Source organism: Ceratotherium simum, chromosome 5, assembly GCF_057802395.1.
Source record: "Ceratotherium simum simum isolate JZ-2026a chromosome 5, ASM5780239v1, whole genome shotgun sequence".
NCBI lineage: Eukaryota > Metazoa > Chordata > Mammalia > Perissodactyla > Rhinocerotidae > Ceratotherium > Ceratotherium simum.
This window is the reverse complement of record NC_141904.1, coordinates 90,556,854-90,698,256: the sequence shown is the minus strand read 5'-3', so window position 1 is coordinate 90,698,256 and position 141,403 is coordinate 90,556,854. Positions and strand designations below refer to the sequence as shown.

The 141,403-nt window shown below is 51.8% G+C and overlaps 4 protein-coding genes across 7 annotated transcripts in view; 2 read left to right on the top strand and 2 right to left on the bottom strand.

Annotated features, from left to right (window-relative positions):
- Positions 1-12,219, top strand: part of LOC101405480 (uncharacterized protein FLJ43738-like) — a 103,976-nt gene extending 91,757 nt beyond the window's left edge. For both annotated transcript variants that reach the window (XM_087431605.1, XM_087431604.1), the window contains exons 12-13: positions 7,798-7,954; positions 11,922-12,219. In XM_087431605.1, the coding sequence (XP_087287731.1) occupies positions 7,798-7,954; positions 11,922-12,085 (321 nt within the window). In that variant the 3' untranslated portion in view covers positions 12,086-12,219. The remainder of the gene's footprint in view (positions 1-7,797; positions 7,955-11,921) is intronic.
- On the bottom strand, positions 10,216-33,771 carry LOC101387964 (complex I assembly factor ACAD9, mitochondrial-like). The gene is given in 17 exon segments (XM_087431606.1): positions 10,216-10,515; positions 11,439-11,511; positions 12,215-12,343; positions 12,883-12,960; positions 13,208-13,360; positions 14,116-14,190; positions 16,378-16,506; positions 17,722-17,841; positions 18,105-18,175; positions 19,829-19,904; positions 24,382-24,440; positions 24,443-24,454; positions 26,709-26,883; positions 27,923-28,001; positions 28,894-28,994; positions 30,058-30,164; positions 33,675-33,771. Coding segments are annotated over 17 exon segments (1,626 nt in total). The 5' UTR covers positions 33,763-33,771; the 3' UTR covers positions 10,216-10,414.
- Positions 33,772-46,335: 12,564 nt separating this feature from the next.
- On the bottom strand, positions 46,336-46,958 carry LOC147917156 (platelet glycoprotein IX-like). The gene has a single exon (XM_087431755.1). It carries the CDS (start codon positions 46,941-46,943, stop codon positions 46,413-46,415), a length of 531 nt encoding a protein of 176 aa, XP_087287881.1. The 5' UTR covers positions 46,944-46,958; the 3' UTR covers positions 46,336-46,412.
- Positions 46,959-97,364: 50,406 nt separating this feature from the next.
- Positions 97,365-141,024, top strand: UROC1 (urocanate hydratase 1). Of its 3 annotated transcripts, XM_004443566.3 has the most exons (20): positions 97,382-97,522; positions 104,947-105,077; positions 106,083-106,176; positions 107,121-107,180; positions 107,520-107,648; positions 107,786-107,847; positions 112,943-113,009; positions 113,110-113,253; positions 114,376-114,464; positions 116,436-116,498; positions 116,807-116,986; positions 117,288-117,385; positions 118,114-118,186; positions 119,495-119,616; positions 121,228-121,298; positions 124,392-124,490; positions 126,208-126,307; positions 131,672-131,753; positions 138,900-138,999; positions 140,260-141,024. In XM_004443566.3, exons 1-20 carry the CDS (start codon positions 97,397-97,399, stop codon positions 140,398-140,400), a joined length of 2,031 nt encoding a protein of 676 aa, XP_004443623.2. In that variant the 5' UTR covers positions 97,382-97,396; the 3' UTR covers positions 140,401-141,024. The 3 variants fall into 3 exon arrangements, 2 of the variants coding, with proteins under 2 accessions (XP_087287728.1, XP_004443623.2); XR_015552327.1 differs by lacking the exon at positions 131,672-131,753 and having other exon boundaries at positions 97,365-97,522; positions 140,260-140,279; XM_087431602.1 differs by lacking the exons at positions 131,672-131,753; positions 138,900-138,999; positions 140,260-141,024 and adding an exon at positions 126,655-126,832 and having other exon boundaries at positions 97,365-97,522.
- The last annotated feature ends 379 nt before the right edge of the window (positions 141,025-141,403 follow it).

The window sequence follows — 141,403 nt, the reverse complement described above, 5'->3', positions numbered from 1 at the left end:
AAGAGACTATTATGGATAAAGCTGCTATGAACATTTTTGCACAGATCCTCTTTGTTGGTCCTATATCCTCATACGTAGGAGTAAAATTTCTGGGCCATAGGGTAGGCATATGTTTAGCTTTCACTGCCACATTTCCAAAGCGGTTGTACCACTTTATACTCCCACTAGCAAATATATGGGAGTTCCATTTGTACTGCAAACACTTGGATTTATCAATCTTTATAATCTTAACCACTCTGGTGAGGTGCACTGGTATTACATTCTAGTTTTAATGTCGCCTTCCCTGAGGAATAATAATGTAGAGCACCTTTTCACATATTATTGGCTATTTGGGTATCTCCTTTTGTGAACCGCCTGTTCAAATGTATATTTTTCCTCCATTTAAAAGAAACTTAGTTGTATTTTTCTTACTGGTTTGTAGGTTTTTTAAAAAATCTAGATGAGTTGTCAGTTACATGTATTACAAATATCTTTCCCCAGTCTGTGGCTTGCTTTTTCATTGTTTTAATGTTGTATTTTGATGAGAAGTGTTTAACATTAATGAGTTCTAATTCCTCATTTTTCTCTGATCAGATTTTTCTAAATATATATTTTCCTGGCAGAATGCTAGTTTGGCAGGTGTTTTAATGCTTTAAACATGTCATAACATTGTCTTTTGACTTCCATTGTTGAAGTCACCTTTCAGTCTTATTCTTGGTCTTTTAAAGATAACGTGCCTTTCTCTGGTTGCCTTTAAAATTTTTCTCCTTTTCTTTGGTTTTCAACAGTGTTACTATGATTTCATAGGTGTGTTTTTCTTTGTATTTATCTTTCTATGGGTTTGTATAGTTTGTTGAATCCGTGGCTTATCTAAGTTTTTAAAATTCTGGGCCAGTATTTCTCTCCAGACATTACTTCTGCTCTATTCATACTCTCCCTCTCCTCCTGGGATTCTAATGGCAAGTTAGAGATTTTCACTATGACTTAGGTCTTACATCACTTATACATCTCATGCTTTTTATTGTCCATCCTTTTTGTGTGTGTGCTTCAATCTGGATATTTTCAAGCAATCTATCTTCTGACTCATTAATCTTTTCTTCTGCTGTATGTCTAGTCTGCTATTAAACTCATCCCGTGAATTATAATTTTAATGATGATTTTTTAAAGTCTAAGATTTCCATTTAATTTTTCTATAGAGTCCAGATATCTGGTTCAATTTCCCCATCTTTTCATTTATTTTTTCATTATATTAACCACAATTATTTTAATGTTCTTGTCTGATAATTCCAGTATATGAATTACGTTGGGTCTGTTTCTGTTGTCTGCCTTTTCTCTTGGTTTTCATTATTTGGTCCCGTCTCCTGGCATGTCTGTTAATTTTTTTTATTGAGGTAATTGACATGTAACATTATATTAGTTTCAGGTGTACAACATGATGATTTGATATTTGTATAAATTGTGAAACGATCACAATAAGTCTAGTTAACATCCTTCACCCCACAGTTAACGTTTTTTCTTGTGATAAGAAGTTTTAAGATCTACTCTCTTAGCAACTTTCAAATGTACAATACAGTATTATTAACTATAGTCACTATGCTGTAAATTACATTCCTGTGACTTATTTATTTTATAACTGCAAGTTTGTACCTTTTGACCCCCTTCACCCATTTCACACGCCCCCCCCCACCTCTGGCAACTACCAATCTGTTCTCTGTATCTCTGAGCTCTTTTTTTAAAGTTTCCACGGGTGAGTGAAATCATATGGTATTTGTTTTTCTTTGTCTGACTTATTTCACTTAGCATAATGCCCTCAGGGTCCATCCATGTTGTCACAAACAGCAAGATTTCCTTCTTTTTTATGGCTGAATATACCATGGTGTACATACACACACACACACACACACACTCACACACCAATCTTCTTTATCTATTCACCCATTGATGGGCAGTAAGGTTGCTTCCATGTCTTGGCTATTGTAAATAATGGTGTAAGAAACATGGGGGTGCATAAATCTTTTTGAGTTAGTGTCTTTATGTCCTTCAGTTAAATACCCAGAAACAGAATTGCTGGATCATATGGTTCTATTTTAGTTTTTTGAGGAAACTCCATACTGTTTTCCTTAGTGGCTGCACCAATTTACATTCCTACCAACAGTGCACAAGGATTCCCTTGTCTCCTCATCCTCACCAACACTTGTTATTTCTTGTCTTTTTGATAACAGTCCTTCTAACTATGTGAGGTGAGGTGGTGTCTCATTATGGTTTTCATTTGCATTTCCCTGATGATTAGTGATGTTGAGCACCTTTTCATGTACTTGTTGGCCGTCTGTTAAGTCTTGTTTGGAAAAATGTCTATTCAGATCCTCTACCCATTTTTTAGTTGGATTATTTTTTTTCTATTGAGTTATATGAGTTCTTGATATATTTTGGATATTAACCCCTTATCAGATACATGATTTGCAAATATTTTCTCCCATTCGGTAGGTTGCCTTTTCATCTTGTTGATGGTTTCCTTTGTTCTACAGAAGCTTTTTAGTTTAATGTAGTCCCACTTGTTTGTTTTTGCTTTTGTTCCTTTTGCTTAGTGTCAAATCAAAAAAACCATCACCAAGACCAATGTCAAGAAGCTTCTTGCCTTTGTTTTCCTCTAGGAGTTTTATGGTTTCAAGTCTTACGTTCAAGTCTTTAATCCATTTTGAGTTAGTTTTTGTGTATGGTGTAAGATAGCGGTCCAATTTTCCCAGCACCATTTATTGAAGAGATTTTCCTTTCCCAATTGTGTATTCTTGGCTCCTTTTGTCATAAATTAATTGACCACATATGTGCCGGTTTATTTCTGGGTTCTCTGTTTTATTCCATTGATCTTTGTGTCTATTTTAATGCCAATACTGTTGTGTCTATTTTAACACCATACTGTTTTGATTACTATAGCTTTGTAATATACTGTGAAATCAGGAAGTGTGATGCCTTCTTTCTCAAGATTGCTTTGGCTATTTGGGGTCTTTGTGGTTCCATACAAAGTTTAGGATTGTTTGTTCTATTTCTGTGAAAAATGCCTTTGGAATTTTGATGGGGATTGTATTGAAACTGTAGATTGCTGTGGGGTGTTAATTTTTATTAAATGGTGAACAATGTGTAGGAAAAATTGTAGAGGCTCTTGATGATATCTTCCTCTAGAGAGGATTTCATTTTCTTCTAGAAGTCAAATAAAGGATAAATTCTCTTAAACAAATTGGTTCCTGATTTGCCCTTACTTCTAAAGCATAGATTTTCTGAATTCTGAACTGAAAACCTAGGATGTTACCAGGGCCCTTCCTCCTTGGCACACTCTGAAATCTGGTTTTTGTTTCCTTGGTACAGTGACATTTCCCCAGATATCTACTTAACTTTTGAACCTCTTAGTTGCTTTTTCTGTTTGGGTTCTTATCTGCTCCATTCATCTCATTCATGTGCAACTTAGGAATCAGCAAATACCTTGAGAGAAGACCGTGCAAAAAAGAAAAAAAATGGACTCAATGTATTTCCCTTCTCTTGGCCCGATTCTTGGCCCCTGGAAGCCTGGCTGCAGCCTTGACTACTCTCCAATGACGTCAAATAGATGTCCCTTTCTCTCTGCAATCCTGTCAGCTGGTGCTTAATGTTTTGAGATGATATTGTTAGGTGCATCAACGTTCACAATAATTATATCTTCTTGCTGTCTTGTGCTTTTTTCTCAACATATAATATCCCTTTTGGCCTCTTTTGATAGATTTTTATCTTGAATTGTGAGGTCAGATATTAAGAATGCCACTCTAGGTTTCCCCCTTCTGCCTAGTTTATATTCTTCCTTCTTTTAATTTCAAATCTGTATCTTTTTGTGTAAAGCACTTTTTATAGACAGCATACTGTTAGCTTAAAAAAATCCAATGTGAGTTTCTTTAATTGGCGAGCTGAACCCATTTACTGATAACTATTAGATTAGGCTTTTTTTGGCCACCTCTTCTTACCCTTTCCTGCTTCCTTTGGATAGATCAGGTTTTCTTCTGCTGATTAAAAAGTTAAACATTCTATCTTTGTTTCTAAGATGGTCATCCTAAAGACCATATGCATTTTTACATGTCCCTATTGAATTCCGAAACTTTTAATTTATATAAATTTCCTTTATAAGACAAATAACTCTTCTCCTACCCACACCCCACCATCCTTTTTATATATGTCTCTAGAATTTCACTTCTAGGTTATGATGATACTTTACCTTTCCCGGTCCTTTTTAGACAGGAAAACTTTACTAGGATTTTGGATACCATCACTTGCTAACTTTGTTTAACTATCCCTGGATTGTCCTCCTCCATTTTGAATTTTCTTCCAAGCGTATTTTCAAAGGGAGGTCTTTGTGTGAAACCTCCTAAGGCCTTGTAAACCTGAGAGTATGCCCTCCCAATTACATGGACATTTTACCCGGATATAAAATTCTAGGTTCAAGTTATCTTCTTGCTTACAGCACCTGCTATTGTGAAGTCTGATGAGAATCTGAGACTTTTTCCTTTACAGGTAGCCTGCTCATTTTCTCTGGAAGTTTTCAGAATTTATTTTTGCCTTTGTTGTCTCAGATCTCACTAATAGTGTGTCCAGGCTTGGAATTTTCCTTATCTGTTCTGACACTCATTTCTTCAAATTTTCCTATTCTCACTTTCCCCCTCCTTTGGGGACTTCTGTTTTTTGGATATTGCTACTTCTATTTCCATCCTCTAAACTCAGGTTTTCTAAGTTTATCTTTTTATCCAGGGCTGCCTTCTGGGAGCATATCTCAAGCTGATTTTTCAGATCACCAATTCATTCTACAGCTGTCTCACTTCTGCAGTATATCTCATTCACTTGTGTTATTTCTACTATAATATTTTATACCTCATATTGCTTTCTCTTTGGTCTTACTTCTGCTTCACATTGCCAATATTGTCACTTATATCTTTTCAGAATGATTGTTACATTCATCTTATACCCTTATCTCACTCTTTCCAGTGAAGAATGGCTTCAGCTGTCCAGCTTGTGGTCTGTCTTATATTGGATATACTTCTCAAGCAGCTAGTCACTCTGGCTGTGAGTCCAAGTTCACCTGCAGACCTCAGCCCCAGGGCAGAGAATCCCAGGCCTCCAGAACAACTGTTGACCACTATTTGTTTTCGCTTCACCAAGGAGCTCTTTTGGTCAGAACTTCACCTCTAAACTCTAGGCAGAAGTAGCAGAGGAGGAGGAATCTGTCTCCCTAGGTTGCACTCCACCAGCTCTAGGGTTTGGAAGGAGCAGGGGACTTCTACTTTGATCAATTCAGATCAACCCTCCCACTGAGGACAACTAGAAACACGACAAAATATTAAATATTCTGGGTGAAGCTACGTGTGGGCCGTGACAAGATCCTAGCTTCGATAGCCTCTCTACCATAGTCCTCTGGAAGGTGCTCGAGGCCTGAGCTTTGTCCCTCATCCAATGACCGCTGGCCTGCCTTTGCCTTCAGTCTCCGGTGCTCCAAGCCACAGGGGTCTTGTTGCCTAGACGGTCTCTTCTCTCGTATGTATGAACCACACATTTATTTAGTCCTTCCCTTGATTACTTTGCACTCTCCTGTGGAAATTCCTCAAAAATTCCAAAGACAAGACACTGGGCTTGGCCTGAAGACATGGTTAATATGTATGTCAAGGTCACCATTTTGAGATGAGCTTTTTTCTTTATTTTTTAAAGCAAAGGATGGTTCTTTTTTTTATTTTTGTGAGGAAGCTCGGCCCTGAGCTAACATCTGCCAATCTTCCTCTATTTTTTTTTTTTGCTGAGGAAGACTGGCCCTGGGCTAACATCCATGCCCATCTTCCTCTACTTTATATGGGACGCCGCCACAGCATGGCCTGACAAGCGGTGCGTCAATGCGCACCCAGGGTCCGAACCGGTGAACCCTGGGCTGCCGCAGCGGAGAGCACGCACTTAACCGCTTGTGCCACCAGGCCGGCCCCGAAGGGTGGTTCTTTTGCTGAAGTTCATGTGCACATGACGGGTAAGCCACAGTGCCCAACACTGAACAACGCAGAGTGGCAGCTCTTCCTCTGCCTTGTTTTTGGGTCCCAGCCACCTTTCTCTGCAACATTCTGTTTTATCCCCTATTTCTTCCTCATCGCTATTTTCATTCAGAAAGGAAACCGACAGATCACCTGGGGGCTGTGGAGAGACGGTAACACTCCCCCTGCACTCAGCACCGAAAGGCGACCACGGTAAAGGCAGGCAGTTCGTGCTGCTTTAGGCCATAATCTCCCGTCTACCATGACAGCCTCAAGCCTCTCACACTTCACTTCCCCCTGTAGCCAGGTGCTGTTCCAGCTACAGTGACCGTAGGCAGCTCTCAAGTTTCCGGTCCTCTGAATCCTGCTGTGGACAGTAAGGGGTTGGACTAGATGGTCCTTCGGCAGGGTTCTGTGATGAAATGGCAGCTCCAGAATTCGAAAATTGGTACCTGCACTGCAGCCATGTGCCAGAGATCACGGCACTGAACACAGGCTGGCAGTTGGTGGTAAGGGGGCCTCGTGTAGGTGATGACTGGTCTGTCTTTCTTCAGAAAAATATCATGGCAGGGGGCTGGCCCAGTGGCATAGTGCTTAATTTCACACACTCCGATTCGGCGGCCCGGGGTTCACAAGTTCAGATCCCGGGTGCAGACCTAAGCACCTCTCATCAAGCCATGCTGTGGTGGCGTCCCGTAAACAAACTAGAGGAAGATTGGCACAGATGTTAGCTCAGGGCCAGTCTTCCTCACACATACACACATAAAATCATGGCAGCCTACCAGGTCAGCAATAAGCCTCCCCAGTCTATGGTGAAGGTGATTGGGATTTCAGCCCCTGCCAAAAATGGTGTCTATAACTACAGTATTCAGACCGAGTTCCAAGGAGGCGCTGTATCGAGAGATGGCCAAGGTGAGTGAGAGGCCCCGAGAGAGGGAAGCAGTCAAATGCTTATACTCCAGATAGGATGATAGCAGTTGGCTAATCCAGTGACCTCTTTCCTCTCTGAACATACTGCCTGGCTGTCAGCAGGCGATCTCCTGTTGTGGACGAAAGCCAAGCAGCTAGGGGAAGTAGACAGGGGATCAGGTGCTGGGAGAGAGGGGTGTTCTGTTCCCACACTAAGTGTGAATCCTGCACATGCAAGGGGGACCTGAGAGATCCTCAGCGTGTGCTCAGATGTACACGGCTAAAAACAACCACAGGTTCCTCACCTCTAGGGGGCATTCTGTTGCTGCTTATGAACGTCAGCTGTCACCCTTGGAAAAGGTAGACAAGCCTTGGCTTAGGCTTCTGGCGCACAGTAACTTGAGAAAAGGGTTTCTTCTGTCAAAGGGAACAATAATGTGACCCTCACAGGGCTGCTGCACAGTTCAGTTAGTTTCTGACAACGTAAACAGTGCATTCAGATGATCATTATGCCCCCAGCTGTTTCTGACACCTGCCTGGAAACCTGAGGGTCAGTCACCCGATCCAAGTCTGCTACCAGCCCTGCCATCCATGTTTGCCCCTCATTTCCAGGAACCGAGGAGAAGAATCACATACACAATTATCTCTCAGCCGTGGCGGAACCTCAGGACTCAAAGGAAGCAGAGAAGAAATCCCAGCGGGCCTGGTTCATGGCTAACAGAGTCCAACAGACAGGTCTTCATAGCAGCATTAAAAGTGACCGTCACCACAAGCTCCCACCCACTAGCACCATCACAGAGCTGAATGATGTCCATAGGGAGGAGCAGGGGCTGAGGTGGGGTGTCCACAGGGACCTCTCTCTCAACTTACTGTTCCCCTGATTTAGGAGCGGAGGGAAGACGCACCAGCTGCCAACTCACTGAAGCCTGGGCTGGATCGAGAGAGGTGGAGCTGGGACCGGCGCCACCAGGACTTCGATCTCTGTAGGAAGCCACCGCCTCTCCCCAAGCTGCTCCCATCTCTGTCACCGAAGCCTGTAACAGGTAACAGATGAGACCTTTACAAAGCTGTGCCTCCTGAGGCTGTCAGCAGGCAGGAAGTTGGCCACTTGGTATCTTCAGCAGTAGCTGTTTTGTTCTAGATGTCCAAACTTTCCGTGACAGGAAGTCAAGATTCAGAATGTGCCTGGTATAACAGATTGCAGGCTGGGCTGGAACCTAGGAGACCCGATTCTAGTTCCACCCCATTCTAGTTCCAGCTATAATAAGAAATTGCTGTGTGACTTTGGCCAGGTCCCTTCACTGCTCGGGGCCTGGTTGCTCAGGTATAAAATGGGGAAGTCGGAAGACAAGTCTAAGGGCTTGCTGAGCTTCAACCCAGACTGGCCTCTCGACGGTCAGCCAACAGATGGGGGCGGAGGCTCTGGGCTTTACTGGGACCTTCCAACTCCCTTCCAGCTCCAAGACACTGCCAATTGTCCCTCTGTGGGGGAGGGAGTCTGGAAGCCTGAGTCTTGCCACCAATCCCTCGGAGTCCTCTTCATCCCTCTGTTTATGAAGAGGGACCACAAAATCATTTATAGGTCAATAGAGAACCCAAATCTGTTGGTTAACAGAGCCAGAACCTTCGTTCAGGGATAGAGAGAGAGAAGTTTATCTGGCAACAAGGTTTGCCAGAGAAACCTTCCCAGAAAGCTGGATCTTTCTCCCCCGACTCCCGAGGGCAGCTGGTAACAGCTCCATGCAACAGAAGAAGTGCTGACAAGCTGCTGAAATTGCTCTCCCCTCGCCTGGACCTTGCTGCTTCCCTTCAGGACAGGCCCCAGGCTCAGAGTCACTGCTGGAGTCCAGCCCAGGCCTGCCTCCCTGGCCAGAGTGCTCCTGGTGGGCTCCACCACAGGTCTTCCCAGCATGAGTTCCCTGGGCATCTCAAGCAGCCTGTCCATACTGCTGAACAGGTATCACAAACCCATGCTGGGGCCTCCTCCCCACGCGCTGTGTAAGAAAAACTCAGAAATGGCAGGTGAGAAGGGGAGACTTGAACTGGTGGCCTCAGCCTTGTAAACTCAGCTGGATGAAGAAAGAATCTGCTGCTGACAGGGGACTTATATGCCACCAGGCCTACAGCGGAAGCCCTCTTTCCTGAGGGCTGCCCAGAGGGGGCAGGGTCTGAATGGCCACTTCCTAAGCTTTCGCCTGCAAAGGAGCTCTGTGTGACCTCCTGTCCCGGGCACTGTGCAAGAAGATATGTACTCTCCATTTTTTGCAAAATGCCTCCTTGCTAACAAAATACTTTAAGAACTTTGTGTTTCACTGGAAAGTTATTTCCAAAGTCACAATATCTGTAAACTTTTGCCTTTTGAAGATAAGTTACCAGAACCCTGGCAGAATGCTCAGGCCAACACCCTAAGCCAGCTCAGCTGTCAGCGTTCCCAACCTCCTCTCTGACTATTTCTGTCATCACACCAGATCACACCAGTAACTTATACTTGGAGGGAAACAAGATAGCCTGGCCTCCCCCTCCCACCTCAAGGCAACATCTACAAGGGGCTTTTTGGAGCCCCAGACCACGCAGGAACCAGACCATAGCTTGAAGCCTGCCAGCATGAGCACACTGGGACCCAGTGTATCTAGCAACTAACAACAGACAAGAGAAGTGCAAAGGCCTGTTAGTGCCACCCAAAGACACCTTTGTGTCCTCACTTCAAGAGTGGAGACCGATCCTTGTAAAGAAAGCAAAGAGCAAAGCCCAGGCAGGAGTGAGCATGTGCTGCCATAGACCAGGCCATGCGGTTTTCCACCCATCACCTGAGAGGGATCCAGGACAGGGCTCACGACCCCCCATGGCACCTTGGCCCTGGACTGGGTACCTGCCCTTCGGCTGGCTCTCTCGGCCCTCTTCTCACGGAGTGAAGACAAAGGGCACTGGAAGTCACCACCAAAGGCTGGACCTCAGGCTCACGCTGCTGTCCATTAAAGGCTGGCCAAGGAAAACGTGACAATACAGCAGAGGCTAGAAGGGTATAGACAAACTGCCGTTTTATGTTCTTTTTTGTTAAATCGTTCCTGGCATGTGTTTTAAGTGCATTTTGCTCTTAGTTTGAAAGAGTGACATGGACGCAGCACTCAGGCTGTTTCTCGGAGAATACATGGTCTAGGAGAAATGGCTATCCATGCCAGAAACAGGTCCCCACCAGCCTCAGGCCACGGAGGCAGCAGCACAAGCCCCAGTTTCTATGGTGACGTCTCCTCAACTGGCAGAAGAGCCTCCAATCCCAGGTCTCAGCAATTCCACGCGCTCTCCGTCTCTGTGGAGAACCTGGGGTCTTGTCAGGCAGCAGTGCCTGCGGGTCACAGCCTAGAAGAGGCTCCCTCAGGTCAGAAGAAAGCCCTTCCGGCGAAGACTGGGAAGAGACAATTCAACTTGTAATAACCCCAAGTTCTCCACCTTCTGGAAAAAGAGTGAGTTGGCCTGGGGGCAGGAGGGAACAGCGTCCTTCTGCTTCAGGATGTCCTGTCCAGAGGGTGGGCACAGACATAGGCTCGCTTCTCTAGGACCTGTTGGGACACTTTCCTAATCTGTTCATCTAGGTTTTCTGGAGCATCTGGGGGGGAAAAAGAGAGAGGAAGTGATGTGTCTGCAGTGTGGTAATAGAAATACGGCTGCGGCTGGAGCACTTCTTTCCAGTAAGGTCTGCCCACCCGCTGTGAAGGAGCGGGAGATGACCCCCTCCTCAAGCCCCCGAAGTGATCCTGGGCTGCAGGGAGAAGAAGGGACGGAGGCTTCGTTCCAAATAACAAAGGGCTCGTCCCTAAAAGCGCCAGATCTCATGGGAGAAGGGGTGGGGAGAAGGCACTTGCTCAAGGAAAGACTCCTCTGCGATTTAAGTCTGCTGGAGGAGAAACCGCTTCTTCACCCGCCCCAGCATGTGGCAGTCATGGCAGCAGCCAGGGCCGGAGCTACAAGGGATCATGAAGCCCTCTGCTCAGCGAGTGTGGTAGCGCTGGCAGTCTCCCTGCCATCTCCTGGCGAAGGGCTGGGCTCAGCAGCAGACACGGTACAGAGCCTTGGGGCCGCCGGGGCTGTGAGGGTCAGGAGAATCTGAGCTGGATGTTCTCAGCCGTGGCCAGGTGGCCGTGGAGGAGGAGGAGCAACTCCAGACAAGCTGAGCAGTAGGAGCAGAGCCCCTGCGCGGCCCAGGCCGGAGCCTGAGGCCCTGCGAGAAGGGGAGGTGCACTTCAGCTGCAGCGCAGGCAGCGAGGCGGCAGGGCAAGTGCCTCCTTCCTTTGCGAACCTCACTGGGCAGACGCCAGCAGGGCCCGCCCGGGGCTCTGACGGCCCTCATCTGCAGCTGTGCTCCTGCCCAGCAGGCCCTGCTGCAGGGAAGCGCAGGCCTTACCAGCCTTCTCTCTAGGCAGAAGTTTGTGAGCAGCCAGCAGGCCCTGGGAGCCTGACGGTCCAGAAACGGCGGTCAACAGTCGCCTGGAATAGGGCCCTCTCCTCCCTCCCCCAAACCACCCCACTTACACTTGTCCAGCTGAGACAGGGCGAAGAGATTCTGATAATAAGCATCCATGCAGAACATGGTGGCCAATAGAACCTGCCAGAAGCAAAGTCAGAGAGGACGACCACTGAGAACCCTGGGATCTCTGCACCATAGGGCACACTCCCCCTCAGTGTCTGACCTCTGAGTTCAAAGAACTCAGTCTGGCAGCCAGACTGTGAGCTTGGCCAGGGTCAAGAGGCCTGGCTCAGAAGTCACACAGTCTGAGGCTCTAATTCCAGCCCTGAGCCAAACTAGCTCTGTCCCAACGTAGCCTCAGTTGCCTCCTCTGTGAGAGGGACATCATAATCTCCGTGGCCATGGGCTACTGGGGGACAATGCATGTAAAGACCCGGTACACAGTAGGCACTCAATGTCTGCATCCACCCCTCCAGCAGGGTGAGGAAGGCAGACAGGGTGAGGGCACTGGGTTTGGGACCCATCACTCACCCACCTTCTTCTCTCAGGTTGGAAGACGAAAGCGCGTGGCCCCTGTCCTGAGCAGCACGGACCCTCCCATGACCTCACCACGGGCCACAACCCGGCAAACTCGCCAGCATCCGGGTCAGCTGCTGCACCGACCTTGCGCTCCACTCCCTCTGGGACCGCCGCTAGGCGCCAAGGCCCTTGATTCGCCCCCCAGACTCCCTGACTGTGCCGTGCCGCCCAATGACCCCCCCCACCCCAGCAGCCTCATTAAAGTGCAACCGGACAAAGCTGGCAGGGAGGCTGCCTGTGGGGCCGGGTAGGATGGGCTCACCTCGTGGTCGTGGTTCTGGAGCCCCACTCGGATTGAGCGGCTGGCACGCGACAGCACGGCCGTCATGCCATACAGGTTGATGAGGATGTTAGCCACCCGCTTCAAGACCATCTGCTCCTCCATGATGGTCTGGGAACAGAGGCCCAGGGTGAAGACTTGCTGCCTTGGACCCCGCACACACACAGTTCCTCCCCTGGGTACATCCTCACCCATCTCTGAGCCTCGCTTTATGCCTCGGGGAGGGGCTAATGCTGCCCTGCCCTTCGCGTTGGGGGAGGCTGGCTCACGGCTGCCTTCTCTTTTCCCTTTGCTCTGTCTAGATTTGGGCAGCGGTTAAGGCAGGACCACGTCCCAGAACCCTGGCTGAGACCAGAGGCCGGTGCCTCATATCCCCTTCAGCAGCAAGATCCTCAGACATCAGGTCCCAAGATTCAGGCCCAGGTGGGGCTGCCCCTCCCAACTCCAGGGAGCCCCCCCCTTCACCTAGAAAGTGCCCACCCAGCTAGCTGAGTGGCCCCCAGGACAGGCGGCCACAGCCAGCCTCGCCTCCCCAGGCCCCCCTCCACAGTGGCCAAGAGTTCTTTCTAGGCCTGGTCCCGAAGGTGGACACTTAGCAAAACGTCTTGGAGGGCCTGCCGCAGCCCCAGGTCTGGCAGGGGCCCGAGCACCTTGCCAAAGCGGAGCAGCAACGTCTCCACGGTTCGGCCAAAGTAATACACGTTCTCCTCGAGCTTGCTGGCACTGTCCTAGGAGACCAGAAGGGAGGACTCGGCTCAGTACCTCCCCACAGTGCCCGTCCCGTCCCACCCAGACCGGGCATGGCAGGGGCTCCGGGGCCCAGGCCCTGCTCATGGGCCGGGCTGTTCCCCATCATGACAGCACAGAGAGGGGGGATCAGGTGTCACTTGGGCTGACCCTCATCACATCCATTCCAGGAAAGGGTTATCCAACAGAAGGGCACCCAGGTGGGGCACACCTGCTGAGCCCACTCACCGCAACACTGGGGTGCACAGCTCCAAGCTTCCCCGTCAGCCCCAGGTCCACAGTTCGGCCCAGGGAGTCTCGAAGCCTCCGGCCAATTGTCTCCATGATGGTGGTCACATTGCCCCATTTAAGCTCACTGCAGACAGGCCCCAGCCCCATGACCTGAGGCCCTGCTGCCAGCTCCCACTGCCCCGCAACACGGTCCCCCTCGGTACTCCCAAAGCTCCAGGGCACCTGCTGCCTCTCCCCAACTACACAGAGCCACAAACGGCCAACTCAGGACCTACGTGCCCCTCCCCCCTGTCCTGGGCCTGCTGGATGCCTGGCTGCAGGCAGAGCCCTCCCAGCCCGTCAGAAAGCAGCCAGTCTCCTCTGAGGTGGAGCCACACACAAGTGCTTCCTCCACAAGGAGCCAAGTCACAGACAGCTTCCAGGTCATCCTCTCCTGTTAAGGGGTCTTCAGAATGCTCTGAGCAACCCATACTTGGGCTCCAGCAGTGATTTCTAACTGCTCTAGCCCCAGGATGGGGGTCGAGGGGAGCAGGAGAGAAGAAACTGGTCTTACGTTGGCCTCTGAGCCTGGCACCTGTGTGAGGGGCATCTCTCACTCCCGGGTTCTAAAAGCAGAGCTTCCTGCAGTGTGGGAGGCGGGGGCTGCCCAGGGAGAAGGCAGGAAGGCTGCCCTAGGCAGCTGGCCCTGTCCTCACCCACAGGTGAAGCCGAGCTCTGGACCCTGCCTTTCAGGGCCCCACACTCACCGCCAAGTCTCTCGCCTCCTTCCCTCCCTCCAGCCTCGTGAGCAAGGCTGCCCTGCCCCGTCCTGGGACAAGGCGGCCCCTTCTCTTGCCGCCCCAGCACGGCCTCTTCTGGGCAGGTGGGACCCGAGGAGCAGACAGTGGGAATGGCACCTACTTGACCCTCGCAGTCAGGACGCGGCCGGCGTGCTGCAGGCCTGTCAGGGTGATGTACATCCGCAGGATCTCGTTGGTTCCCTGTGGCCAGCAGTATAGAGGTCAAAGGCCGCCCCCCTCGGGGCAGCCCCAACAGCGCCGTGTGTGTGACTGGGTAGGCCACGCCACTGCCTGCTCACCCGCACCGTGGAAGCCACTGCTTTGAAAACAGCCAGGAGTGGGGCTGCGACTAGGGGGTCAGGGCAACTCGTAGGCTACCACCTCCACAGGGACGAGTGGGGAGCTGGCAGATGGCCGTGGCCTCCCTCTGGGGCCTACCATCTCTCCCTGACCAATCACATGTGGGTCATTCCTTCCTCAACCCTCGGACTCTGCTTCTTTGTAATGGCAGAAACGGCTCTCCCCAGCTAGAGAGAGATGCTGATGCCCAGGACACGGCAAGTGCTGGGCCACGCTGCTGGCTCTCGTCCAGGCCAAATTCCCCAGGGAAGCCACAGACCGCTGAGGAGGGGCAGCTGGCAGCTCTGCTCCCCAGTGCTGGGTGTCAATACCCAGAGGGCCACCTCTTCCCTGCTGCCATCCCTGGCCACCGCCCCTCACCACCCAGGATTTCATCTGATCTCGAGGAGGCAGGCTGTGGGGCCTGTGCCCATCGTGCACGATGGTGCTGTGGGTCAGAGGGGAGGGGGCTGGCCTCAGGCCGCACAGCCAGCGCTGGGCACTGAGCCCTCCAGCCAGGCTGTGCCACTGATGGTGAGACTCCTGCAGGAGAGGCAGAGGGAGGGTGGAGGCCTCCAGGCTAACCCTTGCCCCGTCCTGAGCAGTCTCGATGGAACCATCTGCTTCATGCCAAGGGCCCCGCACCCCTCAGAGCTTCCCGAACCCCTGCTGACCATGCCACCCAGGCCGAGGGGCAGGGGCCCTGGAAGAAGCTGTCCTGGGGCAGCAGGGCCGTGACTGTCCCAGTGCCCTTGGGAAAGTGCCCCTTGTACCCTCAGGCTGGCTGCACCTTCTGTCCACTGAGGGGCAAGACACAGGGCTGGGACATGTGGGCCACACAGGGAACAAAAGCAGCCAGTGAGGCCTTCCCCTAGGTGGGGGAGCCCAGGAGTAGAGCCCCAACTGCGGCCAGTCTGAGGGTGCCCCTCGGAAACCACACCACTTGCTCAGGTGCCAAGCCTCGCACTTACCTAAGGGTCTGCCTCCTGCCCACCCTACATCCGTCCCAAGATCCTGGCCATCCTCTCTCCACAGCCTCTAAGTCCACCCCTTCCCTTCCCCTCTGGGCGCCCTGGCCTCTGGTCTCACCTCTGCAAGCCACCCCCACATGAGCCTTGGGGAGTTTCCTAAAACGCAAATGCCACCAAGTCAGTCCCTGCTCACAACCCTCTTATGGCTTCCACCGCCCTCACAGTGAGATCCAGATTCCTCTGCTTACCAGCCAGCGTCCTCCACAACCCGGCCACTTGTCTCCCCTTCCCGTCCACCCCTCCCTCAGCCCCGCTGAGCAGGACTGGCTGCCGCTCCCACAGACTTGCTTGTTCTCCCCGCTTTTGCCTAGTGCTGGCAGGTAGGGTCCTACCTGGGCCTGGCACGTACTGTTTCCCTGCCCTCAGCCCAAACTGCCCTCCTCTGGGCCTGGTCAAAGTCCTCTCCGCCCTCAAGGGCCAAGGGCACTTACTTCATGAGACTCGGAGCCCCTCTGGGAGGAGGTGCACCTCGGTCCCTCACTGCACCAGTATTCCAGTGTCCTCCTCGGTCAGTCAGGCCGTCCAGCCAGACGAGTGCCCCAAAGGCGTCTGTGGCTCCAACCCCCTCTTTCTTCCTTGCCCTCAGATCCCCACCTGGCACACGCTCACTGAATGGACTCTAGGCTTGTGAACTCACAGGGGCTGGGCTGGGCAAGCCCTCAGAGATGACCCTGCTGAGCTGCCCCAATAGCCTGAGAAGGAAACCCAGACCCAGAGAGTGAGCATCCGAGGCAGAAGCCAGGCCTCCTCCAGGAAGGTCTCTGCTCGTCCCACCACAGCCAGCCAGAAGCAACTGGCAGAGACCTGCAGGGTCACCAGGAGGGGGTGGGCTCAGCAGAAAAGGCCCTTGGGAGTGGGACCCCGAGTGAGCTGCTTGGCCTCTCAGCCTCAGCCGCCTCCTCTGCAGAACGGGGTCTACGCAGGGTTGTGAGGAGGGTCAAATGAGAGAACACACAAGCCAGCCTGTGTGCCGTGGGGGCAGCCCCGAGGACCAGGAGGCTCGAGAGCGGGCACTCACCTCAAAGATGAGCAGGATGCGGGTGTCACGCAGAATGCGCTCAAACGGGTAGTCCCTCATGTAGCCCGAGCCCCCGAAGATCTGCAGCGCCTCGCTCACGCACTGCCAGGCGCCCTCTGAGCTGAACACCTGCCACGGACCCAGGGGCAAGGTGAGCACAGGGTGAAGGGTGCCGAGCCCCTTCCTACAGGAGGACCTCAGCCATGGGGGCAGGTGGCCGGGGATGGAGTGGGAGGCCCGGTGTGGAGAACCGGGCCTTGGGATGAGACCACCCCCCGTAGGAGCCCTGACTATCACGGTCTCACTGGGTGGCCTCAGGCAAGGCCTTTTCCTTCCTCGACCATATTGACCAGCTGTGGCTCCCCCGCCACCGTGACTTTTCATACCTGGGAGGTTTCCTTGGGGTGGACAGGCCTCCTCCGCACCCTCCCCACCTGGGGAAGCCCGTCCTTTTAGAAGCCACCTCAGGTGTCACCTTTTCAGGGAAGCCTGGCCCACTCCCGCCCAGCCCTGGTCGCCTGCGACTGGCTCCTCGGCACTGGAACTACGTGGCTGAACACCTGGCCCTATGTGGACAGGCTATGTGTCTGTCCCCACGTGAACACCCCGAGAGCAGCGAGACTGTCAGACTCGGCCCTGGGCTGAGCTCCAGAAGAGGAGCTGCTGATGGGGGCCGGTGACCGTCTGTCGTTGTTGACGGGTGACGAGGGGCTACAGGGAAGGCAGAAGCACCAGCACAGAGGCTCAACACAGCAACTCAGTAAAGCCTTACACGTGGTTCCAACCTGGTTATGCACATTCTCCTCCCGACACTAGACTGTCACTTGAAGCTGGCATACTGCTCACCATTTCTCTCAGGAGTTTAATTCAGAGCCCAGTTTGAAAATAACTATGGGCACCTCAACCAAATATATCATAAAGGGAGGTTTTGATACAAAAAAGTAGGAAGGCAATATGCTCAGAATAAAAGACAGTCCTTCCCAAGAAAGCCAGGCTGCTATCTTACACTAATATGAAGTATAACACATGACCAGTATTTTCCCTTTCTGCTACAGACTGGTAATCAGCTGGTGACAACTTAGCACAAACCCACTGGGAGATGCTGACCTGTCCTGTAAACTGGCACTCAACTGGGCACTGTTCTTTGCTGCTTCTCCTGGGCTATTCTGGTCCCCCAGCTGCGTCCTAGAGGCGAGCCTGCACATGGCGGGTACGTCATAAATACTGGGTCAACGATAAGCTGACCTATAAACTAATGAGAAGAGGAAGATGGCAAGCAACACTGGGTCTGCAAGGCGGCAGCTCAAGAGCTTTTCTGTCTGTCTCTGGCTGTGCTGAGGTTACCTTCACCATGGCAGCCTCGATGGAGCAGTCGGGAAACCCTGGTTGGTCCAGCATCCCTGCAGTGAGGTAGGCCATACTTTCCATTACGTAAGCCTTCTGAGCCATCAGGGCAAACTTCTCCTGGAGTGTTCAGGAAAACACAAGAAACAATCTGCACGTGCTGAGACCCAGATCTGCCCACCAGCAGAGAAGGGGACTAAGCCTAGAGTCTCAGTGCCTGAGAGAACCAGCCCAGCACTCACGGAAGGGCGGGAGCCCCACGGAACAGGGCCACATCGCGTCTTCTCCCTGAGCCACCGCAGAGGGGCACCCGGACAGACACAGCACGCACACTTTTAATGCCCACGTGAAATCGTCAGGCGTAGCCCTCCTAGCCTTAGTACCTGAATTAATCCAAATTCACTGAGGTTCCTGTTGAACTGTTTCCTCGTGCAGGCATATTCAGCGGTCATTTCTGAAGAAGAGCGGAGTTAGTAAAAAGAAGTTTTCTGGCTGTCCTAAGGCGCTTTCCTAAGGCTGTCATCATTCCCCTTCAAACACTCGGGCAGGAACCATGAGAAAGGGTCCACTGGGCCCAACACCCTGAAATACAGAGTGCCCTTTCTAGCACAGCCGGGTTGGAGGAGGGACCGTCCACTCCTGGTGGTGCCCGCGGCAGTGGACGTGAGCAGTAGCGGACTCTGGAGTCAGACCCAGGTCTGAATCGGGCACTTTTTCTCACCAGCTAGCAGCCTGGGCCAAGCAGCTCCCCCTCCCTGGAAGCACTACCGACCTCACAGAGTGGCTGGGAAGACCACGTGAGACGCAGGGGAAAGGCGCCCAGCACAGAGCGGGCCCACAGAAGCGCCCTCGACGCAAGTGGGAGCAGGCTCACACCTGGCACAGCTGTTCAGCACCAAAGCAGGAGGGCGGTCTGTTTTGAAAACTCAGGCCTGTGGCTTCAAGGTGTATAGCTGTGAACAGGTGCACCTCTAAAGGCACCTGAGTGAACACAGTGGCCTCCCTGGGTCAGCAGCGCCCCCACCTTCCTCCGCCTGCAGTCAGTGCTCTCCAGGCACTTTCACAGGCATGATCCAAGTGCAAACGGGTCCCCGTGATGGCTGAGAAGGTAGACAGAAACCCACATTCACACATTTCTGGGCCTCGGGATCTCATCAGAGGTTCTACGTCATTTGGGGATAGGCTGGCTATGAGGGCCCTCGTGAAGCTCCTGTAGAGTTTTCCAGATGGGGAAGCAGAGGCCCAGAGGGCTTCAGGGCCTTGGGAGCAGCATAGCAAAGTGAGACGAGCCCTGAGCTTGGAGTCTGAAAGGGCCAGCTTTTAGCCCAGGGGCATCGCCTTGGGCAAATCACTCACCCTCTCTGAGCCTCAGTCCCCTCATCTATAAAATGAAGGTGACAGCCTAACACAAAGCACCCCCATCCCACCTTGCCCTGAACTCTGAGGAACTTCTAAGCACTCAGGGGTATGCCAGCCCTGGGCAACCCCCACCACCGGCAGCCAGGGCCCCCTGCATTCCCCTGCAGTCACCTCCACAAAGCTAGGAGGGTAATGACATTTCGTGCCCAACAAAAACCCTATAGGGCTGTTTTAGGTTCACTGCCAAGGACAGTCCAGGGTTCTCTCAGGTATCCTAACAGAGAAAACGTGGGGAAGATCCAGAGGCCGAGGGAGCTGGGTTCCAAACCTGATCCCACTCCCGACCCACCCCCTGTGCAGAGTCACCTGCAGAATGGGGACCCTGTGAGAGTTCACGCTAATGTTCATCGGTGTCTGGCTCTCACCTGGATGTTCCCTAGGAAGCTGAGTGGTCAGAGCAGCAACCCGCCTCGACCTCTGACAGAACGTCCACTCCCTCTCTCCCCTGACCCTCTGAGTAGGTGAAACAGAAGAGTGTTGAAACGTGAAGACTAACCTTTGGGGGCAGACTGAGTACATTCTTTGGTCTAAACGGAAGCCCAGATCCTGCACTTCAGCTGGACCCTTTGTCCAGGTGGCCTGGCTCGGCACCAGCCCTGCCCTGGGGACATGGCAGAGCCTCTGGGCTGGAGAGGGGGCAGCAGGGCAAGGCTGTGCCATGAAGGGCTCCTGTCCCCGACTTACCTACCGATCAATTTCTTGAGCATCCCGGCCACGGCACTGCCCATGCTGAACCGCCCGCTGTTGAGGATGTTCATGGCCACCTGCAGGGAGTGGAGGAGGCTCACTGAGACCCACCCCCAAGCGTCCTGCTTCCCCCTGCTGTGCTGGGAAAGGTCCCAGGGCCCCGGAAGACCAGAGGTGACAGTCCACAACAGTGCTTATTTATTTTTACCAGGTTTCTTGAAAATAAACAGCAAGTTTCTAGAGAATTCTGTGCCAGCATCTGGGCGGAGAGAATCATCCTGCTAATCCTCATTGGGCCGGGAGAGAGCACAGTCCCAGTGCTTCTAAACAAGGTGACTCAGTCACCACAACGACTCTCATGAACATCCTTGGAGTCACACCCCCAAAAGGCCATGATAATCTTATTCCAAAAGAACAGGTCAATTCCCTTAGTCTTTAGGGGAAGGGAGTAGAAACTCAAGACTTACTGGGTACAAGCTGCGGCTACTCAGACTTTCCCAACAATGCTTCAGCAGCAGGATCCTCATTTTACAGATGAAGAACCTGGGGTTCGGAGGGGTGAGGTGACTCTCCCAAGGTCACACAGCAAGCATCTGCCTGACATCTAGGCCTGTGCTCTCTCCACTGAACCAGCCCCTTACACTGACATGACATGCTCCTCCCCCACCAAATTCCTACAATAATGATATCTGCTAGGGAGCTGTGTCGGCTTCTCTCCTCTTTTCCAGTCCTACCTTCCTATAGAATGCAGACAGAGAGCAGCTGGTGACGAGGGACAGGCACACACTTGTGTACACACTGCTTCCTCACTAGACTATCCAGATCCATGGAGGCCTCTCCTTACACACCCGAAAGGGCACAGAGACAGACAGCTGACGAGGCAGCAGGCAGTCGGCGGTGTGCTGGTGGACCAAAGAGGGGCACACAAGTCCAGCAGGAAGGGTTGCGTGTGTGTGTCTTCTGGTGTGGGCAGAGCGGATGTTGGGCAGCCAAGGCTCCCAAGGAGCCCCTGAGGGGGTCTACCAGGCCATCGAGAGAGGAAAGGCCGCCACCATGAGCCTCCTAAAGGCCAGTGTGACCTGCCAAGCCTCTGCTCAAGCCCTTGCTACCAGCTAGGAGGCCTCAAAGGAGGGCTGGGGTCTGAGGGCAGAAGGGAGCCTGTGAACCCCACAGTTTTCCTGAAAAGCTCAACTTCAAATATATTACTGCTTTTTACTGAGTGCTTGCTTATGTGAGGCTTGGACTAATAAAACATGCAACTGGATTTGAACTCACGATTACCTGTTAACCTGAATAGGAGAATCTCTCAAAACAGATCCTGTGGGATTGGAGAGATTGGAAACTGAGCCCACTACTGGGAAAGGCAAGTGTTGATTCTAACCGCTCAGCCACGGCAGCTGGGAAATGTGGTGGACGAGGCCACAGGCACCCTGGGTGTCGGGCCAGCCCCCAGCACTTGATGGGGGAGGGGGCCTGGCTAAGTCACACCACAGAGTGACATTCAGACCCTGCCCTGCCTCCTCCCGGGGCCTCTGATCTCTAGCTTCAGACTTCCTGTGTCTCAGGACATGGGAGGGCACTGGCCTCTCGACCTGCCAGGCTATGAAGAAAAACTGCGTCCTCCCACCTTTACTCCCTCTTCCCAAACGAGCTTTCAAACGCCAGCTCACGGTTCTGTGAACAAAATCCCCTTCACAGCCCCTTCACAGTTTATTCTTAACTCCATTAAAAAAAATAGAAAGCAAAAAGGATTTGACACTAGGTCTCATTCCCCAGAGGATCAAAGACCTACTAGGTTTAGCCTGGTCTCAAGAGGGGCTCGTGAGCTCAAATATTCATCTTGCTGCTTACCTCAGAATCCTCTCCTCCCGCCTCCTCAGCTCCATGCTTTATCACTGCCTCTACCGCAGAAAAGTTTCCTTCTATGATTTCCACAACCACACTCTAGATCGCAGTTTTCCCAGATCAAGATACAATCCATTCCTTCAACAGCCTGTCAGTGAACTGCCTCCCCGCCTTCAGAGGTCTGTTGATAAAACCTTCTGCCTTCCCAGGGGAAGAAGCTCTTACTTTTGTCTCACATCAGCCACTCAATTTTCACGCGGCCTGGGACCACTCTATGATCTCCGGAATCACCCAAGTGTATCACACATCTTAGTATTTGGGTTAACTGGCAAGCAATCCCACTATTAACAAAAAAAGGGCTTTAGAAATCAATTCTCTTTTGCATATTAAAAGTCATTTTGGGGGCTAGCCTGGTGGCGTAGCGGTTAAGTTTGCGTGCTGCGCTTCAGCAGCCCGGGGTTCATGGGTTCAGATCCTGGGCGTGGACATACGTACCGTTTCTTGAGCCATGCTGTGGCGGCGTCCCATATAAACTAGAGGAAGATGGGCACGGATATTAGCCCAGGGCCAGTCTTCCTCAGCAAAAAGAGGAGGATTGGCAACAGATGTTGGCACAGGGCTAATCTTCCTCAAAAAAAAAAAAAAAGTCATTTTTCACCTAACACAATGGAAACAAATGTTTTAACGCAGTGTTGGGATGGACTGGGAGAGGGGCGTTCTCACACACTGCTGGAGGAGAAGACACTGGTCTGACCCCCCAGCAGGCATCTAGGCAACATGGATCAAGAATCCTCTGACCCAGTAATTTTATGTGTGGTGTTGAAACTCAAGAAATAATTAGACAAGTGTGCAAAGATATGTACAAGGATATATGCCACACTGTGGTTCTGAGCAGGGAAGAAGTGAGAACAGTGTTAAGTGCACGGTCCTGGGCCTGGTAACATTCATTGTGGCATCACCACACAAAGAAATGCGATACAACATTAAACATTAGTAACATACGCTCACTAGCATGACGAGATTGTTAGGATTTATTGATAAGTGAAGACATGCAGGCTATATTACACGTACACACCAAACATTTAAGCGATATATACTCTTTAAGAAGATCTAGAAAGATAAGCACCCAAAATGTGAACATGAATGGCTGCTCTCTCGGGGACAGGCTTCAGGTGATTTCATTTTTCTCTCTGTCCGTCTGTATTCTCTAATTTGTATGTAACATCTGGGTTACACGAATCATAAACAAGCCTGTCACCACACAGACTGTTCCCTTGTTTGTACTTCCACCTCGACAAGCCTTTGTTCCACAGTCACTGAGCAGCCTCGTGACAGGAGCTCTGGCTGATGCTGTTTATCTGATTCTCATGATACCCAGGAGGAGGGAGGCATTGCTTTGATCCCTACTTCACAGCAAGGGAGGGGGCTCCCCAGGGTGAAGATACTTACCCAGGTCACCCAGTAAATTAGGGCAGGCCAACAATAAAAAGACAAATAGCCTAGTTTAAAAATGGGCACAGGATTTAAAAAGACATTTCTCCAAAGAAGATATACCAATGGCCAACAAACACAGGAATAGATGCTCAACATGATTAGTCATTAGGGAAATGCAAGTATTGGAAACCACAATGAGATACCAATTCACACCCACTAGGATGGCTATAATTTTAAAAACAGACAATAACAAGTGTTGGTGAGGACGTGGAGAAATTGGAACCTTCATATATTGCTGGTGGGAATGTAAAATGGTACAGCTGCTGTGGAAAACAGTCTGGCAGTTCCTCATAAAATTAAACATATGGTCACCAGATGACCCAGCAATTCCACTTCTAGGTCTATACCCAAAGAACTGAAAACATATTTTTCACACAAAAACTTGTACACGAATGTTCACAGGAGCATTACTGATAATGGCCAAAAAGTGGAAACAACCCAAATGTCCATCAGCTGATGAAAAGATAAACAAAATGCAGTCTACCATACAATGGAATATTACTCAACCACAAAAAAGGAGTGACACCTGCTACAACCTGGATGAACCTTAAAAACATTACGCTACATTGAAAGAAGCCAAACACTAAAGACCACACCTGGATTCCATTCATGGGAAATGTTCAAAATAGGCAAATCCACAGAAACAGAAGTAAAATGGCGACTGCCAAGGGATGGGGGGAAGAGGAAACGAGAAGGTATGGCATTTCTTTCTGGGGTGATGGAAATGTTCCGGAATTAGACCATGATGATGGATGCAAAACATAGTGAATATACTAAAAACCATTGAGGTGTACATTTGGAAGTGGTGAATTTTATGTTATGTGAATTATCTGTCAACAAGAAAAATAATATTAAATCTCACTCCAAGAAAAAAAAATTAGAGCAGGGACTCAGGACCCAGGGCTGTGCATTCAGAGGACCTGAGCTTCTCCCATGCCCGCTGGCCTGCACTCGCTGAAGAGAGGAATCCTAGTGCTACTCAAGGCAGATGAAGCCTCGCAAATGAAGGAAGAGACCTAGTTCTAACGCACACCCCTCCTCGGGGAGCCAGCGTTGCCACTCTCCACCGTGCTGATCTCCCACTGGAGAACCACGCACGGTTACCTGCGAGCAGAGCCTGGTCTGCTGCAAGTGGGGATGGGACAGAAAGCTGGGGGCCAGCAAACTGCACCGCGAAACTGCACGGCACTCACAGGGCTGCTGCTGCCAACTCACCTTCAACCCGCCTCCGACTTCTCCAAGGACGTTTCCCACAGGCACCCTGGTGTTGTCAAATGGACTTCACAAGCTGGAACACACAAGTGAAGGCGTCACCTGACAAACGTAAACCACTCTGCGCTTGACCAGCAGGCACGAGATGCAATCCACTCATTCACTCCTCCATCCTACATCTACTGACAGGACAGCGTGGAAAGACAAGGTTCCGTCCACGTGGAGCCCGTGCTCTGGTCAGGGAGATAAACTATAAACAAGATGACAGGAGATTGTGGTGAGTGCTATGGAAGAAATGAATATGGCCTGGTGACAGGAATGGAGGTTGGAGGAGGGCAGATAATATTTTTACTAAGGGTTTACATCAGATTTCTCTAACGTGATGTCTGAAGGATGAGAAGGAGCCAGGGACGGAACCACAAAGCCAGACGGCACGGCATTTTCTAAGGCCCCTGTGCCAGATGGAAATATCGGTCCCACTGAACTCGACCTTAATGCAGCCACAGCGCTGCCCTGGCTCTGCGGGAGGAGCAGACTGCCTCCCTGCCCACTGGGTTTGACCGTGGGACTTGCTGTGGCCAGGGCCGCGTAGCCAGCCCAACATGAGCCGAGAGGCCTCGCCTGTGCTGATACGGCCTGGCCCGGCCCCTCGGGCTCTGGCCATCTGCTGTGAGGAGAACATGGCCCAGCGCAGTAACAAGCACACCTGGGCAGACCTGAACCCAAGCCCCAGCCTGAAGCAGGCTGCCCCAGCACCCGTGGCCTGTGAGAGAATGAATGCCGAGTCCTGGGGAGGTTTCTCAGACAGGGTCACGGCAGGGAGGGGTGACAAGCAGAGCTGAAAGTGAGAGAGCGCTCGGCGGGCTGGAGGAAGCCGAGGTCAGCGTGAAGGAGCAGCAGTCAGAATAAGCGTGGCGGGGGTGAGGGCAGAGGTGGGGAGGAACAGGGGCTTCTGCAGCGTGTTTTCTGTAACAGTGAGTTTTTGCACGTTATGTTCTATAAACGTGGCGGCTCCCAGCAACGTACACTGGAGCAAAGGGAGGCCCGGAACAGAGAGATCACGGCTCGAGCAGCCAAGCAGTAGCCAAGCCCCGTGTGGGGACCCAGGGTCTGCTGACCTTTCACTTGGCGATCACCACCGCGTTCAAACAGCCTGCTTGTGACATGCAGTGAACTCTCTGGGTCCTATGTATGGCTGTGAGACCAGGCCCTTCTGCTAACAGCTCTTGTTCCTTCACAGGCTGCTGGTATGGGCAGGACCCCGCCTCCCTCTCTGACCTCATCTTGTGCTACTCGACCCCCTCTCACAGGGCCACTGCACAGTCCCAGTGGGCACCACAGCCCAGACCTCAGTGTGGACAGTGCCCCCGCAACGGTGCGTGGCGACAGCCATGCTCCCTCCCCCGACCTCCGTCACCCTGGCCACCTTTCTCCACCAGGACGGCAAGCTCTTTATCATATCAGGGCCTTAGAGCACACTCCTTCCTCTGCTGGAACATTCTGAGTAGGTGTTCAATAGGCAGCACTAGTTGTGATGTAAACAGCAGTAACAGCAGCAGCGAGCATTGCTGTGCCTTCACGTTCACTACACGTCATAACACTCCCTTCTCGTGTCACCTGCGCAGGTGCGTTCTGTTATCACCCCTTCCCTGCAGGTGAGGGAACTGAAGCACAGAGAGTAAACTAGCTTGTTCAAGGTCACACAGCTTCTAAGTGGCAGAGCCAGGTTAGAGCCCGGGACCCTCTGACCCCCGAGGCGGAGCAGATGTCGAGCAGATGAACACAGGGTCCCCGAAGCCGAGGTGGTAAACAGAAGTGGGTCCCCTGGAGCCAAGGGCGGCAGGCAGTCCCCTGCAGCATGGACACTCTATGATCTGAACTAGGAGACCTGAGGGGGAGTCTGGTGAGGACTCCACGGCAGCACTGGGGGGGTGGAGAGCCACTGACAGGACGCCAGCCTGACTGAACCGAGGGCTGGCCTGGGGGCCACAGGCGGGCGGGGCGGGTAGGGGGAGAGCGGGGGAAGGAGGAGGCTCTAAGCAGGAAGGACGGGCTTTCCTGTAACGGAGCATTCACCTAGGACAGCCCACCGTCCTTCCTGCTGCCCACTACCGCCCTCCTCACAAGGCCGAGAGCTCCGTGACGCTGCAGGTATTTTACCTTGAATCACCAAAGCCCGATACGTCATTGTGGCATTCTTAATCTGATTCTGCTAAAACGCTTCAGTGGAACCAAAACTATTTAAATCTCATTTGATCTTGATATTTGTATGGGGCTGAAGGGTCTCCCTCCCTCCCTCTTTCTCTCTTATACACACGTGTGCTACTTACTGTTGGAGCCACGGATGCCTAACTTGTCTTCAGGTTTCCCGTTAGTGACTCCACCGAAGTCTCTCTCTACAATGAACGCTGTAATTTTGTCTTTTACTGAGTTGTCGGAATCAACAACGCTGGTCTTTGCAAACACAGTAAAAATACTGGCCAGCCCTCCATTGGTGATCCAGACCTGAGGAAAGGAAGCAAAGGGGCTTTGAAGAAGACCAGACTATCATGGGCCACCTCTCAGCAACATCTCTGCCACAAGACGGACCAGCTCCCTGTCAAACTTCAGGACAAAATGTAAAGCCCTTGGCTCTGGGGAAGCCAAGCCTGCATGAACAGAAGACAGGGGCTCAACCCAGTCACCCCAGAGCAAGGACTGTCCAAGAGACACAGGTGTGTGTCTGTGTGTGCGCGCGCGTGTAGAAGAGCAGCCAATGGAACTAAGACAGCTCAGGTCTAGTGCCAAACAACTGGGTTTCCTCAAGAAAGGGGGCGACGGGTAGGAAGCAGGCAGAAAGGAGCAAGAAGGGGGGAGAAAGAGGAGAGGGACGGAAAGGGAGAAATAAAGAGACATCTCAACAAACTGCAACGTACAGAACTTATTTGGATCTTGATTCACGGAAACTGTTTGAAAAATAAAAAGGTATGAGACAATCGGAAATTTGAATGAGAACTAGATAGTAAGAAATAACTATCCGTTGCTTAAATGTAATGATGGTATTGCGACCTTGTTTTCCAACAGTCCTATCCTGTAGAGACACATGCTGAGATCGTGAGGATGCAATCCAGCAGTGGCGATGCTGACGAAGGAACAGGACTGGCTGTGAGCTAACACCTGCTGCAGCTGGGCGACGGGTACGTGGAAGCTCATAACACTAAACTTTTACATGTGTTTCAAAACTTGCATAAGAAAAAAATTTAAAAACAAACACACAGAGCAGCTCGGGAGGTAGCTGGTACTACGGAAGCATGTTGACACTGGAGCCAGAAGGCCTGGGCTCCAATCCTGGCTCTGCCACCGAGAAGACACAGGATGTTGGCAAGTCACTTAACCTCTCTGAGCCAGTTTCTTCCTCCAAAAAAGGAGAGCAGCATCCCCCCAATGGGTGGTCAGAGATGCCGTGTACGCCCTTTAGGGTCCCTGGTGCGTGGACAGTGGTCAGTGTGTGACAGGTGGGTCATGATGGAGACGCGACGAGGCCCTGGAGGCTGTGGCGCCGTACCTTGGAGCCATTGAGCACGTAGTGCCTTTTATCTTCACTTAACGTGGCCCGGGTCCGGATGGAGGCAGCATCACTCCCGCTGCGGGGACACAGAGATGCGGTTGAGGAGAGGAATGCTGGGAATAAAGAAGAATGGTTTAGAGGGCCCCACAATGGCCGCTTGTGGTAATTTAACTGTCGGCAAATTTTAAAATAAAGGGCCAGATGATATCAATACATTCAGCTCTGCAGCCTTGAGATATCTGTCCCAGCTCCTCAACTCTGCCGCGGGGGCAGGAAGGCGGCCACAGACGGTCTGTGAACAAACAGGCATGCTCCAGAACAGCTTTATTTACAAAAACAGGTGGCGGGCTGGGTTCCCCCGACACCCGCTTTATCACAGCTGGTAAAAAAGCGGCAGTGAAAACAACTTGGGCTTAGGTTCAAACATGGCAATGTATGCTCAAAACAGGCCCACCTGAGCTCCTGCGAGGAGGAGTTCAGGAGATCCCAGGTTCCCAAGTGTGGGGAAGCTGGATGGAGTTTGGTCCAAGAAACAGACTTGCCATCACAAGCCCTGAGTCCTGCACCAGCCTTGTTATTATGTCCCAGCTGTGTGACTTCAGGGTGATCACACAATGTCACTGAACCTCAGTTCCTAATCTGTAAAATGAGCACAATACCAGCCACCCTACATACTCTGAAAGCTGCTTTGAAGCCTGAATGCATTATCATACGTAAGGTGTCCTGCAGACTATGAAAAAATTATTTAATGGTGCCGTCAGGTGTGTTATCTCATTTGTGAGTCTCACTGGGGCAGAGAAATAAAGATAAGAGACCTGGCAAGAAAAATTGCTGAGTTGACTCGGGAAGATTTCAGGGAGGGAAGAAGTAAGTCACCACCTATTCAACGAAACCACAGCCCTTGTCCCAAGTGCACCCTGGAAGGCCGCACGCTGCGGTTACGTGACACCTCTCGCTGAGGGGCAGACCTGGCTGGCTCCGTCAGGCAGAAGGCGGCGATGTGCTCCCCAGATGCCAGTTTGGGCAGGTATTTGGCCTTCTGCTCCTCACTGCCGGCCAAGATGATGCCCTACACAAAACACACACAGGCTGATTTCAGCTGCGGGGAGAAGAGACCGTGTGAAATGTGCTGAACACGGCTCCTTCTGAAGAAACACCTACTTCATGCCAGAGGAAACGCCCTGAGCTCAGAGCCGACAGCCTCAGGTAACACATGGGGAGCTGCTGGGGAGAATGGGGAGCCAGGCTGCCAGGGAGCGACCTCAAGTGCACCCTCCAGGGTGGCCCGAGCCCAGAGGATGAGCAGAGCTTTGGGGTCAGACTCAGACATTTTCATCACAGCTCCATTTCCTGGATGGGTGGCCAGGGGCAAGGGACATCCCTTCTCTGTGTCTCCATCTCGTCACCTCCACACGGGATAATCCTACCCACTGGAGGGGTGGTTTGGACGATAAAACGTGCAGATGCAGGAGTGCCGGAGCACGTGTGACGTAGAGCAGGTGCGCAGTCAACGCCAGGCTGTCCCACCCTCCCCGTCAGTGCCGGTGGGGAGGGCCCCTCTGTGCTCAATGCCTGCCCTGAGCACGCGTGTGCCCAGGGCAGGGGGGCCGAGCATGCTGCCCAGTCAGCTCCTTGACTTCTACGCTGAGCAAAAACAACCAAGTAACAGAATGGCCACCAAGAGCTGTGTGACCCTGGACCTGTCCCAAAGTGCTCCGGGCCCAGTGAGGTGAGGAAGGCATGGGCACAAACAGCAGGCAGGACATGCTCGGGCCCTGAGTGAGCAGTGCAAGAGATCAAGTGAAGGCAGGCTCCGTGGGGGCGGGGCATCTGACCTGGTCTCGCAGGATGGGTCAAAGGTGACGTGGAGAGGAGGAGGATTCCCAGGGAAGCGACAGTGTGATCAAAGGGTGGTGTGTGGGGACTGAGTGCGTATGCACGGCTGGAGAGAGGACGTGTGGGAGTGAGGCACTGCAGGGCAAGGCTGCGCGAGCAGGCCGGGCCCCTCCAAGACCCTGAGACAGCAAGCCCGTTCACTTCTTGGTAAAGTGAGCAAGCCTCCCGCCTCCATGCCACTGCGTGACTCCAGAAGACCTTCAGACAGCATCACACAGAAACCCCAGACATTTGACCTTGAGGCCGATAGCCTGGTGTCCTGCCAGGGTCACGGCGATCGACGCATCCAGGCTGATGATTTCCCCTAGCCGCGCATACATGGTGTTGGAGAGGCCCAGGCCACCTAGAGAAGAAACAGACCAGCTTGACTTACCGTCCAGCCCCAAATTCCTCCCAGGAAAGGCAAGTGTCTTTATGGATTTTTTCTGATGATAAAGTAACACCACATCACCATTAAAAAAAAAAATCACAATACTGAAAGGCACAAAGAAAACAAAAATTACCCATAAACTGATCACTCAGAAAGAGCATTTTTGTGTACATCCTTTCAGACTTTTTATAGGCATATAAGCATATATAGATATACATTTCTGATATAAAAATATAATCTTTAATAAAAAACATAAACCTATACACACATTAAGTCATTTAATATGTCCTGAAGATGTCCTGACACAGATATAGATCTGTATAAACGTAACAGCTGTCCTGTGTCCCGTTCCCAGTATCTAGTGGACTCTAGGACAGGGTTTCTCTGCCTTGGCACTATTCACGTTTTGGGATGGATCATACTTTGTGATGGGGCACCATCCTGGGCACTGTAGGATGTTTAGCAGCATCCTTGGCCGCTACCCACCAAATGCCAGTAGTTCCCCCTCCCCCACAGTTCTGACAAGCAAAAATGTCTCCAGACATTGCCAAACGTCCCCTGGAGGGCAAAATCGCCCTAGTTGGGAATCACTATTCCAGGAACAAAAAGACAAAAAGATTAAAAAAGCAAAACCTCCACTGAACTTGAGTATTTTGCATTTCATCTTCAACTTCCAGGGGTGGTTGGGTGGCCTTATGTGCATCTTACAAATGACAAACTGAGGCCTAAGGGCATGTGGCCGACAAGTGGCAGAGCTGGGCCCTCTACTCAGGGGTCTGGGCGCTGGCCCTGGAGCCACCACACAGCCCACCAGCAGAGGGCGCCGTTCACACCAATGGAAGGGCGTCCCTGCAGGGGTGTGCAGTGGCCCTGCCTGGCCTGTATGGTGCCCTGCGCTCAGTGACGGTGCCAAGGGAAGGTCAGGGCTCTGCAGTCACCACCACCCACCTCTGTTTCAATCAAAACACTTTTACTCTTACTCGTTTCATACATGCAGGGAGTCAGTTTTGTTTGTTAAAAAAATTCTGCTGCTCTCCTCCCAAGAAAATATCACTAAAATCATGGCAGGATGGCAATCACATGGGGACAGATGACAGGTGGCTGGAGACTGCTGGGGGGGTTGAGGGACAGGCTGGGCAGCCCATAGGGTGCTGGGGGGGAATCCAGGCTCAGCTGGTGGAAAGGCTGCTGCTTTCCAGGATAGCAGTTTCCAGTCTGTAGACTGCTTCAGACTGGGAAAATTTCCCTACAACTTTTTGGGCATGAACATAAGGCTGCTGTTGCCTTAATTTCTCAAGGAAGGGTAAGAAGAAAAGACAGAAAATGAAACGGCCCAAACCATTATCATCTGATTTTCATACCAGAGAGCAGGACGTGAAACAGGAATAAGGGTGGAGAGCTGTGTAATGTCACAGCCCCCACACACACCCCATGCGTGCTGGCATAAAACACACACAGATGCAAACAGACATACCCTAATTTTACACAGAAATTGTTTGGGGGGAAAATTAAGTACTTTTCATCAATCCAGAAGTAATTTCAAAATGATCCTGAAGGGGGAATATATATTACTACTAACCTGGCTATTCTGAGCCCGTTTCCTCTGCTATTTCTGTTTCCTCCAAGCACTTATGTTTCTCAGCTGACGACAGACCGATCAGCACTCTCCGGCTCCAGCCCCACCTTCCTTCTACTCTAATATTCGAGGTGGCCCTCATGTCGTGGCAGACAACTCTCCTGTCGCTTGCCAACACCAACAAGTCTCGGATGTGTGGGAGGAGCTGGGTCTCCCCTACCTCACTGGGAGGCTGCAGTGTGTTGTGAAGAAGAGCGCAGGAGGCGTAGCTCCCCTGCAGAGGTTTGTGTCGCCACGCTCCAGCACGAGGGGCGGCAGCACTGATTATTGCAGGGATTCTGCAGAGAGAGGCTAATCCTCTTAAAAACTCGGAAATGTGGTGGGAGGTATTTCATGGGTCGACAAGTAAGATACATCCTTTAACAGCTTAAAACACTGTAATAAACATATACGTAAACTAAGATTTAACCTGATTAAAATATGCCTCAGAATCAAGGAAATCAGGCGTCACACTAGTTTGTCCTAAATTTTCACATTTTGTCTCAGACTGGACCAGCTCCACACTACATACCAGAAGGAAATTTTTCTACAGACATCGAGGGCCCCCCACCCTTGGCTGCGGGGAGGTGGCCTAACTTTAGTCTCTGGAGATAAACCAGGCAGGGAGACAGAACATCAGGAAAAGCTCCTGGCTTCTGGGACTGTCTCTGTAAAACCTAACTCATGACCTGGTTGGGAAAATGCCCAAAATATTAAACCTCCAAATGACCAGCTCACAGCCACGAAATACGCCTAGCCCTTAAATCACCACCTACAGCTCTCCCCCGAACCCCTGACTTGGAGCTGATCAAAGCTGGAAGTAGCCTCAGCAAAGGCTCAGGGAGAGGGCTCAGAGAGCGGTGGTGCAGAGTGAAGGCTGCAGAGCCTAGAGCCACACTTTTATGTCAAAAGGACCTGAGAGTACAAATAACTGGTGGATGTGCACGTGCACGCACGCACGTGACTATGTCCTGTCCTCATGAAACAGTTTCTGTTCCTCACCCCCCCACACACTTCCTGCTTGTCCCCTTAATCCCACAGAACTGAGATGACCACCTCTAGATTAGGCAAAAGACAGACAAGCTGCAGTGATCAGCTAAGTCTAATAAGGCAGAGTTACACTGGGATTCTGGGGAGAGAGGCAAGGTCTTTCACTTGGGGCTAAAAATATACTAACAACGCTCCAAGCAATATACTAACAACGCTCCAAGAAATATACTAACAACGCTCCAAGCAATATACTAACAACGCTCCAAGAAATATACTAACAACGCTCCAAGAATTATGCGGACAAAGGACAAAGGGCCTTGCTCCAAGGTTCCCACTGGTCGAGTCTCCCGTCTCGATGTGCCTCGTGCCCTAGAGCCACGTGCCTTATTCCTCTGCGCCGGGATGAGCAGCCAGCCCTGGTGGTCTCCCCACACGGTTATCCCTCCAGCACAAAGCTCTTGGCTCTGGGGGAAATTCCTCTGCCAGAAGACCAAAGCGCTTCCCAGTGGAGATGGCTTCCCAGTGGAGATGATGCTGCAATCAGCCAATTCAGCTTTGAGGTTATACACTCCCTCCTCCACTGCCCACAGGGACCCAGAGCGCACAGCCGTCTCGCAGGGTCCTTATCCACTTCAGACAAAGAGCGCAGAACTCAATAGCTCTTCCTGCCTAAAAGCCCCTTAGCCAGTTCACACACACTCACCAGCCAGCCACCCTGCCTTTAGCACACAATGGGCGTTTTCATTAATTCCAGTAGTTTTACAGGTCGATCTTAAACACCTTCAAAGACAACCCTTCCTGAACAGAACCCGTTTTTGGACAAACATGGAAGACTTTCTTAAGAGCCAGTCAGTGGGGTGGTGATTTCCCTTACTTACCATATTCTTCTGGGACTTGCATTCCAAAAAGCCCCAGGCTCTTCAACTTCTCTAAAGTGTCACGTGGAATTTTTCCCTCCTGGTCCATTTTTCGAGAGTCCACTGCCAAGAGGAACAAACTTGATTAAACAAAACATAAGCTACATTTATACAAATAAAAGTAAACAACAGCTGTTGTATAGGATACAATTCCAGTGTCAGAAACCTCGAAACTGGAAATTGTCTAGTCATGGTCCTTCAGCATGTGCTCAATTTTACCTAATTAGCCTGACAAGAGTTGTATTTTAAAAAATTACCACTATCAGGTGATGTTCTGTTTCTTGCTTTGGGTACTATTCACATGAGTGTATTCATTGCCTAAAACTGCAGCAAATTATACATTTGTCAGATGTAAACTCCTCTGTAGGCATTTACTAAACTTGATTTTTTTTTTTATTACCAGTACCTTCTAGAAAATTAGACAGTTAAGTACGCAACTCCCAGAGCTGTCCTAAAAATGTTAGGCTAGCTAGCCAACCTCCAGGCAACATCCATGCTGAGACCAACCTAGTGTCCAGAAACCACAGGTCTGTCCCCTTCGTCCACTATGGTGGCTCTGAGAACACTTTGGTCTGTTTAACACCAGTGCTCATATGCATTAGAGTAAAAGTGAACAATCACTAGCATTAGGTCTTTAATTGTACACTTTTGCATGAATCAAGTTAGAGTGTTTTTTAAAATTCTAACAAATCAAACTTTATCACTACTATAAATTTTAAAAATCACAACCTACACTTATACATTTTTATACACACAGGTCACTAATGAGAAATATGAATTCCTTAAATGGCGTCCAAACCCTTCATTTTTTACTTACTTTTACAACTTTACTGACATATATAATTAACATACAATAAACTGCACATATTTAAAGTATATAATTTTCTGCATTCTGACATATATTTGCCCATAAAACCATAACCACAATCAACCAAAAACATTTCCTTTTCCACCAAAAGTTTCCTTGTATTCCTTTGTGATCAGTCCTCCCCTCCACCTCCATCCCTAGGCAACTACCAATTTCCCTTTCATGGACAGGTTAGTTTCCATTATTGTCTTTTATATAAATGGAGTCACATAGTACATATTGTTTTGGTCTGGCTTCTTTGACTCAGCATAATGATTCTGAGATTCATCCACGTTGCTGCATGTATAAATACTTCATTACTTTTTTTTGTGTGTGTGTGTGAGGAAGATCAGCCCTGAGCGAACATCCATGCCAATCCTCCTCTTTTTGCTGAGGAAGCCTGGCCCTGGGCTAATATCTGTGCCCATCTTCCTCCACTTTATATGGGACTCCGCCACAGCATGGCCTGACAAGCGGTATGGTGGTGCGCGCCTGGGATCCGAACCCGGGCCACCAGCAGCAGAGCGTGCACACTTAACTGCTACGCCACGGGGCCGGCCCCTTCATTACTTTTTATTGTTCAATATTCTACTGTATGGGTGTAAAATCGTTTATCCATTCACCTCTCAATGGATAACTGGGTGGTTCCTAGTTGTAGACTCTTAGAAATAAAGCTTCTAGAAACATTCATATTCAAGTTTTTGTGTAGCTATGTTTTCATTTCTCTTGGGTCAATACCTGGGAATGGAATGGCATGGCTGGGTTACATTGTAGGGTATATTTAACTTTTAACAAACTGTAAGGATCTGGGGACACGTCTGCTTCTAGCCAAGATGGAGCAATCCAGCAAGATGGATTTATCTCCCTGCCTTAAAATATTAAAAATACAGGGCACTGGGTACAGTAGTCAGAAGAATAACGTGTCACTAGTAGAAAAGAAATAGCCCTAGGCCATGCATTCTCAACAGGGGCAATACCACCCCCAAGGGAGTAAAAACTGGTTCTGGGGGCCAGGGGGGAGTAGCAAAAATTATTCTTTATACATAAAGCACAGAAACACATACAATACATAACCAGATATATAGTATAACTGTGGCATTAAAATTTCATGGGGGGTGGGGAATAGGGAAAAAAGATGTCTAAAAAGGGTTTGAGGGGGTGCGAGGGCAATAATGAAAAAAAGGTTGAGAAACACTGCCTTATAGGCTGCTCTGCCCCTGCCTAACCAAACTTAAAAGCAAGCCTTGAAAGGATCAAACTGTTCCCAAGTAACTTAACTGCTCTAGACCAAAGCTGGAGAACGACATATATTAAACACACACACAAATATCCAGCACCAATAACGTAACATCCACATTGTCTGGTATCCAATAGAAAACTACCTGGCACGTGACGAAGCAGGAAAATATCATTGATGACGAGAAGAAAATCAATCAACTGAACATGACCCCAAAATAATACAGATGATAGCAGACAGAGACGTTAAAAGAGTTGTTATAACTATACTCCAAATGCTCAAGAAGGAGGAAAATTTGAGCATGTTAAGGAGAGAAATGGAAGACACAGAGAGACATGAATCGAACTTCCAGACATGAAAGACAGAATGCCTGAGATGAAAAACATTAGGTGAGATTAACAGTAGACTGAACACCGTAGAAGAGAGGATTCGTGAGCATAAACACACAACAATAAAAACTACACACAATAAAAAGGAATAGACAAACAACAAAAAACAGAGCCTCAGGGAGCTGTGGGACAACTTCAAGCAGCCTAATATATATGATTGGAGTCCCCAGAGGAGGGCAGGGGAGGAGGGGTGGGGAATGCCATATGGCTGGTGACAACAAATAATTAAAGAAATAATGGCCAAAAATTTACACAGATCCAAGAAGTTCAAAGAACCCCAAGCAAAAGAAAAGTGAAGAAAACTACACCAATACACATTATAATCAATTTCTCGAAAACCACTTAAAAGCAGCCAGAGACAAAAGAAACTCTGCAAAAAGGAACCAAGATAAAACGGCAGCAAGCATCTCATCAGAAACAATGTTAAGTCCTAAGAGGGTGGACCATAAAGGGCTGAACGAAAAATGTTGTGAACACAGAAATCTTGTCTGAAGAATCAGACTTTTCCAGGCTATAAAAGCTGAAAATATTCATCCCTGCAAAGCTGCACTGCAAGAAACGTGAAAAGCAGCCCTTCCCACAGAAGAATGATCGTACCAAAAGGAAATCTCATCCTACTTGAGTGAAGGTCACCAGAAACAGTAACTAGATGGGTAAACATAAAACCTGTTTTTTCATTTTAAAAATGACATTAAAGGGGCCTGGCCCCATGTCTTAGCAGTTAAGTGCATGTGCTCTGCTGCTGACGGCCCGGGTTTGGATCCCGGGTGTGCACTGACACACCACTTCTCAGGCCATGCTGAGGCAGCGTCCCACATACAGCAACTAGAAGGATGTGCAGCTATGACATACAACTATCTACTGGGACTTTGGAGAAAAAAGGGAGGAGGATTGGCAGTAGATGTTAGCTCAGAGCCGGTCTTCCTCAGCAAAAAAAAACAAAAAGATAAAAGAGGAAGATTGGCATGGATGTTAGCTCAGGGCTGATCTTCCTCAAAAAAAAAAAATGACAATAAAAATAAGAAAAATAATAGCCTGATGAAAAAGTTCTGGAAATGGATAGCGGTGATGGATGCACAACATTGTGAATATATTTAATGCCACTGAATTTTACACTTAACAAGGATTAAAATGATATACTTTATGTTATGTATATTTTACCACCACTACAACAAAAAATAGCACGGTATTGTAGGGTTTACAGTGAATGTGGAAATCAAGTGCGTGTGACAGCACATGGGCCAGGAAAGCAGAAATGTTGTAAGGTTCTTATACAATACATCAAGTGGTATAAGATTAGCTGAAGGCAGACTTTGAATCCACATATACTATAAACTCTAAAGCAACCACTTAAACAAAAGATATAACTAATAAACCGACAAAAGAGATAAAATGGAATCATAAAAAATACTCTATTAATCCAAAAGCAGGCAGAAAAAGAGGAAAAGGGGAACAAAGGAGAGATGGAACAAATAAAACAAACAGCTAGACATAGAGTTAAACCCAACTATATCAATTATCACATTAAAATAATCATATATCAAAAATCAATTAAAAGGCACAGACTGTCAGATTCTATTTAAAAAAAAGACAACATTCATCTATGCTGCCTATAAGAAACCCACTTTATTATTTTTATTTTAAACTTTTATTTTGAAATAATTTCAGATTTAAAGAAAAGTTGAGGCCAGCCCATTGGTGTAGTGGTTAAGTCTGGCACGCTCCACTTCCGCGGCCTGGGTTTGCGGGTTTGGATCCCACACCGCTCATCAAGCCATGCTGTGGCGGTGACCCACATACAAAATAGAGGAAGAGTGGCATAGGTGTTAGCTCAGGGCTAACCCTCCTCACCAAAAAAAAAAAAAAAAGTTGCAAAGACAGTATGCTCTTCACCCAGCTCCTCCTAACAGAACCTTATAGAACCATGGTAAAATTACCAAAATGAGGAAACTGACATCCATACAATATTACTAACTAAATTACAGAATTAGTTTGAATTTCACCAGTTTGTCTATAATGTCCTTTTCCTGTTCCAGGATCCAATCCAGGATCCCACTGTATTTAGTTGTCAGGTCTCCTTAGTGTTCTCCAGTCTGTGATAGTTCTTCACTCTTTCCTTGTCTGGGGCCAGCCCAGTGGTGTAGTGGTCAAGTGAACGCGCTCCGCTTTGGCGGCCCAGGGTTCACGGGTTCGCATCCTTGGTGCGCACTGACGCATCGCTTGTCAAGCCATGCTGTGGCAGCATCCGGTAAAAAGTAGAGGAAGACAGGCACAGATGTTAGCTCAGGGCCAACCTCCCTCAGCAGAAAGAGGAGGATTGGCATCGGATGTTAGTTCAGGGATAATCTTCCTCACAAAAAAAAAAAAAAAGTTTTTCCTTGTCTCTCCTGACCCTGACACTTCTAAAGCACTGGGTACTCTGTAGAATGTCTCTCAGTTTGGATTTGCCTGATGTTTTCTCATGAAGAGACTGAGGTTATGTGTGTTGGGCAAGAACCCCACAGGGGTGATGTGCCCTTCTCAGTGTACCATATCAGTGGGTACATCATGTCACTAAGGCTCATTACTGGACTACTAACCTTGATCACTCCTTTAAGGTGGTGTCTGCCAAGACTCTCCATGTAAAGTGACTGTTTTTCCCTTTGTAATTAACAAACACCATGGAGGAACTACTTTGAGATTATATAAAGAAACTGTTTCTCTTCAAACTTGCGCATATTAACTTTAGCACCCGTTAGCGGAACTGGCCTACAACGATTCTTACTGTAGTGTCTGCTTCAGGGTAACTGCGTATTTTCACAATTCCTGTTAAGTGGAAGAGAAACCCCATTTGAATATAAAAGCACAAATCGGTCAAGAGGATGAAAAAGATCTACCATGCTGACACTAACACAGAGACAGCGGGACGAGCAACTGAGTATCTGGCAAAGCAGATTTCTGAGCAAAGACTATTACCGGGGATAAAGAAGGTCATTCATAGTGATAAAGGGGTCAACTCAACACCAGGACTTAACCATCCTGCACATTTATGCACCTAGTAACAGAGCTTCAAAACACACGAAGAAAAAACTGATGGAAATGGAAAGGAAAAATAGATATACAATTATAGTTGGAAATTTCAACATCCCTCTCTCAATAACTGATAGAAAAAGTAGACAAAAAATTTGCCAGAATACAGAAGATTTGAACAACACTATCAACCAATTTGTCCTAATTGACATTTATGGAACACTCAACGAAACAGGAGAATATTCATTGTTTTCAAGCGCACGTGGGTGAACATTTCCAAAGACAGACCATATTCTGAGCCATAAAACAAATCTCAATAAATTTAAGAGAATCCAAACTGTACAAGTATGTTCTCTGACCATGGAATACTTTCCAGAAATCAGCAATGGGGACGTCCCTACAGACACTACAGACTTTAAATTCTGCTCCTTTAACAGCTCCATCCCCTCCCTTTCTTTTCCTGATGTCACAAAATTACATCTTTGTAGACTGTGTCCAAAAACAAACTAATGATTGTTTAAAATGCACTAGTCCCTTAAATTACAGGCATACCTCATTTCCTCATGCTTCACTTTGTTGCACTTTGCAGATATTGTGTTTTTATGAGATCCTCCACCAGCAAAGATTACAACTCACTCAGATGATGGTTAGCATTTTTTAGCAATAAAGCATTTTTTAATTAAAGTATGTACATTTTTAAACATAATGCTATTGCACACTAAATAGACTACAGTATAGTGTAAACGTAACTTTTATATGCCCTGGGAAACCAAAAAATTTATGTAATTTGTTTTATTGCAATATTCACTTTATTGCAGGGGTCTGGGACCCAACTCATAAATATCTCTGAGTTATGCTTATATATGGAAAACAAACTATAGAGTTACAAAGTTACACAGATACCAGCTTTTAGACTAATAATGTTTTTTTTAACGTATCAGTCTCTTAAATCACGTAGAACACAAAAAGTGGAGTTACAAACCGCTGTTACAATAATACTAGCTTTTATAATGCCCTTGTATTTACCTTTACTGAGATCTTTATTTCTTCATACAGATTCATGGATTCAAATGGGTGTTGGATCTTGTCAAATGCTTTCTCTGCATCTACTGAGATGATCTTGTGATTTTTATTCCTCATTTTGTTAATGTGGTGAATCACATTGATTGATTTGCAGATGTTGGACCATCCCTGCATATACGAATTTTTTAACACTCCTTTCTAGGAGTGCTCATGAAATGATGTCATGGTTCAAGGCAGTTTGGGGAGGCCTAAAACAAGAAAATACGTCTTGCTTGAGAAGCTTGCTGCAGGGTTAAATAACCCCTGTGGCGAAGACTACCCAGCACCAGCGCAGGGCCTCAGTGAAAGGAGGGGCTTTGCCTCCTGCGTAGGACAACAGGAGAGCTTAAAATAAATGCTATTTTTCTGTGATAGGACAGTGATGACTGCCCTTTCATGTCGTTATCTGTGACAAATCAGCATGAGTTTACTATTTTGGGGTAGCATCTTATTTAAACCTCAAAACAACTGTGTTCATCTCAGAATTTAATGCATCCATTTGGTGCATCCCTCCCCGGATCGTTTTTCTGTGCCAGATAGACTTTTCGGGCCACTCAGCAATGTCTGAGCGCCTGTGAGCAGCCATGGGAGGGCTTCTGAGGCCGGCCTTGCAGGCCAGCCTGCCTGGCTTCAAATCCCAGCTCTGCTGCTTACCTCTCTGTGTCTTAGTTTCCCCATCTGTGAAATAGGGCAAAGGAAAGCGACAATGGTGCCCACCACCCACTGCTGTGCAGTTGTTCTGAGGATTACATATCTTCATACGGGAGGCACTTGGAGCGGTGCCTGGCACCTGCGTGCTGGCTAAATGCAGCAGGACACAGAGCTGAGCCCTGCAGCTGAGTCCCGCCTGCTCAAACCCCCACCCCCTCTTCCACTCTCTCCTTACTCAGGGTTAGGACCATCGGTGGCTTATCCACACTTCTGGGCCTTCTCTCTCTCTCCACAGCTTGCTCCGTGAATGAATTCAGAATTCCCTGAAACTAGCTGCACATGAAAACATTGAGCATTCATGACACGTACTAAAAACACAAGCATTCAAGCTTACGAGCAGTATAGACAAAATAGATAGAAGGGATAGAAGGGCAGTTCTTCTGAACAGAATTCACCTCGGGGAAGGCACAAATGATAGGACAAATCCCCCGGGGGAGTGTTTATCCTGTTAGCGGTCAGGGATATGCAAGTGATAAGACCTTGCAGCGGATACTATTTTTTAGCTACTAAAGTGAAAGAAAACTTGAAAAAACTGTTAGCTCCCAATGCTGGCAAAGCAGCCACGAGGCTGCTACAAGCTTTCAGGGATGGAGATGCTCTGGGTGCATGAAAAGCCCTGTGGGGATTCATCTGAAGGGCAGGATTCGAGGAGGGGGTCAGCAGGCTGGCCCGGGCCTTCTGGGGAGGCCGGGAGAAAAGCGGGCCACCGCCCACGGAAAGAGGGCTGGTCTCCCGGCTGCTTACAGGGGAAGGAGGCAAAATGCAGAGACCTCAGCCTCCACCGGAAGCCGGGAAATGCATGCTGAAATGTCCCGCCTATCGGAGTGGCGGAAAGGGCAAAGTTTTGGGGAGCGTCATGCGTCAGATCTTAGAAAGTCAAAGCCCCAATGCCCAGCAATTGACTTCTTGGTCTAGAGCAGCGATTCTCGAACTTTTCCTTCTCAAGACTCCTTGACGCTCTTAGAAATGTTTGAGGACCACAAAGAGCTTTTGCTTATGTGGGTTATGTCTGTCAATAGTTTACTGTATGTGAAAGTAAAGCTGAGAGAATTTAAAAATGTTTATGTGTTAATTCATTCAAAACGTGCTAAGTTTCAAGGATGTTTACCTAAATAAAATATTTTGATAAAAATAGATACATTCCAAAACAAAAAAAATTGTGAGAAATGTGGCATTGTTTATATTTTTGCAAATCTCTTCAGTGTCTGGCTTAATAAACTTGGCTGGAGCCTCATGTTTACTACTGCAGTCTGTCTATTGTGACATCATACATCATGTAGGCTCTGGAAAATTCCCTTTTATTTTAAGAGGGTTTTTAATTTGAGAGAATGGGAATGAAAAAGGCTAATAGTGTCTCGTTTTATGAAAATAGTTTTGAACTTGTGGACCCCCTGAAAGAGTCTCAGGGACGCCAGGGGTCCCTGGAACCCCACTTTGAGGACTGGTGGTCTAGAGAAATAAGCAGACAGGTGCACAGATGGTTCCCTGCAGCGCTGATGGCAGAGGAGAACACTGGAGCAACGGAAGAGAACAATAAACCGTAGAACACTGACACTGTGAAATACTGTGCAACAATTTAAGAGGGAGGTGGGTGGAGTGGTGGCTAACATAGACAGATCTGTAAATTATGTGGCCACGAAAAAAAGCCGGTTTCAGAAGGATACGTAAATATGATACCATTTACGTAAAAACCTGCCATAAGACAATCACATTTTCGGTGGGCACATGTACATATCTGTAAGTTCCTGGAAAAGGTCTGGAAGGATCCACATCAAACTGATAGCAGTGGCCACCAGAATTGGAGAAGGGTGTACCATTTTAATTCTTTTAATTAAGAAAGCAATATAGTTTAGGCTTCCTCTCTGAATTTAATCCACTTTATTAGAGATCTACCTAAGAAAATAAAACTTTCCCAAGATTTTCAGACATTTCCCAAAGCCTGAAGTGTAAGTCATCACTGCTTCTTATCCAGAGTGATTTAAAATGCAGATTCCAGCTGCAAAGCCATCTAGAAAGCCAACAGTCAGAGGCCGGGGTGTCTGTTGAATCAGACCCTGTGCTTAGAAGGTTCCCCAGGCCATGGACTCTCTGTTCCCCAACTCGGGCAGAGCTGAGTGAGGGCAGAGCCCTCCGCCCTCTGCTCTCTGCCATCTCAGGCCCGCGCACAGGGGCTGGCTCAGGCCCTTTTCCAGAGAGGAAGCATCCTTTGCCCGACAAGGGAATTCGCTCTCAACTAGTTTGAGGCGTCATCCTCAGGGGCTGGAGATGGTGAGAGTCCTGGCTGGGCCCGGCAGGGAGTCCTGGGGAGACTGTGTGTGTGTGTGTGTGTGTGTGTGTGCGCGCGCGCGCGCGCGCGGGTGTGCACGCATGCTCACAGGAGGTTGGGCGAGTGTATATGCAGAAAATATGAGATGGGCACTCTGTGTTGGGCTGGGGCTGGCTGTGGCTCAGGGCCAGGACTCAGCGTGTGCCCTTAAGAGTGCCCCCACTTCATAAGTGCCCCTTCTACAGAGTGGCCTTCTGATCAAGCATGCATTACCTTAGCACAGAGCGCACGGCCGACAATGCCAGATGCCCACCTTCTGCTTGCTGCGGGGTGCGCAGGAAGAGCAGGTGTCCAGGCCTCCCTTGCGGTTAGGGTGGGGCCACTGACTGGGTTCTAGAGAGCCACCGCTTGTGAAGGTCGCCTATACCGCTGCGGGCCTGGCCGCCAACATCCGTGCAGTCCTCTCCGCTCTCTCTGCTCACCCGCTGACCAGAGGAATGCAGCAGGCCAGCAGAGGGCTCTGAGCAGGTCCTAGAAGACGGGCTTAGCAGGAGCCAGGAAGCTTGAAGAAGGCCTCCTGGTGAACAACTGAGCACACCGAGGTGTGAGGGGCAACGCACCTTGACTGGGGTAAGCGGCGAGCCAGGTAGGGTGGCTGTCACAGCAGCTGGTAAGAATTACCCCGGCAAATTCTCCACGGGCAGCTGGGGATTTTGAAAATACTCGTTAAAGAGATGATTGTGAGGATAACGTCATGGTGACTGTTGGGATGGACTGACGGTGATGACAGAGTTGGTGTTTTGTTTATAATGGGGCTGATGTCCACGGTTGTTTGGAGCTGGTGGTGACAGAGGTGGTAGGGGGACAGCAGTGGGGGGGGCAGTGTTGACTCATGGGGCTGCTGTCTGCAGCTGTGCTGGAGAGAACGGAAGGGGTGGCAAGTATGAGGCTAGTGTGCAGGCCGTGGTGGGAGCCGGTGGTCGTGGAGGAGATGGGGTTGGTGGCCATGGGGAAGGGAGAATGTGTCGCTGGCCGTGGGGAGGTGACTGTGGCTGACTGTTGTCCTACAGGGGACAGTGGTGGCTTGTGTGGTACGGTTGGTTGTAGTGGTGGGAGGTATTGATGCTGGGGTTGGTGGCTGTGGAGCGGGTGGGACTGTGCAGACAGCTCTCTGGTGGTGGCCTTGCTGGCCTGGGATGGAGATGGCGGGGATGATGGAGATGGTGGGGATGACGGAGATGGTGAATAGAACTTCCCAGTGGACCTATTTTCCTGCGGCTCCCATGTGGATCCCTTATGCACCTCGGGAAATCCCCGCCTGGCCGCTGAATGTCCCTCCACTCCTCCCCACCCTCAGGAAAGTCTGATTGGTGACGCCGGGCTGCCAGGCTCCTGGCAGGTTCTCACTGGACCGAACCACTCAGCCAACAGGATCCAGGCCTGGCATGGTGACCACTGTAGCACCAGCCCTGTGGCCGCATGCACTGGCCTCAGGAAGGAGCAGGGGCAGAATTTAGGGGCACCCCATGTGGGGACTTGGGGGCTGCAGGGCCTTGGTTCTAGGGGGCCCCAGGGGCCAGGAAGCTTTCAAGGGAGCACTTTTCAGGTGTGAAAGGGGGCCTGTCTGGGACCATGCCTGTGAAGTGAACGTGGGGGGCCCTGGGCCTGCGTCCTCCTCCACACAGTGTGGGAGAACAGCCCCTTCCTCACACGGTTTGTACAGGATACAGAATGCCCCACGTGAGGTGCTTCCCGCAGGGCCTCATTCATATGAAGTGTCCCGTAAGTAGATGCTGCCTTGTACCATTGTTCTCATTAGGCGGCCATGTTACAGGTGATTCTTAACCCAGAAATCACAGACTCTCAGCCTATGGACTCCATCTCGTCAATTAATATGTTTTCTTTGTTCTGCTGAGATATATTTAAAATTTTTTTGATTTAGTTGCTTACACTTGAATAATTTAGAGATTTCACATAAAAATTTAGATTTCCAATATCTCTGGAAGAACAGAAGACTGGGCGCCTGGGTCCACATCTCCACATGGCAGCATTCAGCTGGGCGTCTTTGGATGGAACGGGCTCTCTGGTTTGCCACAGTCTCCACCACGCTCTACTGCCCCTCCCTCCCCCTGAGTTTGGGCTCCTGTTCCAGCCTCTCCTCTGTGGGTAGCTGCCCTCTAGTGGCTCTCTGCGCCTGCTTGGCCTTCCTTGTGGCACCCTCTGACCCACAGGCCCGCCTCCAGTCAGCACTGTTCTGCTGGCCCACCATATGGAGGTCCTTGAGGGGGGGACGTTGGTGTAATTAGATTTGGGTGTGACTTGGCCAGTAACGGACCAGTAAATGCTGTCTCGTATGGTGGAGGAAAGTTTGTTATTTTAACTGCTGGCCCCAGAATTCCTCTGAGGGAGAGAAGTGTCTTGTGTGAAGAATTCGGTGACTGTTGCTTGGGGTAGAAGGGAGACCCCAGAGTTTGCAAGTTTCTGCTGTCAGCACTTGGAGGGGAGTTGTTTCCATGGGAGAGAGAGGAATTCGTTGTTTTGTTTCTGAAGAACAAGGATAGAGAGGGGGAAAAGGAGAGAGAAACTAGCGCAGGGGGAGGTGAGAAAGGATGGGGCCAGGGGAGCCCAGGTGGCCTCCTGGCCAGGAGAGTGGCCGACGGCCATTTTGGGGACAGTGAGGTGCCTTTCGAGGCATGTCTATTGCAGAGATGGAAACCCCTCCTCTCGCCCACCCAGGGTCTTCAGTGCCTCCTGCTCTGCTCGCTGCTGTGTTGTGAGAACAAGCTTTTTGTGGAGTTTGGAGAAGGGCTGAGTATCGACGTGAGATTGGCCTGGGCTGTCCGGGGTGGCCCATGTGGGGCCAGGAGAACCCAGTCCTGGGACGGGGCAGAGCAGCTCCAGAGACCGTGGACTTGGGGGTGGCTGGTGTGGGGCAGCCCGTTTTACTAGGAACTTGGGGGACGGAGAAGCCCCACTTGATATCTGGTGATAACAAATGGACTCAGATTTTCAGAAAGAGCCAGACTCAGGTGCTGAGGAAATCTCCGAGCTTGGATAAAGCGGCTGAGCAGCCAGTCTATTTTGAGCTACTGGCGGCTCGGGCTGACCAGGGCTGGTGGGGTCTGAGCAGGGGCTCACGTCCTGGCCGCTGGTCTGGGGGGACCCTGGGGTCCTGGGCTCAGTCCAGGGGCTCTGTGACGGTGCACAGCAGGCCAGCCAGGAGAGCCAGGCCCAGCGTGGCCACGACAAGCAGCGCCACGTCCCCCCAGAACCCCGGGGCGGCCCAGGACGCCTGTAGCTGCCAGCCGCAGTCGCCCAGCTCGTAGCCCGTCAGCTGGCCCAGCGAGCGGTGGGTGGCGAGGGCGGGGCTGGCACAGCGAACGAGCGGCAGGGCCTCAGGCATGCGGTCCTCCAGCCAGAGGCGCAGGTAGGTGAGGCTGCAGTCACAGTGCCAGGGGTTCTGCGACACGCTGAGGGTCTGCAGCTGGGGCAGGTGGTCGAAGGCGCCGGGGGGTATGGAGCGCAGGCTGTTATTGACCAGCAGGAGGTGGCGGGTGTGGGCCGGGAGGGCGGGCAGGGCGGTGAGCCCCCGCCCCTCGCAGTCCACCCGCAGCCCCATGGTTTCCAGGGCCTGGCAGGTGCACTGTGTGGGGCAGTCCTTCGCGGCCTCCGCGGCCCAGAGCAGGAACAGGGCCCCCCAGACAGGCATTGGGCAGGCTGGCTGTGGGGAGAGTGACCATGAGATGAGGGAGGCCCTGGCTCTCCCTCATCGTGGGGGAGAGGTCCCCCCTCATCCTGAGGGCCACTGAACACTGGGCACAGTGGGACCTGACCTGGGTCAAGGGACGACTCACCTCCCTTCTCAGGCCTCAGCTTTCTCCTCTGTGAAATGGGGTGAAGACTGACGGAGGTGAAGCGTAGCCAACCTGGGCCTGGCTGACCCTCGCTGGACACTCAGAAGGTGGGATGTGGAGGGTGGCTCTGAGGGGGAGGGGGGCGGGGTCAGTGTGTTCTTGGGAAGGGGAAGGGACCTCCTGGCCCCTATCAGAGACCCCAGCCCCTGCTCAGGGGTGGGGAGAGCAGAAGCCTGCTAAACGGCCCCCAGCCCTGGCCCCTGGCCCCCAGAGCCTGGGGAAAGGCCTTAGAGTGGGCCTCCCAGGCTGCTCTCAGCCTCCACGCCTGAGCCTGGGGTCAGGCTGCTGGTGTAGACTTTACAGACCACACCTCGCCCCACCGATTCCAAACAGCTTCGCCAAAGCTAGTGAACTCTTCCGTGATGCCTGATGTAGAAAACAGCAGGGCGAGGGTGCTGAGGTAGGGACAGGGAAGTGAACCCAGGAGGGGCTCTGTCTGGAAAGGCGTTGATCTAGGCTGATGCTTGGACCTGGGGAAATCGAGCACCAGCGAGGGAGAGTGACTTGTGCAGGGTCACCCAGTGGTCCGTGTCAGGGACTAGACTCAAACTCAAGTTTCATGAGCCCCAGTCTTCTGTCTGGGTCACTGCCTTTCTCCAGGACTCAGTCGGGGGCTGTTCCCCCTTCCTGAGATGAGCTCTCCCTCCAGGGTCTGGCCCACGGCAGGCATCAAACAAATATTTGTCGAATAAACCAATGAATCTTGACTCAGCCAAGGATCCAGTGTCTCAGAGTGAGCGCCCCCTCCCAACCCCGAATTCTAAAGGGGAACGCCGCCAAAGGAGGGACAGAGGCAGGACTTGACTGCCAGCCTCCCCTCTCCCTGTGGGCCTTGTCCCCCCATCCCAGCTGGGAGGGGCCCATGGTGGGAAGGCTGTGCTGAGTAGTGAGAGGGCCACTCACCTGTGAGGCCTGCGGTCGAGGGACCCCTTCTGCGACCTGAACTGTCCTGTCGAGGCCCTGGTGGCAGCTCTACGTGAGGCAGCCGATGGTGGCCACTGCTTGAGTGAGAGGAAGGAAGCGATGAAAATAGCCTGGCTTATCCCCCAAGTGCAGCCCTGAAGCGCCTATCTGCAGAGGCAGGGGCCCTCGGGGTCCCGGGGCCTTGGCACAGAACCGCGAGTCAACCCCCATTTATAGGAGGGAGGCCCACAGCGTGTCCCACTGTACAGCCAGTGCCTCGGGGAGCCTCAGCACAGGTGTGTGGGAGAGCCGAGGAGGCCCCACGCCTGGTCCAGGAGGTGAGGAAGGCTCCGGGAGGAGGAGGCCCCCGAGATGAGTGCTCTGCTGGTTGTTCCTCCGAATCTGTGCTCCTCGTTCGTAAATGGGAGCAGTGCTCCCTGTCCTGCTTGTCTCACAGAGGTGTAGGTTGGGCAGCTCCCACGGGCTGAGAATCCTACGAGGGGAGAGCGACTTAATTTTTAATTCTCTTTGGTCCTTCTGAATAAGTAAGGAAAGTCTCCTTTTGGTGCCACTGCATCTTTAGCACCTTCTAGCACTTCCTGATCCTTCTTCTTAACGAGGAGCTGCAGGCCTGGGGCTCAGCACCTCCATCAGACATTAGTCTCCAGCTAGAATGTAAAACCATGGTTTCGTTGGCATTATATTTGATTCTATAGTACATTTTACTTGGTGGAGTGACATCAGCTTTCCATGTATGTTACTGTTATTTATGTTAAATGTTTCCCTTTAAAAGAGACATATTTGTAATTTAATTATATTTTTAATATTATAAAATATGAATCAAAATCTAGCCTAACAATAAAATATTATAAACTGTATTATAAAATTAAAATATTAACATATGCATTTTATAGTAAGTTATAAAAATGCCACTATTATGAAATATTAACTAAGTCAAAGGGTTTGCAGAGATGGCAAAATTTGCGCCCGTGTGGGTAGGGGGAACTGAAGTGTGGGAAGGCCTGGGTAGAGCAATGCCTGGAAACATAAGGAAGGGGTGCCAGCAACCCGAGTAGACAGAGCCCTTGGCCAGAGGCGCCCAGAAGGGTGCCCAGAATGGGGGTGCTGCTGAGGAGAGGAAGGGGGTCCCTGGGCCATTCCCCGGGATCACAGCAGTGTCAGCCAAGGACTTCCAACCTGAGAAGAGGGTCCTGGGCCCCCAGTCTGGAGGGTTCTACACCCTTCTAAAACTCAGAGGGGTGTAGGGCTGGAGAGCGAAACGAAGGCCTGGTGCAGCTATGCTGCCGGCTGAGGCTACATTAGCAGGGCCAGCTGTCACCCTAGCCGGGATGGAGGGGACCTGGAGACTCTCCAGCTGAGCTCTGTTCTTTACAGCAGGGTGGAAACACCAGAAGTCACAGTGGCCAGGCAGGAAAAGTCACGGGCAGAGGGCCGAGGGTGCTTCACACCCTCTGTCCACACAGACCCGCAGGACTATTCTGACGTTCACAACAGAGGGGTGTTCTGTTTTGTTTTGTTTTGGTATCCTGCAACTCCTAGCCTTCTTCAATGCACAGAGTGGATGTCATTCTCGTGTGTGCTTGTCGTCTGCTTCTCTCACCAGGATGTCAGCCCCCTGAGAGCCGGAGCCTTCTCCGTCCTCCTCGGGGGCAAGTCACAGTGCCTGGGTTGGTGCCTGCACGTCACGGCTCCTCAGTTAGTTTGCGCTGGGTGATTGCATGAGTGAACAAATGATTTCACCATAAAGGACTCCATCAGCAGGAGAGACCCTGGTCCTTTTCTAACCCGCCCCCTTACCGTACAGAGGGGAGAGCTGGCTAGCTGAGCCTCTCGGCACACCTGCCACAGCAGCTGCCATCAGCACCCTTCTGTTCCTAGGACCCCTGGGATTGTTTTGTGTTTTATTGTGAGGAAGGTTGACCCTGAGCTAACGTTAATCTGCCAATCCTCCTGTTTTTTGCTGAGGAAGACTGGCCGTGGGCTAACATCCATGCCCATCTTCCTCCACTTTATATGGGATGCCGCCGCAGCATGGCTTGCCAAGCGGTGCGTCGGTGCGCGCCTGGGATCTGAACCGGCGAACCCCCGGCCGCCGCAGCGGAGCGCGCACACTTAACTGCTTGCGCCACCGGGCCAGCCCCACTGGGATTGTTTTCTTAATACGCAAAGATGTGTACTGCAGCATTGTTAATAGTAGCACAAAACTGGAAACAAAAGGAGTAAATACTGGCACATCCCACCACGGAGTGTTATAGACATTATGTAAAATTAAACAAAACTGTGAGAATGGTGCTGAAGGAATTTCCATTAAGTACTGTCGAGTGATAAGAGTGAAATGCACGTGAGTGTAAAATAATGCCCCATGTTGGTAAAACAACCTGTGATAAACTACCCTTGCCCTCGATTGTCGGGAGTGTGTGCGTTCTTTCTCGTCCCGCACTCCTCTCGGACTGGCCTGGGTCCTCCCCGGGCGCGGGGCTGGGCCGGCCCTCCCTAGGGAGGCTCTCGGAGGGCCCCCGGTTTCCCCCGGCCCCCACTCGGCCCAGCTCTGCTCTCCGGGACGGAGCTGGGCGTGCGCCATCCTGTGAGGCCCGGGGAGGCTTCCAGGCGGGCCGCCGTCCCCGACCTCCTGCTGCCCGGCCCACAGCAGGGTGGGGAAGGCGTCGTTCGGTGCCTGGAGTCACATCTGCTCTGGAGCCTGCTTGCTCCCGTGGGTCACCTGGCGGGAACGCTGTGAGGGTCCCCCAGGAGCCCGGACCCTGGGCAGGATCTCAGCCTCCTGGGGCCTTCTCTTCCCCCACTCCTGGACCCCAGTCTGGCCCCCCTCCACCTGCCGGCATGCCTCACAGCAGGTGGAAGGGCCCCAGGGAGAGGGGTCCCACAGCCCCCAGGCCGGGCTCCTGACCTGACCTAATTGGGTCCACGCTCTCAGTTCCTCTCGGGCCTCTGAGATTTTCTTCTTGTTTCTAGCATGTACAATTTAAAACAACAAAAACTACACAAATAAAATACCATTCTCATTGTGGGAAAATTAGAACGTGCAGATGAGCGGGAAGGAGACAATAAAAATGTCCCTCAATCCCAATGTCAAGCAAGCAAGGCTGCCTTTCATTTTGTTCCTGTGTGTGTTGTTTTCTTACCCAAATAGGGTCACTCGGGGCCCACGCTCCTTTGAAGCTCCTTTTCCACCTGTGACTGCACTGGCAAGTGTCACCAGCATTGAGGTGGCTCCATTGTGTGGATGCGGCATCTTTTATTTAAGGAATCTCTGGGCATAAAGGGCAGGCCTGCTCTCCTTATCTCAGTGGGACAGGCCTTCGTGGGGGCTGGGGGCGGGAGGGGGCAGCTGTCCGGGCTTCCTGAGGGAGGGAGCGGCTCCTCCTCCAGGGCTGCCCAAGTTGGCTGACCTGGTTTACTACACCCATTTCCCTATGGGGAAACTGAGGCATTCCCTGCTCCTGCCCCTTCAGGCTCCAGGCTAGGTCACCCCCGCCTCTCTATATATGGAGGCCCGCTCTCTCTGTCCCTTCCTCTCAGTCTGTAAGCATATTTATGACCTCCTCCGTCTGGAAAAATCTAGTGTGTGTGCGCGTGTGTGTTGTTTTGAACACCACAGCACGCTCCGCACCCAATCCACTCTGCCCCTTTGCTTCACAGCCAAACCAGGTATAGTTGCTACTCCCCGAGGGCACCAGGTCCTTTCTCAGTCTCGTACGTTCTCTCTTGGCTTCAAGTCCAGCTGCACGCACTTGGCCCGCCCATCTCCAACGCCAGCCCAGACCTAGGCATCCAGAACACCCCCTCTGAGTGCCCTGCAGGGCCCTCATACTCATCATGGCCTAGACCGGACTCTGTCTCCTCCTGCCCCCTGAAAGTCACGTCCCCCAAGTGCTCTCCACCTTAGAGATGGCTGGCACACTCCACCTGGTCACCCACCAGAAACCTGGGGCCCTCTCTCCCTCATTCCCGCATCCCACCAGCCGCCAGGTTGGCCGACTGCTTTCCGCACATCCCTGGACTTCGTACCCTCTTCTGTGGCCCCATTCTCTGCTCGCTCTCTGTCCCCCTCCGCTGACCCTCCTACGTCTCTCAAGCAACCCTCACCCCCACCTTCTCCTCTGACCTCCTCCTCCACTTCTAGAGTGGGAACCCAGCTGTCCCCCAGGACCCTGTCCTTTTTGCTGCTTCTGGGTGATTTCTCTTCCTCCCTCCAAACCCCAACTCTTTTGACATGCATGTTGTCTGCCAGGCCACCTGTTCCCGCCTGCTGCTCCCCATCCTGGTCACTCCCTTTCCTTCATGGGTGACCCCCACTTTGGACGCATGGCTTCCTGTCTAGCAGAGCACCGCCCTGGGCTCTGCGCCACCAGTTTCAGAACTGGCTCTCAGGATGGCTTGGGGACTGTCAAGGGCAGAAGGAAACGGAAATGAAAGGAGGCTGGTGTTAGCCGTGGGGCGAGGCCCCCAGGAATTACCTACGAGGAGTGAGACCAGGTCCTCAGGCCGGGTTGCCCGCCGTGGGAGTGGGGCAGTCACAGCCTGGTGCTCGTGTCCTGGGCTCGGGCATTTGGGGGCTGGGTGGGGTCTGCAGGCAGGGCCGTGGGTCAGCCTTCTGCTTGAAGCACCGCTGCCTGGTGTCCCTTCGTCCCTGGGATGGTCATGTTGCTGTCCTGAGAGCAGACTCTTCCAGGATTGGCGCCAGCTGTCTAGCCTCTCCTCCGACTTCCCTAGCGCTCTGGCCACCAGCTCTGGTGACACGGGGTCACTTGGATGCTTCTAACAGGACGAACTGTGAAGTCTAGCTGAGGGTCCTTGAAGGAGAGACTCGACTTTGCCTCCAAGGGCTGTTTCACCACCTCTTCCCAATCCAGGGCGTCCCCCAGGCTGCATGGCTCCCTGGCCGTGACCACAGCCACTCCCTGGAGAGTCATGGCACCTTGCGTTTCTGTAAGTGTGGACGACAGTGGCCCCTCCACTAGGGCTGCTGAGAGGTCGCAGTGTGCACAGCACAGCGCCGGCCACCCGGGATGCTTCCAGTGCGTGGTGCCGGGGATTCGTTCTGATGTGATCGTTGCTGTTCTGAGCTCTGCGCTGGGGGACCTGGGCCTGTCTGGGTGCTGTTGGTTTGTGCGGCTCTCAGGGAGACCCGGACAGCCCAGGAGGGGGACGGGGGTCAGAATCTGCGAGCTAGATGCTGGGCTCCGTGCGTCTGCCCTGGCGTGCTCACCAACCAGAGTGACCCCTCCTTATCCCGCTGCAGCAGGCTCGGAGCAGCTCATTCTTTCATTCAGCAAGTACTTATTGAGTGCCTACTGTGTACCTTATCCATGCTGGTTTAAGGCTGTGAACAGGGCAGATAAGGATCCTGTCCTCAAGAGCCGACAGTCCAATGGGGGAGAGTGAGACAGCTGTCGGCACACAAATAAAAGAAGTTCTTTCCAGCAGAGCGGATGCACCACCCGGACCATCACTCAGGGTCTAGCAGGAACGGCTAGGGCGCCGGGACCTCTGAGGAGGTGGCCTTGGAGCTGAGACCGGGAGGCGAGGGCCTGGGGAAGAGCATTGCAGGTCGAAGGGACAGCCAGGCAAAGGTGCCCGGGAGGAGCAAGTCCAGGGCTGAGGGTGCGGGCACCGATGGAGCCCTTGTGCTCACGTGACAAAGAAAGGGCCACAGCACAGCCTCTCCTCGGAGCTGCCTGTGCCTCGCTGTCCCTGTTAGCGGGTGCAGGGGCGGCTGATGAGGTGTGCCCTGGGGGGGGGGTCTTTGGAGGACTTGTTCTGCCAAAGGAGAGGGCGGGTCCTGACTGGACTGAGGAGAGAGGGACACGGCCTTCAGAAGTCTGCACCAGGGTGTTTGGGGAGGGGGGCAGGTGTGAGCCCACGGGCTGGGGGCAGGACTCCAGCCAGTGTCTGGGGAGTGGGGGATGGGGCCCACCCCGGGGCAGTCTCACCAAGTGTCCGCAAACCAGGGCTATGCTGTTGGGCTGCAAGGGAAACTGAGGCAGGAGGTCATTAGCACAGAGGGAGCAGGTAACATGGGGCACAGGAAGGGAGATGGCAGTGTAGGGAACTGGGGGCTCTAGGGGCCCCCACTTGACAGTTTAGAGCCAGATAGCGCAGCTCCCCTTATCTATCTGGGGATGGGGTGGGGCTGCTGCAGGGTGGGCTTAGGCCTGGGCAGGCTGGGCCAACAGATGGAAGGATTTGGGGACGTAGATGACAGAGACTGGACAGAAGCCAGCATGCAAAGTCTAAACTCCTGAGGGGTGGGCGCAGGTTTGGGTCCCAGGCTTGAAGCAAGTGGAAACAACCCAGCTTATCAGTCTGGACAGATGCCCAACTCAAATGGACTTTAAAGGCCCACTAAAATTCTAGTAAAGGAATTTGGGGCTCACCCTGCCTCTTTCTTTCCCTCTGTCAACTCTGCTTGCCTCTGGTGAGCTTCCTCCTCTGGAGCCTCTTTCTTTGTGGGGTCTGATAGCTCCAGACTTGCAGTGGAAAGAGGGTACCTCTTGTTCAGTAGATTGAGCCCAAGTCTGGGGACTGATTCTGGTCTGTGTGGCTTTGGCCTTTGCTCAGAAGACATGGTAGTTTAGAGTATGAACTTTGGAGTCAGACAGCAATGTTCAAATCCTAGCTTTGCTACTTAAGAGCTGTGTGACCTTGGGCAAGTCACTTAACCTCAGTTTCCTCATTTGTGAAATGAGGATAATAATAGCTCATGACCTGATAAGGTTCTGCTGTTGTAAGGATTAGAAGAGGTAGTAAATGAAAAGTTCTTAAAACGGTGCCTGGCATATCATTGATGCTTTCTACTACTCCTGCTGTTCTCATACCTGAACCAGTCATGGTGACGCAGGAGTGCAGGGCTCTGATTGGCTGGGCCTGGATCACACGCTCGCCCCAGGAGTGGAGGAGTGGGCTTAGCCCCCACCCAAACCTCCAGGCGGAAGGGAGGAGGATGGTCAGGACACAGTTACGAGAGGGCAGGGAATAGAAGCCAGGTGGGCAAAGCCAACAGATGCGCATGAAAGGGCACAGAAGGAGGGAGAACCAGAGGTGATTCCATTGTCAGGTCCTACAAGAGCTCTGACAGGCGGGTCTGCAGAGCGAGAGTGGCTGACGTGTTCCCAGGCAAAGAGAACGTCTGCAAATAGGGGACAAAGCGAGGGTCAGGAACCAGAAGAGAAGTTTGTTCAGCATATAAATGTTTACTGAGCACCTGCTGTGTGCTGGCCATCACTCTACGTCCTTGGGTGTAGCCGTGAACAAGACAGGAGCCGGCACTACTGTCACGGAAGCCATGTTCTGGTGGGAGAGGTGGACAATAAATGTGTTAGCAGATAAAGTATATTCACAATTCTAAAATTTGTATTCCAGAATATTTTCCATGTTAAAAGCATATTCAAAAAACATTCAAAACAAGTATAAAACAGATTCATTGATCAGACATCTACTGAGAGCTTCTGCTGTGCTAGGTGCTGGGAATATGGGCTTCACCCCCCTCAGTGACCCTGCTGTTCCCGCTGCATCCATCTGTGTCATGACGCCAACCATGCTGCAAGAGAAATGACCTGTCTACATGTCTGTCTACTGGCTGGACCATAAGCTCCTGGAGGGACTTGATGCATCTCTGCTTAGTACAGTGCCTGGCCCATAACAGATGCCCAGTATGTGTCTGTGGGATGGATGGAGGGAGGGATGAGGACACATTCTGGTGTTCTTGGGTGGAGTGATCTGTAAATATCAGTAGGTGACGTTGGTTGATAGTGTTGTTTGGGTTTTTCTATATCAGTACTGATTTTCTCTCTGCTTACTCTATTAATTACTGAGAAAGGATTATTAAAGTCTAACTATAATTGTGGGCTTATCTATTTCTCCTTTCATTCCTATGAGTTGTGGCTTCATTTGCTTTGAAGCTCTGTCAAGTGAACACACATTTAGGTATGTCTTCTTGGAGAATTGACCCTTTTATCACTATGTCATGTCTATGGGTAATGGTATTTTCACTGAGTATAGAATTCTGGATTGACAGTTTTCTTCTGACACTCTAAGCATGTCACTCCATTGTCTTCTGGACTGTATAAGCTGTGATGAGAAATCTGCTGTGATTCTCACCTGTGGTCCTCTGTCGTTCCTGTACTGTGTCTTTTTACTCTGCTGTCTTCAATACTTTGTCTGTGTCTTCATCTTCCAGCAGTTTGAATATGATGTGCCAAGGTTTTCTGTTTTTCTTTTTGTTTTGTATTTAAGCTGCTTGGTGTTCTCTGAGCTTATTGGCTCTGTGGTTTGGTGAATGACATTAATTTTGGAAAATTTGTGGCCATTACTTTTTCAAATATTGCAGGTGAGCTGGTGCTCACATCCTCTCTCTTTTTGGAAGTGCCTGCCTCTTCCTGGATTTTGAGCTTATTCATTGCCTGAAGTCTGAGCTCTCTGATGAGTTGAAGAAAAGTTGTGAATTAACATATCATCTGGCTTGTTATCATTGTTCTTTTAAGGGTGAGAATAGCACTTTTTCCAGCTCTCTACAACACAAGCAGAAGCCAGAAGTCCTGCTTTGTCTTGTTTTTAACCTCATTTTTAAAAATATATTTTACCATATGTTCTATTCTAGAACTTTGATTCCTTGTTCCTGTTTAAATAATTGAGCTACATCCATGTTATTGCACAACAGCTATAGTCAGTTTACCTTCACTGCTGTGGGGCACTGGGCCGTGGTTTGTTTGTCCATTCTCCTCACGATAGGCATAGAGATGTTTCCATTTTGAAGCCATTTGAGTGATGCTGCTGTAAACACTCCTGTGCACACGTCCTGGTGCACTTGAGCATAATTTACATTGAGCATGTTCTTGGGAGTAGAGTTAGTCATAAGATAGGAGATTTTTCAACTTTACCTGATTTTACAACTTAAACCCACTCTCCAGTGGGTGATAAGAGTCCTGGTCTCTCCGTGTCCATGCCAACACTTGGAGTGATCACACTTCTTGTCTTTGCCAGTCTAGTGGGTGCCAGACAGCATCTCGTCATGTCTTCACGTGTGTGGCCCTGATGGCTGGTGAGGTGGGGCATCTCCTCATGTGTTTAATGACCATGTGTTCTCCCTCTGCGCTCCCAGATCTTCTCTGCTCCACATCAGTAAGCCCAGACCTCTACCTCGAGGGTCTATCCCCCTGGCACCCAAACTCCATTAGGTTTTCTCATAACTATCACCTTCTGCCTGGAATGGTCCTCCGTCAGACTCCTTCTCGTCTTTCAGAGCTCAATGTAAATCCTCAGAGAGGCGGCCCATAGCTAAGAGCCCCTCCCTCACTCTCTGCCACACCACGCTGCTTCACTTCACAGCTCTTCCCAGTGTCTGAAATGAGCAATTTGTGTATTCGTTCGCTTGTTGACTTTGATGCCCAGGATGCGTGTTCCCTGAGGGCAGGGACCAGGTGTCTGTGCAGGTCTGCTGCCTGGCAGCAGACCTGGTGCATAGTGGGCCCTCAGATATTTGTTGATAGAAAGAAATGAATGAATGCATGAGAGAGAGACTGGCCAAGACTCAGGTAGCCTGGGTAATCTCCTAGGTCTCTGGCACTCGGTGTCTGTCCCCATGGCCTCGTGACCTGTGGAGGAGGCAGGCGTGCAAGAGGACAGACATCTCAGTATGGCCAGGGGACGCCCCGCCATCAGGGTGTGGTGGTGGCTTTCTCCCCCAGCCCCAGCCCTAGTAGGACGCAGGCTGTCTCTTTTCTCGTGGAGGTCGTGTCTGTCCCCTCTGGCGTCAGCTGGCCGGTTTTGTCCAGGAGCAGCTGTGCAGTCTGTTAAGGCGCCTTCCTCCTTCGGATGGGAGGCCCTGTGGCCACCAGCAAGGCCAGTGTGTGGTTGGTCGTGTGGACTGTGGAGTGACCGACAGCATGACCAGCAACGTGGCTGGCCGTGTGCCCCGACAGCTGCTCGACCAGCAGAAGGGTCAGCAGGGGACCCGCACGGCCCAGGCCGGGCAGTCGCCGCGAGGTTTGTCTTCTCAAAGCCCGACGGTGGAGGGCCCCGCTGGCCCTCCCCCGGGGACCGCAGACTCAGGATAGAGGACCGAGCGCTTCCAGCTGGGGCGGAGGACGCAGGGCTGAGACCCACGTGGTCCACACCGCAGCGCTGGCCGCCTGGCTGACGGCTGGGGTTCAGGGTTAGTGTCCTCAACGGAGATGAAGCTGTTGAGGTCCCGAGCCCTCAGGCCCACGGCAGGGAGGGCCGCACTTCCGGAGCCCTTCCCGGCCCTGCTCTGCACCCCTCCTGGCCTGTCTCACCTCTCTGCCATGCTGAGTCCTCAGAGATTTCTGTTTCTCCCTCCGCTCAGCACCGGCATAGAGACGGCAAAGCAGGCGTCCTCGAAGCCCGCCTGGTGCCACTCAGGCGTGGCACTTGGGCTCCCGGCTGAGCAGGGCCTCCGGGCACAGCATCCTCTTTGGCGGCGACCACGCCTCCATTTTGTTGTTTTAATAGCTTTGTTGGGATATAACTCACAGACCGTAAACTCCACCCATTTAAAGTGTATAATTTAGTGGTTTTTAGTATATTCACAGAGTTGTGCAGGCATCACCACTATCTAATTCTAGAACGTTTTCATCCCCCCAGAAAGAAACTCTGTACCCATTAGCAGTCATTCCCCATTCCTCCCTCCCTCCAGCCCCTGGCAACCACTAATCTGCTCTCCGTGTCTGCAGACCTGCCTGTTCTCGACATCCTGTATAAGTGGAATCATGTCACGTGTGCTCTGGTGTGTCTGGCTTCTTTCACCCAGCACAGTGTTTTCAAGGCGCATCCACCTCGTCGCAGGTGTCAGCCCTTCATCCCTTTGTGTGGCTGGACAATATTCCATTGTATGCATAGGCCACATTGTTTTAATCTACTCATCAGTCGATTTATTTTTGTCTCAACTATTTCCTTAGTTTTGCGATAGCTCAGTGACACATTTAAAAAGGTCTCCTCGTATAGGTCTTGCTGTTCCAGGCAGGAAGTCCCCTCTGGGTCTCTGGTCTGCCCCGGCCGGCCTCTTTGTCTACTTTGCCTTGGCTTCCTCCTCTCCTTGCTTCCCGGCACCTCGGGACATCAGCGGGTCTCGCACAGCCCTGCTGGGAGGGGCGCCCTGCCCCTTGGGCCCCATCCCGGGACCTGGTGCTTGGTTTGGGTTTGCTTCAGGAATGAGAACCTAAAAGCTGTATTCAGAATTTTTTTTTCCTGCTGCTTTACAGGCTGGTCACAGAGAGGCCGTTAAAGGTTTTCGGTCATCCCAGCTGACCTCACAAAAATGGCGTTGAGTGGAGGCTCCCAGGGCTCGGGCTGGGGCTGGGGGTGGAGGAAGGGGGCTCTCACAGGGGTCTGCAGTGTCAGAGGGGAAGGCGTTGTACTGTAGTCTGTTGCTGCGTTGCAAATCACCCAAACTGAGTGGCTTAAAACCTTCATCAAGATTAGCGTGTTGACAGTTTCTGAGGTGGCCTGGCTGAGTCTCCACAAGGCTGCGTCCTGCTGTCGGCTGGCTGCGTGATCTGGACACTCTGCTGGCTCATCCTCGCGGCATTGGTGGGAGGTCTCAGTCCTCCCCACATGTCCCCCTCAGAGGCCGCCTGAGTGTCCTCACAGCATGGCGGCCGGCTTCTCCCAGAGCGAGCCGTCCCAGAGGGCAGGGAGGGCAGCAGTGTCTGTCATGACCAGAAACCCCCCATCATCACTTCTGCCACGTTCTGTTCATTAGGAACAAGTCACTCTGTCCAAAAAAGGGGGGAATTCAGCTCCACCTTTTGAAAAAAGCAGAGTCAAACATTTGTGGACTTGCTTTAAAACCACCCCAGGGGCTCAGGCCACTTCCTGGATAATCCTCATATTTTGCAGCTACAGGAAATAACGTTTAGAGAAAGGGACTTGCCCAAGGTCACATGGAGAGTAGGGGCAGAGGTGGATTACAGCCCAGGTCTACCTGACCACTGGCCAGGAACCCTTGGCCCCTAGCACATAATAATGATTCTAATAATAGCTAATTGGACACCTGCTGTATTCCAGAGAGTTTGTGCATATGAACTCATTTAATTTCTGCAACAGCCTAGAGTGAAAGTACATTTTACTAATGAGCAAATGGAGGCACAGAGAGGTTAACTGCCTTGCCCAAAGGCACACAGCTGGTAAGTGGCAGAGCCAGGATTCAAACCCTGGCATTCTGGCCAGCTCCTTGGGGCCCACAGGTGGTTGGAGGGAACACGTCACATCCAGACAGACCGAGACCGCCCAGGGGTCAGTGTGGTGAGAAGGGGAGGTCAGGGAAAGCCTCACTGAGGAGGTGACATTTGATCAAAGATCTGAAGGAAGTAGGGAGCCGTGTGGACATCAGGGGGAGTGTTCTAGGAGGAAGGACCAGCAAGAGCAAGGGCAGGAGTGGCCGTGGCGCGTGAGAGAAGATGGGGAGTCCAGTCGGCTGGAGTGGGGGTGGTCAAGAGGGAAGGTGGTGGCAGGAAATGAGGTCGGCTCGTCAGCAAGGCCTGGCAGGGCCTGGCTGGGCCTCAGGGGCGGCCGTGGGGGGTGGAGCAGAGGAGGGCTGTGACCTGATGTGGTCTGGCTGCGCTGTGTGGAGAGCAGACTGTGGGGGGGGTGAGGGCACAGCAGGGGACCACAGCCATTAGAGGGCGGGCTGGCTGTGGTTTGGCCCAGCCAGGGGCAGTGGAGGGATGGGGACGGAGCAGATTCTGAAGGTGGAGCCACCAGGACTGGCTGATGGGTGAGACGAGGGTGCAGAGACCGGGAGACAGACAGACAGACAGCTTCGGCCAGGTGAGTCTGAGTCATGTGTCAGACATCCGAGTGGACGTGTGAGAAGGCAGCTGGATATGCCAGTCTCGGGTTTGGGAGAAAGCTGGGGGCTGACTACATATGCTTGGTTTCCAGCGCACGTTGATTCTCGCTGGAGGCTGAAACCCTCTTGTTGAAACAGGAGACAGAAGCTTCCTGGAGTCGGGCAGCAGCGATGCGGCTGGTGGTGAGAGATGCCTGCACGAGGCTGCACGAGGCTGCTGAGATTATCCTCAGAGCCCTCGGGGATGCTCCAAGGGCTGTCTTTAGCCCAGAGGAGGACCTGAAAGCCCACCCTTTCCAGGAGTTTGCCTTCCTCCTGGAGCAGGAGGGCCTCCCATCTAGCTGGGGGAGGCTGCTCTGGGTCCAGTCTCCAGGGCCTGAGACACAGGGGTTGACCTGGGAGCTGAAGCCACCCCTGCCTTGTGTGGTGCTGAGTGCTGGGGCTGGGGGAGGAAGGGCCGCAGGTGCCAGAGGCTGGGAGGTCCTGAGCACCCTGAGGCCTACCTCTGCCCAGGGCTAGGTCTCTGGAGGCGGGTGAGGGTCAGTGGCTCAGCCGTGCCAGTGGGAGGGGACACAGGGCGCGGAGCCAGGGGGTCTGCCCCTTTTCCTCACACACTTAACGTGGCTGATGTGCATTAAAAATTCCCAACAAGGTGATTGGCTGATTCAGAACTGAAATGTAAGGTGAACCCTAAAGTCCTTGGAAGTTTCCCAAATTTTGTCAACACTAGACAATTCTTTCCAGATTCATCTTAGAGCAAAAAAAAAGCTCAAAATGTCAGCGAAGTTGGGTTAAAATGGGCCTTTCAAGGAAATCATTTGAGATTTTGCTTCCTTCCTTCTGCAATAACGAGGCATGTGAGGGTTTCCCCAAGGGCGGTCTTGGCCCACAGTGCAGGGAAAGAGCGCATGTAGTCTTTGGGGTCAGAGAGAACCAGTCCGAGAGACGGCGTGTGTCACTCCCGGCTCACAGACGGGGAAGCTGAGGCCCAGGGTGCTGGGGAACCGCCCCGGAGACACACGGCTGGGCAGCAGCAGAGCGCACCGTCCTGCCTGACGCCCTGGCCCCAGAGCAGGCTGCCCGGGGGAGCCCTGTGCCACCGCGTACCCACCGTGACCTCGGGCAGGTCACTTTGCTTGTCTGTGCAGAGGGAACAGTGGCGGTCCCCCCTCGCAGCATTGTCGTGTCAGGGAACAATGAAGTCGCTGGCACGGAGAGCCCAGAACGCGCCAGAGTGCTCGGCTGGAGCACCGTGCTGATCCCGCCACTCCTCCGCTCCGGATCCCGCCGTGGCTCCCTGTGGCCTGGACAGTCTTGCTCAGCACTCGCTGTGTGAGTCCCACACCCGGCATCGCTGTCCTCACCTCTGTCCTCCATTCAACACCTGTTTCCGGACGACAGAGCAGCTGTGTGTCCCGCCCTGCTCCAGCACCTCCTGGCCGTGGCTGCGGCTGCTCCCCAGGCGCCGCCGGCCCCCATCGACCTCGGCAGGCTGGAGGCTGAGACCCTGCTGGGCTCAGAGGGCTCGGCTGGGGAAACAGGGAAGAAGAAAGTGTCAAAGCTTTTTTCCCGAAACATAATTTGGATGGGAAGAATGTGACCCAACCTCGGACACGGCTTCCTGTGCCCGAGCAAACATGGACAGGCGGCAGCTCTGCTGCCTGCAGTCGTCCGGGGTGGGGCCTGCGTATCCCACCCCAGGTTCTGGAGGAGGGAAGACACGTTTTGTGCTGTCATCCAGGTGGCGGTTGCCCTCGGGTCTCCTCCCAGAAGCCTCTCTGCTTGCCTCCCTTGGCCCTGCGGCCTGGGTCTCTTGAGCCCACCTTTGTCCCCTCCCACACACCGAGCCCCGAGCAAGTGGGTCTCTGCTGAACCTCGCTGACGTCCATCCCGGGACCAGGCAGCCAGCTGAGCTTTGCAGATGCTCCCTGAGAAAGGACTAGCCCCGACAAACAGAAGCACACGTGCTGTGGGGCTATTTTACCTGCAAAACACAGTCCACGCTCAGCTGACCGGCACTGCCCAGCCAGGAGGAGTTTTCTGGACTTGCTTCAACAAAGAGGAATAGTCAGATCTCAGCATCCTGGCGTCTCCTGATGGCTGAAGTGCCCTTGGAGATAGTCCAGTCCCTGATTTATTCTGCTCGCCCTCTCCTCCAACCCAAACTCCAGGGGCAGGGAGCTCTGTCATTTAGGCACAACCACTCTGTCTCGAGAAACCCGTAGTTATTCAACAGATGTGGCGGAGAGCCATGCTCCACCTTCCCTGGTGGGGTCCTTCCCTGATGGGGCCGGTTCTTCCCCTGGGGGCCCTGACCCCACCTACGCCCCCGCCACTCCTCCACAGCTGGGGGTCTCCGCTGGACACACTCTGGTTTCCACCCACCACCGCCCACCACCTAAGACCTAACTAGTCTCATTTTTCGGGCAAGTGGGATAATTAGCTCTGGGCTGGGCTCATTTTGGTGGCTGAGAAAATGCCGCAGGGGAATGAAGCCTCCAGAACTCCCGATCTGGCTGACAGGGACCGTCCCCACTGCCATCCCTGGTGCTCCCGGGAGGAATGCCTGGGGGAGTTTCCAGCAGATGAGCTGACCTGACATGGGGGGATGAACTCAGCCCCTGACTCAGCACCAATGAAGACCAACGCTCGCTCAGGACTTGGTGGAGCCTTTTGGATATGTAATTCTTGTTCTAAATCCGCCCTCCCTTTCTGAAGATCGTCTGTCCAGAAGAGGTTATAATTCTCACCAAGGGGACAACAGAAGCGTTTAAAGAGGGCAGGTGGCTTCGGTTGGACCGTTTCTAAGGTTTCAGCTTGCTGCCTTCAGCCTAATCCAGGGAGTATTGATTGTTTTGCCACAAATATCTTTTACGATTGAACATTTACAGAAGGAAACCTTTTGTGCCTCTTCCCCCTGGAGCAGGAAGCCGCACTGACCGTGTCATTACGCACGCTGGCCCCGGGTGCCTGTTGCCTCCGTGGTGGCCGGCCCCTGGCCGTGTAGGTCAGACCGGCCTGGTTGTGTGAAATAGGATGTCCGTTCCTGCTGGGGGGTCCAGATGCAGAGTGCTCATGGTGGCCCCTCGTCCTGTTGGGCAATGGAAGCTCTTTGGAGGAGATTTTTAGCAAAGGCAGTAGATGCCATCTGGACTCATTAACCTTGAGTCTCATGTCCTGATGTGAAAGGAGGAAAAAGGGCAGCCATTCACTCATTTGTCTGCTTCTTCATTCAAAAACATTTATTTTGACCCAGCCCTGATGGCCTAGTTGTTAAAGTTTGGTGCTCTCACCGCTTGGGTGGCCCGGATTCCTTTCCCGGTCGCAGAACCACACCACCTGTCTGACAGTTGCCATGCTGTGGCGGCAGCTCATGTAGAAGAAATAGAAGGACCTACAACTAGAATATATGCACTGGGAACTTGAGGAGGAAAAAAAAAAGAGGAAGTTTGGCAACAGATGCTAGTTCAGGATGAATCTTTCCCTGCAAAAAAAAAATTTATTTTACCACTCATCTTGTGTCAAGCCCAGAGGTGGAGGTTTGCTTATTATTTTTCACTTATACCTGTCCTATTCCAAAATGCCCTTTTCTCATTCCTTCTCTGTTTTTGTTTTTGTTTGTTTTTTGGTGAGAAAGATTAGCCCTGGGCTAACATCCCCGCCCATCTTCCTCTACTTTATTTGCGGGATGCCTGCCACAGCGTAGATTGATAAGCAGTGCGTAGGTCCACGCCTGGGATCTGAACCAGCGAACCCCAGGCCACCGAAGCAGAGCGCACGAACTTAACCACTATGCCACCAGGCAGTCCCCTTCTCCAGTTTTTAATATCCTCATTTTACAGATAGGTAACTCGAGGCCCAGAGTGGGTAGGATTTGCCTAACTTCGCACAGCAGGGAGGGGAAGGTGGGTTCAGAACTCCTGTCCCAAGTCGGGTGTGTGTGTCTGCACCCAGCACCAGCGTGAGGATCAGCCCTGCCCAGGCGGCCCTGACAGACATGCAGGGATGGATCGGCGGACCAGGGGCGGCAGGAAGCTGCCTCGTCCACAGAGGCGTTGGGTTCTGCTTTAGAGATGCCTGCTGTTGTTTGGAATTGTGAGGTCTGGCTCTGAATCCAGATAACAGACACTTGTGGTCCTTCCTGGTGCCCAGCTGCCTTCCAGTGACGTTCATTCTGGTGGGCCTTGCCTCCTGCCCTGCCACACTCCCCACCCCTCCCCACTGCCTTCCCAGGGTCCAGGCCTGTTGGACATGTGCCCTCCCCCAGCACACCCTTTCCCCTGTTCCTTCACACATGCTGTCCCCTTAGCCTAGCCCAGCCTTCCCACTGCAGGAACACATTATTCACTGAACTCATGTTTATACCAAGTCTGCTGTGCACCAGATGTCCTGCTGGGCTTCAGGAATACAGCGGCAAGGGCTGAAACTCACCCAGGGGCTCATCACTGAATAAGCTGAGAGCTGAAGGAGGAGCACGCAAGTGAGAGGCGAGAGTCAGAGAGGACCCACCTGTGCAAAGGCCCTGAGGTGGCCGGTTTGAAGCACTGTAAGATGTCCCTGTGAGTTCAAGATGGGGACAGTGGCCATCCTGCCCATTGACTCAGGACCAAACCCTGCCTTTCCCACCTCACCCTCCTTCCTGGGCTGACTTTGTAGTCAGAGGGCTTGAGTTTGAATCCAGGACTGTCACTGCTTATAGCTGTGCGACCTGGGCCAGTGGCTTCCCCTTGTGAAGCCTCAGTTCCCTCATCGGTGAAATGGGGGAGAGGCTGTGCAAATAACAGGACCAACTCATGAGGCATTGGAGAAGTCTAGACAATCGTGAGTAATGCACCTGAAACGCTATGGTGCTCATGCTCGGTGTGCACTGCTGTTTTCTGTTGTTATGAGTATTACTCCTTCTGTTCAAAGTTGATACGACTGTGGAGGCAGCCTAGGCTAGTGGATGAGGCCACAGGCTTTGCTGTTCAACTTGGGAGTCAGGGAAGTGATAGCTCCTTCGCTTGTCTGCTGTGTGATCTTGGGCAAGTCACTTAACCTCTCTGTGCTGCATTTTCCTTATCCACAAAATGGGGAGGACAAGTCTTAGAGAGCCTTCTGATATGTGCTCGCATGTGTTGGCATGAGGACAGACGATACGCATGAAACCAGTCGCCTTGGTTGCTCCAGGAGAGTGGAAATGGAGCAGGGATGGAGAGGAGAGAGCGGCAGGCACATGGAGACTGTGAACTTGCTCTTTACACTTCTCTCTACTGTTTGATTTGCTCCAACAAGCATGTGTTCCTTTTACAATTAAAACAAAGAAGCCCCAGAAAGCGGAAAAGTTAAATTAAATAAAGGTACTACCTTCCTCCTAGGCTGTAGTGAGGATTAAATGAGTTAATACTTGTAAAGCGGTTAGAATAGGGACTGGTCTGTGGTCAGTGCTGAGTAAATGTTAGTCATGATAATACTATAATAATAATAATTATTGTTAAATTATTATCGCTATCACCATCACTTTTCAAGCAGCTCTGCAAAATCATTAACATCTGTCATGTACTCCGAGAGAAACGGGGGTCCTCTAATCCCGAGAGGTAGGGATGCTGAGTCACCTGTTCCAGGCAGGAAGGTGAGAAGCGCCCATGTGGTTCTGGGCAGGGCATGAGCCCCCCACATCCCCCCAGGGGCAGCCCCCCCCCTTATCTAGTGCTGCCAGCTTTGGGGGCTCCTCTGCCCTGGGGTGGGAAGGGCAGGTGCATCCCTCTAGTCTGGTGACTGGGAGGCCCTTGAAAGTCTGGGAAGTCCTGAGGGGTAGGGAGAGGACGTCTGGGCGGAGACTGAGTCAGGGCCAAGCAACGGAGCCTGCAACTGTGACTGCCAGCCCTCCTCAGCCCTGACAGGCTAGAAGGTGGGGTCAGGGGTCCACAGGAGGCCCAGAGATGAAAGAGGCTCCTGTGGGCCACCAGGCGGATGGCTGGGTTCTCGTGGAGCCGCTCTCTTTCTGCAGGCTGGGGCCCCCAAGCACCCCGGGGAGAAGCAGGAGGATTGGTTTTATTTTTAAGATGAAGACGACCTTAAAAGCGTGATGTAAGCATTTCACAGAATGGGTCTCTGTGGATGTCGTTTGCATAACAAGTGTCTAAATCATCAGTAACAGGGAAGAAACTGCGCATGAGGAGGAGCCAGAGCCTCTGGGAGCAGAGGCCTGTGAGCACCTGTTTCCAGTTTATGAGGACGCCCTTGGGTGTAGGGCTCTTAGAGGAAGGTGAGGGAGAAGGAAGTGGGAAAGGGCCTCCCGTGCGGTGGGGGCTTGCGGCTGATCCACACCTTGTGGGGCGGGCCTGAAGCTTAGAACTTACGTGGGTTTTGGGCGGAGCTTTTTAAGAAAAAGGACCCAGAATTGTGTGTGGGATCTAAGGGGCTCGCACACGTGAGGAGCCCTGTGCTTTCAGCTTCCGTCACTTCCCAGGACACCTGCCTCTGCTGCTGCCAGGGTTTTAGTAAGAAAACCTTCATCCACGTGTCAGCCCTTGGCTGACAGGCTGTGTGACCTTGACCCGGCCACCTCTCCTCCCATGGATCCTAGGAGATGGTGCATTTGAAGGCCCTGTACGTGCGTAATAATAACAACACTGAGGATTTGTACCTTGGGAGAGATGAATGGCAGAGATGGATGGCCGAGATGATGGCACGAGGCTTTTTAAAGACTGCAAATAGGCCGCTGTGCCACATTGAAATGCTGTTTTGACTCACGCACCCATTAAGCTACTTAATAGCTGCCTAACGTGTCCTCATTTTTATTCTTGTTTCAAAGCTAATTATGTATCATTGAGGGATGCCAATACTGTGGTCTAACCTCCTATTTGACGGGACCAGCACACCCCTTTGTGGGCTGCAAGTCCCCCGCGTGACCTGCACTGGTCTGGCCTGGACTGTGTGTGTGCCCACACGCATGTGTGTGCATGGACACTCTTGGGGTTCCTCTTTCTGGATCCTCTTCCCTCCTTAGTTTGTGTTGAACACACCACCGCACACAAGCATCAGTGCAGAAGCTAGTGCTTTGCTTCAGTGGCTTTGGTCCTTCCTCCTCTGTGCCCCATCCCCATCCAAACCAGGTCAGCGCCAGGTCTGGCTTGACCCGGGAGCTCAAATTATGTCATCAGGAGTTACCTCAGCTCTACTCTCCACGTTGGCCTCACTCTTGGGTCAGTTCGCTGCATGTAGTGGCCCTGGCAGCCTCTCAGAGAGGAGAGAGCGTCTCATTCATAGGAGTTCTGTTGCAAGTCCTAGCACAGGTTTGCTGGGCCCAGGTCACTGTCCATCCTCAGACTGGTTACTGGATCAAAGGAGATGAAGTGCGCTGATCGGCCAGGTCTAGGTCATATGCTTACCTTTTGATTCTGGTATATAGACAGTTAACTTCCCCCAAACCACATGGACTAGGAAAGGCTGGAGGGGGTCTTCCAAGGGAAAAAGAAGTACTGCTGGCATAAGATGAGGAGATAGAGGGAGAGGGCATGCAGGAAAAACAGCCACAGATGTCCACTACCACACCCAGGGCAGTGGAGCATCCTGGGATCTGAGGGATAAGTTCATCCTACAGCTGGCGGAAAACCCAACTCAAAACCCCTAAGAGCCACTGCATCAGGGGTTACGGAGCCTGGAACTGAGAGCCAAACGGAGACAGGGCCCGAGGCACGCAGAGTGGAAACAAGCACAGGGTTTCCTGCTGGCCTGGCAGGCTGGGGGCAGGGCAGAGGCACAGGTGCCCAGGGGCTGTGTCACTACAGAGCCCAGGCACGGATAGGAAGGAGCAGGCAAGAATGTATCAGGATGGAGGCCTCTAAGGAGTTCTCCTGGGAGCTGGTTAGAAATGAGTATCTCGAGCTCCACTCCAGACCTCCTGCATCAAAATCTGAATTTTAATCAGACCCCAGATGATTCACATGCACCACCAGTCTAAAAGACTCGTCTCTTAGCCCTCACATTCAGTAATTGTAGGACTTAGGTCAGGTCTTCAGTTCAGACTTTCTGGAATGCCGTGTACCAATGTGTATGAAGGGGCTTTAAAAATATTCATGCTCTTTGATCCGGTATTTCTACTTCTGAGACTATTACTTAACGAGATCAGAGGCAGGGACAAATAATGTTATGCACAAAGATGTTCATTGCAGTATTACTTATAATCAGAAGCTACTACACGTTCACAAATAGTAAAGGGTGAAGTCAAGTATGGCACATTATATGTCGACTGTTATGTTCCGATTTAAGATGTCATTTTAAAAGAACTTTGCAGGGGATGGGCAGGGAATATAGTCATGAACAAGACAGACACACTGCCTGCCTCTTGGAGCTGACATTCTCCTGGGGCAGACAGACAGTGAGCAAGTGGACAACTGAGATGATTTCAGACTGTGACAAGTATGCAGAAGGAAGGATGGGATAATGTGGGAGAGGATCATGGGTGGGTTGGGGAGGGCTATTCGGGTGGGGGATACAGGGAAAGCTCGTCCTAGGAGCTGGCATTTAAAGTGAGATCCCATAGGTGAGAGAGCGCCAGCAAAATGAACAGCCAGGAGAAGATCTTCCAGGCAGAAGGAATAGGAATTAGCAAGATGCTGGAGTCGGGGAGCTTGGCCGTGTGAGGGATGTGATAAAAGGTGGGTGACTGGCACAGGATAAGCCAGGGGGAGGTTGGAGGCTGAGGGAGCTGGAGAGGTGAGCAGGGCCAGACCCCTCAGGCCTTGTGGGCTGTGGGCAGACTTTGGGTTTTGTTCTCTGAGGGCAGAGTGTTACAAGACTGGCTGGAGAGGGGGTGTGATGTCAGGAAGACAGCAGAATAGGAGGTCCCAGCCCTTGTCTCCCACGGAAACACCGATCTGACAACTATCTACAGACAAGAATACCTTTGTGAGAGCTCTAGCGTCCAGGTGGGAGGTTCCAGCACCCCAGCGGACCTCAGAATCCAAGATCAGTGGCACTGAAAAGGGTGGGAAGAGAGTTTCACTTGGCTCACATCAGCCCTCCCCCAGGATGACAAAACTCAGAGCCGAGAGAGCTCCCCTAGCCTACTTCTTTCACAGGAGAGAGAGCAAGTGAGGGTTCGGCTCTCCAGCCTTTTGAGGTGATGTCCAAAAGGCCTGCTTGTCTTAATGCACCCAGAACACTGAGGGAATCAGCGTGGCTGGATTGTCCAAGAGCAGCTAAGAGACTCATAGCAACCAGCGCCTGTGCCCCCAAAACCACAGTGCCGCACAGGCGGTGCCCCACACACTCCCACAGATGGCACATGCATCACAGCAGCCAGCACGGATCTCAGCAACCAACTTGACTCTGCAGGATTGGGAGAAGGCCACAGCCCTGAGACTGTTCCTTCAGGAGGGAGGGACAGAAGTGGAACTTGTGCCCATTGTCCTGGCATCTCAGTGCACTGCCCTAGGGGAAAGGGATGGGTGACTCTTGGCACTTGACATGGCTCTGTGGGATAGGGGGCAGGCATCCAATCCTAACACATACCCTTCGGGAGGGAGGGAAATGGAGCTTGCACCCACTGCCACAGCATATCAGGGCGCTGACCTAGGGAAAAGGAATGAGCAGCTCTGAGCACCTGACAGCTCTGTGGGATTGTGAGAAGGCGCACAATCCCAAGACTACCCCCACCCCCTGGAGGGAGTGAGAGGAGTGGAGTGGGTGCATCTGTAGAAAAGGTTTGAGAGATCCCTGGAATCTCTAACCAGGCTGTCTGGTGAAGGTCTTTCCCTCCTGACGCCAGTCCATAAAGACTGGAAGAAGTCACTACTTCTTCAGATGTGCAGACACCAACCCAGGCTACAAGGATCACAAAGAATCAGGGAAACGTGACACCACCAAAGCAACAAAATAAAGCTCTAGTAACCGACCCCAAAGAAATGGAGATCTACAGGTTGCCTGACAGGAGATTCAAAACAGTCATCTTCAAGAAGCTCAGTGAGCTACAAGAGGACACAGACAGACAACAGAACAGACACCTTCTGGAGCAAAAGAACACCATGACTGAACTGAAAAATTCAGTAGAGAGCTTCAGCATCAGACTTGAACAGGCAGAAGAAGGAATCAGTGAAATCAAGGACAGGTTACTTGAAATTATCTGGTCAGAGGAGCAAAAGGAAAAAAGAATGAAGAAAGACTGTAAGACTTAGGGGACACCATGAAGAAAACCAGCATGACGTAATGGATGTTCCAGAAGGAGAAGAGAAAGAGAAAGGGGCAGAAAGGTACTTAAAGAAACAATAGCTGAAAACTTTGCAAATCTGGGGGAGAGAAATGGACATCCAGGGTCATGAAGCCCAAAAGACCCCAGACAAGTTGAACTTAACGTGTCTTGGTGTGGACCCTTTTTAATTAAACTGTCAAAAGTCAAAGACAAAGAGAGCATTTTGAAAACAGCAAGAGAAGAGTGACTCTTCATGTACAAGGGAACACTGTAAGATGATCAGCATGTTTTTCAAGAGAAACCTTGAAGGTCAGGAGAGAGTCGGATGATATATTGAAGGTGCTGAAAGAAAAAACCTGCCAACCAAGGATACTATACCTGGCAAAGGAGAGAGAGAGACTTCCCCAGAGAAACAACAGCTGAGGGGGTTTGTCACCACTACACCTGCCTCACGAGAAATGCTTCAAGTTGAAATGAAAGGATACTAAACAGCAGCACAAAAGCACATGAAAGTACAAATCTTACTGGTAAAGGTAAATATATAGACAAACACAAAACAATGTAATACTGTGATGGTGGTGCATAAATCACTTCTAACCCTGGTATAAAAGTTAAAAGACAAAAGTATTAAGAATAACTATAATGACAAAGACCTGTTAGTGGATGCACACTATAAAAGATGTGAGTTGTGACATCAGTAACATAAGATGTGTGCCCATGACCAGATGCCTTCCCGGGTGAATTCTACCAACCATTTAAAGAAGAACTAATACCAGTCCTTCTTCAACTCTTCAAAAAAACAGAAGGAACACTTCTGCACTCATCTGTGAGGCCAGCATTACCCTGACACAAAAGTCAGACAAAAAATTAAAAACAGTGCTACCAAGTGATCCAGCAGTCCCACTTCTGGGTTTATACCCCCATGGAATTGAAATCAGCATCTCAAAGAGATATATCTACACTCCCATATTCACTGCAGCCTTATTCACAAGAGCCAAGACGTGGGAGCAACGTAAATGTGTATCAGTGTGATGAAAGGATAAAGAAAAGGTGGTGTGCACATACAATGGAATATTATTTGGCCTTGAAAAAGAAGGAAATCCTGCCATTTGCAACAACTTGGATGAATCTGGAGGACGTTATGCTAAGTGAAATAAGCCAGACATAGAAGGATAAATACTACATCATACCACTTACGTGAACCATATAAAATAGCCAGACTTTTAGAAGAAGAGAGTAGAATGGTTGCCAGGGGCTTAGGAAAGGGGAAAGGGAGAGGTATTAGTCAAAGGGTACAGAGTCTCAGTTACTCAGGATGAGTAAGTCCTAGAGATCTGCTGTGCAGCAGAGTGCCTCTGGTTAATAATGCTTGGTTGTGTGCTTAAAACTTTGCTCAGAGGGTAAATCTGATGTTAAGTATTTTTATGGCACACACGCACAAAATAATAAACAAAAAGGGTGGAGGAAACTTTTGGGGGTGATGGATATGTTTATGGCACAGATTGCGGTGATGGTTTCACAGAGGTATACTTGTCTCCAAAGTCATCAAATTGCATGTGTTAAATATGTACAGCTTTTGCATGTCAATTACACCTCAATAATATGGTTTAAAAAAAGTAAGAGTGGGGGGAGAGGAAACTGATTTGGTCTAGAAAGCTGCTGGAGGCCTCGTGGACGAGGCAACTGGGACACTTGTACAAGCCATGTTAAGTGAGCAAAGCTGGCATAGAATGATACAAACTGTCGTTTTGACTGTATAAAAAAATGGATAGAATACAAAGCCCAGAAGTAAACATGCACAAATATTACAGTGATTACCTCAGGTGGTGGGATTACAGATGATTTTTACTCGTTTTTCTTAAGCTCGCCTGTATTTTTTTCACACAAGACACACAATAGAGGTGATTTCAGAATCTGAATTTGTGCCAGTTGCAGTGATTAGTTGCAGATGACAGAATCATCTCTTTCTGGTTTGAGCAGATGGGAATTTATTTATGGGCGTTAGAACTGAGATTCCAGGACTACCAGGGGACCACGCTTGGATGCCCCATGGCCAGGGACAACAGTAACAGTCACCTGGACAGTCACTAACCCCCCCCCAGACTGTTGCCATGGAAAACCCCCTGCCTGTGATGCTCAGGCCCAGACACTGGAGCACGCTGCTGTGGGAGAACCAGACCCCTCTGTTCCGTGGCCGGTACCAGTTGACATGGAGCCAGGAGGAGGTGCGATGGCGGTGCGGAGGATGTGCGGGGGGTGGCAGCTCCTGTGACAAGTGCTCGGCCTGTTTGAGATGCAGCTTCAACTTAACAGTCATAATAATGCATCAGTGGAAGAAGTTTTGCCTTTGGGTCAAAGAAGTTAAGAGCTAGGAGCAAAGATTCCCACCACAGAAGTCTCCACACACAGCCCTGCCCTGCTCAGAGCTAGAGCACTCCCCCGCCCAGGGTTCCTTAAACGGAGGCCCCGGGGGAGGGAGGGACGTGGATGAAGGATGCTGAAATGCCTACACACCTCGGCCACACGGGCCTGACTTTGGAAGACAGTCCAGCACGACCTGCCTTTCGACAGGCTCTCTTGCCACATACTCGAGTCTCCCTGGCTTTGGTCCCCAGCTCTGGGCCCCAGATGTGGTAATGACCTCTCTTCTGGCTGAGGGGCTGGGCTCTGGACTCTCAGCCACCCAGATGTCTCTTACAGTCTCCCTACAGAGCCCATGATGTAAGAACGCTGATGGGCAAAGTGGCAGAGTCGGCCAGGGAGGGGTAAACCATGGTGCTTTAACATGACTGATGAAACAAACCCGTGAGAATAAATTTAGGCCATCCCATCTAGACACTGCCTCTTGGTGTACGATGAAAGAATCAGGACTCTGCAGCAGATGCGGTGGTGGCTACCCAGACCCCCACCTCGGGACGAGACTCTCACCCCGCACTGGCCAGGCATGTTGGCATCTGACGGCTCACAGCCATTTCCCTCTTGGGAAATTGCCCTGTGCTGATGGAATCTGCCTCACCCAAGATCATGCCCCCTTCCAGGGGCAGCCCTCATGCAGTGACTGGTCCACGCAGCAGTACAAGAGCCCGGCCCCCTTGCCTGAACTTGGGCAAATCTTCAGGGTCATCCCTGAAGCTCCAGAGCTCCCAAGAGGATCCGCTGAGGCCTCTGTAGGGATTGCATCACAGGCCACCTTCTCCCTCTGCCCAATCGTGCGTCTTCACCTCTTCACAGGCGCTGGTCCTAAGAGGACTCCCCAATAGACCTCCTGTGTGCAAACCTCCTTTCCCCTCCTCTCCCGACTCTGTCTTCACACCACTGCTTTGGCCTCGTTATGATTGATGGGATTTATGTGCTGCCCCATAACTCTAGTTAAGGTCTCCCTGCTTTGTATATAGAAAGATTCTAAGCCCTGAAAAACCAGTAATCGGCTTTTCCAATATTATAATACATAGTTACATAAATACAAGTAGTTTGAACTCAACTGCAGAGAAAAAGACGTAACTATGCACTCAAAAGAAAATAAAGATAACAAAAATTTGGAGGTGGAGATAGGGGAAGGAAAAGCATATTATAATCTTTTATTATTTGTACTATTATTATCCACATTCAGCTTCTCAGTAAGATCATCTGTCTTTTTAATATTACCATTTGTTATAGAACATTCTTTTCTTTTCCCCCTTAAAAACCTTCCTCGGAGAGCACTCTGACTCACTTGGTGATTTGGGCTGGCCGCTTCCTTGGACTGCTACATGGCTATCATCAGAGATTTCTTGGCATTACATTTCTGGATTGAGTCTACAATTTCTTGGATCCTATGTATTCTGTTTCTTGGATTCATTTTTTATTCTTCCAAGTATAGCCTCCAGCAGTTCTCCCAGAAACAGCCTCTGGGAAGGTCTTTGAGTGCTTGCGTGTCTGAAAGTATTTATTTTGCCCTCACAGTTGATTGAGAGTTTAGCTGGGTATAGAATTCTAGGTTAAAAGTCAATTTCCTCAGAACACGGAAGGGTTTGTTTGCTTCATTCTCCTCTATCATCTAGTGCTGCTGATGCTAATTTGACTCTTGTTGTTTTGGAGAAGTGATTCTCTTTTGGGGGGAGGTGGTACTGCACCCCATCAGGACATTTGGAAACATGGTGAGGGGGCATTTTTGATCATCACAATGACTGGGGACACTCTGGTGTTCAACGGGCAGGCGCCTGGGATACAATGTGCAGGGAAGTCCCATCCAATAAAAACTGTCCCACTCAAATTGCTGAAAAGAAGAACAAAGTTGGGGGACTCACCACTACCTGATTTCAAGCCTTATTTTAAAGCAAGAGTAATCAAAACAAATGGTACTGGTGTAAAGAGAGACAATGGAACAGAAGAGAGTCCAGAAATAGACCCACACATGTACGGTCAACTGAGTTTAACAAAGATGCCCAGGCAGCCTAATGAGGGAAAGGATAGTCTTTCAACAAATGTTGCTGGAAAAACTGGATATCCACCTGCAAGAGAACGAACCTTAACCTCACAGCATCTACAAAAATCAACTTGGAACAGATCATAGACCTAAATGTGAGCTAAATATATAAAACTTCTAAGGAAAAAATAGGAGAAAATCTTAATGGCCCTGAGTTGGGCAAAGATTTCTTGAGAATGACACCAAAAGCATGAACACTAAAAGAAAAAAATCAATACACTGGACTTCATCACAATCAAAAAATTGCTCTTCAAAAGATACTGTTAAGAAAAAGAAAAGGCAAACCAGAGTATGGGAGAAAGTATTCGCAAAATATATTCAACAAAGGACTTGTGTGTAGACTATATAAAGACCTCTTACAACTTAATCATAATAAGGCGAATAACCCAATTAAAAATGAGCAAAAGATTTGAACAGACGTTTTACCAAAGAAGATATACATTTGGCAAACAAACACATAAAAAGGTGTTTGCAGATAAATGCAGATAAATGCAGATAAAGCCACAGTGACTGATACATGACACCAAAACCACAAGCAACAAAAGAAAAACTAGAATATTGGACATCACCGCAATTAAAAATGCTTGTGCTTCAAAGACACCAAGCAAGAGACTGAAATGGCAACCACAGAATGGGAAAACGTCTTTGCTAATCTTATACTTGACTAGAGACTTGTATCTAGAATATTTAAAGAACTCTTACAGCTCAATAATTAAAAAAACAACTCAGTGTAAGATGGGCAAAGGATCTGAATGGACATTTCTCCAAAGAAGATATAAAAGCACACGGAAAGAGACTCAACCACACTAACCATCAGGGAACTGTAAATACAAACCATGGTGAGCTACCACTTCACACCCACTGGGTTGGCTAAAATTAAAAATACAGAGGGCCAGCCCTGATGACCTAGTGGTTAAAGTTCAGCACTCTCCACTTCGAGGGCCCAGGTTCAATTCCCGGGCGTGGAACCATACCACTCCTCTGTCAGCGGCCGTGCTGTAGCGATGGCTCACATAAAAAAAAAGGAGGAAGGGCTGGTCCAGTGGTGCAGCAGGTAAGTGTGAGCGCTCCACTTCAGCAGCCCAGGGTTCACAGGTTCAGATCCCAGGTGCGCATTGACGCAGCACTTGTCAAGCCATGCTGTGGTGGCGTCCCATATAAAGTAGAGGAAGATGGACACAGATGTTACCTCAGGAATGATCTTCCTCACCAAAAAAAAAAAACAAACAAACAAGAAAAACGGACAATATTAAGTGTTGGCAAAGATATAAAGAAATTGGATGCTCCTACGTTGCTGTGGGGAACGTAAAATGGTGCAGCTGCTTTGGCAAATAGTCTGGCAATTCCCCAAACATTGAAACATTTAAGCCATATGACACAGAAATTCCACTCCTAGGTATAGGGGCAAGAGAATTGAAAACCTGTGTCCACACAGACACTTGTACATGAATGTTTGTAGCAACATCATCCATAATAGCCAAAAAGAAGAAACAACCCAAATGTCCATCAATTGATCAATGGATAAATAAAATGTGGTATCTCCATACAACGACTGTTATTTGGTAATGAAAAGGAATAAGCTACTGACACCTGCTACAACATGGTTGAATCTCAAAAACGTTATGCTAAGTGGAGGAAGTCAGTCACAAAGGACCACATATTGTATCATTCCATTCACATGAAATGTCCAGAATAGGCAAATCTATGGAGAAGGAAAGCAGATCAGTGGTTGCTTAGGGCTGGGAGGCTGAGGTGGCTGGGTGACTGGGATTGGAGGGTGAGTATTTCTTTATGGGGTACTGGAAATGTTCTAAAATGGATTGTGGTGATGGTAGTAAAACTGTGAATATGCTGAAAGTCATTGAACTGTACACTTTTAAAGAGTGAATTGTGTGGTATGGTAATTACATCTCAATAAAGCTACTAAAAGAAAAAACTATGATATGTACTAGAATAGCTTCAACTAAGAAGACTGACCATTCTTCTTCCAGTGTCCCCACCAGGGCTCGTCCGGAGCGGGGCGATGGGGTGGGAGAGTGAGGAGATGCATAAGCAGCTCCTTCAGGCTCAGCGTGAAGCCCTCCCAGGAGCCCTGTGCCGGGTCGGGGCCCTCGATGTAACTGCCAGGGAGAGCCTGGCCTGCCCCTCGCCTCCACGGTCCTCTCCGCAGCCTCCAGCCAAGGGCCTGGCCCTGAGAAGCTACAGATCACCGTGCTCTTGTGGAAGGAGCAACTGTGTGAATCACTGCCATGGGGGCAGTTGAGACACGGCTCTGAGTCCTCATGACTGAGCTGAACCCCAGGACAAAGGGTGCAAACGGGGCAGCTGGCCCTTCCAGCCCAAGATGGGCAGGGGTTGAAAATAACGCATATCAGTTGCCAACATTTTATGGGCAGGAGATTTCATACAAAGAATTGAATTTGGGGCTCCCCTTGGACAGGCCCCTCCTGGTGGCAATTGTCTCGGGAGGATGGGGGCTGCCTCCCGTTAGATGAGCACATAGACGCTCCAGTCCGCCCCAGCCAGCCGGGTCCCCTCCACATCTTCACATCACCCCCTGTGCCGGGAGCATCTGGGTTCCCCAGCCTGGTTTCCCACGAGCCTGCTGCTGGGGCTCCAGAATGATCCTGGCACTTGGTCAGCCGACTGTCCGTTCTCATTGTGGGAGCGGGGGGCGCAAGGCTGTCTGAGGCCCAGGTGCAGAACTGGCCCAGCATCGTCGCTTCTGCCGTGTTCGGTTGGCCAAAGCAAGTCGTGAGGCCAGTCAGGCTCAAAGCGGGTAATAGACTCCACCTCTGGATGGAGGTGCTGCCAAGCCACATTGCACAGGGTGTGAGGAGAGGAAGGGGAGAATCGGGGCCATTTTTGTCATCATGGCTTACGTTGTCCCAGGCTCACGAGAGGGGCTCAGGGAGCAATGACTTGTATTTCAGGGTCACATCCATCACCTCCACAGCCCTCCACCTCCTAGCAGGGCTGAGAGCCAGGGGGATGGAGGGATGAGGGATGGGGTTCACCCTCAGGACACCCCAGCTGTCAGGGCCCCTTGGAGGCAGCATAGAGCCAGCCCCCTCAGCAGGCACCAGTCTCCCCAGCTGTCATTGTCCCTCCACCCTTCGTGCACCATCAGATGCCCTCCATTGTCGCTGCTGCCGCTGTTAGTGCTTCTGTGGCCACACCTACGTGCCCAGGAGGACACCGTGCCACGGAGCTTCTGCCCCATCTTCCCACTCCCGGCAAGCGGGAAGAGTGAGGGGCCTTGTTGAAACACACGGCTTCTGCTTGGTAAATTGAGTCTCGCTGTAGAACACAGAGCCACGATGCCGTGGAGGGGCCTCGGCAGGAAGCAGAAAGGCCCAGAGGTGGGTGGGAGATGAGACGATGGAGGTGAGAGCTGAAGTTCCCACGTGCTGGGACAATAATGGCCCGCTAGGCCCCTGGATGGCACTAGCCATCTTTCCCTCACCCGGGCAGAGGCCCCTGCCAACAAGCCAGCTGTGTATGGCAGGACACACCGTACCGGTGAGGAAGGTGAGACCAAAGAGGGGAGTGACCCGCCCAAGGCCACTCAGCCACCCAGAGGCAGGGGATCCTGACCTTCAATTCTAGACTCTGTGTGCTGCTTCTCCCATCCCGCATCCTTTCCAGTGGTTTACTGATTTTTCCACAAAGCCTCACCTCGAAGTGAAGGCAGCTTTCACACCCTACCATGGAGGGTGCAGAGAAGAAAGGGGTGCGAGGTACAGCCGCCAGTGCCCCTCGTGATTGGGCATCCGCGTTCCCCCCCCCCCCACTCTGCGTCTTCTTACCTTGGACACATCATATGCTGTCACACCTCTGCACTTTTGTATGTGCTGTTCCTTCTTCCAGATATTCCTTCCCCACGCTCCCCAGACTGGCAAACTCCTACCCATCCTACAAGACCCAATCCAAGTGGCACCTCCCTCCAGGATCCCTCCCTGACTCCCCCAGCCCACTTGAGGCTCCTTTTAGCTCTTCTTCTTGTTGTTTTTGAAAGACAGTCTTCACCACTTGGGTGGGGCCGCGGGGAAATAAGCACTAACTCTCAGTCTCTGCTGCGGTGACAGCTGGCACAAGCTCCTCACAGGACAACTGGAGAATCCTCCAGATTTCAAATGCACGCACCCTTTGACCCGACAATTCCAATCTTAGGAATTTATTCCACAATAAACTCACTCACGTGCTCAGAGGAATCATATGGAACCTCTGCAGCCTTAGACGAGGTTGCGTGGCTCTCCATTGATTGACAAAGGTGACCCTCAGGATAAAGGAAGTGACAAAAGTCAGGCACAGAAATGGCAGGTGTGGATGTTCCTAACATGGTAAGAATATGAGGGAATATGCAGAACTGTGTGCTTGAATACGTACAGACTATGGATTTCCAGGGGGATACACTCCAGACAATGCTGAAAGTGGGTGCCTCTGGATTTTTTATACCTCCTCATGGATATGTTACCTTTTTACACAATAACAATAGCCTAGGGGTGGGAAGGAGATTGACCCTACAGCCTCTTGTCAAGTTCAGGTATTGTTCTCCATGCCCTCATATGGCCTTTTCAAAACACAGTCATACTAATAAACCGACAGGGAATGAGGAATCTCGGGGGGTCCTATTCTCCATGCACATCACCCTCTTACTTCAACCTGCATCCTGAGGGCTGGGACCGTGTCTGATTGATCCCTGCGCCTCCACTCCCATGTCCTGCCACCACAAAGGGCTTAGGAAACATCTGAGGGATGAATGGAGAAGTGGGGGAACAAATGCCTGAGGAGCCTGGGGTATGACCAGGACAGGCAGTCTCTGAGCTCAGACCTGGGTCAGCACAGGTGCCCTCCCCAGAGCTCTGCGAGCCTCCCAGGCATCCTGAACCCTCACTGGCAGGAAGCGGGGAACAGCCGACAAGAGGGGCTCTCTCCTCCCCTGCATACTCACCCCTACCTCCAGCATTCCTTTCTTGTCTTCACTCTCCAGCTTACCTGATCCTTTATTGGGGAAGTACAGACACGTGGCAGACAGTACAGACAGACACACAGACCAAAAGTGTGGAAAGAGCCGGGACTCAGGAGTCCCGCCTAGCTACCAACTTGCTGATAAGCCCTGGGCAACTCTCTTTGTCTCTTTGAGCTTCACTTTCCTCATCTGTAAATGGGGAGACTAAGCCCCCTTTCCAGGCTGCCCTGAGGATAAAATGAGGTCATGTGTGGAAACACATAGAAAGTGCCTGGCACATGGGTGGTGCACGTAATGTCATCCTTTCCCACTCTCTGATCCCTGACTCAGGGATTTATCAGCATCTGCAAAGACAAAGTGGGAACAGAGACACTGTTAAACAATAAACATTGTTAGAAAACTGTGTGTGTTAAAAATACCAAAGTAGCCACTGGAAACACAGAGATAGAAGGCATAATTTTCAAAGCAGTAGAGGGAAAAAAATGGAACAAAGGTAATTTGATCAATTAAAAAATGAAACACATCGAAATCATGATTAATTAAAAACACCAAAAAAGATGGCCAAATAAGTCCAAATGTATCAACTACAATAAACATTAATGTTTTTAACTCCCCTATTAAAAGGCAGAGACTCTCAGATGGGATTCTCACAATGCCCAGCTGCATGTGTTTACAAGAGGTAAAGCATCTCCAGAGATCCCTCTCGTTGGAGTCCCTGCCTGCCACCTCCCTCCACACCTCCCCTGTCCTGATGCTCCAGGCCTCTAGTCCTCAGGGCTGGTCATTGGGCCCCTTGCTCACTGGGTGGCTGAGGAGCACTTTGTGGTCACTCCAGATGGGGCTGGTTGGTGATTGCAGCCACCTTGTCAGTCACCTCTGTTCTGCAAGTCAGGAAGGAGGCTCATTCCTCAATTGTCCCACCTTCCAGGAGCAGGTAACTGGCTACAAAGTTGCTGCTTTCAGCAACTCTGAGAGCAGCTGCACACAACTAAGGTGGGATGGAAGCCCCTCCTGGGGTCTCTCATCCCAGGCACCATGCTCCTGGAGCCCATGTGCACAGATCGTAGTATCAGGACTCAGACCTGCTCCAAATGCCCTTGGTCCACTGTCTGCTGGACCGAAATAGAAGACTTCCATCTTCCCTTCAAAGAAGGGGGAGAGGATCAGAAAAAGGAGTCTTCAGAATTAGAGCATTAGCGCTGGAGCTTGTCTGGGCCAACAATTCCTTATTACAAGTGGGGAGGCCCGGAGAGGAGGGGTGACCTGCCTGAGAGCGCACACCATGTTAAGGACAGCTCACCCCCATGCAACCCCAAATTTGCTCATTCAAATATTGCCTTCATGAATTTTGCCATCACTAGGTACACACTAAAAGCATATTTGATTTTTTTAAAATAATTTTTTTTAACAAAAACATCTTTAAGTTTTCTTACCAAAATCTACGTCATCTGAAATGAAACTTTTTATCACTTGCCATAATTAGAAGGTAATCCATAAAATAAAATAGAATTAAAAAAGAGTTAATTTCTCGTTAGAAACTGTTGTCATTCTACACTGTGAGTTTCAGGCCTGTTCTTTCTAGATTGGCAAGTTCCAGAGAGTGTTAAGGACCCCTCAGCACCTTGCTGAGCCTTTCTCCTTTGTACAGTTACAAGGATTGAAAGAGACACGGACAAGGAGGTTCTCTCCCTGTTACTTCGCGTTGTTTAATGTGCTTCTGTTACTGAACCAAGTGCACTCGCCTCCTTGTGAGTTAAATAAGACTGTACACCAGTGGAAGTTGTCTCACAAAGTAAAGCATATTTGCAGCAAGTAGGAGGCCATGAGGAATCATTTCCACAGTTATGGTGTCCCTGAACAAAGGGAAGCAGGAACTTTTATTTCGGTTGGGGAATGAATATTCAAATAGCAGGTATTTGCTTGCACAGGCTCAGTTGGAGAACATGCTTCCACATAATGAGGCCTAAGCTCCTCCTGGAGAGATCTTTGCATTAAAAATAAGACAAAGGTCGGACAGCTAATTTTTGACGGAAAGTCTCTTCAATAATTGGTGTTGGGAAAACTGGACAGCCACACGCAAAAGAATGAAAGTGGACCATCTGCTATTGCCATTCACAAAAATTAACTCAAAATGGATCAAAAACCTGAAGGTGAGACCTGAAACTATAAAACTCATAGAAGAAAATATAGGCAACACACTATTTGACATTGGTCATAAAGGAATCTTTTTGGATGCCATGCCTACTAGGACTAGGGAAACTAAAGAAAAATTCAGCAAGTGGAACTTCATCAGATTAAAGAGCTTCTACAAGACAAATGAAATCAGGATCAAAATGAATAGACAACCCACGAGCTGGGAGAAAATATTTGCAAAACGTATATCTGACAAGGGGTTAATCTCCATAATATATAAAGAACTCACACAACTGAACAACAAAACAACAAACAACCCGATCAAAAAATGGGCAGAGGAAATGAACAGACACTTCTCCAAAGAAGATATACAGATGGCCAATAGGCGTACATATGAAAAGATGTTCAACATCACTAATCATCAGGGAAATACAAATCAAAACAACACTAAGATATCACCTCACGCCCGTTAGAATGGCTATAATCACCAAGACAAAAAACAAGTGTTGGAGAGGATGTGGAGAAACGGGAACCCTCATACACAGCTGGTGGGAATGCAAACTGGTGCAGCCTCTATGGAAAACGGTATGGAGATTCCTCAAAGACTTAAAAATAGAAATACCCTATGATCCAGCTATCCCACTACTGGGAATCTATCCAATGCACCTGAAATCAACAATCCAAAGAGGCTTATGCACCCCTATGTTCATTGCAGCATTATTCACTATAGCCAAGAAGTGGAAGCAACCCAAGTGTCCCTCGACTGATGATTGGATCAAGAAGATGTGGTATATATATACCATGGAATACTACTCAGCCATAAAAAAAGACAAAATCATCCCATTTGCAACAACATGGATGGACCTGGAGAGTATTATGTTAAGTGAAATAAGCCAGAAAGAGAAAGACAAACACTGTATGCTCTCACTCATATGTGGAAGATAAACAAACACATGGACAGAGAAAATTGTACTGTGGTTACCAGGGGCAATAGGGGTGGGGGTGGGCACAAGGGGTGAAGGGAGACATGTATATGGTGATTGACAAACAAAAATGTACAACCAAAATTTCACAATGTTATAAACTATTAAGACATCAATAAAAAAAATAAGGCAAAGGTTGTGGGTGTAGCTCTTGTGGGGAGGCTTGGCCAGTTTCAGGATGGCTGGTGGTTACATCTCCTTAACTTCTAAATTACATTCGTATGTAAATACTGGTTTTTCAAACCTTTGTATCCCTGAACTTCACAAGGCAAATAGAAGTTACAAACTGCTAAAAGCCCAGGTGGCCTCAAGCTGGGTTCACACTGAAGTTTTGGCTAATTACCAGTTCTTGAGGTTTGTTACAGGGAAACTGATATCCAGAGACGATAAGAAGCTAAAGCTTCCCGGACCTCAACTCCTTGGCTTCCTGGCACTGAAATCCACCCTCCACCACAGACAGACAACCAAGGACACCCACCTGCAATTCCCTCATCTTGCCCTCCTCCTCCCTCCAAGCAGCCTCACGAGGCCAAACACAGGCTGGTGGGCAAGCGCCGCCCAGCACCCCCTCCCTACAAGCAGCCATGTTCCTCACAACCTTTGAAACCCCTTTCCCTCCCATCTTTCGGGGAGACAGGACAAATCTGAGAGCTCTCGTCTCCCGGCTGATGTCACCGGAAATAAAAACTCTTTCTTTGCCGTAAGCCTGGTGTTCTGGTTTTATTTGGCCCCTCTTGTGTGGTGGGTAAGGAACCTGGATATGTGTCCAGTAACATTGTCACCACAGTGACTCTGAAGGAAGGGCAGCTTTAATAGTCCTCCCCGTGGGAGGAACGTGCACGGTAGGGGTCATCTCACCAACTGTGCCCTTTTGCAGACAGGGAGCCTGGGGCCCTGAGACCAGGCCTTCTCCCTCAGACTCTGGGCACACAGTGTCTGCAGCCCCATCAGGGGCCTGTGAACATGTCTGAGATGGGAGTGGGGGAGGGAAGAAAACAACACACTGAGACACCAAAATGAATGAATGTTTAAATGTCCACAGGACTTCACATTAGTCAACTAGTCAACTGCATCCCAGCTCTGCTCTTGTATGGTTAGACACAAATTCCACTTAATGAGGCGTGTGGGTGACTTCTATCTAATATGTTTGATGTGATGCGGCATGGATATGCCAAAACAGGACCTGGTGGAAGTCTTAAAATAGCCCTGCCCACAAAAAGTAAGCGGTCTGCCAAAGAGCCCACATTCATTCATTCAACAAGCTCTGAATCTGTGAAGCCAGCAGAGCCCACTAAGGGGCCCTGATTCTGCCCAGGGGTAGCTCTGAGTCACCCTTGCCTCTGGCCCTCATTTCTTGGTATCCTGTGTGAACTTGACTCTTCCGTCCACCTCCGCCAGGCCAGGGTCCCTCCCGTACACATGGGAAAACTGAGCCTCAGAGAGAGCAGGGCAGGCTTGAGGTCACAGAGATTCACCCAGTTAGTGGCAGAGCAGGGACTGGTACCCAGACCTTCGGCCTGTGCCTCTCCTGGAAGCAGGCAGGCCTGCATCCCCCAGGGACCCTCTCCCAGCTCCTCATGAATATCTACACAGCTGACCCCGGCCTCCGCCTTCCAGAGTCTGAAGGAAGCCCATTACAGATTCATGTTGCACCGCCTGCATTTCTAATTAAGAGAACACAGTTGTTCTACTTTTAACATCGCTCACATACCACCTCCGAGTGCCGCCCCTCGCTCCCACCTCTGTAAGCGGTGTCTTCGCCTCCCAAGAGCATGATGAGCGCCAGCTCTCTCGTCTGTTACTTGGCATGAGTCATCTTTCGGAGTGCCCTTCAGAACGTGGGTAACTTGAATCGCTTGTTCTGAGGTCCCTGACAGACGCTTCCCCCATTAGGCAAAGAGCGCCCGCCCAGTTAGCGCCTGGACCAGGCTGGAGGCTGAGGCTGAGGCCCCTGCTGACCATGACCCTTAGAACACAGTCCAGTCCCGCCAGGCCCCTGCTCTGCTGCTGACTCACCTCCCGCAGCTCCCCCACCCGCCCCCCTGCAGCCTAGGATTGCTGGATAAAATACGGGGTGCCCAGTTCCACTGGAATTTCAGATGAACAACAAATTATTTCTCAGTATAAGTATGTCCCATGCAGCATTTGGGACATACTTCCATAAAAAATCATTCACTGTTTATCTGAAATTCTAATTTCAGAAATTTAACTGCGTGCCCTGCATTTTTGTTTGCTAAATCTGGCAACCCTACTCTAGCCACACTCCCCCTTGCTGTTCCACAAGCACACTGATAGCATTCCCACCGCAGGGCCTTGACACATGCTGTTTCTTCAGCCTGGAGCACGCCTCCTGCCCCATCTTTGCTGATTCCTTGACGCTGAGATCTCAACTCAAACGTTGCTGCTGCAGAAAAGTCTTCCCTGACCGCCAGCCTGAAGTAGTGTGCCCCCCACCGCCTCACCCTCTCTCCTATGGTCTTGTTCTGTGTTTCTCGTGGCATTTAGCTCTCTCTCTGAAACGAAGCCTTTTCCGTCTCCCCCACTACACTGTCAGCTCCGTGGGAGCAGCTGAGTGTGCCTAGCAGAGGGCCAGACACGTGCACGTTTGTTGGATATTTCCAAGCCCTCCTGCAAAAGACGTTTCATTTTGCCCACACTGCAGCAGAGGAAACTGAGGATCAGAGAGGTGGACGACCTTTTCCTGGTCTCCAGCTGGCCCTTTATATGCCAGGAACTCTCCCCAGTATTTTCCATGAATTAACTCACTCAATCTCAAATTGGCCCAAACGATGGAGGCACTGTTATTGCTTCCATTTCCCCGGTAAGGAAACTAGGCACAGAGAGGTTTGGCAACTTGCTTACGGTCACACAGCTGATGAGAAGCGGAGTCAGGTTTGGAACCCAGGCCTTCTGACTCCAGAGACTGCACAGAGACAACAGTGGCCTGTCCAGCCCCTCACTTCACTCACATAAATGTTTACAATAGACCCACAGAAGCCCTGCCTCAGCCACACAACCCCAACACTCTCTTCACTACAGCCATGCCCTTCCCTGCTACTACCAGGGATGTGCATGCCCAGCATGCGCACACACATAACTCTTGTCCTCTCCCTGATCATCTTTGCAAGTGCTGTTTCCTCTTCTTGGGAACACATCCCTCTTTCTTGTCCACAGAAAAACCTTTTACTATTCCATCAAGATGCCTGAGCAAGTGTCCCCTCTTCCAGGCAGCCCTCCTTGACCATCCCCTCCCCTACACGGCACGAGGATGTTGATTTCGGTTTACAACACTAAAACATTGTAAACCGCCCATTCACTGGGGACTGGTTTAGTGACTTAGCTGCGTCTGTGCCAGGCAATGGCCTCTGCCTCCATCTGCAGCTTCATCTGGCACCGTCCTCTCCATGCTCTCTGCCCGCAGCCACAGTAGCCACATTCCCTCGGCTCAGAGCCTTTGCACACACCGTGCCCAGGGCGCCCATCACTTCCCCTCCCCTCATTGCTTGGTTAACTCACCCTTCAAATCCCAGCCCAGTCATCACTTCCTTGGGGGGCCCTCCCACCCCAGCCAAATCCCCCAACGATGTGGATCCCCCAGGAACCTGTCATATCTGCAGTGGTCCCTGTGTTGGTGTGACTCTTGGTTTATCTTTTTCCCCAATTGGATTGTAAGCTCCACAAAGGTAGAAATGTATCTGTTTTGTTTCCCAGTGTAAACCCAGAGCATGGCACAGTGCCTGGCACGTAGCAGGTGCTCAATATTCGTTGAATGGATGTATAAATTAATGAGTGACTAATGGATATAGACCCAGCCTTATTAACATGGCAAGATGCCCAGGATATATTTACATGCATGAAGAACAAAGGTTACAAAATCTCTACAGCTTGCTGACGTTTCTGTAAGAAAAGCTATTTCTGTGTGCATATATATATATATACAAGAAAAAAAACCTTGGAAGAAAGAACAGCAAATTGGAAACAGAGTCAGCAAGCAGCAGAGGGGCCACAGGTGATGATCCCTTTCTTCCGGCTTATCTGTACTTTCTCCTGCAATTACCTCAGATTACTCTGTAACTAGAAAAGTGCACACACGTCACCAGGGGGTCTTGTGAAATGCAGGTTCCGATCCAGCAGGTCTGGGGCGGGGCCTGAGAGTCTGCATTTCTAACAGGCTCCCAGGTGATGCCCATGCTGCTGATTGGAAGACCAGAGTCTGGGTCTCGAGGCTGTAGGGTATTGAACAGAGATGAAGGAGAAGGACGAGGAAGGGGAGGGGAGGAGGAGGAGGAGGAAGGGGAGGAGGAGGAGGGGAAAGGGGAGGAGGGGGAGGATGGTGAGGAGGAGGAGAAGGAAGGGGGAGGAGAAAGGGGAGGAGGAGGTGGAAGGGGAGGAGAAGGAGTAGGAAGGGGAGGAGGAGGAGGATGGGGAGGAGGAGCAAGGGGAGGAGGAGGAGAAAGAGGAGGAGAAAGGGGAGGAGAAGGAGTAGGAAGGGGAGGAGGAGGAGGGTGGGGAGGAGGGGAGGGGAAGGGGAGGAGGGGGAGGGAAAGGGGAGGAGGGGGAGGATGGGGAAGAGGAGGAGGAGGAAGGGGAGGAGGAAGAAGAGGAGGAGGAGGAAGGAGAGGAGGAGAAGGGGAAGGGGAGGAGGAGGAGAGGGAGGAAAGGGAGGAGAGGGGAGGAGGAGAAAGAGAAGGGGAGGAGGGGAGGAGAGGGGAGGAGGAGAAAGAGAAGGGGAGGAGGGGAGGAGGGGGATGGGAGGAGGAGAAGAGGGATGGGAGGAGGAGGAGGGGAAGGGAGAAGGAGGGGAAGGGAGGAGGAGGGGAAGGGAGAAGGAGGGGAAGGGAGGAGGAGGGGAAGGGAGGAGGAGGGGAGGGGAGGGAAGAGGAGGAGGGGAAGGGAGGAGGAGGAGGGGAAGGGAGGAGGAGGGGAGGGGAGGGAAGAGGAGGAGGGGAAGGGAGGAGGAGGAGGGGAAGAGGAGGAGGGAAGGGAGGAGGAGGAGGGGAAGGGAGGAGGAGGGAAGGGAGGAGGAGGGGAAGGGAGGAGGAGGAGGATGGGGAGGAAGAGGAGGAGGGAAGGGAGGAGGAGGAGGGAAGGGAGGAGGAGGGGAAGGGAGGAGGAGGAGGATGGGGAGGAAGAGGAGGATGGGGAGGAAGAGGAGGATGGGGAGGAAGAGGAGGAGGGGAAGGGAGGAGGAGGAGGGGAAGGGAGGAGGAGGGGAAGGGAGGAGGAGGGGAAGGGAGGAGGAGGGGAAGGGAGGAGGAGGGGAAGGGAGGAGGAGGGGAAGGGAGGAGGAGGAGGATGGAGGGGAAGGGAGGAGGAGGAGGGGAAGGGAGGAGGAGGGGAAGGGAGGAGGAGGAGGATGGGGAGGAAGAGGAGGAGGGGATGGGAGGAGGAGGAGGGGAAGGGAGGAGGAGGAGGAGGAGGGAAGGGAGGAGGACGAGGATGGGGAGGAGGAGGAGGAGGGGAAGGGAAGAGGAGGAGGGAAGGGAGGAGGAGGAGGGAAAGGAGGAGGAGGGGAAGGGAGGAGGAGGAGGGGATGGGAGGAGGAGGATGAGGGGAGGAGGAGGGGAAGGGAGGAGGAGGAGAGGAAGGGAGGAGGAGGAGGGGGAGGAGGAGGGGGAGGAAGAAGAGAAATTTCGAGAGTCAGGACCTCTGCCCCTGTGGAAGAGCCGAGGGGAGAAGAGAGAAGACAAACAGAAGGACAGACAGACCAACCCAGGGGCTGCCGGGGTCATCCCCAGGGCACGGGGGACTTGGCGGTGGGAGGAGGTGAGGAGACGTGGCAGGTGGGCTGGAGGGAGGATTCAGCCTGACACAGGGTCCGGCAGGAGGAGCCCCTCCTCTGACCGAGTGTCTCTTCGTGACCAGCGATCTCCGCAGGCCGGCCTCCCGTCTCCTCCCAGACGCTCCAAATCAGGCGGGGGCACCGGGAGCTGCTGGCGTGTCCTTCGGAGCCTCCCCGTGGGGGAGGGTGGTTAACCCGGGCCGGGGTCTGGAGAGGAGGCGGCCCGCTGGCTCCCCAGCCCAGCTTAGCCGTGGCCTCTGAGGCCCCAACCTCTCCACTGCTGAGGGCGGGCAGCCCCTCAGGGTTGGTCAGCAGATGGCTTCCCTGTGGACACGGCTCCGGTGGGCAGGTGGGGTCCGGGCCCGGGGTCTGCTCCTCTCCTGGCCCCTCAGCCCCTCAGCCCTGGGAGCACCTGGTCAGAACGAGGGGAACACTGAGGCCCGGGAGGGGGGGAGGGCCGGAAGCAGAGGACTGGGGGAGCCTGGTCGAAGGACAAAGGGGCAGAGGGGAGGTGAGGGCACGTGTTATCCCCAGATAGTCCCGTCCACTCCCCTTGGACCGCCCAGTCACCTGTGGGCTCCCACCCAGGGCGTACCGCTCACACACACTCACCCCCAGAATAACCCTCCGAGCCCGTTTTTAAACACGTCACACTCCTGCTCAGGCATCATCCACGGCTCCCATTGCCCACAGGAGAGGTTTCACAACTTCTTGTCCGCTCCCTCAAAGAATTTTGACAAGACTCTCTCCTCCCAACCTTTCTAAGTTGACACCTGTAATTTTTCACCTTTTGTTTAAAGGTACACAGGTTTCCTGCTATCTGAAAGCAGAGCGTTCCTAGGTAACATTTTGTGAGCCGAAAGGACAGAAAGCGAAGAATTACCATTAATTTATATGGGGAAAATATTGGAGCGTTTGGACCCCCAAAATAACCTACCAAAATAAATCAAGATAACGCCCAGAGGCTCACAGACACGGTTCAAACTCTGGGGCCTGAGGCTGAGACGCTGAGCGTGGTTCCCGGGAGGGAGCCTGGGGGCACCCCGCTCGCGCCTCGGGGGGCTCGCTGCAAACCACACGCTGAGCACTGTTTTCGCCGCCTTTTTTGGTAAAAGCGAAAATCCTCTTTGGATTTCCTTCCGTTGGCGACCACAGGTACTAATGTAGGTCTTGCGTAAAAGTGAAGCGGAGTGAGGTGAAGTTTCAGGTAGCGAGAAACTGTACTTTACAGGAAATAGAACATGAAACATTTTACAGGAGGAAGCACAGTGAGGATTGACCATAACTCAACTGTTTTACGATGTGACTTGATAACATGTTTTAATCATCAAATTGAATAACTCACTCAGAATCTGAAATTATGTGAAATTTTATGAATGGGTTCTATCTGTTTTGGAATTCAAAATGTGAGAAACCTGAAAAAGAGTCCAGTTAGATTGGGAAGAATCCACTTTACTGCCTTCTACGCTTCGGCTGTCCTCAGTTCAGAACATCTCACCCAGCAGTGCGAACCCCTGGAGGGTGTCACAAGACGGGGAGAGATGGGTGGTTTGAAGGTAGTGATCCCAGTCACCCCAAATCAGGGCTTCCTGTCATGCCCTGTTTGGGGGCCAGGAGCTTTCGATACCAGCCCAATATGCCATAACTCTATTCCAAATGGGTGAGCGTTCGAACCCAGGCCACCACCCATTCCTCCCCACCACTCAATACCGTCCCCACATGAGGCTAGAAGCTTCTGACCTTGTGCTCAAACCAGCCCCTCTGCTGAGATGCCCATCGTTCCAATCCTGGTTCTGACTCCCCTCCTCCCGAGAGCTTCCTCCAACCCACCAACCTGGCACGGTCCCTTCTCTGAGGCTCCAGCACCTTCTACCCCACAGAGGGGCTGTGAGCCTCGTCTGTCTCCCTCTCTGCCCTCCTAGAGAAGCCCCGTCTGACTCGTCCCTCTGCCCCACCCTGCCAGCTCCTTGGGAAGGTGCCAGCATATGACTTGAGCTGACAAATGCTTGGAGAATAAATAAATGAGCAAGCAGGGCACTGATAAAGGATGCCCACATCCCTTGGAGGTGATGACAGCAGCTCAACTTTCCTGGCTCAGGGAACAAGATTACTGAGTTGGCAGCCAACATGAATCTGCCTCCAACTTGGGGGCCCAAGAGACGGCCCGTGATAATTTTCCTTTGATCTAGACCACGCGCTCCCATTGCGTTCCCCTCCTCAACACGATGGGAGATGGCATTTCAGTGGTTCCTGAAAACGTAATGAAATGTTTACATTTACACATTTAAAGACCCTCGGTCCCCACGCAATCCCCCTGCCCACTGCCTCCGGGACCCGGTGGGCAGTAGGAACAGGCAGCTGGGGCTGTGACGGCTGTCTGCTCCTCCCGCATTTTAAGATGCTTCAGCCCCAAACTTATAATTCTGAAGTGGAAGAAAACTCTGCTGGCACACGCAGCATCTTTTAGCCACTCCCTCTGTCTCTCCCTCTATCTGTATCCATCCGGGGCAAGTTGCCAGGGAAAAGCTGACACCCTCACATCTCGGATTACAGGTGGGCTAAACCCAGTCTTTCCCCATCCCTAAAATGAGGGACTTGGAGTAGATTACGGGTGACGATGGGCCTCCTCCCCTGGGCCAATACCGGCTGACTGGCAGTGCTGCCCGGAATGCTGGGTTGTGAGGAATTCTGAGGCAGAGTCCTGCTGCCGCAGGAAAGAGTGCTGGGAGCGATTAGCAGTGTCTGCCAGGGCCACGGGAAGGGGGTGGAGATACACGCGCCAGAATTTTACCATTTATGAAGAAACTCAGAGATTGCAAACTGGTGGCCTAAGGGCGGGTTTCTTTGGCCCACATAGTTTGTTTTTTATATTTTTTAACTTGAATTTGGTTACCATTATTTATAAAGTGGAAGGTTTTACCCCACAAAAGCTGGATTTTTGGAGTCTCTAGGAAACCTGAAAAGTTGGCCTCACTGGGCTTTGTTCCCGTCTGGCAGCTGGAGCCGAGTGGGTGCAGCCATGCCCTCAGGTCGCCAGTCCGTGCCCCGGCCCCTCACTGGGCCGTGTCAGCCACCTGGCCCGTCCCACCTGCGTTGATGAGCCTGGACTTCACTAGGCCCGGCGAGCGGTGGAGGGGACTGCTGTCACAAGACCCCCAGAGCCTGCGTGTCACGGCCCCCAGGAGAGTGAGGAGGGCTGCTTCCACCGCCCGCGGGGAGGAGGAGGAACAGCAGTGTCGACTGAGCACCGATGTCTGCTCACCGCCGGCCGGGGGTCTCAACAAGGGAGCGCGTCAGACGCCCACAGCAAACCTACGGAGGAGGTCATGTATAATCGCCATCTTGCAGACGGGGAAACTGAGGCTCAGAGAGGTGGCGTGAAGGACCCACGGTCAGCGTCGCCCGGCTGGTAAGTGGCAGAGGCAGGAGCTCTACGTGGTGCCTGGGCCCTGCCCCGGGCTCACCCGCTGCTGCCGTTCGCCTCCGACGCCCTGTCCTCCCTGGAGGAGGACCCAGAGGGAGGGCTGCCGCTGCCCTGGGGCCATCGCGCCTCAGCGCAGGGAAGCAACGCGTCTGTCGCGTCCATCTTCCTGGTTCTTCTTGCTTTCAGTAAAGGCTCCCCAAACGAAAGCTGTCACCTGACGAGGCTGCCAATGAAATCCTCCACGGAATCGTATTTGCTGATTACATACACCACACAACTTAACAAAATACTAGACAGTCGCCAGACCCACGGTCTCAGGTTTTGTTTTCTTCCCTTTTCTCACTCCATAGCTACGATTGCTCACTGCATTTGATGTTGAAATTGTGGATCTACACGGGCCCCTTGAGAATTAACCGTAGGGAGAAATGCTCACAGCGATTTGTTGATCCGTCCGCGTGAGTTCTCTTAGCTGCTGTGCCATCCAGTCGGGGGGAGGCCTTAAATGTCAGGAGAAGGGGCTGGGACATGGGGTGTTACTCAGGTGTGACCCTGGGCTGGTCCCTTCCTGTCTCTGGGCCTTGGTTTTCCCATCTGAACAATGAGGGAGTTGAACTGGAGCAAAATTTTATTTTGGAAGCAGACTACTTCAGACAAAATATCAATATATAAAATATCAAAGTGTATTTTGAATAAAGAGCTGTCACAGATCAATAAGAAAAAAGACAACCATGGGGCCGGCCCTGTGGCGCAAGCGGTTGGGTGGGCACGCTCCGCTGCGGCGGCCCCAGGGTTCGCTGGTTTAGATCCCGGGCACACACCGATGCACCGCTTGGCAAGCCATGCTGTGGCGGCATCCCATATAAACGTGGAGGAAGATGTGCATGGATGATAGCCCACCGCCGGTCTTCCTCAGCAAAAAGAGGAGGATTGGCAGATGTTAGCTCAGGGCCAATCTTCCTCACAAAAAAGAAAAAAGACAACCATGATAGAGTTGCAGGAATGACCTGGAGTTGGTTACCCAAAAACTACTAAGGCTAGCAGGCTCAGGAGGCGGGGCCGCACCCCAGCCTCACTTGGAGAAGCAAGATTTGCCAGCATGTTTTTAAGCCATCACAGGAGTGAACACATGCTCCTTGAGCAAGGACCAGCAAGGAGGCTCTGGGGTGGACGAGAGTGGGTGGGAGAAGTCAGAGAGGCAGACAGGGAGTCCACGTGCCCAGCGCTTCGTGGGCCATGGTGTGGGCTCTGCTAAGCACAGTCCATAGCTGTGTCGCTAATAGACTGGAGGCAGCAGGGAGGCAGTGGGGACCAGGAAACAGGCTGGTGCTGTCTCTGGGAGAGATGATGGGTGTGGACCAGGGTGGGGTGGTCTCAGGGTCCAGGCTGTATCTTGAAGGTAGAGGGGTCAGGGCACCACAGGGGAGGTATCTGGTGCCCAGGGTGGCAGAGTGGCTGGAGGGGAAAGATGGGAAGGTGGGAGCAGGCTGATGGTCCAAGGTGAGCTGGACATGCTGGTGACACGGCAGAGACTGGGGCCCAGTGTGGACTGGATTGGGGCTGCCAGTCGGGCAGGGCTGGGCTGTGTGGCGCTCGTCACCAGGTGGTGCTGGTGCGGCCATGACAGGAGCAGCCACTGGGGGGTGGCAGAGGAGAAACTGAGGCAGACCCTTCATTCTAGAGAGCGACAGGCCCTGCCGAGCAGCAGAGGCCCAGGGCTGAGGCCCAGGGAGGCACAGACTGAGAAGCCAGGTTTGGCTTGCAGAGCCTGCCTGTCTTTCTTTACTCCTTATGAGTTTTTAAATTTTATTTACTTTGTTTATTCATGGTTCAAAATGCAAAAACACCAGTTTTTTTTATTGAGGTGAAATTCACATAACATAAAATTAGTCATTTTAAAGTACACAATTCAGTGGCATTTAGTACACTGACAATGTTGAAAGCACCAAAGAGATTCACAATGAAGTCTCCTTCCCTCCCCATCTCTCCCAGTTCCTTGTGTGTCCTTCAGAGATAGTTCATCCCCAGATCTCTGTATAAGTATATATATGTATATGTGTGTATATATGTCTGTATATGTATACATGCATATATTACTTTCATTTTACAGCTGAGGAAACTGAGGCACAGAGAGACTAACTTACCCAAGGACACACAGCTAGTGAGTGGTATAGCCAGAGTTTGAACCTACCAGTCTACCGTATTTAACATCTGTGAGATCCTCAGTTTTTTAAATAGCTTGTACAATTTTTTAAAAATTAAACTGTTTATTTTGGTAGATATACTTGTAGATTCATGTGACGTGTAAGAAATAATACAGAGAGACCTCACGCACCCTGTTCCCCCAAAGGTAACATCTTGCAAAACCAAAGTAAATATCACAGCTAGGACATTGGCATTGATACAATCCACCCACCTCGTTCAGTATAATGTTTAAAAAAATTTTTTAATTGGTTGCAAACATTTAAAAATCAGGAGATTTTAGGGGCCAACCCGGTGGCATAATGGTTAAGTTCTCGCTCTGCTTCGGCGGCCTGGGGTTCGCAGGTTTGGATCCCGGGCGCGGACCGATGCACCGCTTGTCAAGCCATGCTGTGGCAGTGTCCCATATAAAGCAGAGGAAGATGGGCATGGATGTTAGCCCAGGGCCAATCTTCCTCAGCAAAAAGAGGAGGATTGGCAACAGATGTTAGCTCAGGGCTAATCTTCCTACCCGCTCCCAAAAAGAGAAAAATCAGAAGATTTTACAAAACCTGTTAGATTTCTGTCTTCTCTTGAGCCATGAGATGACAAGGCCTCCCCCCAGAAGCCAATCTTGAGAGGTTTCAGTACAGCCAGTTTGTTGAGGGCTGTCTGTTCTGGGCACGGGGAGTGGGACAGGGGAGGGAAAGCAGCCAACCAAGCGTGCAATACCCACCAGGGGCAACTCAGCCCAGTCCTGCTGGGGACTCTGGAGACAGAGCAGAACACTCCCCAGTGTTACTGCCCCCCACAAGGGCGAGGAAGCAGGTGCTTATCCACTGACCCCCATCTGCTGCTGGCTGAGGGCTGCTCCCGGCGCAGGTGGGGAGGGGCTGTCGATTCTCCAGCCCTGCCAGCTGCCTCTGAGCCACAAGAACGGGCACTGGGCCACCAGAAGCAGTGCTCAGAGCAGAGAGATGCAGCTGCTGGCCGCTGGCAAACAAGGCTGTGTGCAGTGCAGGCCTGGAGGGGCGGGGTTGGGGGGGTCAGTGTCTACAACAGGACTCCCATTCCCAGGGCCCACGGCAGTGCCTGGCGTGGAAAGGTGCTTGGTCAGTGCTGGAGAGACAGAGTGAATAGGTGAGTGCCAGGGAGCAAACACAAGGGCACTGCTGCACACCTGGCCTTCACAGCAGCTCCGTGCTGGTGAGAGTCGGAGGTGCTGGACCCCATGCTCACTGTGCAGTGAGAACAGGAGCAGCCGAGAGGGTGGCTAGAGCCAGACTTCTGGGTTCCGAGGGTTCAAATCCCAGCTCTGCCCATGACTGGCTGTGCAGCCTTGGGCAAGCCCTCCACCTCTCTTGACCTCAGTTTCCACAACCATAAAATGGGATAGTGAGCCCCACAGGGCCCACGAGAGGACAAAGTGAACTGGATCACGTGGCATGTTTGGCAGAGTTAACACGGGGAAGGGGCCGCTGTTCTTTCCGTGTTCTGTGCGCAGGCCCTGTGCTGGGTGCTTACACAACTGATCCATGTCTCTGGCAGTGTGATGGGTTAATTACCACCCACTTGTGTAGACTGGGACAGGGCCCAAGGCCACAGGCTGGTCAGGAGCTGAGCTGGGTTCACACTCACGCGTGTTGCTTCCCCAGGATGACCAGGATTCGACCAATTGTGGTCACTTCCTGGCTGTGTGAGTGAGACCTGGGCCTCAGTTTCCCCATCTGGAGAACAGAGCTAACGAGAAGTACTTTCTAGAAGAGTTGTTAATGGGATTGGGGATGAGGGCCACCTCCAGGCGGCCCTTTGCAGAGAGCCTTGGGAAGGGGGTGGAGCACTGTGCACCTCAGTGGGAGCCCAGGAGGATACACCTGCTGCTGAATGGGCTCCTGCCACACCTGTTGCCCAGGCCCGGGGGGTGGGGCAGAAGGGGTACTGCCTGGTTTTTGCACAGACCCCAAACTCTGTGCCAGGCTCAATATCACATGGCTCCTCATCAAGATACAAACCCCAACCTTGCCTCCCTGTGTAGCTCCCCCATAAGACTGCCAGAGCAAACCCCAACATTAGAGTGCTCCAGCTCTCCAAAGTTGTGTCCTAGAAAACACAACCCCTCAAAGCCAACACCCCACTAATAGGACAAATGTGCCTCCCTTGCATGAAGCCTGCCTCTCCCCAAAACAGTGCCCTCCCCCCCCAAATCAAGACCTCTAGCAGCCAGCCTAGGGGCCAGTGACCCTGTGACATTCCGCAGGCCCTGGGCCCAATGAGGGGCTGGAGGAGGTGGCCCTGAGGCGGGAGGTCCCCGCCCACCTGGACCTTGACTGCCCACTCTCTTCCTGGCCTCCCCACAGAGCTGGCCTACCTCTCAGGCTCAGCCAGACATGTCCAGCCTCCAGGCACTGTGCTCTGGCCTGCCCCTGCGGCCCCTCCCCGAGAACCGGGGCCGCTGGGCTGGGGTGCCGCATGCCCCCGTCAGGACCCCCGGCCTCAGCCCTGTGGAGGAGCAGGTAAGAAGCTGGGCCCCTTTCCTGCGGGGACCCTTTGCCCTCTGGGTGGTCCGGTAGGCATTACCTCCTTCCTGCTCTCTCTGCAGGAAAAGAGAGAATCAACCTCCCCCACCTCGCCTCCAGGAGCTCCCAGTGGGGCGGCAGTAGGGTGGGGACCACGGTGGGCCAGACTCCATCACACCCGATATCCTTCACACTCTCCCCAACGGCCACCCTTGGGTGCGGGATTACCAACCCCATTTACTGATGAAGACCTGAGGCTCAAGGTCACCCAGCCAGTAAGCGGTGGCGCCATGGCAGCCTCCAGGCGGAGGAGGAGTGGGGCCAGTGTGAAGTGCCCCGAAGGCACAGCAGCGCCAGCATGTGCCTTCCTGCCCCAGACGCGCCAGAACTGTGAGGTTCTACCCCTTAATAGGTCAGCTCTGGTTTTCGTTGATGTGTCCCTCCCCCCAAATCTTCGAGCACGTGTGCAGCTGCGCGGTGGCGCCCGGGGAGGGACGGTGGTGCTGGAGAGGGTGGGCCGGCGGGGCAGTGCGCCCGGCAGAGGGCGCCAGGAGCGGGGCGCGCGGGCAAGCCACCGGCCCTGGGAGCCGCGCTCGCCTCCCTGTAAGCTGGGGAGGAAAACAATTACACCCCAGGAGACCAGATGAAGTGAAGCAGGTGACACTTATAAACATAGTTCTCTCCCCTTTCTTTACTAAAAATTACTCAGGAATTTCAGAAACAATTGGAAAGAGTAGAAAATAGAAACAACCCCAGGGAGGAAAATAGGAACGCCACCAACCCAGACAAACACTGCTGCGCCTCTGGCGGCTGCGCCCTAGACTGTCCGCAGAGAGCCGCCCACAAGGGGGCGGAGCGCGGGGGCGGGGCGCTGGGAAGGGAGGGGTCGGGGTTGGGGGTGGGGTGCCCGGCGCTCCGCCCCCTTCTCTCGGCCCTCCGGCCCGGCGCAGCCTGGTCGAAGCAGTGGTTCGAAGCTTGGTTGCCTGCTTGCTGGGCGCTAACGCCTCGCCCTCAGGCCCCCGGGGCGGGAGAGCTCTGCCACCTGCACATCTCAGGTGACACCCTTATGGCTGTGTGATGGTGTCTTGTGCTGGGAGGAGGGCACTGAGGAGCTGGGCCACCTCCCTTTGCCCATGTACGTCGCCGTTTGCTTGAAGTACACGAAGCCCTTGCAGTAGGGGCGACTTGCTGGTCTGGGGAGTTTGAGCTGTTGAAGGGGCGAAATCTCCAGTCGGGGTGCGCGGCTCAGCCAGCCTTCAGCTGTGCCTGTGAACTAATAAGATAGACAGACAGATGGTGATCTCTGCCTCCCCCCACTAGTACTTGGTCTTTGATCCTGGTTCCTGATACACCTCAGGAATTTCCTGGGTGATAGGAGTATCTTTTGTTCTAAGGAGGCCGGTCTTGGAGGGGCTTGGTCTCCAGAAAGACCAAGCCATGATTAGAAGTTTGGACGGCTCAGCCCCACCCCCATTCTCCAGAAAGGGGAGAGGGGCTGCAAATGGAGTTAATAATCAATCATGCCTACCTGCTAAAGCCTCTGTAACCTACGGGCTCGAGAGCTTCCGGGTTGCTGAACGCATGGAGGTGCTGGAAGGTGAAGAGCCAGAGAGGGCGTGGATGTTCTGGAGAGGCCACCTGCCCCCAGCTACGAAGAGCCTGAGCCACATTTTGGACCCAGGAAGTCGGGCTCCAGTTCAGGCCAGAGCTGGCCTAATGAAGGCTGGGCTAGAGTGGGTGCAGGGATGGGGTGATTGGAACAAGGCCAAGCCAAGTGGATCATGGCCATCATTTTTGGCAGAAATGATGCAGGTGGGTGAGGTTTGTGCCACAAGCACACTGCAAGGTTAGAATGCAAGTAAGGCATAGGCCGAATTCTTTCTCTCTCTCTCTCTCACACACACACGCACATGCACACACACACGCACACACCCCTGTCTGTGAGCTAAACAGAGTCACAGGCCACTATCCTTTTAGGTGATCAGCCACCACGCAGGAAAGACTTGTTCCATAGCAGGAGAAACATTATTCCCAAGACGGGATCCTGTCACTGTCTGTATCAGTCTCCTAGGGCTGCTGTAACAAATCACCACAAACGTAGTGGCTTTCAAACGGCTTGCATGTATTCCCTTACAATTCTGGGTGTTGGAAATCTGAAATGGGTTTCTCTGGGTTAAAGGCAAGAAATATTAGTGCAAATGCAAGGATATTGAAATTGTACTTGTTCTTTTGCTCTCTTATTGAGTCTCGTGATTCTCATTTTTTTGGCACAAATATCACATATCAGATTGTCTTGGTTTACATTTAAAAAGTTCATAATAGGGGCCGGCCTGGTGGCTCAGTGGTTAAGTGCGCGCACTCCACTTCGGTGGCCCGGGGTTCGCAGGTTCAGATCCCGGGTGCACACAGACGCACCGCTTATTAAGCCATGCTGTGGCAGTGTCCCATATAAAGTGGAGGAAGATGGGCACGGGTGTTAGCCCAGGGCCAGTCTTCCTCAGCAAAAAGAGGAGGATTGGCATCGGATGTTAGCTCAGGGCTGATCTTCCTCACAAAAAATAAACAAACAAACAAAGAAATAAATAAAAAGTTCATGATATATTTTTAGTAGCATTAAATATTTTATAAAGTGTCAAGTTAAAAAAATATATGCAGCAGGGCTGCATTCTTTCTGGAGGCTCTGAGGGGAGGGTCCCTCTCCTTGCTTTCCCGTTTCTGGAGGCCGCCTGCGTTCCTCGGCTCGGGGCCTCTTGCTCCACCTTCAAGCCAGCAGCGTAGCACATTCAGACCTCTCTGCTTCTGACCCTCCTGCTTCCCTCTTATAAGGACTCTTGTGATTACACAGGACTGCCCTGGATAATCCGGGATAATCTCTACATCTCAAAATCCTCGACTTCATCACATCTGCAAAGTCTCCTTTGCCATGTAATGTAACATATTCATAGGTTCCGGGGAGTAGGATGAAGGCATTTTGGGGGCCATTATTCTGCCCACCGCACCATCAGGCACCCAGAATTCCCCAAACCAACGGCTGAACAGCTTATGAATCAGGCCTCTGGCCCTAAAGGTACAAGCCACTAAGCTTGTTAAATTCTTATGCCTGTTAAGGCAAAGGAGTGGGGGAGGTCTGTAGAATACTCTTGAGTATGTCTTCAATACATCTACTTTCGCCAACAAGAACCTACTTGTAACGTGCATTATACGACTAACAGGCCACAATCTCCCCAATGAAAATTCACCTCTGCCATTCTGTATGCGGCACAGCAGACCCTCTGGTGTAGACCGGGATATGGAGAGCTGAAGGCTTGTGGCAGCATCCTGTGATTAGCATGCCAGATGACCACCCGGGGTGTGAATTCCCAGATAGGGCTCCCACTGGCTCTCCCTGTGTGTGCTGTGGCATTGCAAATAAGGAAGCTGCAAAGCTGAGGAGGGGGAGGAAGCAAGAAATACTCCCCAGGTTCTGCCTTGGAGGTCTTTAAAAGATCAGGTGGGTAGAGGGCCTGGCACCGTGTGTTGGGCAGTAGGCATTATCTCATCTAATCCTTCCAACTCCTCCGCCAAGTAGGCCATGCTGAGAGATAAGGGAGCTGAGGCCGAGGTGACAGCTAGTAGGTGGCAGGGCCAGGGGCTGACTCAGCTGTGTCTGTTGTACCGTGCTCATCAGGAAGCCACTGACCCCATCACTCCACCAGGCCTGTCCTCACTGTGCCGCCTCCTCTGCTGAGGTTCCCAAGGTTCGTGGGGGCACCTGGGCCTCCCCTCAGGCCTGCCACAGGCCTGCTGTGGGACCTCAGGCAGGTCACACAACCTGTCTGAGCGCCATGTTTTCATCTTACTGCTGAAAACTGCCCCCAGTCAGAGACTTGGAGTGTTGAATCCAGGCAGCACACAGAGCTGCTTCTTTTTTTATTTTTTCACCCAAGAAATATTAATTGCATGCCTATGATGTAACTCTAGACATAGAGGATAAAGTTATTGAACAAAAAATATAATAGAAGACAACTTTCCTGAACTAAGTAAAAACATGAAATTGCAGATAAAAAGATATCGTTTATCCTCAAAAGAAAAAGAAAGAAAACTTGATGTAGAATAGTTGACATTAAGACATTATCTAGGCTAAATTAGTGAATTTCAGGGGTAAAGAAAAATTCAGTGGTCATAAAATGGAAATCTTATCCAAGGGAAAATATGGCAAGCAGAGCTTTTGTGCTGCGTTTAGGATTCCGGAACTTGCCAGAATCTCCTTTATGTTTATGGCACACGTGCATTCATCTTAGAACAGACTGAATTTCGTACAGCCTTTAAATACATTTCAAAGAGTGGCTGGGCCCATTCTATCAATGATACAATTTAAAAGTCATTAATTTTGACAGGAACCTTAGCTGTGTTTTTTTGAGTTATATATACAGCGTTGCAAAAGCATTTGACACCGTTGAACCCCGGCCTTCCTTGTCTGGCACCTTAGTAAAACACCAAGTTTAGCCCAGGTGAGGAAGCAGCATTGCTGTGAAAATAGTGGACACAGTGGTTTCAGACTGCAGCTGCCACCTCGGAGCAGGCTGTGAAGTTGGTTAGGGGTTGCAATCAGTATTTGCTAGAAAATGAAATAAAAGCAGCTGGAATAGGGTAGAATATGTTAGGACCCAGGTGGTGAGGTTAAGTCTTGTGTGGAGCATGTGTACGTGTGCGTGTGTGTGTAATATATATTGCTTTTGAAACTCTTCTTTAAATATTTCGCTTGGCAAGCTCTGATCAGAAGCTATGTTAGTAAACGAGGCTCGTCTTGCCCGCCGCGCAGCGGGCCAGTCTCTGAGATGACGAGTTTGCGGTAGAGAAAGGGTTTGTTCACAAGGCAGCTGAGCAAGGCGATGGGAGAACAAATCTCAAGTCCACCTCCCAGGAATGGGGACTTGGGACATTTACGGGATAGAGGGGCAGGGTGGTCTGGAGTGTGGGGTAGGTGGCTGGAGGTGAGGAGAGGCGAGGTAGTTGATGATCTGAGCAGGCACAGGCCAGCTTCCCTGCTCTTCACGGGACGCATGGTCACAAAATGGTGGTGTTACCATGATCTGAGCGTGGCGTTTCCAGGCCCCTGACGTCCAAGGGTCACCTATCAGGCATCTGCGCAGGCCCAGTTGATGACTCAGTGGTCTTAACCGGCCTGAACTGGACAAGGAGTCAACTCTCAGTTCCTGAAAAACAACTGAAGCCCCCATTACCATGGAGACCCAAGCGTCAGAGATGTTATCTACAGGGTGGGCTTCAGTAATGCAAACAGACGACTAACTGAGCACAGTCACAGCAAGTTGGCCCCCAGTTTCAGCTACACACCAGAACAAACAAACAAACAAAAACAATCTTTGTGTTGAGGTGTAACGTGCACAGACAGCAGCCGAAATCACATGTGCACAGGTGTGCACCTCACAGACACACCGGGAGAGAGGAACGGACGGTGACCCAGAGGGTAACGCTGTCCTGATTCTGACCGGGGCCCTGAGCCCTGCTGCTCTTGAACTTGGAATCCTCAGAGTTGTGCAGGGTGCCCCTTTTGTGTTGGCTTCTTTCACTGAACCTTGGGGCGGGAGATTCATCCCTGCTGCTGCACGGGGCTGTGGATTCTTCATCCTCGTTACTGTCCTGCAGCGGTTCCCAAAGCGAGGTCCCAGGGCCAGCGGCGGCGGCGGCGGCAGCAGCAGCACCTGGGAACGTGTCAGAAATGCAAATCAGAGACTGCGGGGCAGCCCAGCATCAGGGCTGCACAGCCCTTGGTGATTCTGATGTCTGCTGGAGTTTGACAGCCTCCTGCTGGGGCGTATTCCTAGCCACTGTTCTGAAGGGAGAAACTCATATTCCTGATCAGTTTTTTCCAAGAGAGAAGGGATTATGTGCTTTTATTCTATGTGAAAATTAAATGAGGGGATGGCTCTGCAAACCTTTTCCAGTTTCCATAACTCCCTGAGCTGGTGTTTTCTTCATTGCCTGCTCTTGCCCTCTGCTCCCTCCTGCATTATCCCTCTCCTTCTTTCTCCTCCCACCCCATCCCCTCCCCGAGGCCCCCAGTGACACCCTTGTCATTCACTCCAGGAGGCCTGTCTTAGCGCATGCCGTGTTGGACCTCTGGGTGCACTGGACTCCTGTCCTTCTCCTAGCCCTCTGCCCTCGGCCCCAGGGCACCCATGCTCCTGGCTGGGTTCCCAGCTCCCAGTATCCCTGGCTGGCACTTCTGCCCCTGCCCCAATACTGGTGTCCTCAGGGCCCAGTCCTGGGCCCTAGGCTCTTCTCCTGTCACCTCCTCCCTTCCAGTGTCCAGAGCCCATCTGTCTTCTTCGAGTTTCACACCACCTCTCCTCTCAACAGAGGTGTGTTGAATGAATAAGTGAATAAATTCATCACACCCAGCTCATCTCCCCTCGCCCCCAAAGTGGATTGTTCTCCAGGGTCAGCTTGTTGAATAAATGGCCTCAACGTCCACTGAGACACCAGGTTGCCCCTCCCCTACTTTCCCTGTGCCTGCCCTCAGGCTCCAGTCTGGGTGTTGGAAGGAAGAGGGCTGTGAAGGGCTGGTCAGAACTCTGGCGCTCCTTCAGTTTAGCAAATGGAGTGTAAGCAAGGGAACAAACAAACCATAGAGCATCCAACAATGTAACGCTTGGGCAGGAAACAAAGGTGGGGAGACAGGCTGGGACCAGAAGGGAAGGTCAAGGCAGGCCTCTAAGGAGGGGCATCTGGACTGAGACCCGAGTGAAGGCAGGGGCCCTCCAAGAAAAGGCAGGGTAGTGGAGGGGGTTCAGGCAGACGGAAGGGTGAATGAAAGGCTCTGAGGCAGGACTAGGAACATCAGGGGTGTCTGGAGAAGAGTGACCACCGGAGGGGCTGGGAGTTTGAGCTGCCTTCCATAGCTGGAGGAGAAGCCCTTCGAAGGTTTCTCCCGTCCCGGATCTGCGGGATCTCACTCCCAGAGCTGCAACTGTGCACTGCCTGAGGCTGCTTGCCAAGCTGGGTGCCAGGGGAGGGTGCTTCTCTGCAATTGCATAAGGTGCCTGCGGGACCCTGGCAGGTCTGCTTTCCCTCCTCTTGAGTCTGCATCTCCCACTGTAGCTGCAAGCCTCAGAGCAGGCCTCTCTCTGGTCCTTGCCTGGAGTCAAGCAGCCTGGTCCCCAGTATGTAGAAAAGAGGGAGGGGCTAGAGGTCTGCCCACATGAAGGGGGGAGGGCAATCTGAGAAGGCTTCCTGAAGGAGGTGACATTGTAGATGGGCCTGGGGTGAGAACTAGGCAGTCTCTGAGTGACACCATATGTTTCTGAGTGGAGTGGAGTCAAATCCAGGTGGGGAAGAAGGATGGCCCGTCGTGGAAGCCTCAGGATGCTTGGCCTGGAGTCCCATGTCCCCTGCTGCCCCTCACTGCTCTCCTCCCGCAGCTGGCGCTGAGGAACGCCCTGCGCTACTTCCCCCCGGACCTCCAGGAGCTGCTGGCCCCCGAGTTTGCCCAGGAGCTGCGGCAGTATGGGCACATCTACATGTACCGGCTCTGCCCCAGCATTGAAATGAGGTGAGTGCCGGCGGGCGCAGCTTCAGAGGGGGCGGGGGAGGCAGCTGGGAGGGTCGGCAGTGAGGGGAGCATGCAGGCTGTCTGTGCTAGGAGGCCCACGCGCTGCGTGCTGAGACGAGGCACTCGCGCAGAGAAGGGCGGCTGTGTTGTGTCTGTGGGGGTCTGCAGCCTAGAACTGGGCTCCAGATATGGGATCCTGATCAGATGGGTCTCTCTGGCCCACCGTCCTGGGCAGTCAGTTCTGTGCAATTCTGGAGCCAAATTGTATCCAAAATCCCTTTCTAAACTCCACATTTCGCCGTCCCGCCAGAGGGTGAGGAGACGCGGCTCTGTCAGTCCTCACAGAGTTCAGGGTCCCCGTTAGGGGCCTCAAGCTGCAGCGTGGACGGCACTGGAGGCCCTGTGAAAACGTGGGTGGCTGGCCTCACCCCACGTTGTGGATTCGGCAGTTCTAGCGTGGGGCGGGAGGATCTGCCTCTCTCACAGTTCCCAGGGGTCATACTCTGAGCACCATTGGTCTTGAATGTGCCCAGAAGCCCTGACTTGTCTGAGACCACACAGGGAGTATTGTTGTCCCCATAAAGCAGGAGCCATGTCCCCTCATTCCTGTCAGGGTCTGCTGGCCTGGCACCTACTCTAGAATTGGTGCCCAGGAGCGCTGGTGACGTGAAGGAAAGAAGGAATGAGTAAACTCCGCCCAGGGTAGAGGCTTCTGGAAAGCAGACATCAGCTTTGCTTCAAAGTCAGCTTTCTCCCAGTTGGAGCCTGCCGCGTGGTGAGGAAGGACGGCCAAACTCCCCATCCCTAGAAGGGGCAGCACAAAGCACAACGTGAGCCCAGAGCAGGTTGGCCTTGCTGGTCTGGAAGCGCCTCCTGCTGGGAGCTCCGCGGCAGGACGCAGGTCTAGCTGTCCACCCCTGTGCGAGCAGGGTGGGCCTGAGCATTGCAGGAAGGAAGCTGGGTGCTCTCGCTTGGTCACACCTGGTGGCTGCACTCCTCTTGCAGGGCCTACCCCATCGAGCAGTACCCCTGCCGGACGAGAGCTGCTGCGGCCATCATGCATATGATCATGAACAACCTGGACCCTGCTGTGGCCCAGGTAGTGGCTCGGGAAACCAGGGCCCCGGGGCCAGCACTGTCCCATAGAAACATGATGGGACACACACGTAATGCTTTTAAGATTTTTACTTAGAAGTAATGATAGATTCGCAGGAAGTTGTAAAGATAGTGCAGAGAGGACCACATACCCCTCTCCCAGCATCCCCCCGTGGTTGCATCATCTGTGACTGCAGCAGAGCATCAACACCAGGACATCAACATTGGTACAGTGGATACACGTGGCCTTGTAAATCTTCTAACAGCCACGTGAAAAAGTGAAAAGAAACAGATTTAATACTGTATTTTGTTTATCCCAATATATTCAAAATATTATCATTTTAACCTGTAATCACTATAAAAATTATTGAGATATTTTACAATCTTTTTTCCCACTAAGTCTTTGAAATCAGGGGTGTATTTTACACTTAGAGCACGTCAGACAGGCCACGGTTCAAGCACTCGATAGCTGCACATGGACGTGCCACATGTGCCTGGCACAGGCATCCTCGAGCCAGTCTGTACATCAGATACCCACATTTGACAAAGGGTAGCCTTCGCAGGAGTGAGTCTCCAATGTTATATTTGAAGGCAATATATCCCTAGAATTTGACCACTCTGCCTAGTTGTCAGAGCTTCCTCAGCCCTTGCCCTGGCCCCAGAACCTGGTCACAAACAGACCCCTGACATTGACCCCAGGATGAGTTCCAAAGTGACTGCAGACCCAGCTCTGACTCTCACCCCAAGCCAAGCCGTTACCCCAGTCACAGATGGGCCAGTCTTCCTATAGAGGCCGCTGTCCCTGCCCTCGCCCCTCTGGCTTCTCACCCTGTACCCCAAACTCCTTCTTCAAGGGCTGTTGGCCACCTTGTCCTGTTGAGCCCAGCACAGGGATGGGGGCCCTTCCTTCCCAGGGCCCCACCTCAAACAACACCATGTCTTCTCCAGTTTCCCCAGGAGCTCGTGACCTATGGAGGAAATGGGCAGGTGTTTAGCAACTGGGCTCAGGTATGCTGGCTTGGCCCCCACCCCCAGGCCTTTCCCCACCATGTCCTCTGGCCGGGAAGGAGATTACAAACTCTGAGGCTTGGGACTCAGGTCTCTGCCCCCGAAATGCCTGAGATCTCAGCACTGGACCCTATTTGGGGATGTTGAAGTTCCTAAGGGTAGGAGTGGCATTATGGGAGGCACCAGGAGCCACTGGAGTGCAATGGAGACCTGGAGGGACAGAGGCACTGGAGGGGACTCCTGGGGCCTGTGGGAGCTCTCTGGGCTTGGTTGGTGACTTGAGACCTGGTGTGGGCCCCCCACTAAACAGAGCCCTCTATGCTTTGCTCTCCTCTGCAGTTCTGGCTGACGATGTCCTACTTGTCACAGATGACAGAGGAGCAGACCCTGGTCATGTACAGCGGACACCCGCTGGGCCTTTTCCCGAGCAGTCCTGGTGCCCCACGGCTGGTCATCACCAATGGGATGGTGGGTCTGGGGGCAGCCGGGCACGGAGGCTGCTTGGGGGCAGCAGGGAGAGCCAGGCGCTCCTGACGCTCGCTCAGCCATCATCTCCAAGGGCTCTGCGCTGCCCGCAGCCCTCGGCTCCTGCCCCTGTTTTCCAGGTCATTCCTAACTACTCCTCCAGGACAGAGTATGAGAAGCTCTTTGCCCTTGGAGTTACAATGTAAGTTGCTATTTCAGTTTATGTTATGGCATCTCCAACTTAGTCGTTGTTGGCCTTAAAAGCAAAAGAGCCAGTTGTTTTACCAGCTAAATGAGTTTATTTGGGAATAGCAGAGGAATTGCCACTCAGGACATGCAACTATGGCAAAACCATAGGCAAGTCTGGAGAACAAAGGAGAGGGGCTTGCTGTTATAGAGGGCAGGAGGAACTTGGGAGGGGCTGTTTTGAACAAAAGTCCACTGGAGAAGAGTGAGAGTTCAGGGTGGTGACAGTTTCTCATTGGCTGAGCATGGCAGTCTCTCATAGTCTGGGCTGTTGCTGGACAAAGAGAAAATCTTCCTTCCTTCTGCTGGGGTAGTAAGGTGAGCCTCTTCCTGCCCAGGATTGTACAGATAGCTGCAGTGGGTGGTGTGCATGAGTGCTCCCCCTTCAGGGCTTCCTAGCTGCACTTCGAATGAGATTTTCCTTTATTCATTTCACACCATGCTTTATTATAAAACAATGTAGCAATATTAAATACAATTTTGAAAAACACTCACAATCACAGCACTGCAGCACAATTTCATGTTTACGTATTCCCTAGTAGTTTTCATGGATATGCCTACAATTTTTATATACTTGTAAGCGAGTGAACATACAATTTAAATCCTGCTTTTCTCCAACATTTTATTATGAACCATTTCAAACATGCAGAAAATTGAAAGAATTTACAGTGAACACCGATTCTGTGATTAACACACTACTAAACTCGCTTGATCCCGTCTCTATCTATCTATCTATCCCTCCATCTATCCTCCTGCCTTGGGTTTTGGGGCATCTCAAAGTAAGATGCAAATAATTATGGCCTGGAATTCAGTATTTACAATTTTTTCTTTCAAAGTGAAATTTACAATAATGAAATGCACACATGTTCCGTGCACTGTTGGGTGAATTCTAACCAATGTGTTTACTGGTGCAACTCAGACCCCGTCAAGGTCCAGAGCACTACTATTCCATGTTATAAAATTAATGCACGCTCCAGACTGAAAACTTTTCCCTCCAACAGTATAAAAGGAACTACAGTGAAAAGGAAATCCCTCTCCTACCCTAGACTCCCCAGTTCACAGTGTCTCCTGTGTCTTCCAGACCTTTCTTATGCATGTGGTTACAGGTTTAGGTAAGAAGACCATTATAAATACCCTCAGCACTTGCCTTTCTGCCTTTTTTTTTTTTAATGATTTTATTTATTTATTTTTTCCCCCAAAGGCCCAGTAGATAGTTGTATGTCATAGCTGCACATCCTTCTAGTTGCTGTATGTGGGACGCGGCCTCAGCATGGCCGGACAAGTGGTGCGTCGGTGCGCGCCAGGGATCCAAACCCGGGTCGCCAGTAGCGGAGCGCATGCACTTAACCGCTAAGCCACGGGGCGGGCCCATACCTTTCTGCTTTGACAACACAGCTTAGAGATTGTTTATTTCAGCAAATGTGGTCTAACTTTTATTCTACCCTCAGTGTTCAATTGCAGCATAATTTATTTAGCCCACTTGGCATCTGATTTGGGTTGTTTCCAGTTCCTTGGGATTATAAAGAATACTACAGTGAGGGTCCTGATCCGCACATCTTTGTGAATCTCTGAGAGTGTCGCTCTAAGATAATAACCATGTAAAATGTGGTCAAGTCGGGGGTATTAGAAGCCAATTAACCAGGCCTCAGGCTAATACGTTATAGTATAATCATAATAATAGTCACCACTGTGTGTTGTTCTAGGATTTATAGATGCCATCGCATTTAATCCTCTACGAGAGCCTCTGAACTAGGTACCCTTACTGACCCGTTTAGTGGAGGAAGAAACTGAGGCTCAGAAACCCAGTTATCATTTGGGTTGGTCCCGAGTAGTTACTGTTGCTGTCAATATTATTGTGAGGGCTGAAGACCTCTTCTGTGCCAGGGGAAGCAGCTGTGGAGCCAGAGCAGTGGTCCCCATCCTGGCTCCGCTGTTCCTAACTGTGATTTCGGGCGCGTTGCTGTGCCTCTGCTTCATGGATTCAGGATGGTTTAAAGGGGGCAGCTGCAGAGGCAGACCCGGTCTGGCTGCACCTGAGGGTTGACCCCAGGTGCTGTGGGCAGTTGACCAGTTGACTAAAGAAAAGATGCAAATTGCCAGTAGAGACAGGAAAAGGTTTAAATGTCTAAGCAATCTGAATAAAGCAAAACTTTTTCACTGTCAGGCTGACAAAAATGAAAATACAGAGGACAGCACGTGCTGGGGAGGATGTGGGGAAACCGGTAGGCACAGATTGGGGCAGAGTCTAGGTCAGCACAGCAAGGCTGCAGGAGGCCGGGAGGGCTGCGTCCAGTGACTGGGGTCAAAGCTCCAAATGGAGAAGATTTGCCCCCACAATTTTACTTCCAAGAGTGATCTTGGGAGCAGCATGCAGCAGGTCAGTGGAGCACAAAGGATCGAGTCAGAAAGACTAGACATCAGTCCCCAGCTCTGCCACGTGTCTGTGCATGACGCCGGGACTCCGATCCTGTCTGTAAAGAGGGGATGTTGGCAGCTCCTCCCTCAGAGAGTTGTGTGACAACTGATGAAATGATAAGGCAGCACCCTTGGCACGGGGCACAAAGGGAGCCCTGGGGCACTGGGCTCCGGAGGGTGCTGGCCCACCGGGGAGCACAGCCGTGGTGGGGGCTGGGGTCTGTGCTGCCCTGGGGTCTGGTGGCTTCACCTGTCTCCCTGGATGGAGGTTTATTATGTTAGCACTATCCTCTTATGTTGCGTGATAGTCATATAACCTGTCAAGGTAAGGGTAGTGCCTCCCCAGTTTTTGGAAGAGGAAGTGTAACCAAACTCAATGGGTCTGTCTCTTGGTGAGTACAGAGCCGATAAGCACAACCAAGGCTGAAGTGGGTGAAGAAAAGGTTTATTGTTTGCACAAGCAGTGGAGAACACGGGATATTTCCCAAAAGCAGTGTCTCCCCGAGCTCAGTGCCGGTGGAGACTTTATACACAAGAGTGCAGAGGATAACAGGTTTATTCGTTACAACTGTGTAACAACTGTGCTTAACCAGGGCGCGTGTGTAGTAGGTAAGCAGGCCATTACATAACCAGTGCAAGGGACGTGCCATTAAGCCGTTACATAAGGAGTGCGAGGCACGTGCTGCTACGTAAGGAGTGCAAGGTAACTTTTGGACGCTTGGGGCTGGAGTCTTTTGTAGAGGTTTTGCTGCAAGCATGCAAGATGGCAGCATCTGCCAGACGGGGACATCAGCTTCTGAAAAAAAGAACGTTTAGTTTCTTCTTGTCTGGAAAACATTTGACAGACCATGCTAATTATTGATCAGATTCTCAGTAACCCTTTCCTTGCCTGCTTCCCCAGTCACGGAAGCAGAGGTTCCAAGTGGACCAGTGCCTTGCCTAAGTTATGGGATAGGCTTGGCCTTCAGACACAGACCTGTGACAATCAGGATCCCCCCCTTGCTCCAGAAGAGAGAAGGGGCTGGGGAAGGTTACCTGGGGACAGGGGCCCCATAGAGAAGAGCAGTGAACTTGAAGTTGACAAGGAAGTAGGGGCTGGAGAGTCTCCTTACTTCAGCAGTCCTCTGGGAAGGGTAAAACTGAGGCAACAGCAGAATGCTGTCAATCCCCATCACACTGCCCAAATCCAGTGTTGGATGTTCTCAAGTGATGGGAACAGGCACACTCATGCACTGCTGCCGACAGTCCCTCTGAAATTTGACGGTATCCATTAGTATTTTAAATGTTTGCACCTGATGACCCAGCACTCCCCCTTCCTGGTTTCCACCCTGGAGGGCACAGCCTAGGGGCCCAGGTTGCACACTGCAGTGTTGTTCGTTGTTCGTGTAGGGGAACCGGAGCCGGAGCCATCCCAATGATCAATAGGGGAGAGGAGAACATTCTGTGGCTTCTGATACTGTATACGGTGGAGTCATGGAAAAGAATAAGCAGGATCTGTGTGCTGATTTTGAAAGAACACCACGGGCATTGTGTTTAGGGGGAAAAGCAAGCTGCAGAAACAATACCTACAAAATGAGGCCATTTATGTAACTAATACTAACAATAACAATAACCCCTCACACAAAACAGTCCTTTAAATGCCATTCACGGAAGTCTAACTTACACACAGCGCGGTGCACAAACCTGAGGTGTGCAGCTCGGTGAATGCTGACAAATGTGCATAGATAGCCCCGCCCCCGCCTCCCACAGCTCCCTCCCTCCTGCCAGCAGGTCGGCTCCCCAAATGAAGGTGGTCGAATGTGATAGGAGTAGAATCCTGCAGAATGTACTCTTTCAGTCTGGCTTCTTCACTCAGCCACATGGCACACGGGAGGGCTTCCTTCTTCTTCGCCGGGTAGTGTTCCATCGTGTTCACACGCCGCGATTCATTTTTCTCTCCTCCTGGTGATGGGCATTTCAGCTGTGTCAGGTTTTGGCCAGTGCAAAGAAAGTTGCTATGAACGATGGTGTGCGTGTCCTTACGTGGGCATAAGCATCGAAAGAGGAAGTACGGGGTCAGGTTGCCTTCAGCTTCCGTCTATATGGCTAGATATTCCCCACTGCGATTCTACCGATCATACTACAGGTCTTAAGAGAGCGAAACCTGTTTATAGAAGGTCTGAGAGGCCAGGGGACCAGAAGTGGGGGCCGGTAGCCTTTTCTATAATGTTTTTTAAGGAGAATGTATTAATGATTTTGGGGTAATTAAAAATGAGTTTTCAGGGCTGGCCTGGTGGCTTAGCAGTTAAGTGTGCGCGCTCTGCTACTGGCGGCCCGGGTTCGGATCCGGGCACGCACGGACGCACCGCTTCTCCGGCCATGCTGAGGCCGCGTCCCACATACAGCAACTAGAAGGATGTGCAGCTATGACATACAACTATCTACTGGGGCTTTGGGGGAAAAAAAGGAGGAGGATTGGCAGTAGATGTTAGCTCAGAGCCGGTCTTCCTCAGCAAAAAGAGGAGGATTAGCATGGATGTTAGCTCAAGGCTGATCTTCCTCACAAAAAAAAAAAAAATGAGTTTTCAACCACTTAAAGTGGGAGAGGCTGTGCCTGGCCCTGGGCTCACCTCCCTGCTTGCCTTGTCTGTGGTCAGGTACGGTCAGATGACAGCAGGCAGCTATTGCTACATCGGTCCCCAAGGAATCGTCCACGGCACAGTGGTGAGAGATAGGGGCCATGCCTGTCCACAGGGTATGGGAGGTGGACATGCTGTGGACGTGCTAGGAGTGGACAGTGAGCACCCGACTCCTCTTCCTGCAGCTCACAGTGCTGAATGCAGGGCGTCGGTACCTAGGCATCGAGGACCTGGCTGGGAAGGTCTTCGTCACCTCTGGGCTGGGCGGAATGAGTGGGGCTCAGGCCAAAGCTGCAGTCATCGTGGGGTGCATCGGTGTGATAGCAGAGGTGAGCCTGGCAGGAGTGCCTAGTCCTCTCCCTGCCCACCTCCGTCCTTCCTCATTCCAGAGCCGCTCACACTCACAGCCCTCTGTTCTCTCGCGCCCCTCATGCACCGCCTCCTCAGAGCCTCCCAGGCTGGGTTCCCACGGCAGTGCATGCCTCCTGCCTTCACAGTGCCCACCCCCTTCCACAGTCAGTGCCTGCTGATGCTTCTGTGAAACTGACCTTCTGTGGGCACGGCTTCCCTTATCCACCACGTCCCTGGAACGTAGCTGGGAGCCAGTAAATGTTTGTGAATAAATGAACACAGACTCCCCCAACTCAGACAGTCCCCAGTCAGGGGTAGGGGAAGCACATGAGTCGCCACCAGTCGAGGTGAGGGAAGGCAGCTTTCCCTGGCTGGCTCTCATAGCTTTCTTTGGTAGTGCCGAGGAGAGGAAGGCAAGCAGGAAGAGGCAGTGAGTGGCTCTGAGAAAAGCCTTGGTGATACACACCAGGTGATTTGCACTTAGTTGATGCTAAACCTGTGATATACATAGCTGTACTTGTTCGGAGCCCATCTGGCTTCAGGTAACAGAAAACTGAACTATGGCAGCTTACACAAATAGAGTTTTATTTTTCTCACATAACCAGCAGTGTTGGCATTGGTTCAGCAGCTCAGTGATGTCAGGGCCAACATCTCTAGATTCTCTTGGGCTTCCCTCACGGATACAAAACGGCTGCTCCAGCCCCAACCATCCCATCTATATTTAAGGCAGGAAGAAGGGAGAAGGGAAAGTGCCAGCTATGGCTGACTCTATTTTAGCCTGAAAATAATGTCTTAGAAATTCCTTCTTTTATGTCGTTGGCCAGTATTGGATAAATGATGTTCTTATCTACAAGGGAGGCTGGAAACAGTGGAAAGGATAGTTGTGATTAGCTTGGACATGGTTCATCTCCTGGGGCTGAGCAAAGTGTCATCCTGAGCAAAGTCACCCTGAGCAAAATCCGAGTTCTGTTGATAAGGAAGGCACTGACACTGTGTTATAAAAGTGGATGATCTACATGGGGGGGTGGCACCTGCCTAGGGGAGGGTGACACACTCAGGGGTGATTCGTCACTGGGTGGCCCTATGTCTCATGGTCCCAGGTGGATAAAGCAGCCCTCATGAAACGCCAGAAGCAAGGCTGGCTGATGGAAGTGACTGACAGCTTGGACCACTGCATGGAAAGACTCAGGTACAAAGACCGACACGTGAGCATTGAAAGTAGGGAGACAGTGAGAAGGGGCCCGGAGGCTGAGCTGCCTTGTGTGGCCTGTTCGGTGCCTGACACCTGGCCACCAATGGGCACCACCAAGTGACCGCTCAGAGATGGTACGGTAGAAGCGTCACAGGAGGGGTCTCAACGTCTGTTCTCGCTGGTTGTTATGGCTAGTGTGTAGGAAACCCTTGGGTCTGCGGACTTGTGGTCAGATACTTGGTTCCAAGAGATTTGCAGTCATTCTCTTGGTGTTCCTGATATCCAGCCACAGTTTGCGAAGACTGTGTCGTGTTTCTCACTGCTGTGGCCTCAGTGCAGCCCAGAGCGCGGCACATAGTATGTGCTCGTCTCAGCTGTTGTGGGAACCTGAGCCTTTGAAAGGTGGAGCTTTTCCTCGACGTGACCCCAGCAGGTTCCTCCCCACTTATGCTGGAGTGTCTGTGCTGTGTCAGAGGCAACATTTCCCTCCTGTTTGATGTCTCCTGAGGTACGTTAGTGGGAATGGGGGAGGACTGCCCTGGGAGCTGCTGCCCAGACGCTGTTTGTGAAGAGTCCTCGCAGCTCATTTGCTGTGCAGACCTGAGCCCCGTTAGAGGAGGTCGCATCAGCACAGTGGTTCTCCACTGGCTACAATTAGAAACCCCGGGGGCTTCAAAATACACACAGAAGATTGGATACTATTTTGACATAGGTCTTTCTAAAATGTCAATTTGACCACATTGCACCCCTGTTTAAAACTCTCAGCTAACTCTCCATAAATTATAGGAGAAATTCCAAACTCCTAGTGTGGCATTGAAGGGTCTTGCCTGATCCAGCTGCTATCCCTGTGAATGCTGTTTAGCATCCTGAATACACGCACACACTTGCACACTGTCACACACACACGCACACACTCATTTGCACATCCTCGTACAGATATCCACTTTTGCATGCATACGCACTCATGCACATAGTCACACACTCACATACACACATACACATTCACACATAGACACACACACACACTTCCAACTACTCTGATGTTTTTGTCATCTCTAACTTTCCCTCTTCCATCTGCCTTCTCCCTCTTGTCCCTCACACAAAGTTTGGGCCAGCTGAATTCCTACTGTCTCTCACACACACACACACACACACACACACACACATACACACACACACAGGCCAAAATCAGTTCAAATCAGTTTCACAAACTGCCTTAAGCAGCCTGTCTCGCCGTACTTCTGCTCCCTGAGCTGTGGAAGACACAGATGGGAACAGAGTGAGCCTCTGGGGCCCCCATCCCCGCGCTGGTCCTGCAGCTGGGATGCGGTCCTCCTCCAGCCTGGCACCCCTCTGGGACTAGGTGCCTTTTCCTGCCTCGTCGTCCTTGCGCTCTGGGGAGACAGGTGCGCACGCAGCTCTGGCAGGCATCTCTCTGCCAAGCATGGGATTCAGTCAATCTGCCTCTTTAAACAGGCACCGTACCGCCTCACTTATCATTGCTTTTTGATACCTCTAATGTCTGTGAGGGCTTTTATGTGTTCAAATCTTCTCTTCCCCAAAACATGCTTTCCTTTTTTTGTCCTTTTATTTTTCCGAGTAATGTTTGGAATCATCTTTGGTGACATCTACAATTGGAGGATCACCTTGAGTGAGTTCTAGAAAGATCCATCTTAGAGTTCTAATAGCAATAGCTCTAATTCTGCGAGTCTCCTCGGGAAGGGTTGTCACCATTGTTAAGTCAGTTCTCCGATCTGCGGCAGTCGAGTCTGTTTCCCTTACAGTTCTGAATCCTCGGGTGACGTGCCTCATAGGTGCCTGCACCTTAGGCCCTACACTCCACTTGCACGCGGTGCTCTTCGGGGCCCCTGGGTCTCCTGCGTCCTAGCCAGCTTGGTGCCCCCGGTTGCCGGGGGCAGCTGTGGGCAGATGTGACGGGAACATCTGTCCTGCTCTGTGCCCTTCTAGGGAAGCAAGGAGAAAGAAGGACGTGCTCAGCCTTGGGTACCACGGCAATGTGGTGGATCTTTGGTAAGTGGGGGGGTGGGAGTTGGCAGCCTTGGGGACCCCAAGTGAACCTCCCCCTCCAGCCAAGGTCCCAAGGGTGGCCAGGTACTCCCAGGACACAAAGCTTCAAGTGTCGGCTCACGGCAGCTTCTCTGCCTGACCCGGCAGTCTTCCCGCCAGAGTTCTTTCTGGGGGGCTGCAGGATTGGCCTCAGCCCTTGGCTGCTGGTCTTGTGGCTGCAAAACATGCTGCGGTCCTCCCCTGTCTAGGCCCTGCCCCTGCCTCTGCCCCTGCAGGTGCCGCCCTGCGCTGACCCCCCACGTCTTCCCCAGGGAGCGCCTGGTCCAGGAACTGGACACGACAGGGGAGCTCTTGGTGGACTTGGGGTCAGACCAGACATCCTGCCACAACCCATTCAGTGGTGGCTACTACCCTGTGCAGCTGGGCTTCACAGAGGCCCAGAGCCTCATGGCCTCCAACCCTGCTGCATTCAAGGCCCTAGTCCAGGAAAGGTGATGCAGGTCCCTGGGCAGCTCGGGTCTTGGGGGCAGGGTAGGGGGAGGCATGCATGGCTGGCAGGAGCTTTTGGACTGGGCAGTTCTGGCCTCCTCGTTCTCCAGCAGTCAGCTGTGTGGCCTTGGGCAAGACCCTTAACCTCTCTGAGCCTCTCTCTGTCAGACGAGGTGGAAGTCAGCAGAGCTGGCTGAGCTCCATGGGGTAGGGCTCGGGGATGACAGAGGTGGTGCGGGGAGGGCCAGCTCTCAGAGCCTCACTGGTGGGCAGAGCTGACCGCTGACCACCAGTCTGTTGCAGCCTGAGGAGGCAAGTCTCAGCCATCAACAGGCTGGCCAAGGAGAACTTCTTCTTTTGGGACTATGGCAACGCCTTCCTCTTGGAGGCCCACAGAGCAGGTGAGAGGAGGAGAGAGGCTGGGCGAGGGGGCCCCAGCCTCCCTAGGCTGGGAGGGGCTGAGACGCTGGCACTGGGCAAGCTGCCCTCTCTCCAGCCAGGGGTGGCCCAGCAGGTGCCTGGGGGAGGTGGGGCCACAGCGTGCAGCTTTCACTGTGCCCCTGCCAGGCCTTCTGGAAGCTGGCCTTGCTAGGTCCTTGGCCTCACTGGGCCTCAGTTTCTCCATTTGCTTTAAGAACAACGTAAAGCACCATAGGGAGAGCAGGTACAATGCTCGGGGATGAGCAAAAAAACGTGCAAAACAATGCATCTTTACTCTTGCGTGAAGGAAACGTCTTTCTGTAAAACAGGTGAGTCATTTGTGGAGGGTAAAGTTCAAGGGATACAAAAGACATACAGTGGGAAGCCTCCTCCGGGCCCTGTGTCCGGCATCGGCTGCCTCCTGGAATCTGCAGGCTGGGGATGCCTGTGCAGACACGCTGCGGCTGTGCGGGCAAACGTGGATGCGCCCCGCCGCGGCCTGCACGGCTGGCAGCGCGCTCCCTGCCTTCTCTCTTCCTCCTCTGCCTACACAGAGGCCTGGTGCTGCTCCTGCCAGGACAGGCTGCCTCCACAGCCCTTCCCTGGGCCTTTGTCGAATCGCCATCCGGGTGCTGGTGTGTCCTCACCCGGGGGGGCCCGCCAGCCCTCGGCCCCTCCAGGTGATTCTGGGCCGGGGCTCTGTCCACAGGAGCCGACGTGGAGAAGAAAGGCGCCCAGAAGACAGAATTCCGCTACCCCTCCTACGTCCAGCACATTATGGGGTAGGTGATGTGGCCCCTTCCAGCGTCTGGGTCCTGGCCATTCCGTCGGAAAAGCCTCCTCCTTTGGCCACCGCTGGGCTCATGCAGTGAGGCCTTTGCTCGGCCCTAGAGTGGCCACCGCGCCAGGTCATGGGACTTCCGCCACAAAATGCAGGTGAAGAGGAACTGAAACCCTGGGCGACCTCGTGCAGGGCCCCAGTGAGAGAGCAAAGAGGCTGCGGGGCCAGCCGCTGAGGTCACTTCCCGGCGAATGTCCCAACCTCCGTGTACCCTGAGTGCTGCGTCCAAGGAGCTGCCCATCCCATGGCCATGGCCACAGGCCCCGAGCGGGCGGCGGGCGGCTTGAGCCATGAAGGCCAAGACCTGCTGGTCCCTGAAGCCCGTGTGCCTGCCTGGCCTTGCAGGGCAGGTCTGGGGAGGCCAACGGCCTAGGACAAGGAGGGAGGAGCGGGAGGTACCCAGAGGGAGGTGGGCTAGGGGTAGAGGCTTCGAGGCCAAGCTGAGGAGTTTGGGTGTAAGCAACACAGAGGCCGGGAAAAGGAGGCCTCTTGATGCTTTTAGAAGATTGGCCAGCCCTTGTGTGCGCCAGATGGGACCAGAGAGGGAGGGAGGCGAGACAGAAACGGCTCCTTCTCAGGTTCACTGTGGGTGGAGGGGCAGAGCAGGAGTGGGCTGGGCCGCCGGCCACAGGCGCGCAGGGGCAGCTGAGGTCTCTGAGAGGGAGGAAGGGGGTAGCCTACGAGGGGGCTGGTGAGCAGGGGAGGCCAGGGACGCCCAGGCTGCTGTACCCTCTGCTGGAGGTCGCCTGGGAAGGTCAGGCCACCTAAGGCAAATGTGGCCAAGGCCCCACTTTCACTGTTTCTCTCAACTATTTAGTTTTACTTGACTGGTTTTCAGGTTGTAACAGTAATTTAAGGAAATTTCTGCTTGTCTGTGTCCCAGGTCGCTGCTCCTGCAGCTAGAGATGGTGCAGCTCTGAGAGGGGGGACAGAGAGCTAGGGGAGAGAACACTGAGGGGACTGAGGTCAGGAAGGGGGCTGAGAGGAGGGAGGGGGCTGGAGGAGGCAGGGCCTCTGAAGCTGCCTGTCCAATTAGTGGCTTAGGGGCTTCCAGCAACAATTTTAGAGGCTGAAGCCCCCGCTTCACTACACATGCCCACACACCACGCTTCCTGACACACACCCCCCTTGCAGACAGCCTCACTGCTCTCAGTTCTGCAGCCTCTGCTGCCCTTCCCTCCCCAGCCCCAGCCAGTGGGTACAGCCAGCTTGGGAAGCCCCAAGGTGACAAGGCATTTTGTCCCTGCAGGGACATATTCTCCCAGGGATTCGGGCCTTTCCGCTGGGTATGCACGTCAGGGGACCCCCAGGACCTGGCGGTCACGGATCAACTGGCCACGTCCGTGCTGGAAGAGGCCATTGCTGCCGGAGGTGAGGCCGTCGGGTTGGAGATGCTCTCGGCAGCCCTGGACGCAGCACTGTCTGTCCTTGCACCCGCCTCCCCCCACCGGACTTCTCTGCTGTCCCCTGCCTGGCCCGTGGGCACAGGAGCAGGCGGCGCGGGTTTGTGCCTGTCAACAGTGCTTCCGGGTCTTTGCAGCTGCTTGCTGTGCCCCCTCTGTGCTGTGGCCTTCCACGTCCAGCAGGCCCACTCCGCTTTCTTCCTGTCAGAGCTCGTCCAGAGCGCGCTGGTTCTGCCTTCACACGTGGATGGTGGTGGTGGTCGCACGTCTACCTGCCCCCGCCCCTGCTTTAACCTCAGTCCGTTCTCGTGTAGTGGATTTGACGTGTCTTTTGTCACATGTGGAGGAGAGGCGGTTATTGTACAGAGCTTCCTCAGCGGTCAGAGCACCTGCCGCCTCTCTCTGAAGATTTCCTGCAGGTCCAGGTGGCTTCTCTCCCAGTCTTTGTGTGGGCGGTCAGCCATTGCTGCTTGTTTCAAATCCCCAGGGACCGTTTTCATATCCAGGCTCCGTGGGCTGGGGCGGGGGTCAGGGTTGACAGATCCAGGGCTGCAGAGCCAGGCTGAGGGTGGGCGAGGCACCCGTGTGGCAGAAGCCGGCGGTGGGAGGCCTCTGGGGAGGAGCGAAGCAGACCTGCTCTTGGAAATCTGGTCAAAGGACTCCTGAGGCTTCCTGGTGTCAGAACAGCTGTGCAGCCCTGGGCAGGAGGCAGGCGGGTGTTCAGCAAGCCGCCCTCTGGCCAGGGCTGCATCTGCTGATGGCCGTGGTGTAAATTCTCCCTGGGAGATTTCAGCTGCAGCTCCACTGGAGCAGTAGCAGTGCTTCCACCAGGCAGTAACCCCGAGAGCACAGATTGAGGTGATGACTTGTGAGCATTACACTCATTTTTAATATAGTTCTTTAAAAGTGTAAGTTTATTTAATTGAAATTTTAACCACTGGCTCACACAGTTCCTGAAGATTTAACAGCTTGCTCTCATGAGCTGGTAGCAGCAGCTCCCGAGCACTACAGCTACCACCCTCCTCTTCATGCCCTCCATACCTTAGCCAACTGGGCTGTCTTACTGGCATAGGCCAACCTTCTTCCCACCTCAGGGCCTTTGCACTTACCATTCCCTCTGCCTAGAATGCTGTTCCCTCAGATCATCATGTAGCTGGCTCCTCCTTAGCATTTTGAACGTAGCTTGACTGTCATCTTCTCAGAGAAGCCTTTGGTCCCCTGACCCACAGCCCTAGTGACAACCTCACCACACTCTTATTTTCTTCATGGCTCACAGCAGTCTTTGTTCCCAGTGCCTGGCATACAGTAGGCACTCAATAGATGTTTGTTGAGGGAATGAATATATCAGGCAGTGGGCTGCACACGTCCGTGTGTTAATTCACGTGACCATTGGCATTGCTGGTTCCAGAAGTCGAATGGCCTGGTGTGGTGCTGGGGATGGGGGCTCCCTGACCCCACATCCGGGCTCCAGTGACGGGTGCAGAGCAGGTACCTGTGCCAAGCAGCCTGCGAGAGGGAGGGTCTACACCCCTGTGGGGCAGAGGCCCCGGTACCCGTGACACGTCCCCTCTCCCTGCAGTGAGCCCGGCCGTGCAGCTGCAGTATGTGGACAGCATCCGCTGGATCCGGGAGGCTGCCAGGCACCGGCTGGTGAGGGCTCGGCCTGGTGGGAGGCAGGGTGGGGCCTCCGGACAGGGTGCCGACACACCCCGTGAGACTGCTGATGTGGCAGCCCCATCGGCCTCGTAGGAGGCAGAGCGGCCACCTCGCCCACGGGGCAGCTGAACAGAGAATCCCGGGGCCTTTCAGAAGGTGGCCTGGGGCTCCAGGGCAGCGACCAGGGTCAGCCAGGTCGTTCTTCACCCTGTTGCTCCACAAACAGCTCTCGAGGGAGAGGTGGCCCCTGCAGGGCCCTAAAGCCAGGCCTCCTGGGCTCTCGGCTGTGTGACCTGGGGTGAGTGGCTCAGCCTCTCTGAGCCCCCTGCCTCGTCTGCACAGTGAGATGCTGGTGATGGTACATGCACCCTGGCTGTGGTGGCGTGCTTGAAGCAGGCCCTCTGTGGCAGTTTGTGCATGAGGCACAGCCAGGGCCAGTGTTGAGCAGATGGGCGTGCTTGCTGCCTTGTTTCTGTGGCTGTGAGTGTGCACACAAATCAGGGTGACGTGGGGTGGAGGCTGCCTTACGCAGGCTGGGCAGAAAGGTGTCTCTGAGGAGCTGACTTGTGAGTTCAGGTCTAAATGCCAGGGGTCGGGGAGTGGGGGAGCAGTGTGTGACCTGTGCGGGAAGCAGAGGGACCAGCCAACTCACAGCCCTGAGGTGGCAGCGGGCTTGCTGTGCCAGGGACAGAACAAGAAGTGGGCATTTGGCTCACAGGCCTTTGGCCACAGACCCTGATGGCCAGACGCTGCCACCACATCCGAACTAGTGGGTCCTTGGCCTGGGGGCCCCAGGGCCAGAAGTGGACTGCCTTGAGCACTGCCCCCTTTCCTGGGCTTCCGTGGTCCAACAGCGTCCACCCAAACCACCGCCGCCTCCTTGCCCACTGATGTGCACGCGTGTTTCAGCCACAAAACCCCTTTTGCCAACAGAGGAGTCTGAGACGCCCAGGGCTGACAGCTGTCAGACTTAAGCGCCTGGGGCCCTGGGAGGAGGGGCGGGAGGTGGAAATGGGCAGGGCTAGTCCAGAGCGGGGCCTGGAGGAGAGAGCAGGACCCGGCCTGGAGAGAGGGCCACTGACAGATGACAGACCGAGAAGGGCTGGCGGGAGGTTGTGCGGTCAGGGCTTATGGAGTGGCCAGCTGGACGCTGCTGCAAGGGCCATAAGCAGGACTCTGTTTTTTGTGTTTGAGTTAATTTATTCGAAGATTGTGTTCTCCTGCTTATTTCCTGTTGCTCTGTTATGAAAGATAGTGATCACAGAAGGTCATACTTCTTAAAAATTTTAGTTGAGGTTCCTTTTAATGTACACTCTTGACAAAGCTGGCAATCCTCTGTCAGTTCCTCCTGAGGCGAGCCCTCACATCCAGCCCACCAGGCAGCCGTGCCAATCCCCCGCATGTCCACACACAGTCTGGGCCCCCAGACGTCCCTCTGCGGTCCATCACCTCAAGGGTTAACCCTCCTCAGTTTTCTTTCTCTGGATGGAAGAAATCTGAAAATCTCCGTGGTGCTGAGTTCTAGTATGGTTTTTCCAGAGAGGATTTGAGGCAGCTGGTGTGAGTATCCAAGGCCGTTGGATAGAAAGCCACGAGAAGGAAGAAGCGGCCAGGCTGACCGCCTACGAAGTGGCGGAGACTGAGCTCTCATTTCAGCCTCATGGGCAGGTACAAGACCAGCTCTGTCGCGGCTCCTGCCTCCTCGCCCCGCTCCTGGACAAGCTGGCCAGGCAGCCGAGGGAAACCCCTGCATCGCTTGTGGAGAATCCAGGGTTTCTTGGCCTCGGCACTACTCACGTTTGGGACCAGATAATTCTTTTTTTTTTTCCAAATGTGGTAAAATTACATTAACATAAAATTTACCATTTTGACCATTTTTAAGGTACAACTCAGTGGCATTAAGTACATTCACATTGTTGTGCAACCCTCCTCACCATGTGTCTCCAGAACTTTTTCATCTTCGGAAACTGAAACTCCATCCCCACTAAACACAACTCTCCATCTCCCTCCCCCAGCCCCTCACAACTCCCATTCTACTTTCTGTCTCTAGGGATTTGCCTACTCTAGGGTCCTCATAAAAGTGGAGTCACATAGTATTTGTCCTTTAGTGACTGGCTTATTTCACTTGGTATAACGTCCTCAGGGTTCATCCACGTTGTCACATGTATTAGAATTTCCTTCCTTTTTAAGGCTGAATAATATTCCCTTGTATAGATAGACCACGTTTTGTTTATCTAGTCATCCACTGATGGACACTTGGGTTGTTTCCACCAGTTGGCTATTGTGAATAATGCTGTTGTGAACATGGGTGTGCAAATATCTCTTTAAGACCCTGGGGGCTGGATAGTTGTCATGGGGGGCCATTGTAGGATGTTTAGCAGCATCCCTATCCATGCCAGCAGCACCCAAAAATGTCTCCAGTCATTGCCAGATGTCATCCTGGTTGAGAACCATTGTGCTAAACAATGAGTCCTTTTCATTTGCTGAAGCCTTTCCTTCCTGGGAGCTGCGCCTTACCCTCCAGAGCTGCTGTATCCTGGTGGTTGAGTGTGTAGGTGCTCAGCCCCACCACCCACCGGCTGGGTGACCATGGCTCAGCCTCTCTGTGCCCATTTCCTCATCTGTAAAATGGAGGCTACAACGAGGATAATAGTGTCTTCCTCATAAAACTCACAAATGAGTAACTATGAGTAAAGTACTTGGACTTGTGCAGGCACAATCAAAAACTGCATTCAGTGGATATTATTATTATTGGGAGGACTCAAGCAAGGGTGATGCTCATAATAGGATGTTGAGTCAGGGTCTCAGAGGCCCCTCCAGGGGTTAACCCTTGAGGTGATGGACCACAGAGGGACGTCTGGGGGCCCAGACTGAGTGTGGACATGCGGGGGATTGGCACGGCTGCCTGGTGGGCTGGACGTGAGGGCTCGCCTCAGGCCCCCAGATTTTAGAGCTACCACGCACCTTGGCGGTCCTCCAGGACCTTCCTCGAGGTGACCGTCTGGTTGCTGGTGGGACATGTCACCCACGTCTCCCCCCACGTATCACAGGTCCCTGAGGTACCTCTTCTCTCCCTTCTCTCCACAGGTGGTGGGCTCCCAGGCGAGGATCCTGTACTCAGACCAGAAAGGCCGGGTGGCCATTGCCATGGCCTTTAACCAAGCCATCGCCCGTGGGAATATCAAGGTGACATGTCCTGTGCTGCTGGTGGGAGTCCTCCTTTAGGCTCCTTCCCATCAGCGCCAGCCCTGCCCTGGGGCCCCCAGCTCTGGGGGTGTGTCAGGTCAGGGGCGGGTAACTGTGGGCTGGGAGTGATGAGGCCTGTCCCCAGACTCAGGCTCTGACACTATTCCCTGCTGTGTGATCTTGGGCAAGTCAGGTGCCCTCTCTGAGCCTCAGTTTCCCTCTTCTGTGAAAGGAGAATAATGTTAACCTCAGAGCATGGGTGTGAGGATGAAATGAGTCAGCTTTCACATGAGTATTTCATACATCTTTGCTGAATTATCTTTTTCAAATCATGACAAACTTCCCCGGCTTTTCTCCGTTTTCCTCTGAGTCAACCAGGCCCACCTTGGGGGACGTGGAGCTCCTGGGACACTTATTCAGAGGGGCCTCTCAGTCCTCTGTGTTGTGGGCACCTGCCACAGAGTTCTTGTTGGCACCCCTCTGTTTGCAAGTACCAGGAGCATTAATGATCAGACATGAAAAGGAAGTCAAGACAGATGACTGTGAGGGCCGTCCCTGTGGCCTGGGTGGCACTGGCAGCAAGGACAGCAGCCCCAGCCTTTCTCAGGGAGCACCACCGAGCCCACTGCTGCTCAGCGCTTCCCGAAAGCCTGCCGTGCTTATGTGGATGGCTGGTGCAGCTTGGCCGGAACAGCCTTCTAGGCAGGCTCACATCCAGGCTGCGGTCGGCTGTGGGCACACAGTGCTTGGTGTTCAATCCTTCATTCATTCGACAATGCTTGATGGAGCGCCGCCTCTGTGCCAGGCTTGTCTAAGCACTAGGGACGATGTGGCAGAGAATGAGATGGACAGGGTCCCCGCCTCATCGTGTCTACTGATAGTGAAGGGAAACTGACGATGCACAGCTGAAGGCATAAATTCAGAGAGAGTTTCAGGTGGTGACACACCGTGAAGAAAATGAATTGAGGTGACAAGGTGGGGGTGATGGGGTGAGGGTGAGGGGTGACTTTCAGTGGGGTGCTCAGGATAGGCCTTTCTGAGTTGCTGATGTAGAGCTGAGGCCTGAATATCCAGAAGGCGCCAGAATCCCCGGGGTGCAGGTGGTTCCAGGGCAAAGGTGAAGAGATGGGAGCAAACTTGGCCTGTTCAAGGAAAGAAGAGGAGGACCTCTTAATTCAGAGCAGTGGGGAATTCCCCTTTCAACGGGATACCTCCTCCTGCATGGGGAGCCCGTGAAATTCCAGGACCACCGAGGAGGGCTAGGAACTCTGACACCCAGTGGTGTCACAGACTCAGGGGCCAGGCTACCCGAGGGAGAGCCCAGACTCTGGTATACTGTGTGTGAGTTTAAATCCCAGCCTGTCCACTTACCAGCTCTGTGACGTTGGGCAAGTTTCTTATCCTCTCTGGGGCTCAGTTTTCCTTTGTATAAAGTGGGCATGATAGCAGTCCTCTGGAGAGGGTCGTTGAGAAAACTCAGTGAGCTAACACATGCATAGCACGTGGGTGCTCCTGGGCGTATAGAAAGCATCAAAATCAGCGGAATCTATTCTTAGCTATAGGAAGGCATGAGAAACGTCTGCACTTCATTTTGCTAAAGAAGGTCTGTTTTCCAGGGGAAGGGCTTCTGGTGTGGCCTGACCCTTGACCTCTGCCCTCCACTGGGCAGCCGTGGTGGACACTGTTGGCTGACATCTCATATCCCTCCACACTGCAGGCGCCAGTGGTCCTGAGCCGAGACCACCATGACGTGAGCGGCACAGACAGCCCCTTTAGGGAGACCTCCAACGTTTACGATGGCTCTGCCTTCTGTGCAGGTGAGGAAGACAAAAAAATTTTAAAAAATTTCTTTTAATGTTGGATTTGGATTGTATTTAAAAATCAACTGATTCGTTCTGTCAGTCATGATGTTGCAAAAAATGTGCTGGCATCTGAGACATGTGGCGTAGGGTGATGAACCAGGACAAAGGGGGTTCTGGGACATGGAACTGCTGGTTCTAAAACGGGGCCAGTGCCAGCCAAACGGGGACACTTGGGTGCCCTAGACTTGGGTGTGCTTCTGGCCCTGTCACTTGCTGGGTGATCTTCAGCAAGGTGCTTAAAGTCTCTGAACACCAATTTCCTCACCTGTGAAATGGAAATAACAATACTACCTCCGTCAAAGGGTTGTTGTGAGGAAAGAAATGAATGAATACACGTGCAGCGTCCCGTCAGTGCCCCACAGCCAGCGTGCAGTGAGGGTCAGCTGCCGCTGCTGCAGCAGCTGTTGCCACAGCTTCCACAACACTCCGCAAGGCGGACCTCGGAGAGGGTGCGAGTTTGGTTCCAGAACACCGCAATGAAGTGAGTCACACGAATATTTTGGTTTCCCAGTGCATATAAAAGCTATGTTTGCACTATACTGTAGTCTACTAAATGTGCGATAGCATTGTGTGTAAAGTAACGATGTACATACCTTCATTACATAACATACAATAAAGTGTTTTTAGCATAACACTTTATGCTAAAAAATGCTAACCATCACCCGAGCCTTCAGCGAGTCATCATCTTTTGGCTGGTGGAGGGTCTTGCCTCGATGTCGATGGCTGCTGACTGATCAGGGTGGTGGTTGCTGGAGGTTGGGGTGGCTCTGGCAATTTCTTAAAATAAGACAACAATGAAGTTTGCTGCATCCATTGACTCTTCCTTTCACGAGTAATTTCTCTGCAGCATGTGATGCTGTTGGATAGCATTTTACCCACAGTAGGACTTCTTTCAAAATTGGAGTCAGTCCCTCACACCCTGCTGCTGCTTTATCAACTAAGTTCATGTGATATTCTAAATCCTTTGTTGTCATTTCAACGATCTTCACAGCATCTTCACCAGGAGTAGATTCCATCTCAAGAAACCCCTTTCTTCACTCATCCATAAGAAGCACCTCCTCATCCCATAAAGTTTGATCCTGAGACTGTAGCCATTCACATCTTCAGGCTCCTCTTCTAATTCCAGTTCTCTTGCTGTTTCCACCACATCTGCAGTCACTTCCTCCACTGAAGACTTGAACCCCTCAAAGTCATCCATGAGGGTTGGAATCAACTTCTTCCAAATCCTGTTAATGTTGGTATTTTGACCTCTTCCCATGAATCACAAATGTTCTTAATGGAATCTAGAATGGTGAATCCTTTCCAGAAGGTTTTCAATTTACTTTGCCCAGATCCATCAGAGGAATCACTATCTAAGGCAGCTGTAGCCTTACGAAATATATTTCTTAAATAACAAGACTTGAATGTCAAAATTACTCCTTGATCCATGGGCTGCAGAATGGATGTTGTGTTAGCAGGTATGAAAACAACATTAATCTCGTTGTATATCTCCATCAGAGCTCTTGGGTGACCAGGTGCATTGTCATTGGACAGTAATATTTTGAAAACAGTAATCTTTTTTTCTGAGCAGTAGGTCTCAACAGTGGGCTTAAAATATTCAGTAAACCATGTTGTAAAGCGATGTGCTGTCATCCAGGCTTTTTTGTTCCATTTATAGAACACAGGCAGAGTAGATTTAGCATAATTCTTAAAGGCCCTGGGACTTTTGGAATGGTAAATGAGCATTATAGCCAGCCCTGGTTGTCTAGGGGTTAAACTTCGGCACTCTCACTGCCATGGCCTGGGTTTGTTTCCCAGTCAGGGAACCACAGCACCCATCTGTTCATTATCATATTGTGGCAGCTGTGTGTTGCTGTGACACTGAAAGCTGTGCCACCGGGATTTCAAACACCAGCAGGGTGACCCACGGTGGACAGGTTTCAGTGGAGCTTCCAGACTAGATAGACCAGGAAGAAGGACCTGGCCACCCACTTCTGAAAAAATTGCCTATGAAAACCCTGTGATTAGCAGTGGAGCATTGTCTGATACAGCACTGGAAGATGAGAGGATGGTGCAAAAAAGACCAGGCATGGTTCCACTTTGCTGCACACAGGGTCACTAGGAGTCAGAATCAACTTGCGGATGCTAACAAAAAAAAGTGAGCATTGGCTTCACCTTAAGGTGACCAGCTGCATTAGCCCCTAACAGGAGAGTCAGCCTGTCCTTTGAAGCTTTGAAGCCAGGCACTGACTTCTCCTCTCTAGCTGTGAAAGTCGCAGATGGCATCTTCTTCCAATATAAGGCTATTTTGTCTATATTGCAAATCTGTTGTTTAGTGTAGTCATCTTCATTGATTATCTTACTTAGATCTGGATGATTTGCGGCAGCTTCTACAGCAGCGCTTGCTGCTTCCCCTTGCGCTTTTATGTCATGGACACAGCTTCTTTCCTTGAACCTCATGAACCAGCCTCTGCTGGCTTCGAACTTCTCTTCTGCAGCTTCCTCGCCTCTCTCAGCCTTCAGGGAATTGAAGAGAGTTAGGGGCTTGCTCTGGAGTAGGCTTTGGCTTAAGGGAATGTTGTGGTTGGTTTATCTTCTATCCAGACCACTAAAACTTTCTCCATTTCAGCAACAAGGCTGTTTCACTTTATTATCATTCATGTGTTCGCTGGAGCAGCACTTTTAATTTCCTTCAAGAGCTTTTCCTCTGCATTCACAACTTGGCTCACTGTTTGGTGCAAGAGGCCCAGATTTCAGCCTATCTCGGCTTTTGACCTGCCTTCCTCACTAAGCTGAATCATTTCCAGCTTTTGATTTAAAGTGAGAGACATGTGACTCTTCCTTTCACTTGAACACTTAGAGGCCATTGTAGGGTTATTACTTGGCCTAATTGCAATATTATTGTGCTTCAGGGAATAGGGAGGCCTGAGGAGAGGGAGAGAGGTGGGGGAAGAGCCGGTGGAGTCATCAGAACACACACAACATTTATCAATAAAGTTTGCTGTCTTGTTATGGTGGGGTTCGTGGTGCCCGAAAACAATTATAATAATAACATCAAAGGTCACGGATCACAGATCACCATAACAAATATAATGATAATGAAAAAGTTTGAAATATTGCAAGAATTACCAAAATGTGATACAGAGATATGAAGTGAGCAAATGCTGTTGGAAAAATGGCTCCAATCGACTTGCTCGATACAGGGTTGTCACAAACCTTCGATTTGTGAAAAACGCAATATCTGCAAAGTGCAATAAAATGAAGTATGCCTATAATTGGTATAATCATCACAGAGGCTAACAAGTTTAGTCCTGGGGTAGCTTTCTCATTTCCAGCACCTGAGGGCTCCTTCCATTGTGGACGGGATCCCAAAGGAGGGCCATAGACACTCAGGAATACCATCTGCATCACTTTTTTCAAGGAATTGGTCCATTTCATCTAAGTTATCAAATTTATACGTATAGAGTTGTATTCCTTTATTATCTTTTTAATGTCCGTGGGGTCAGTTGTGATGTCCTGTCTATCAATCCTGATATTGGTCATTTGTGTCTTCTCTCTTTTTCCTTGGTCAGTCTGGTTAGAAGTTTATCAGTTTTATTGATCTTCTCAAAAAAGAAGTTTTTAGTTTAATTATCTTTTTTTTCTATTGCTTTTCTGCTTCAAATTCATTGATTTCCACTCTAATCTTCAGTATGTTCTTGCTTTGGGTTTAATTGACTCTTCTTTCTCTGGTTTCATAAGGTGAAAGCTGACGTTACTGATTTGAGACCTTTTTTCCTTTTCTAATATAAGTATTTAATGCTACAAATTTCCCTCTAAAGACTGCTTTAGTTGCATCCTACAAATTTTTATATAATATATTTTCATTTTCATTCAGTTCAAAATATTTTTAAATTTCCTTTGAGACTTCCTCTTGGACCCATGGGTTATTTAGAAGTATCTTTTTAAATTTCCAAGTTTGGGAGATTTTTTGTATATCTTTCTGTTACTGACTTCTGGTTTAATTGCATTATGGTCTGAGAACTTACTTTGTATCGGTTCAATTCTTTTAAATTTGTTAAGGATTTTTTTGTGGCCCAGAATATGGTCTGTCTTGGTGCACTTGAGAAGAGTGTATATTCTGCTGTTAGCTGGTGGGTTCTATATGTCAACTGAGTCAGGTTGGTTGATAATGTTCTGGTCATCTACATCCTTACTGATTTCCTGCCTACTTGTTCTATAGATTCCTGAGAGAGGAGTGGTGAAGTCTCCAACTCTATTTGAGGATTTGTCCATGTCTCCTTTCAGTTCTCATCGATTTTGCCTCATGTTGTTAGGTACATGTCATTTAGGTTTATTGTGTCTTCTCAGAGAATTGACCTCTTTATCATTATGTAATGTCCCTTTTTATCTCTGATATTATTCCTTGTTCTGAAATTCTCTGATATTAATATAGTTTATATTCATATCCTATGGGCACTGTAATAAATTACCACAAACTTAGTGGCTTAAAACACAAGTGTATTGTCTCACAGTTCTGAATGTCAGAAGTCTGCAGTCAGTCTCAATGGGCTAAAGTCAAGGTACCGGCAGGGCCATGACATCTCAGGAGGTGATCGGGGAGAATCTGTTTCCAGCTTTTTCCAGATTCTAGAGCTGCACTTCTTGCATTTCACAGCCCAGCACCAGGAGAGAGCATACTCAGAATTCTCCCTGATCTTCTCTGTGGGCACCCAGGAGGGTTTTTGGAGGAAGAGCCTGCCAGAGGGTGCAACTCCCCTGTATCCGTGTCCCCAGGGGCTTCACAGTCTTGGGCTGGCTGACACTTATCCTTTAGCGATCTCTTAGACCCTGTAAGGCGACCAGCTTGAGTTCTGTTTCTCTGTGCAAGTGCCTGTGTCTCCCCAGTTTTCAGGTTAGTCAGTTGCCCTGGGCCCTCAGCTCTCTGATGGGGTCAGGAAAAGTCGTTAATTTGCAGTTCATCCTCCACCTTGTTGTTGTTGTTTTAAGGGTGGGAGTAACGCTCCGGTTCTCTGCATCTCTGAGCTGAAACTGCTACCACATCCCTTTTAATTCTTGTGTTTTTGCTGCCTCTGGGGCCCTTTATCTGGCATTCACTGCTAGAGAGCTTACCCACAGGGAAGGTAGTTAGTTGGGCATTTGTCAATTCCTCCTGCCTTTGCTGGCTCTGCAAATATAAATTATTGCTATTTCTAGACTTGCTTGTCCCGAGTTCCCTATCTGTCCTTTAGGCCCAAGCAGTGCTGGCTCAGCCTGTGGGGCCCGTGGATACCCGCTGTCTGCCTGGCCCCTGGCCCACCTCGTGCAGGGAATGATGGGTGGTGGCCTCTGTTTCTGCAGACATGGCCGTACAGAACTTCGTGGGAGATGCCTTTCGCGGTGCCACCTGGGTCGCTCTTCATAATGGCGGGGGCGTTGGCTGGTAAGAAGGTTTCAGAGAACCGGGTGATGTGGAAATCTTAGGAATTCCCTCAAGGGTCCCGGGCCCTGCCTCCCCTAAGCTCCTTCTGCTAAAGGCTTTGCTGTTACGTGTTCCTCATGTGAGCTGGGAACTTGAGGGTGTGAGGGTGCCTCGTCCAAGCCACTCTACCTTTGGGGGTCTCACCTGTCACGCAGGACGCGAAGGCCTGTTGTGATGCTTTAAGAGCAGCAACTGCCCTTTCATGTCAGTTTCCATGATGCTTTCACAGATGTTTTCTCAGGAATTCTCAGTGCTGTCCCAGTCCAGGTCTTTTCACTCCACCCAAGGTCCCCAGGGTGGCTAGGCTGGGAGGCCAGAGATTTGGATTCTGGGCTCCCCTGGGTCCCCGGACAAAACCTCAGCTTTGTCCTGCCAGGCCTGTTTCCAGTCTGTGCCATGAGGAAATTGGAGTTTCTGGAAGGATCTCATTCGGCTGACAGTCACAATTCCATCATGAAGATGTCTGCTATAATTCTGTACCCCTAATTCCAACATGTGGGGGTTTTCCCCACACCACTAAGCTATTCTCCAATACCGGCTGGGTGTCCTACAATTCCACTCAATTCTGACACTATCTACTGGAGATAGCATCAGATCCCACAGACTAAGGGCTCAGTCCCACAAGACTGCCCACACTTCAGATGCCAATCGCAAGTCTACGATGTTACCTGTGCTTCCATAGACCAGAAGGTCCCATAGCCCCCTCCTTGGGTTCCATTAATTTGCTAGAGGGGCTCACAGGACTAAGGAAACCCATTTACTCACTAGATTGCCCATTTAATACAAGTGATATTAAAGGGTAGGAACCAACTGCCAAATGAAGAGATACACGGGGTGAAGTCCCAAACAAAGGAGGTTCTGTCCTCCTGGATTTGGGGCCTGACACAGTGGCACGTGGAAGCGTTCTGGTTCCCCAACCTGGAAGCTTTCCGAACCCCATCCTTTCGGGTTTTTTGGAGGCTTCATTACATAGGAACGATTGATTAAATCATTGGCCATTGGTGATTGATTCAATCTCCAGCCCTTCCCTGGACCTCAGTGGGTGGGACTTAAAGTTCCAACCCTCTAATCACCTGGTTGGGTCCCCTGGCAACCAGCCCCACCCCCAATCCTTAGGGCATTCCAAAAGTCACCTTATTAACATAACAACAGACACCTTTATTGCTCTCATCACTTAGGAAATTCCAAGGGTTTTAGAAGTTCTGTGCCAGAAACAGGGACACAGACCACATATGTATTATTATAAATCACAACATCCACTGCTAAGAATAGTGAATAAGTAATCTTTATTACACATGGACCACTCTCTCACCTAATCTTAGAGGGTAAATACTTTTTACAGATGAGGAAACCGAGGCACCGGGAAGTTAACCAGCTGTTCCTGCGCAGGTCCGCCTCTGGGGGAGTCTCTTGGGGAGAGCTCCCAGGTCCGGGCTCCCAGACAAGTTGGATTCCTGGCTACTCCGAGCAGCAGGGGGGGCTGTGGCTTTGGAGAAGAGGACAGCTCCCCAGGCCTGGCCATCTCTGAACTGACCTCTGAGCCTGTTTTGGCCCGATCAAGCCTGGCTTTGCCCCCCAGAGCCAAGCCCCTCATCACTGGAGCTTCCCAGAGCATTCCGATGGGCTGGCAGGCCCTTGGGCCCTTAGAGGCCAGAATGCCGAGCAGCAGCCCAGTCAGGTGGCTGTAATTAATGGAAAATGTGACTGGAGTGCGTGTCCTTTCCGATACACAGGCTGGAGAAAACCAGGACAGAGTGTTACTGGCACATTGGGTCCTTGTTGTCCCCCAGGATGGAAATCAAGAGAGACAAGAAACGAGAGTAGAAAAGTAAAAGTTGATTAGGTTGTGCACAGGAGAGGCACAAGGCAGCCGGGGCAGAAAGGAAAGGGGCAGGTGACGGGCTCCTTTAGCGGGACTGTGGGGCTTTTGTTAGGCAAAGGCTGGGGAGGAGTGTCTTGTCATGGCACGTAGAGGCGGGGTTGTACTTGTTCCTGTGCTGTCACGTAGCATGTGTAGCATGCTACTACATGTGACGCATGTATCATTAGCATGCTAGCTCTCCACCCCTGGGTGTGGTTTTTACTGTGCTAATGGGGCTAGGGTCACCTTCAGTGGACTCCTGCGTGCCAGGGTGCACATGTAAGCCCAAGAAAGTCTGGAGGCTGTGGACTGTGGATCTTGGTGGTCTCTATCTGATTCTCTTAGCCTGCAGATTGGTTAGGGGCCTTATCTTGTTAGGCCAGGGGCCTTGCAGACGGCCCTGTCTCGTTAGGCTGGTTCCTGTCTCAGGAGAAGAATGCCTGGTTACTGGGTTCCTGGCATTTCAGCGCTGGATTTGCTGAGTTGGTTCTGGAGGTGAAGAGAGTGACTCTGAAGGTTGAGTAACTTGCCCAAGGCCACAGAGCTGGTGGTGGAGTCAGATCCAAACCCAGAGCTGTCATCTCCCAGGATCCACTGTCGCTGCCCACAGCACAACAGAGGGCAAGAAGGAGCAGAGCAGAGCTGGGCTGAGAAAGCGACCTCGGGACAGGGATGACAGGGCCACAGTTAGGACGCTGGCTGCTGACCCCTGCGGGGGAGGAGAATGCTCCCTGCCAATTCCCAAGTTGCTCCCACCCTGAGGCTGCCCCCAGGCTCTGCGGACAGAGCCGCAGACTGGTGAGATGCTGGCACCAATGCCCTTTATCTTGGCTGTCCTCCAGGACTCTGTTGGGAAAGTGCCTCAGATCCACCTTGGAATCCATCAGACTCACACACGTACATCACTTAATCCTTCAGACACCCCTGCAAGGCTTACTGCAAAAATCAGCAGGAAAAAAATCTGTCCCACAACCATTCCTACTTCCAACTCTTCAGCTATATTTTTTCTTCGTTGTATGTAAATCCGTATTTCTAGGTTATAAGCTCCCCCTGCTATTTTTTGATTCGCTTTCAGGTTTTTCTATTGTCTATTGCTCCCTGTTTTGGAGCGCTTGCATTGCCGAGACAATCAGTGTCAGCAGGGTCATTCTTTGATTCCTCCCTTGTTGCTTCTGTCTCCTCAGAGCCCCTTCTTCTGATTGCTTGCTTGGTGTCTGTCCTTGTGCTGTCTGTCCAGCGGTCCTTGCTGTCAGCTCATGTTCAGAGGCAGGCAGGCTGCAGCCCAGTGTGCTAATGGACCTTTGGACCACGGGCTGCAGAGCAGGAGAGGTCAGTGGTCAGTCTCTGGTCTTGGGCTGGTTGGACAGCTCAGTAAAGACCCTTCTGGTCTCCTGTCCTTATAGAGAGGGTGTAGCCAGTTCTGGGAGCTGAGTGGGAGGGAGGGGGCCTCACTGTTGGTTGTTGAGACTTCTCCTCAATCTCTGTGTTTTCATGCTCGCTGTCTCACCGTCAGAGGTGCCTCTGCCCTCACACCCAGATCCAGCCCTGGAGACCCAGGTCTTTGAGCAATAAATGCATGTATTTGACCCACCATCTTTATCTGGATACTAACTTTTTTTTTTTTCCACCAAACAATGTCTTAGAGCCATCTCAAACTTGCATGTGCACGGGAAACCCCTGGGAGCTCGTTAAGATGCAGAGTCTGACTGGCAGGTCTGGAGCAGCAGAGAGTCAGCCAATCTACCTAGCTCCAGGCGGTGCTGCCTCTGCTGGCCTGAGGACCCTAGGGTAGTCTGGGCTCCAAGGGCTCTCCTGCCTGTGCGCAGACATCTCTCTGACCCCCCCCACCCCCCGCCCTGTTGCAGCAGGGAGCATCTTCACAGGTACCGTTTTGTGGCACAGTGAAGAGTATGCATTCTGAAGTTGATCTGTCCACAGGAGTTAAGCTGGTTCAGCTTTGTTTCTCATTGACAAAAGGGTCATAATAATAGCTGTTGCTTTGTAGGCTAGTGGTGAAGATTAAGTGAGTTAATTATAATAGCTAGCCCTCATGTAGTACATAATGTGCACGGCCTCCTTCTAAGAAATGTACATATGTTAGCTCATCTATTTGCCTTAACAGTCCCGTCTAAGAAAGAAGCATTACCCAGGAGGGGTAAGTCAGTCGGCCCAGGGTTCACAGCGCGCTGGGATTGCAGGAGGCCTGGCCCCCAAGCATGCGCTCACCACCCGAATCACTCATAAAGGAGCCAGAACAGGCCCAGCACGCGGCAGCCCTCCCATAAATGTTAACCTTTATCGTGTGCACGCTATTTGTGATTGCAGACTCAAAAAGTGTGGGCATTTTAAACTTGGTGGTTACTGCAGTTTCCCGAGATAAAAATTCCTGTTTGCATAACCCCATCTACCCTGGATGTTACCACCCACCGATGTTACCACAGGATGTGCCAGGCGGGTGGGCAAGAAGTAAATAATCCTTCTTGTTTTTATTTGAATGTTTCACTCCCAGGTTTGGTGGGTTTTTTTTTGAGGAAGATCAGCCCTGAGCTAACATCTGTTGCCAATCTTCCTCTTTTTTTTTCTCCCCAAAGCCCCAGTACATAGTTGTAGATCCTAGTTGTAGGTCCTTCTAGTTCTTTTTTTTTTTTTTTAACAAATGTTTAAAAAAGAAATTTTTTTTTAAATTTTATTTATTTTTTTTTTTCCCCCCAAAGCCCCAGTAGATAGTTGTATGTCATAGCTGCACTTCCTTCTAGTTGCTGTATGTGGGACACGGCCTCAGCATGGCTGGAGAAGCGGTGCGTCGGTGCGCGCCTGGGATCCCAACCCAGGCTGCCAGCAGTGGAGCGCGCGCACTCAACCGCTAAGCCACAGGGGCCGGGCCCCTAGTTCTTCTATATGGGACTCTGCCTCGGCGTGGCTTGATGAGCGATGAGTAGGTCTGTGCCTCGGATCCGAACCAGCGAATCCCGGGCCATGGAAGTTTAATGCGCAAACTTAACTGCTACGCCACCGGGCCGGCCCCCCAGGTTTTTGTTTTTGAGTCATGTGCTTTTCCGCATCGGTTTGCAGGCGTTCTTGATCTATTCTAGGTGTTAGATGCACCAATAGCTGCATGTCACTCGTCTTTGAACTTTGTTTAAATACCTGCGCGGTTGGGTTCTCTACGAGGCAGATGCTGAGGTGGAGTTGGGAGTGTGCAAAAGGCTTATAGGGGAGGACCACCTGGGAAAGGAAGAGGGAAGCGGGACTGGGCGGGGGCCCTCAGTCCCCATGCAGACTCGACAGTCTTGCCACCCAACGGGAGCTCCAGAGCCCACACAGCCATGGGAGAAGCCGGCATCGGGTGAAGCGGGCAGGCCCATACATGGCATAGCTCAGTCTTGGCCCCGAGAAGGACCTAGGGAGTCATGGCTGGGGGCTGTGAGCAGACCAGCTCCCCATCTAGCACCTGGGCAGGCCTCTTCTCCCCACAGGGCAGCATTACATCTTTGTCCAGTGACTTTTCTCTTCTGGCTCTTTGCTTTTTCAATGTTGCTTTAAAAGACCTCCTCCATTCTTGAGTTAAGAAAAAACATGCTCCTAAACTTCCTTTATTCATCTTATAATTTTGAATCTCTTTCTTTAGTACTCTGGCACTTATTTTTCTCCCTGTGTGACATTGGGTTCTTCTCTCATGTTTTTCTCAAAGGGATAGTTGGCTGTCCCCACCGTCTGTGAGTGACCCCAAGTGCCCTACTGAGAGCAATGCTGCCTTTTCATGCCCATCTTCCTGGCTCGGGGTGCTCAGGGCTCCTCCGTGGCAGGGTTTACTGAGGTCACTGAAGCTGAGCAGCTGTGCTCTCTGACTGGGCCTCAGGCTCGAAAAACAAAAGATGTACTTCTAATCTTGGAAAGACCTCTCTGGTTGAAGGGCACATCGGGGTCCTCACTTGGTGACTGTGGCTGCCGCCCACTTTCCCTTCTGATAGCCGGCATCAGTCTCTGACTGGTGAATGATGATGACCTTAAATCTGTTCAGAGCAGCATCCACCCTGGAGGCTGGTGGGAGACGTGACAGGAGCTCACTCACAGGCACAGTGCTGCCAGCTGCAGGGATACAGGCTGAGGGCCGGCAGGGGCAGCTGGCCTGCTCACAAGAGGTGTTTGGCTTCTGTGCCCGGAGTGAGGAGTGCTGGTGGCTCCTGGGGTAGAGGGCTCCTCACCTTCTTGGTGGGAACTGGCTGAAATTGTCAGTAGTGTCTAGGCTGGGCAGAGAATCAGGTAAGGCTGGACAGGCCTGAAGGATCTGAGACTAGAGAAACTAGATGCACAGCTGCACCTTTTGTGTGCAGGCAGGAGAAAGAGCAAATTCCCTGGAAGTGAGGACTGGAAGGCCAGACACTGTGGTCCCAGGGGCTCCTGTTTGGCAGTACGGCCCTGGCAGGTGCTGACAAGATCCGGGCGTTTCCAGTGTGTGTGACCAAAGGTGGCACGAGGGGTGTAGGGATGCGAGCTGAGCAGGAACCGCAGCCAGGTCCAGCATCCGGGTCCAGCAGCCCTTGATGAGGACGTTGAGGGTGAGGATGGATCCAGGGGCTCCAGGAGGAGAGGGACGTCATGGCTGATAGAGAAAAACCGGGGGCAAACATGCAGAAAGTGGAGTAGCAGTAACGTGCTAAAGTGACATTCAAATGACATCTCTGAAGAAACGGATGACCACAAGAACATGTCAACCTGTGAGAGGAGGCAGTCAAAACTACTCAGAGAAATGTGTCAATTAGAAAACAAGAAATACTGCAAATAAAGGAACTCAGCCTTTAAATTAAGTGATCAGGACCCCCAAATACACCTAAAGCTGTAGCAGAAAGAAGGGGTGAGGAAGGTCAGGAGCCTGGAGAGAAAATCAGGAGGAATGACAATTGAATTGTGTAATACAAGAGACCCCAAGGAAGCGTACCTTTATAGGAAGCACTCTGAGAACCGCAGGAGAGGGAGGTCACATCGCTTCCGGGAGGTGACACGGGAATGGGTCCTGAAGGTGGGCGTGGGGCTGGCCCGGTAAAGCACAGAGGCACGAGTGGGCAGTGCAGAGCCATGCGACTCCTGCATCCCCTAGGCTGTGCAGAGGGTGCAGGCTCCGGCTGCATGGGGCCACCATGCCGCCTCCTCCAGCCAATGCTTTCAAAATGATCCAAGCTGTGCTCTGCCTGCTCTGAGTGGGGTCAGGACCCAGAGTGACCCAGAGTGACCTTTGCCTCTTGCAGGGGTGAGGTGATCAACGGGGGATTTGGCCTTGTGCTGGACGGGACCCAGGAAGCTGAGCAGAAGGCCAAGGTGATGCTCAGCTGGGATGTTTCCAACGGAGTAAGTTACACCCAGGCCTCTCCCCTCGCCTTCTCTCTCCACCAGTGGCTCTGCCTCTTCAGACTGCAGACCTGAGATAGAGATCTGCCCCTTCCCTAGAAAACAGTCAGGAGCCCTGTGCTGCCTTCTTGCTTATTCACGTCTCCTCTGCAGATGCCTCTCTCCTCTCTAGCCACTGCCGGGGCTTCCCTCCTCTTCAGATGCCCGCTTCTCTCCAGGGCTGTTTCCAGAGTCTCCTTTGCGTCCCCCTGCCTCTGGCCTTACCCATCCAGTCCAGCCTCTGTTCACACAGGGGCCCCGGGGTCCCAACCCTTCCCTCCCAGGGAGAGCACCCCCACTGCTAGTGCTGAGAGGCCTCCTTTTAAAGCGTTATCTTTCCACCATCTCTGAAGGTGGGTCAGAGTGCAGCTTCTTATGCTAATGCAGCTCTAACCCACTTTGCTGCGATGCAGTCTTCTCTTGGTGTGTATGTGGGTGGGGGGGACGGGGGGCGGGCCTCTATCCCTCCCCATGACCACATCACAGGGAGCAAAGAAGGGGGAAATGCACAAATGGGAAGTCAGGTGGTAGTGGGGAAGGGTCTGTGCGGACCTGAGCAAGATGGGGAGGAGGGTTTGGGGAGCCGAGCACAAGGGCCCAGAGAGTGTGAGGTTGGGTGGCCCGGAAGGTGAACTTGAGAGTGGAGGGGTCCCTGGAGGGGCCAACTTTCCAGGAGCCCCCAGCAAGGGTGGTGGTCTTCATCCTGAAGGCAGTGAAGCGGTGAGAAGATAGATGGGAGAGGCGTGGGAGGACATGGCTAGCAAGAATGGCAGCAGGGAGGTGGGAAGGTACCACGACCATCACCCAGGGGAGCCCTGGTGATGGAGATGGAGTGAAGGAAGCTGACCGGAGAGAGATTTTAAGGCAGAGCTAAGGTTGATATGCATTCTATGAGGATGGAAGAGAGGGTGCTGAGGATGACTCCTGGTTGCCTGGCCTGGTGCCCCTGTGTGGCGATGGGGTAGGCTGGATGGCCAGTTTCAGATCAGAGGGGTGGGTAAATCAGTAGTCTGGCCAAGAGAGGAGGAGGAGGTCTGAGCCTGGGATGGGGATGGGGCAGATGCAAAGGACTACTGGCCCCACTGATAGCACAGAAGGTCCCTGATGTGGAGGAGGATAGGGAGTTTGGAGCCCAGTCGCAGCGTGTCCAGAATGCCTTGTTGGGAACCCGGTAATGTTGGCACCAACTGGTGCACCGCCTTCTCTCCGCCCTGCTGGCAGGTGGCCCGCCGCTGTTGGTCTGGGAACAAGAAGGCCTACGAGATCATCTGCCAGACGATGCAAGAGAACAACGGCTTGGTGGTGACACTCCCACATGAAGTGGCCAATGAGCATGTGCTCCAGCAGGCCCTGCAGTTGTGAGCGGGAACCCAAGAGCTGGCCATGGTCCCCTCGTCCCCCTTGGTCCCCGTCCTCACCCTCACAGCCACACTGCACCTTCTGCTGCACACCTTTATCTCCTGGGTCAGGAGTTTCACACACGTGCCCTCATTTGGCCTCACGACACCCTGGAAGGTGTGCCACTGCTGTCCCCATTTTCCAGATGAGCCAGCTGAGGCCCAGAGAGGTGGAGCCATTTGCCCATGACCACTGGGAACCCCGGGAGGGTTCAGGGCTGAATCCTCCAGGCTGCCATGGAGTGGACTCCAGGAGCCTTGGGGGACGTGCCTGCCATGACTACTGGCTGAGCAGGGCAGCAACCAAGTCCCTTCTAGGCCTCCTACCAGCCCTTCTTCTGCAAGGGCCAGGCTTTCCTTCGGCCAGGTTTTTATCAGTCACTCTGCCTCCTGTCTGCCTTCCATCCATCCATGCAGCTATCTCTCCATCTGCTGGCCCATCCGTTTGTCTACGCAGGTACTTTCTGTACCTCAGTGCCCCAGCTCTGGGCACAAAGGAGCAGGACCAGGCCCTGGGCTTGGGGGAGTCCAGGAAGGAAGACAGACAGGGAAATAAAGGATAGACCAGAGAGCTGTGTCAGGTGTCGTGGGCGGGGTGGACGCAGGGTGGGGAAGGGGGCAGGCAGGCCTCTGCGCTAAAGGATAAGTGATGCTTTGTTGGGAGAAAAAGGAGAGAGGAGGGGTCGTCTCCGTGGGCGGCGCAGCATGAAGCTCGAGAACATGCAGCCCGATCAGTCACAACACGGAAGTCCACTCAGAAGCCCCTTTAGTGCAGTGTGTCCTGCAGGAGCCGTGTGGGCCTAAGGCTGGATTGCCGCACCCCTCTCCCAGGTCCCAGAGCCCAGCTCAGATGCACAGGACCCAGGCAAAGGCAATTCTGTGGTCATGCTTTTCCAGGCCTTCAGTTGGAAGCAGGCACTTCTTTTTTTAAGGGTTCCCAACTTTTAGGGCCCCCTCCTGCCTCCCTA

Excerpts from the sequence above, each read along its gene's own strand:
- LOC147917156 (XM_087431755.1), bottom strand. The coding sequence starts at position 46,943 with ATGCCTGTCTGGGGGGCCCTGTTCCTGCTCTGGGCCGCGGAGGCCGCG.
- UROC1 (XM_004443566.3), top strand. The coding sequence starts at position 97,397 with ATGTCCAGCCTCCAGGCACTGTGCTCTGGCCTGCCCCTGCGGCCCCTC. Across the intron at positions 105,078-106,082 it reads TGCCCCAGCATTGAAATGAG|GGCCTACCCCATCGAGCAGT; the intron begins GTGAGTGCCGGC and ends CTCCTCTTGCAG. Across the intron at positions 121,299-124,391 it reads AGGCTGCCAGGCACCGGCTG|GTGGTGGGCTCCCAGGCGAG; the intron begins GTGAGGGCTCGG and ends TTCTCTCCACAG.